Genomic DNA, 132059 nt, shown 5'->3' with positions numbered 1-132059 from the left:
TAAAAAAAAAAAAAAAAAAAAAAAAAAAATCCCTGTGAGGGGATCCTTTCTACTTGCTACTCACATTCACAATGAGGCATTCTTCCCCTTCCCAAAATGATCTATATAAATCCTATTCGACTTTCAGGCCCAGCTCAGAGGACACTTTTGGATCCTCAATACCTCAAAGGGAAGCTCATAACTCCTCCCTCTCATACATTCATTCTCAATAGAAGGGCCCACACTTTCAAAAATCTAGCAGTGTAATGTCTTAGGTAGGATAGCTCTTTATTCTGAAAAGCATATCATCATACCTCACTCAATATCATTTTTGCACCAAAATTAAGATACTCTGCCCAGGCATGATGGCTCATGACTGTAATTCTAGCACTTTGGGAGGCCAAGGTGGGAGGATAGCTTGAATCCAGGAGGTCAAGACCAGACTGGGCAACACAGCAAGACTCCATTTCTACAAAAAGTTTTACAAATTAGCGGGGCACAGTAGTCCATGCCTGTGGTACCAGCTACTTGTGAGGCTGAGGTGGGAAGATCGCTTGACCCCAGGAGTTCAAGGCTGCAAAGAGCCATGATTGTGCCACTGCACTCCAGCCTGGGCCACACAGCAAGATCGTCTCCAAACAACAATTCTCAAACTCACTCTTTCTGTGTAGTCCACTAGTTACCTCAAATTTCAGTTTAAGTTTATACTAGTCAGGTGGGAAATGAGACCATAAAGTGAATCATTCAAGCACCTAGCTGGCCTGGGCACTTGGAATAATAAGTAAGGCACGGTTGCTACCTAGATCTTACACTCCACAGGGAGAAACAAGTTAGCATACAATAACAGTGTGTGAAAATGAAGGAGACAGACACAGGAAAATGACAGACTAAAAACGCAGGAGCGAGTTAGGGAAAATTCATAGATTAAATAATTTTATAGTACATCACTTTTCTAAAAACAAATGGAAGGAAAAAAAGAAACTGACTAACCTCCTAGGGGAACATAATTATCAGGACTCAGTTTTGCCTTATTCCTCCCAGAGACCAAAATTTAGCTTGTTGCATATGATGGAGCAATGTTTTCAATAACTGTACAGCAAACCACTTATAACCCAACTCAATGAAAAAACCAACTGAAGCCTCAACCTATTTTCAAACAGAAAGAAAATTTGCAAATATAAGGTTCTCCCAACTAAAGGCAGACAGGGCAACACGAATGAACTCTTTAGAAGGTTTAAAGAGACTGTCACAACCTGCCAACCTGATTGTCAGTCCTCAAATGCCCTTGGTCTCTGCCTCCAAATGAAAACAAATCATTTGTTTTAAGTAATAATAGCCAAGCTTGTAAATAAGTATTTTTAAACTTCTCCAACTGCACCTCCACATTAAAAGATGCTCAAAATAAAAAAGAAATTCAGAACACTTTTTAGCTATTTCTGTCAAAAGACTAGATCTCTCCTGAGGTCACAGTATGCATGCTGGCCCTCACTTCATTGCTCTGTAACACACCACTTCGGTTTTGCAATGACACTAGGTGAATAGGCTTCCAGGATCTCTTCGATGCCTCCAAAAACGAAAAGGAAGAAGCAAGCCTACAAATCTCTATCTGCCCGCCCTACAGTTCCCGGGAAGCAACAGTCCTCAAATTGTTCCTGCTTAGACCCCTGAAGCCCGTAGAAGGAAATGGGGACAGCTGCGACGGCGAACCGAGCGAGGACATCCGATAAGGGAAGAGGAAACGTGGATGGGAGAGGACGAAGGGGAGAAGGAACACGGAGAGGAGGGGGCAGTGGAGATAAAATGGTGAAGAGGGTGAGAAGAGCAAGGAAGAGCAACGAAAACTAGGGAAGAAAGGGGGGAAAGTAAAAATCACATAAGAGGAAAAAAAGGCAAAATGATAGAGGAGAAAGGAAGGAAGGGTTAGGGTTAAAGGACAAGGAGTGGGCGACAAAGGGAATGCGAAAAAGGCTGTCACTGGGGGTGATTAAAAAGGATGTCATCGGGGAGAAGGGAGATTCAGGGGGTGTCACCTAAACGGGTTCACCGAAGCAGGTGAATGGGGGAGCACGGGGAAGGAGGAGCTGAACACCGAGGGGGCGGTAACGAGGGAGAGAGGTAAAGGCAGGGAGCCCGAGGGGACACCAGAGACAGGGAGGGGCAAGACCGCAGGGGCTAGCGCGACGGGCGGGGGCTAGGGTGGCGGGCGGCTGCGGCTAGGGCAGGCCTTGCTCCCTCACCATGGCTGCGCCGGCCTGGTCCTCGGGCATGCAGCCTCCGTCCTGGGTGCGGCGGCGGGCCGGACCGGAGCCCGCCCCCAGGCTGAGCCGGCGCGGAGGCTCCAGGAGGCTCCGGCGAGCGGCGGCTCCGGGCTTGGCCCAGGCCTCGGCCTCTTTCCCTCAAGCTAGAAGTGTAACAGCAGCAGCCGCAGCCGCAGCCGCAGCCCGAACCGGAGAGCAGACTCCGCCCCCGCGAGGACCCGCCCGGGCGCGCGAGCCCGCGCCTGGACCCGCCTCCCCTCTCAATGCGCAGACTCAGCCGGGGGGTCCCGCCCCCCAGCCCGACCTCCAGCTTCTCCCCCTCCCAGGCCCTTAAAGGAGCCACACACACCCAAATCCTAGCATCCCTTCAAAATATGAAGACCTTTAAATATTACATCATGACGAGAAATTAGAGCACCACTCGCTTCGGTCACCTATAGACTCCTCTGTCATTCACCATCATCCTCTAAGATTTGGGCTTCTGGTTCACTGTCATTCATTACTACTATTGTCATAACTCTTGGTTATTTCAAAATTCGCTTAATTCTTCCAACCCTCTGGCCTCTCAGATTCCTCTCTAGGGATCATTCTTGGCTCAGCCTCTCACTCTCATGCTCATACGAATAATTGTAACTTCTCTACAATCTCAATTTTAATCCTCTAACTCCCATCGCAACCTTCTTCCTTCCTTTCTTTCTTTTTTTTTTCTTTTTTTTTTTTTTTTGAGATGGAGTTTCACTCTTGTTGCCCAGGCTGGAGTGCAGTGGTGCGATCTCGGCTCACTGCAACCTCCACCTCCCGGGTTCAAGTGATTCTCCTGCCTCAGCCTCCCGAGTAGCTGGGATTACAAACACCCGGCACCACACCCGGCTAATTTTTGTATTTTTAGTAGAGACAGGGTTTCACCATGTTGGCCAGGCTGGTCTCGAACGCCTGACCTCAGGTGATCCACCCGCCTTGGCCTTCCAAAGTGCTGGGATTACAGGCGTGAGCCGCTGCGCCCGGCCACAACCTTCTTCCTTTCTAGCTCACTCTCTCTGATAATACTCCACCTCCAAAAACTTCAACTCCAAGACCCCAAATCCATTGATTCAACTACCTTTTCGTTATTCCTCCCCACACTGGCCTCATGTACTCACTTTCTTCCTGAAACAGCTTAGATTCTATCGTCCATCATGAAATGGAATCTAATAGAATCTAAGCTGTTTGGGGAAGAAAGTGAGTACATGAGGTACATGAAATCGATTTCTTCAGTATTACCTTCATTTCTCTAGTCGTTCTCCGCTTTCTTTGTACTGACAGAACTCCAGCAATGGAGTGGGTGGAGAAAAAGCCAAAAGTGGTTGACTGAACTCCCCGTAAATTTGAGATCATTATTCTCAAGGGGCCATAATGCGTGGCTACCCTACCACATTTCTCCAGTTTCACACACTGTCCCACCTTGCCACATAACTATTTCAAGTCTCCTGTCTTTTCAAACCTCCGACACTTCCTCCCTCATCCTCATTTAGCTGATGATTTTGCTTCCAATTCACGAGAAAATCAAACAAACCAAAAAGAACATCTACAAGTTCCCAGCACCCACCATGACTTCCAACGAACGTGTAACTCTGCTTTGATGCTCTCTCTGCCTTCCTTTCCTTACTACAAGTGAATTATTTGTCTTTTAGCTAACATCAAATCCTCCTCAGTTCTCAAGCATCTGTGCTAAAAGACCCAGGTTTTATCCCCAATCACAAAACTAAATTTCTGTAAAATACAATCAAAATTAATTACTAGAAAAAATTAAAATTTAAAAACAAGCATCCAAAATGTAAGCCCAGATTTTTTAAACCTGCTTAACCATTTTAAAGTGTACAGTTCAATGGTATTAAATACATTCACATTGTTGTGCAACCATCCCCATCAAGAAGCTCCAGAACTTTTTATTTTTTCTTTTATTTATTTATTTATTGAGACAAGATGTTACCCTGTCACCCATCAGGAGTACAGTGGCACAATCACGGCTCACTCAGCCTCAAACTCCTGGGCTGAAGCAATCCTCCCACCTCAGCCTCCTAAGCAGCTAGGACTACAGGCGCATACCACCACACCTGGCTACTTCTTCTTTTTTTTCTTTTTGTAGAGGCAAGGTCTCACTGTGTTGCCCAGGCTTGTCTCAAACTCCTAGGCTCAAGTAATTCTCCTGCCACAGACTTCTAAAGTGCTAGGATTATAGACATGAGCCAATGTGCCAGGCCTCCAGAACTTTTTTATCTTGCAAAGCTGAAAGTTTGTACTCATTAAACAATAACTCCCCATTCCTAACTTCCCCCAATCCCTGGCCATCACTGTTCTGCTTTCTATGTCTATGAATTTGACTACTCTAGGCAGAATTTTTATTATTAAATCCAACACACATAACATTTTTCTGTCAAATTGTTATAAAAGTTTCAAAATATTAATTCTGAATTTCTGCCACAAACTGGTGAAAAACCATTTCTAGATGGTCACTAGTCCACTGATCACACTTCAAGAAGTTCAAGTACTAGGTCTCATACCACGTCACTTTCTCGAAGACACCTATCCAGCAATTCTTCCTCTCGCCTACATCGCTATTTTTCTGCTATTACCTCTCATTGCTATAGCAACATGATTTTATTTCTTCCATCTTAAAACAATCAAACAAAAAGCCCTCCCTTAGGTTGCAGTGAGCCGAGATCTCGCCACTGCACTCTAGCCTGGGCAACAGAGCGAGATTCCATCTGAAAAAAAAAAAAAAAACCCTCTCTTGAGTGGACTTGACCCCCACCTACTGCCCCATTTCTCCATTCTCTTTTCTGCAAAATGCCTCACAAAGGTGGCTTGTACATGGTCTCACTCTGTTGCTTAGGCTAGAGTGCAGTGGTGCGATCTCAGCTCACTGCAACCTCAGCCTCCTGGGTTCAAGCAATCCTCCCACTTCAGCCTCCCAAGTAGCTGGGACTACAGGCGTGTGCCACCACATCCAACTAATTTTTGTATATTTTGTAGAGATGAGGTTTCATTGTGTTGCCTAGGCTGGTCTTGAACTCTTGAGCTCAAGCAATCTGCCTGCCTTGGCCTCCCAAAATGCTGAGATTACAGACATGAGCCACCTCGCCTGGCCTTGACCAACTGTTTCTCATTTTTGGTGAGATCCTCTTTGGTTAAGCTTTTACCTCCTCCACGCCACTGAAATGCTGTTGTCAAGGTCACTAGTGGTGTCCATTTGCTGACACCAGTCAATTCTCAGTCCTCATGTTACTTGACCTACCAACATCACTAGACACAGCTCATTACTTCCCCCTCCTTGGCTACCATGACATTTCACCCCCTCGGGTCTTCCATCTCACTGGCTGCTGCTAGTTTCTCCTCATTTCTCTGACCTCTAAATACTGTAGTACCCCAAGGCTCAATATTTAGACTTTTTGTCTTTTCCATGTACACTCCTTGATAATCTTATCCCATCACATTACTTTAAATATTATCTATGCTGTGATAACCCAAAATTGTATCTGCATTCCGAATTTCATACTTATATATCTAACTGCCAGCTAAACATTTCCCCTTATATGTCTAATAAGCTACAATTTTTCTTAGTAGTTACTCAATAGACTTCCCTTCAAGTACCATGGATAAGCCAATAAATACAAAGAGAATAGGACCAACAATAGTAGCTTAGACCAATCATGATTTACTCTCTGTCTGATCTGTGAGTTACTTTCCCTAAGGACTCACTTGTAGTGGAGGAAAATCGTCATTAAAAATTAGAGTTCTAGGCTGGGTGTGGTGGCTCAGGCCTGTAATCCCAGCATTTTAGGAGGCTGAGGTGGGTGGATCATGAGGTCGGGAGATCAAGATCAGCCTGGCCAACATGGTGAAACTCCATCTCTACTAAAAATACAAAAGAAGTTAGCCAGGTGTAGTGGTGCGCACCTGTAGTCCCAGCTACTCGGGAGGCTGAGGCAGGAGACTCGCTTGAACCCGGCAGGCGGAAGTTGCCATGAGCCAAGATCACTCCACTGCACTCCAGCATGGGCGACAGAGAGAGACTCCTTCTGAAAAAAAAAAAAAAAAAAAAAAAAATTAGAGTTCTAGCCAGCCAAAGTGGTTCACACTTGTAATCCCAGCACTTTGGGAGGCCAAGGCAGGCAGATGATTTGAGACGAAAAGTTTGAGACCAGCCTGGGCAAAATGGCAAAATCCCATCTCTACAAAAAAATGCCAAAAAGTAGCTGGGCATGGTGGTAGTTTCAGCTACTTAAGAGACTGAGGTGGGAGGATCACCTGAGCCCTGGAGGTCGAGGCTGCAGTGAGGCATCATCGCGCCACTGCACTCCAGCCTGTGTGACAGAGTCAGACCCTATCTCAAAAAATAAATAAATAAATAAGGGTTCTGCCATCAAGAAAGAATGGAGTCACAGATGATTTGCTTGATTTGCAATCAATGAAGCATAAAAGGATAAAAAATACATCCAAATTACCTAGGAATTTAGTATAATACTGAAGGTAGCATTTCAAGTCAGAAAGCAAAAGGTGGAATTGTATTTGGTGTTAGAATAACTGGATAGACATCTAGAAAATTTTAACTTGGATTTATACTTCACACTATTCACCAAGACAAATTTCAAATATATCAAATATTAAAATGTAAAAAAGAAGACCAGGCATGGTGGCTCACGCCTGTAATTCCAGCACTTTGGGAGGCCCAGACAGGCAGATCACTTGAAGTCAAGTTCGAGACCATCCTGGCCAAGATGGTCAAACCCCATCTCTACTAAAAAAAATACAAAATTAGGCCGGGCACAGTGGCTTCCAGCACTTTGGGAGGTCAAGGCGGGTGGATCACGAGGTCACGAGTTCAAGACCAGCCTGACCAAGATGGTGAAACCCCGTCTCTATTAAAACTACAAAAATTACAGGCAGATGCCTGTAACCCCAGCTACTCGGGTGGCTGAGACAGAAGTAAAAAAGAAAGAAGGAAACCATAACATACTGGAAGAAAGAATCATGGGAGAATTTTTTAGAATCTTAAAGTGAGGAAGGTCTTTTTAAGTACAAAACAAGAGCTGGGCACGGTGGCTCACGCCTATAATCCCAGCACTTTGGGAGGCTGAGGCGGGCAGATCACGAGGTCAGGAGTTCGAGACCACCCTGGCCAACATGGCAAAACCCTGTCTCTACTAAAAATACAAAAATTAGCCGGGCATGGTGGTGAGCGCCTGTAATCCCAGCTACTCCAGAGGCTGAGGCAAGAGAATCCCTTGAAACCGGGAGGCAGAGTTTGCAGTGAGCCAAGATTGCGCCACTGTACTCCAGCCTGGGCGAAAGAGGGAAACTCCGTCTCAATAAATAAATAAATAAGTACAAAACAAAACCAAGATCCCATAACAGAAAAGATTGATAAATTCAGCTATGTAGAAATAAAAAATGTAAGGCAAAAGTCACCATAAGAAGAGTCAGATAACAAATGACTGTGTATATATATATATGTATTTCATACAGGAAAATGAATAATGTTTGTATTCAGAGCTGAAATCAGTAAGAACAAAACCTAAGGGGAAAAATGCACAAAAGATGTGAACTGATTGTTCACAGAAAAAGAAATAGAAATGGCTCTTCAATGCTCACTCTTACTTATAATAAGATAAATGCAAATTAGAATTTCTTTGAAATTACCATTTCTCACCTATAAGATTGGCAAAGATCTATGATTGATAAGATACTGTGTGGAAAGGAGGGGTGATGTTGAACAGGTATGCTCATATTTTGTTGTTGGGAGTGTAATTAGGATAACTTCTATGGAGGATAATTTAACGGTGGCATTTATAATTTGTCTAAATGCACATTCCCTTTGACCCAGCAATTTCCCTTTTTTATTTCAGCAATTCCACTTTTAAAAGTTTAATTTATACACATGCTCAAGCCTTACTTGTAATAGCAAAAGATTGAAAACAACTTAATGTTTTATTTTTATTTTATTTATTTATAGAGACAGGGTCTCACTCTGTTGCCCAGGTTGGAGTGCAGTGGCCCGATCATCATTCACTGCATCCTTGAACTCTGGAGCTCAAGCCATCCTCCCACTTCAGCCTCCCAAGTAGCTGATACTATAGGCATGGTAGAAAAAATGAAAAAAAATTAACTTTTTGTACAGACGGGGTCTGGTTGATGTTGTCTAGGCTGGTCTCAAACTCCTGGCTTCAAGCAATCCATCTGTCTCAGCCTTCCAAAGCACTGGGATTATGGGCGTGAGCCACTGTACCTGGCTTAAATGTTTATTAATACAGACCTGGTTAAATAACAGTATAGTTATACAATGCATAATCTACAGCCTTAAAAAAGAATGAGAAATCTTTTTGTCTACTAATAGGGAAATAGCTTCAAAATCTACTGTTAAGTGAAAAAGCAATGCCCTAAATAGCATGTATTGCATGCTAATATTCCTGTAAGAACTGATGATAGTAATATCCATTCATAATTGCTTATATATGCATAAAATATCCCCAGAAGAATTTAACAGAAACTTACTTCATTTCCGCAATGAAGAAAACTGGATGGCCAGAGACAGGTAGGAGGGAGATTTTCATAGTATACAATCTTTTGTATCTTTTTATTTATTTTTTATTTATTTTTACTTTTTTGAGACAGAGTCTTGCTCTGTCACTCAGGTTGGAGTGTGGTGGCCCAATCTCTACTCGCCTCAGCCACCACCTCACAGGTTCAAGTGATTCTCCTGCCACAGCCTCCCAAGTAGCTGGAACTACAGGTGCCGACCACCACAGCTGGCTAATTTTTGTTTTTGTTTTTGTTTTTTGAGGCGGAGTCTCACTTTGTCACCCAGGCTGGAGCACAGTGGCACAATCTCGGCTCACTGCAACCTCTGCTTCCCGAGTTCAGGCAATTCTCCTGCCTCAGCCTCCCAAGTAGCTGGGATTACAGGCGTGTGACACCACGCCCGCCTAATTTTTGTATTTTTAGCAGAGACAGGGTTTCACCATGTTAGCCAGGCTGGTCACAAACTCCTGACCTCAAGTGATCCACCTGCCTCAGCCTCCCAAAGGGCTGGGATTACAGGTGTGAACCATCACACCCGACCTGATTTTTTTTTAATCATGAAAATATATTACCTATTTTTAAAGTAAATCAATAATTTTAAAAGTAGTAATTTAGAGCCACTTATTCTACAAGTAAAAATGATTTTTACAATGAGGAATGGCTTTATTGATGTTCTAATTTTTTTTTTAAGACAAGGTCTTGTTCTGTCACCCTGGTTGGAGTGCAGTGGCACAGTCATGGCTCACTGTAGCCTCAACCTCTTGGGCTCAAGCAATCCTCCTGTCTCAGTCTCCCGTGTACCTCAGACTACAGGCACAAACCACCATGCTTGGCTGATGTAAAAAAAAGTTGTTGCGGGGCACAGTGGCTCAAGCCTGTATCCCAGCACTTTGGGAGGCCAAGGAGCCAGGCAGATCACTTGAGGTCAGGAGTTTGAGACCAGCCTGGCCAACATGGCCCCCATCTCTACTAAACCCCATCTCTACTAAAAAATACAAAAACTAGCCAGCTGTGGTGGTGGGTGCCTGTAATCCTAGCTACTTAGGAGGCTGAGGCAGGAGAATCACTTGAACCTGGGTGGCGGAGGTTGCAGTGAGCCGAAATCACACCACTGCACTCCAGCCTGGGCGACAGAGCAAAACTCCTTCTCAAAAAAAAATTTTTTTTTAAATGTTCTAATTTTAAGAGGGTCTGTAAAGTTGTTTTTTTTTTTTTTTTTAATTTTTGTTGAGTTAATTAGAATCAGGGAGCCAAGATCCTGCCCCTGCACTCCAGCCTGGGTGACAGAGTGAGACCCTGTCTCAAAAAACAAACAACAACAACAAAGACTAAGGAGCACTGTACCAGGAGTCAGGATTGAATTCTAGTCCCTGGCTCTGATACTGGGGAGGTATGATTTGATGACCTCTAGGCATTTGGCGCCCTGAGATGCTGAGGCCTTGGACAAATCTTTCCTCTCCCTTTGGGGATAGGGGCTAGGTTTGATCATCTGTAAAGTGTCCTGAGGGGGTAAGTGGTCAGGAGGGGTGAACTTCAAGGTCTCCACCAGTTCTAACATTCTGGCTCTGTACTTAATCTCTGTCACCCAGGCTGGAGAGCAGTGGCATGACCTCAGCTCACTGCAACCTCCACTTCCTGGGTTCAAGCAATTCTTCCACCTCAGCTTCCTGAGTATCTGGGACTACAGGCATGCACCACCACGCCCAGCTAATTTGTGTCTTTTTGGTAGAGACGGGGTTTCGCCATGTTGGCCAGGCTGGTCTCGAACTCCTGGACTCAAAGGATCTGCCTGTCTCAGGCTCCCAAAGTATTGAGATTACAGGCGTGAGCCATTGCACCTGGCCCCTAGAGTCTTGATTTATTTAGGCACCTATGCCTCCAGGGTAGACAGGAAGTATCTAATATTTAACATGGGCCATAAGAATGCTGAGATATTAAGTGTATACATGGAAAGTCCTCTTGACATGATGGCTCCAAAACCTCATAGGGAAGCTGGTAAGAACTCCTCACTATGGAATTAGAAATTATTATTATTATTTTATTTAGAGATGGAATCTTGCTCTGTCGCCCAGGCTGGAGTGCAGTGGTGCGATTTTGGCTCACTGCAACCTCTACCTCCTGGGTTCAAATGATTCTCCTTCCTCGGCCTCCTGAGTAGCTGGGAGGTGTGCACCACCACACCTGGCTACTTTTTTTGTATTTTCAGTAGAGATGGAGTTTCACCTTGTTGGCCAGGCTGGTCTCGAACTCTTGACTTCAAGTGATCTGCCCACCTCAGCCTCCCAAAGTACTGAGATTACAGGCATGAGCCACCACTCCTGACTAATTTTTGTTTTTTTAGTAGAGATGGGGTTTCACCCTGTTGGCCAGGTTGGTCGTCAACTCCTGGCCTCAAGGGATCCACCCGCTTCAGCCTCCTAAAGTGCTGGGATTACAGGCATGAGCCACCATGCCATCCTGGAATCAGAAATTGTATCTCCAGAGAAGAAAAAGGTAGATTAAAAAGCAATTAAGTATCTTTTCAACCTATCTTGATTGAAAGGAACAACAAAATGAAAGTTTTGTCCAGAAAGAAAACAAACTCCTTGGACTTATATGTATATGTATATATGTACAGTGATGTAAACCAGGCCTTCTTTTTTTTTTTTTTTTTTTGAGATGAAGTCTCACTCTGTCACCCAGGCTGGAGCGCAGTGGCATGATCTCAGCTCACTGCAACGTCCATCTCCTGGGTTCAAGTGATTCTCCTGCCTCAGCCTCCCGAATAGCTGAGACTACAGGTGCCTGCCACCACTCCCAGCTAAGTTTTGTATTTTTAGTAGAGACAGGGTGTCACCATATTGGCCATGCTGGTCTGGAACTCCTGACCTGGTGATCCGCCCGCCTTGGCTTCCCAAAGTGCTGGGATTATAGGCATGAGCCACCATGCCCAGCCAAACCAGGCCTGCTTATGTGACTGATTAGGCTGACACTAAGGTCTTCAGCAAGATTACATTTTACCATGCTCTGTCTTTTCTATAAATTACAAGTCCTTCTTGTATTTTCTTTACCTTTTTTTTTTTTTTTTTTTGAGATAGGGTCTCATTCTGTCTCTTAGGCTGGAGTGCAATGGCATGATGACAGCCCTCACTGCAGCCTCCACTTTCCAGACCCAAATGATCATCACACCTCAGCCTCCCAAGTAGCTGGTACTACAGGCATGTGCTAACACGACCAGCTAATTTTTTTTATTTTTTGTACAGACAGGGTCTCCCTATGTTGCCCAGGCTGGTCTTGAACTCCTGGGCTCAAGTGATTCTCCTGCCTTGGCCTCCCAAAGTGTTGGGATTACAGGCGTGAGCCACCGTGCCCAGCAATTTAATGACTTTTAATGTAAATAAGGAAGGTTAACTTCTATAGCTTGTGAACTACATTTCAGAAAATTACATAAATGTGCAAAACATATTTATTGTCAGAAAGAACATTAGTTTGAGACATGTGCCTTCTATTATTTACTCTATAAATGACCTCTCTAGTATTAGCTTTACCTTTTTTTTTTTTTTTAAAGATAGTCTCCCTCTGTACCCTAGGCTGGAGTGCAGTGGCATGATCTCAGCTCCCCTCAACCTCTGCCTCCCGGGTTCAAGCAATTCTACTGCCTCAACCTCCGGAGTAGCTGGGACTACAGGCACATGCCACCATGTCCAGCTAATTTTTGTATTTCTAGTAGAGACAGGGCTTCACCATGTTGGCCAGGCTGGTCTTGAACTCCTGACCTTAAGTGATCCACCTGCTTCAGCCTCCCACAGTGTTGGGATTACAGGCATGAGCCACCGCACCTGGCTTTTTTTCCTTTCCTCACCCCCCAACACATAGTGAAATCTCTGGAGGTGGAAAGCAGTTTGGCAGTTCAGTCTGCTTTTTCTCCCTGAAGTTGCTGGTTTTAGAATAAAGCTGGCTCCAGCTATTTCTGATTCAAACATCAAGGTGAAGAGTCTTCCATTGAATATGAAATTAAAGCCCTTGGCTGGGCGCGGTAGTTCACGCCTAGCACTTTGGGAGGCCGAGGCGGGCGGATTGCTCAGGAGTTCGCGACCAGCCCAGGCAACATGGTGAAACCCCGTCTCTACTAAAATACAAAAAAAAAAAAAAAAGCATCTCTAAAAAAAAAAAAAAGGGATATTAAAGCCCTTGGACACAGTGTTTAAAACCAAGAAAGAGAGCTAAAGGTTGCCCAAACTTCTGCTGTGGTTAGGGAGAAATATGTGGCCAAGGAGGGCAAAGAACTGGCTACCAGGTGAAACATCCAAGTGTTAGGGTCATATTTTAAATCAACCATTTAAGGTTGCTATCTCTCCCTCTTCATTGCTGTCATCAACTGAATACATTCATAGAAGACCTTGACGCCTGACTCAATCTTCACTCTACTACAATAATTGCTAAAGTGTGGGCCTGACCCCTGTTCCCAGGTGAGGCTTGTTAGAAATGCAAATTATTGGGCCACCAAGACCAACTGAATCAGAAATTCTGGGTGTAAGGCCCAGGAAACTGTGTGTGTGTGTGTGTGTGTGTGTGTGTGTGTGTGTGTGTGTGTGTATGTGTGGTGTCTACGTGTGGCGTGTGTGTATGTGTGGGGGATGTGTGTGTGTGTGATGGGGTCTCGCTATGTAACCTAGGCTGGAGTGCAGAGACTATTCACAGGCGTGATCTCACTGCTGTCCAGCCCAGGAGTTTTGGCCTCTTTTATTTCCAACCTGGCAGTTCACCTTTCCTTAGGCAACCTGATGGTCCTCTGCTCCTGGGAGATCACCCCATTGATGTTGAATTTAGTGCAGACACCTGATTGGCATAGCACACTAGAGCCCAGAATTCCTGTGCTCAAACGATTCTCCTGCCTCTGCCTCCCAAGTAACTGGGACTACAGGTGCATGCCACTGCATCCGGCTAAACTATATTTTAATATGCCTTCCAAGTGATTCTGACTCACACTAAAGTTGGAAAGCAACTGGGCTATTACAATCCTATAACAACTTGGGTGACTTGAACATCCACCTCAATGACCCATCCAGCTCTCCGGCCTCTCTGCTCCTTGACATCCTCGAATCTAATGAGTCTCCCTTTGACTTCAGCCACCCACTCCCATAGCTGGGCCCTAAACCTTGTCAAACTAAAAATTATTTCATGTCTAAAGTCTGAAAACATTCTACATACTCATCACAATCTTTTATCTTTGGACCCTCCCTCCCTCTCTCTCTCTTTTTTTTTTTTTGAGACAGAGTCTTGCTGTAGCCCAGGCTAGAGAGCAGTGGTGTGATCTGTGCTCACTACGACCTCTGCCTCCCAGGTTCAAGCGATTCTCCTGTCTCAGCCTCCCAAGTAGCTGGGACCACAGGCGCGCACCACCACACCTACTTAATTTTTGTATTTTTAGCAGAGACGGGGTTTCTCTGTGTTGGCCAGGCTGGCTCTAGACATTTTCAACCCCAGGACAATACCCTCACAGTAATACAGTATTCAGGATAAGTGAAAGGTATAGCTTTTCTTTTTTTTCTTTTTTTTTAAAAATTTTATTATTATTATACTTTAAGTTTTAGGGTACACGTGCACAACAGCTTTTCTTTTAAAAGCAAAGGGAAAGCTATTGTGAAAGTGGAGATGTGAAAGGTAAATTCTCAGGCAGATTAATGTTAAGAAAGAGTATACATATCAGAGTTGTGAGAAGTGGTTACCATAAAGTTATTCATGCTTGTGTACCCCATCGAAACTCTTCATGGCCCTCCAGGAGGATGGGTTCTCCTGTTTGAAGCCTGAGCTTACAGCACTGCTGTTCTTTCCTCACGGGTCACTCTGGTGCAAGTCTTTATAATTCACATGCCACAAAAAACTCAGTATTTTAAAGTGTACAATTCAGTGGCCCCTGGCAACCACTAATCTACACTCTATTTCTGTGGATTTGCCTATTCTGGATATATATATATATATATTTAATGCCATGTATATATATACATATGTATGTGTATATATATATGTGTGTGTGTGTCTATATATATATATATATATATATATATATATATATACAGATATATATATTCAAGACAGGAGCTCGCTCTGTCACCCAGACTGGAGTGCACTGGCATGACCAGGGCTCACTGCAGCCTCGACCTCCTGGGCTCAGGTGATCCTCCCACTTCAGTGTTTTGAGTAGCTGGGTCTGCAGTTCTGCAGCACTATGCCTAGCTAGTTTTTTGTGGTTTTTGTAGAGATAAGATTTCGTTATGTTTCCCAGGCTGGTCTTGAACTCCTGGGCTCAAGGGATCCTCCTGCCTGGGCCTCCCAAAGTGCTGGGATTAGCGCAGGGCCAATTCTGGATATTTAATATTAATGAAATTATACAATATGTTGCCTTTCGTATCTGACTTCTTTCATTTAGCATTATATTTTAAAGATTCATTCATGTTGCAGTATGTATCAGAACTTCACTTCATTTTATAGCTAATATTCCATTGTATGGGGGTATCATATTTTGTTTATTCATTCATTAGATGATGGACATTTGGGGTGTTTCCAATTTTGGCTACTGTGGATAATGCTGCTATGAACATTGGTGGACAAGTTTTTATATGAACGTTTACCTTCATTTCTCTTGGATATACACCTAGGAGTGGAATTGCTGGGTCAGGTGGTAACTCTAACTTATTTATTTATTTTTTTGAGAGGAGTCTCGCCTGGTCACCCAGGCTGGAGTGCAGTGGCATGATCTCAGCTCACTACAACCTCTGCCTCTCGGGTTCAAGTCACTCTACTGCCTTAGCCTCCTGAGTAGCTGGGATTACAGGTGTGCACCACCACACCCGGCTAAGTTTTGTATTTTTAGTAGAGACAGGGTTTCACCATGTTGGTCAGGCTGGTCTCAAACTCCTGACCTCGTGATACACCCACCTCAGCCTCCCAAAATACTGGGATTACAGGTGTGAGCCACCATGCCCTGCCAACTCTAACTTTTTAGTGAACTGCTAAACTGTTTTTCAAGACAGCTGTACCATTTTGCATTCCCACTAGCAGTGTCTGAGAGTTACAATTTCTCCACATCCTCATCAACACTTGTTATTGTTCATCTTTTTTGTTATAGTAATCCCAGTGGGTGCAAAGTAGTATCTCATTGTGGTTTTAATTTGCATTTTCCTAACGAGTAATGATGTTGAGCATCTTCCAATGTGCTTAAAAGCTCTCTCAAGGCTCAAACCTTTGAACAATTCTCCTGCCTCAGCCTCCCCGGTAGCTGGGACTACAGGCACGTGCCACCACGCTCAGCTAATTTTTGTATTTTTAGTAGAGATGGGGTTTCACCATGTTGGCCAGGATGGTCTCGATATCTTGACCTCGTGATCCTCCTGCCTCAGCCTCCCAAAGTGCTGGGATTACAGGCATGAGCCACCACGCCTGGCCTCAGGAATTTTCAATGGCTCTACAACTCCTATAGAATAAGGACCCTTTTTTTTTTTGAGGCAGTTTCCCTCTTGTCACCCAGGCTGGAGTGCAGTGGCGCAATCTCAGCTCACTGCAACCTCCGCCTCCCAGGTTCAAGCGATTCTCCTGCCTCAGCCTCCAGAGTAGCTGGGATTACAGGCACGTGCCATTGCGCCTGGCTAATTTTATTATTTGTAGTAGAGATGGGGTTTCACCATCTTGGCTAAAAATTAGCACCCGGCTAATTTTTTGTATTTTAGTAGAGATGGGGTTTCATCATGTTGCCCAGGCTGGTCTTGAACTCCTGAGCTCAGGCAGTCCACCCGCCTTGGCCTCCCAAAGTGCTAGGATTACAGGTGTGAGCCACTGCACCTGGCCAAGGGCCACACTCTTAATTTGACAATTGAGGCACTTTTCCATCTGGCCTGTCTCTATGTTTTGAGCATCAACGCTTTCACTCCATGTCTTCTGGCTCTGCTCTAGCTATACTGAATTACTCGTAGCTCTTGGAATATATAGTGCTACTTTAAGCCTTTATGTATTTGCTCATGGCTTTCTTTCCGCCAGGAAACTCTTTCTTGCTTTCTTCAAATGTGCCTTCCACTTGCATTTACTACTAGATTGAGGCATCTCCTCCTCACAGCCTTTCCAGAACACCCTTCCATAATTAGGTTAATTGTCCTTCATGAGTTTCCCTCCGAAGAGTCTACTCTATTGGGGTTGTGCCTTTTGTTTGCCTTCCCAAATAGGCTGTGAGCTCCTCTGGAGCATTGACTGGATTTGATTTATCTTTCTTTTTTTTTTTTTGAGAAGGAGTCTCACTCTGTCGCCCAGGCTGGAGTGCAGTGGCGCAATCTCGGCTCACTGCAAGCTCCGCCTCCTGGGTTCACACCATTCTCCTGCCTCAGCCTCCTGAGTAGCTGGGATTACAGGTGCCCGCCACCAGGCCCAGCTAGATTTATCTCTCTCTTTAGGGCCCAGAACATGGCCCGACTGGAAGGAATTAATTTCATGGTATCCTGTTGTCCCTCAAATGCCCTCTGGCTCAAGTGCTAAGAACCTTTTCATTTCCTCAAGAGAAAGCAAAGCCAGCTTACCTTTAGGCATCTTAACCCAGACCTCAGACAGAAAACCTTCCAGTTGCAAGAGTATGTAACAGTTAAGACGTTTAAAAAAGGAGCAATAAGGTAATATTTTTCTCCTTAATATTAATCCACTTTATTTCATCTCATCAACTATGGGCACTGGATTACCTTTCTTATTGTCAATATTTGTTATGCCTTATTATGGGCAGACACCTTCACTTTTATGTAATTATCTTATTGGAGGGGTGACATAGAGTACAGTACTTGTTAGGAGCATGGACTCTAGAGCAAGCTATTCTGCCTGGGTTTCACTCCCAGCTCCACATTTACTAGCCATGTGATCTTAGAGAAGTTATGTGACACATCTGTGTGTCTGTTTCTTTCTTTCTTTTTTTTTTTTTTTTCAGATGGAGTCTCACTCTGTCTCCCAGGCTGTAGTGCAGTGGTGCTATCTCGGCTCACTGCGACCTCCGCCTCCCAGGTTCAAGCAATTCTCCTGCCTCAGCCTCCAGAGTAGCTGGGATTACAGGCACCTGCCATTGCGCATGGCTAATTTTATTATTTGTAGTAGAGATGGGGTTTCACCATCTTGGCCAGGCTGGTCATGAACTCCTGACCTCATGATCCACCTGCCTCGGCCTCCCAAAGTGCTGGGATTACAGGCATCAGCCACCACGCCCGGCTGTGTCTCTTTACCTATAAAATTGGTGTGATAATCTTACTTAACTCAGAGCATCTAGCAGATTAACTGAGTTACTATATATTTATACTATTACATATATAAGGCTCTTAAAATAGGACCTGGCAAGGCCAGCCACAGTGGCTTAGTCATATAATTCCAGAACTTGGGAGGCCAAGGAGGGTGGATTACTTGAGGCCAGGAGTTTGAGATCAGCCTGGCCAACATGGCCAAACCCTGTCTCTACTAAAAATACAAAAATTAGCCAGGTGTTGTGGTGCACACTTGTAGTCCCAGCTACCTGGGAGGCTGAGGCAGGAGAATTGTTTGCGCCCCCGAAGCGGAGGTTGCAGTGAGCTGAGATCATGCCACTGCACTACAACCTGGGCGACAGAGCAAGACTCTGTCTCAAAAAAATTAAAAAAAAAAAAGAAAGAAAAAAATAGGACTTGGCAAGATATAACTGTTATATAAGTATTGGCTATTACTGTAAAATCCTCATGCAAATCCTGCAAGCTAGACATTATTTTTTTGGGGAGTGGAGAATGGAGCAATCCTTTATTTTTACACACTTTGACAAGGAGGTTTTCTGTAAACAACCTTTCCAGTGGAGAACAGAGAACAGGAAAATCAGCCTCCAGCCATCAGCAGCTGCTCTGCTCAGTGCCAAGGCTCTCCATCGCCCACGTGGTGAGGTGGAGGGGTGTACTTCCCTTCCTTCATCAGCTTATCCCGCTGCTTCCTAATGGTACTCAGACGTCTCATCATTTTCTGCTGAAGTATACACTCTACAAAATCATCATATTCTATCTTGCACTCTTTCTCTGCCTGGATGCTAACGATTCCATGTGCACATTGTATCCATTCTTTTTGAAAAGCCTGGCATCGAGCAGGAATCTTGTAGGGCTGTTCAGCACTTTGGATTGTCCACCATCAATCTATGTTAAGGCTGAACCTTTTCAGCACATCCAAGAAAGGCATGGCGATCCAATGCTCATGCCCTTGTCTCTTCTGTGGCCCCCACCCCCCCACTTTTTTTTTTTTTTTTCTGAAACGGAGTCGAGTCTCGCTCTGTTACCCAGGCTAGAGTGCAGTGGCATGATCTTGGCTCACCGCAAACTCTGCCTCCTGGGTTCAAGCGATTCTCCTGCCTCAGCCTCCCGAGTACCTGGGACTACAGGTGTGTGCCACCATGCCTGGCTAATTTTTGTATTTTTAGTAGAGACGGGGTTTTGCCGTGTTGGCCAGGCTGGTCTCAAACTCCTGAACTCAGGTGATCCGCCCACCTCGGCCTCCCAAAGTGCTGGGATTACAGGCATGAGCCACTGAGCCTGGCCTCAAGCCAGACATTATTATCCCCATTTTACAGATGAGGAAACTGAAGCTTAGAGAGAGAAGGGACTTGTCCCACATTATAGAATTAAATCAACTCCTAGAACTGATAACTGATCCAGATTTCATAATTTGTGTGCACATTTTCTTGGGGCCTTGTATCCAGAGGACCCTTTTTTTTTTTTTTTTTTTTTTTTTTTGAGGCAGAGTCTTGCTCTGTTGCCCAGGCTGGAGTGCAGTGGTATAATCTCGGCTCACCACAACCTCTGCCTCCTGGGTTCAAGCGATTCTCCTGCCTCAGCCTCCCAAGTAGCTGGGACTACAGGCATGTGCCACCACGCCCAGCTAATTTTTGTATTTTTAGTAGAGATAGGGTTTCACCATGTTGGCCAGGCTGGTCTCGAACTCCTGACCTCATGATCCACCTGCCTCGGCCTCCCAAAGTGCTGGGATTACAGGCATGGGGACCCTTCTATAAGAGGGTGCTGTGTCCATCTCCTACAAATTATGCATCTACCAGGAACAATGTATGTGTGTTTTGGAATGGTGATAAAATTATACTTCCCTAGTCATTCTCACCTGTCATCTACTATTCACTGTTCTAGCCTTTTCCTAGGAGGTCAGATGCTTGTAAATAATTTATTCTCCAACAAAAAAAGCCTTTCCTGAACTAGGAATTCCTTGGAGGTGTGGGAGTAAATTCCCTAACTGATGATAACTCTTTTACTGCACATTCTTTTCACTGGGCATGTGCTCAATAAATACCTCTCCTTTGTGTCACGCTGTGTGCTGGACACTGAGGACACAGAAATAGATAAAACCCAGGCCCTGCCCTCAAGGTACTCAAGTCTAGTAGGAAGGGAGGGAAGACAACAGAAAAAGAACATGGTAAGTACTCTTATAAAAAGAAGCATGTTTGTGTGTGGTGGCTCATGCCTGTAGTTTCAGTTACTCAGGAAGCCGAGGCGGGAGGATAGACTGAGCCCAGGAGTTTGAGGCTGCAGTGCACTATGGTCATGCCTGTAAAATACCCACTGCACTCTAGCCTGGGCAACATAGTGAAACCCTGTCTCAAAAAAGAAAAAAAAAATAAGGAAGCAGCGCACTTGCTAAAGCACAGAGGCATCCAGCCTGGTGGTGGGGGCAGTCAGTGGTCAGAGCAGGCTTCCTGAAAGAGGCACTACTCCACCTGGGTTTTTGTCGTTGTTGTTTTTTTGTTGTTGTTGTTGTTGAGACGGAGTTTCGCTCTTGTTGCCCAGGCTGGAGCGCAATGGTGCGATCTCAGCTCCCCGCAACCTCCGCCTCCTGGGTTCAAGCGATTGTCCTGCCTCAGCCTCCCAAGTAGCTGGGATTATAGGCATGTGCCACCATGCCCTGCTAATTTTGTATTTTTAGTAGAGACAGGGTTTCTCCATGTTGGTCAGACTGGTCTCGAACTCCCGACCTCAGGTGACCTGCCCGCTTCGGCCTCCCAAAGTGCTGGGATTACAGGCGTGAGCCACCGTGCCTGGCCTTGACCTGGGTTTGGAAGGAAAAATAATTACCTTAATTAACGGAGAGGGAAGAGCATTCTAGGCATAGGGAATCACATGTGTGAAGGCACTGGAACGTGAAACCAGGTGATGTTTATAGGGTCAACAAATAATTTGGGATGAGGTTCAAAGAGTGTGTATGGGAGGGAAGAGAACAAGCTGGAAAGGCAGGCTGGGGCAGATAGCAAGGTTTGTGGCCAAAGGTTAGGGGCGTATACTTTAATGCCATGTGACATTTAGTTACAGTTCTCTTCTGGCACAACTGCTTTTTTCTGACAGTCAGTATTTGGTTACATTTAGAAGTCCAGATTAATTTATTCACTCAACAACATGGGCTGAGCACCTCACTGTGTCAGTTTTTATGTGCAGGCAGGAGGGCTCAGGAATAGACTTTTGGGGTCACAGCTTGAAATCTTGTGAGCTTTTTTTAGAAGGCAGTAAATCTCACCCCTGACTTGAGATGATTTGTCCTGAAACCTGATCCCTTCCTTGTCCTTGGTGTTGCAACCCTTCTTCCTAATTTGGATTTCCATGAGCATGCTGCAGTGACCTGGGTCCACACACACATTATGGGAATGGCTATAATCAGAAGCCGAGCCAGCCAGCTTAGGTGGTGAACACATGCCCATTGTGCTCTGCACGTGAGCCTCATGAATGAGATGGGGCAGGCAGAGAATATCAGGTCCCTACTCTTTGGGATTTCATAGTCTTAAAAGCAGAAAGTTGGCTGGGCGCAGTGGCTCACGCCTGTAATCCTAGCACTTTGGGAGGCCGAGGCAGGTGAATCACGAGGTCAGGAGTTCAAGACCAGCCTGGCCAAGATGGTGAAACCCCCTCTCTACTAAAAAAAATACAAAAATATTAGCCGGGCGTGGTGGTGGGTGTCTGTAATCCCAGCTACTCGGGAGGCTGAGGTAGAGAACTGCTTGAACCTGGGAGGTGGAGGTTGCAGTGAGCCGAGATCACGCCACTGCACTGCAGCCTGGGGGACAGAACGAGACTCCATCTCAAAAAAAAAAAAAAAAAAAATTAGATCTGGAGGCATTGTTATAAGTTATTAACCACATAGGATAAACGGAGCACTTACAAAGTGCTTCACTCTGTGTTGGGACCTGGAAGGCACATAAAGAAATCAGATTTGGTTCCTATCCTTAAGGTGCTCACAGTTTGGTAAAACAGGCGATGACCACAGTGCTTCGGGAAGTGGAGGAGCCCTCAGCTGGCTAACCACAGCCCACTGTCAACCAGTAAGGATTAGGAAGGCATCCTAGACAAAGACTGGCAGTCGGGCAACATAGTTTGAACTGACGCTGGAGAGAGCTGGAAAGAGCAGCCCACACAGACAAAACAGCCTGAGGAGTTCAGAGAAGAGGAGTGGGTCAGAGGGATTGGTTTGTCTAGTATAGGTGGGGAAGTAGCAAGTGGAGTGGTTGGCAGGGGCCAGATGGGAGGGCCTGGAATGCTGAGCTAAGGATGTGGGCATTGTGGAGCCTTTGGTTTCCAAATGGGGGTGACACAGGTCTTTTAGAAAGACAAGTCCCTTTCATTCCTGGGCTCAGTGCACTCACCTGTAAAATGAGGGAGTTGAAGATTATTTTCAAAATCATTCCAGTGCATGTATCCTGTGATTTACAGCATTGCTTCTTAAAGTTGATTGTGTATCTGTGTCACCTGGGGATCTTAGTAAAATGCACATTCTGGCCAGGCAGTGTGGCTCACACCTGTAGTCCCAGCTGCTTGGGAAGCTGAGGTGGGAGGATTGCTTGAGCCCAGCCTGGGCAACATAATGAGACCCCAGTCTCTAAAAATAATAATAATTTTAGGCCGGGTGCGGTGGCTTATGCCTGTAATCCCAGCACTTTGGGAGCTCAAGGCAGGTGGATCACCTGAGGTCAGGAGTTCGAGACCACCCTGGCCAACATGGTGAAACTCTGTCTCTACTGAAAATACAAAAATTAGCTGGGCGTGGTGGCACATGCCTGTAATCCCAGCTACTCAGGAGGCTGAGGCAGGAGAATCACTTGAACCTGGGAGGCGGAGGTTGCAGTGAGCCAAGATTGTGCCATTGCACTCCAGCCTAGGTGACAAGAGCAAAACTCCATCTCAATAAAATAATAATAATTTTTCAATGCATATTTTGGTTCAGTAGGTGTGGTGGGGGTCCCAAGGTTCTCCATGTCTACTAGGATCTCACATGATATGGATGCTGCTATTCCTCAAGCCACACTTTGAGTAGCAAGGATTTAGTTCTTGGGTACTCAAAGTGTAGTCTGAGGTCCAGCCTTTGTAAGTCATATAATGTTCTATAAGTTATCTCATTAGGGCCAGGCGCGGTGGCTCACACCTGCAATCTCAACACTTTGGGAGGCCGAGGCGGGTGGATCACCTGAGGTCAGGAGTTTGAGACCAGCCTGACCAACATAGAGAAACCCTGTCTCTACTAAAAATACAAAATTAGCCGGGTGTGGTGGCGCATGCCTGTAATCCCAGCTACTCAGGAGGCTGAGGCAGGAGAATCACTTGAACCCAGGAGGCAGAGGTTGCAGTGTGCCAAGATCGCGCCATTGTGCTCCAGCCTGGGCAACAAGAGCAAAACTCCGTCCCCCCCCCCCAAAAAAAAGTTATCTCATTAGAAATAGTGTCTTACCTAATTTTTACAGTGTTTTAAGGTTTGCAAAGAGATATGCAAACCTTATTTCCTTCACTACCTTCCGCAGTTCTTCTTGAGTGGTAAATTTTTTTTTTTTTTTCGAGACAGGGTCTCACTCTGTTATCCAGGCTGGAGTGCAGTGGCACAATCATGGCTCACTGAAGTCTCAAATTCCTGGGTTCAATCAGTCCTTCCGCCTCAGCCTCCCAAGTAGCTGAGACTACAAGCACATGCTGTCACACCTGGCTAATGTTTTTATTTTTTGTAGAGACGGGGTCTCTTTATGTTACCCAGGCTGGTCTTAAACTCCTAGGTTCAAGGGATCCTCTCACCTTGTCCTCCCAAAGTGCTGAAATTACAGGCATGAGCCACAGCACCTGGCCAAGACAACACTTTCATGGTTATGTAAAACACCGTTTAAACTTAGGTATTGAGGTTGGTTTGTCTTTCCCCAGCATCAAGGTGGGGTAGAGATTGGGAGTCCCATTTCACAGATGAGAAGACTGAGGATCTAAAAAGAGAATAAAAGAGATGGATTTAGCCAAAGCTGAACAAACACTATAGAAGTGGCAGAACAGTAATTAGTATTGAAACTCTGGCTGGGCGTGGTGGCTCACGCTTGTAATCCCAGCACTTTGGGAGGCCGAGGCGGGCGGATCACGAGGTCAGGAGATCAAGACCACGATGAAACCCAGTCTCTACTAAAAAATACAAAAAATTAGCCAGGCGTGGTGGCGGGTGCCTGTAGTCCCAGCTACTCGGAGAGGCTGAGGCAGGAGAATGGCGTGAACCCGGAAGGCGGAGCTTGCAGTGAGCCGAGATTGCGTCACTGCACTCCAGCCTGGGCGACAGAGCGATACTCCGTCTCAAAACAAAAAAAGAAACTCTATTCCAGTGCTTATTTCCAGCAAATGTCTTTATTTTTATTTTTTATTTTCTGAGATGGAGTCTCGCTCTGTCACCCAGGCTGGAGTGCAGTGGCACAATCTTGGCTCACTGCAACCTCCGTCTCTCGGGTTCAAGCGATTCTCTGCCTCAGCCTCCCAAGTAACTGGAATTACAGGCACATGTCACCACGCCCAGCAATTTTTTTTTGTATTTTTAGTAGAGAGAGGGTTTTACCACCTTGGCCAGGCTGGTCTTTAACTCCTGACCTCATGATCCACCTGCCTTGGCCTCCCAGAGTGCTGGGATTACAGGCATGAGCCACTACACCCGGCCTTTTTAAAATTTAATTTTATTTTATTTTTTGTCTTTCTTGAGATGCAGTTTCGTTCTTGTTGCCCAGGCTGGAGTGCAATGGCGTGATCTCAACTAACTGCAACCTCTGCCTCCCCAGGTCAAGCGATTCTCCTGCCTCAGCCTCTCATGTAGCTGGGATTACACACACCTGCCACCATGCCCAGCTAATTTTTGTATTTTTGGTAGAGACAGGGTTTCACCATGTTGGCCAGGCTGGTCTCGGACTCCTGACCTCAGGTGATCCACCCACCTTAGCCTCCCAGAGTGCTGGGATTATAGGTGTGAGCTACCACACCAGCCTCCTGGCCCTTTTTTTTTTTTGAAAGAGAATCTCACTCTGTCACCCAGGCTGGAGTGCAGTGGTGTGATCTCTGCTCACTGCAACCTCTGCCTCCTGGGGTCAAGCAATTCTGCCTCAGCCTCCCAAGTAGCTGGGACTACAGGTGCCTGCCCTGAGGGAAGAGTATGGCTCTGTCACTAACTTGCTGCCTACCCTGGGACAAGCCCCTTTCCTCTCTGGACCTTGGTCCTTTTCCCTGTAACGCGGGGGCCTGTCCAGCTTAAAGCACAGCCCGGGAGCCTCAGAGACAGGCAGGAAGTCAAGGTTGCAATGATTCGGGTTTCCGAAAGCCTTGCACTTGCCCTAGGCCCGACAGGTCACGTGGGGACTACGTGATGTGCAATCGCCGCTGTTGAAACAAGAGCATGTGCAGGGCTGGCAGCTGTCACAGCCTTTCCTTTGTTTTGGGGGGATGGGGAGTGATGAGGTGAGGAAGGGCTGCAAACTCTACGGGCACGGGCTTGAGGGGGTTGACTGGCCACAGCAGGAAGGGCAGGGCGTCTCCACGGCTAACCCACACAATGCTGAGAGTCCCGAGGGGATCTGCAGAGGACGGAGAGCTGGGCAGCCCCCGGGCAACCCACCTGGAACCTCCCTCAGCTGCACCAGCCACTGAGAAAGATCGGGTCCGTTTAGACATGAGCACCAATCTCAGGCCTCCAAAGTGACCTCACAGCAAACGTGATTGGTCCGGTCTCTCTCGCGGGGCGGCTCCTCTTACCAACGTGTAACCCTTCGGGAGAGGTTTAGCGGGCTGTGTGACCTGGTGGAAATCACTTTACTTATCTGGATCTCCTTTATAAAAAGGAGGTATTAAGACCTACCCTGAGGCCGGGCGCGGTGGCTCACGCCTGTAATCCCAACACTTTGGGAGGCCGAGGTGAGTGGATCACCTGAGGTCAGGAGTTCGAGACCAGCCTAGCCAACAAGGTGAAACCCCATCTCTGCTAAAAATACAAAAATTAGCTGGGCGTGGTGGTGGGCGCCTGTAGTCCCAGCTACTTGGGAAGCTGAGGCAGGAGAATCCTTGAACCCAAGAGGCAGAGGTTGCAGTGAGCCAAGATCTCGCCACTGCACTCCAGCCTAGGTGACAGAGACTGTCTCAAAAAAAAAAAAAATGGGGCCGGGCGCAGTGGCTCACGCCTGTAATCCCAACACTTTGGGAGGCCAAGAATGGATAATCTTTCTAACAAATGGTGCTGCAGTAATTACAAACCCACATGCAATAAAGTGAACCTCAACTGTTATCTCATACTTTATGCAAAAATTAATCTGAAATGGATCATAGGCTTTCTAAATATAAGATTTATCTTTTTTTTTGTTTGTTTTTTTTCTTTTTCGGGAGAACGGGGTCTCGCTATATTGCCCAGGCAGGTCTCGAACTCCTGGGCTCAAGCTATCTTCCCGCCTCTTGCCTCCCTGAGAGCTGGGATTACAGGCGTGAGCCACCGCGCCCAACCTAAATATAAGATTTAAACCATAAAATTTCTACAAGAAAATATAGGATAAAATCTTAGTGACTTTGGGTTTGTCAAAGACTTCTTGAATATGAAAGAAAAAGCACAAACAATTAACAAGAGGAAAAAAATCAATAAACTAGACACACCATTAAAATGAAAAACTTTTGGTTTTGAAAGACACTTATAAAAACAAAAAAGGCAGGCAAAACTTGGAGAAAATATATGAAAAACTTCTGATAAAGGACTTGAATATATAAAGAACTCTTAGAATGCAATAATAAAAAACAATCCAATAAAAAGGGGGCGAAAGATTTTAACAAACATGTCATCAAAGATACACGGATGGCAAATAAGCACATGAAAAGACGCCAACATTATTGGTCACTCAAAAAAATACAAACTAAACCCACGATAAGATACTGTTATACTCACTATAATGGCTAAAATTTTAAAAGACTGACCACACATCAAATGATGGTGAGGATGTAGGGCAACTAGAACTGTCAAACACTGCTGGTAAGAATGTAATGGTGGAAACACTTTAGAAAACAGTTTGGGCATTTCGTAAAGTTAGATATATACCTACCATATGATCTAGCCATTCCACTCCTAGGTATGAACCCAAAAAATGGAAATGAATGCCCATACAAAGACTTGTACACAAATATTCACAGCAGCTTTATTTGTAAGCCAAAAACTGGAAACCCAAATAGATAAACAAATTGTGATATATCTACATCACGAAATATCATTCACTAACAAAAAGGATGAACTATTAATACATGTGGTAACATGGATGAATCTCAAAATAATTATGCTGAATCGAAGAAACTATAAAAAAGAAACAGTACGGCCGGGCGCGGTGGCTCACGCTTGTAATCCCAGCACTTTGGGAGGCCGAGGCGGGCGGATCACGAGGTCAGGAGATCGAGACCAGGGTGAAACCCCGTCTCTACTAAAAATACAAAAAATTAGCCGGGCGTGGTGGCGGGCACCTGTAGTCCCAGCTACTCGGAGAGGCTGAGGCAGGAGAATGGCGTGAACCCGGGAGGCGGAGCTTGCAGTGAGCCAAGATTGCGCCACTGCACTCCAGCCTGGGCGACCGAGTGAGACTCCGTCTCAAAAAAAAAAAAAAAAAAAAAAAAAAAAAAAAGAAACAGTACTTACTGTATGATTCTATTTAGATAATATTCTACAAAATGCAACCCATCTGCAGTGACAGAAAGCAGATTAATGGTTGCTGGGGAGGGAATGAAGTACAAAGGCACATGAGGAAACTTTGAGGTGATGAATATGCTCATTATCTTGATTGTGATAATGGTTTACAGGTGTATACATAGGCAGAAACTCATAATTGTTACTTTAAAGTTATGTGCAGTTTCCTGTATGTCAATTAGACCTTCATTTAATGTTTCTTATAGCTTTAAGAAAAACCTGGGCCAAAAGAGCAAAAGTCAGTGATATTCTAAGTTCCAATAAAGAAAACCAAATTATTTGGAATGATAATCCCTCTTCTTAATTCAATCAACAATACTTGGGCACCTAATATTGCTGGGCACAATCAAGACACTGTGATTATAACAAGAATGAGCTACGACCACATGGACGATGTCAAATTGAAGCAGAGAACTTAAGAAGGCAAGCCAAAAAAAATACAGGAGAAAAGCACTCTAGGGCAGAGGCAACAGTAAGTTCAAACGGATCACGAGGTCAGGAGTTCGAGACCAGCCTGGCCAATATGGTGAAACTCCATCTCTACTAAAAATACAAAAATTAGGTGGGCACGGTGGTGGGCGCCTGTAATCCCAGCTATTCGGGAGGCCGAGGCAGGAGAATTGCTTGAAACCGTAAGACGGAGGTTGTGGTGAGCCAAAATCGCGCCACTGCACTCTAGCCTACATGAAAGAGCAAAACAAAAAAAAGTGACCTCTTACTTGGTTCAGCCTTTCGTCACCAACTAACTCTCTTGTGCCCTCTACCGCTCAGGTGATCTCATTTCAATGCAGTTCAACTCATAAAATAAAGGGAAACATTCCCAGATTTCAGTAATCGACATCACCCTGCTGTATTCTATCATCAAGCCCTATTCTATTCTTGGCCCTGTGACCAGCACACAGGACACAGAGGTCACAGTCTGGTGGGGGACACAGACTTTCACGCCATTTTGGAATGACAAGAAACATTCCTGGAACAGGAATGACTTTGAGCCAGGTGCTCTGCCAAGCACATTGCATACATGAACTTGTAGTCCTTCTGACAGCCATTACAAATGGATCTGCATTTACAGAAGAGGATTCACACTCACAAACATGATTGGTTTAAGGTCACAATTTAATAAACATGGAACATGGATTCTGAACTAAGATCTGTCCCCACTCCAAAGCCAGTTCTTTCTTTCCTACTACACTATACCAGAATAAACCAAGTGGTGTGGAACACTAAAATGGGAGCATCTAAATCTAATTTGAATGTGTGTAGTTGTTGTGTCTGGGAAGACTTTACATAGGAGAGTATTTCCGATTTGTGTCAAAAAGGGTGGTCCAGGCATCAAGAGCAGAGATAAACAGGGACACAAACTTGGGATCTATTCAGAGAACAGAAGGTTGGTGGGATGTGGGGGAAGAGAGGCAGAATATAAGGCTAGAATCAGATTGCACAGGGTCTGGAAGGCCATCCTAAAGAAGATGACCTCAAACCAAAGTTCAAGGATTCCCATCCTAGGCCATGTGTACTGAGGAGTCCCCTAAGGTGATCAGGCTATAAGAAACCACAGGTAAATGTGGCATATTGCCTGGAATGTCAATTTTACTCAAAGGCTTGGCGGGGGAAGGCAATCTTCTGTTATCCTATGAAAGATGTATTATAGGGAATTGAATGTAAAATCATATGAATTTAAAAAATAAAACTGGGATTTCAGACATTATTGGCTGCCTTCCAATAAATAAGTGGTTGGAAATAGTCCATTCTTTGCTGCCATTGGGGATAGCTTAATAATGGAGCCATTTGGAAAGCATTGTTATAGGCGATGGGAAGCCATGGATTTAGCTCCATTGAGAATTCAAAAGTAGGGCTGGATAGGATTCAAAGATGAATGGGAAGTCAGCTGGGTGTGGTGGCTCACGCCTGTAATCCCAGCACTTTGGGAGGCCGAGGCCAGCGGACCACCTGAGGTTAGGAGTTCAAGGCCAGCCTGGCCAATATGGTGAAACACTGTCTCTACTAAAAATACAAAAAAAATTAGCCGGGCGTGGTGGGGGGCACCTGTAAGCCCAGCTACTTGGGAGGCTGAGGCACGAGAATCGCTTGAACCTGGGAGGCAGAGGTTGCAGTAAGCTGAGACCACGCTATTGCACTTCAGCCTGGGCAACAAGAACGAAACTCTGTCTCAAAAAAAAAAAAGATGAATAGGAAGTGGCTATCTTAGGAGAACTTTCCATCTAGGCTTTATGGAACTGATGATTCTTAGCAGGAACAGGAGCAGGAAAACAAAGCAAAATGTAGGTAAACTTCCTCTCCTCTTCCCCATCTCCTTGACATGTTCCTTTTCTACCTCATTCATTCTTTTTCGCTCTTGTCGCCCAGGCTGGAATGCAATGGCACAATTTCAGCTCACTGCAACCTCCACCTCCCAGGTTAAAGCAATTCTCCTGCCTGAGCCTCCCGAAGAGCTAGGATTACAGGTGTATGCCTTATAATTTTGTATTTTTAGTAGAGAACCCTGCTAATTTTGTATTTTTAGTAGAGACAGAGTTTCACCAGGTTGGCCAGGCTGGTCTCGAACTCTTGACCTCAGGTGATCCACCCGCCTCGGCCTCCCAAAGTGCTAGGACTACAGGCGTGAACCACCGTGCCTGGCCTCATTCATTCTTTTATTAAAAAAAAAAAAAATTATTGCATACCAACTCCCTCACTGTGTAACCTTGGACAAATTACTTAATTTCTCTGTACTTTAGTTTTCTCATCTGTAGAATGGGGATAATAATAATACCTACCCCACAGTGTCACTGTGGGTGTAAGTTTACAGTGACATGATATATAATGAGAATTAAATGAGTTAATTCATATAAAGCATTTAGAGCCTGGAACAAATTTCAGCACTGTTTGAGTACTAGATGTTATAACAGTGACATTGCTACACCCTTCACTGCTACTGTGTTCCAGTCAACATCTCCCATAGCCATTCATTGCTTAGGTAATTCATGTTGGTGGCCAAGACAGGTCTGGGAAGAAGAGAGATGAATCAGACTGCTCACTGCACTTTGTCCAGCTACACCTGGCACATATAGAAGGTCCTCTAAATGCTTGCTGAATGGATAAGCGAATGTCTTCCTATTGAACTCCAAGTTCTTTGAAGGCAGGGACCATATTCCTAGCTGTCATATCCCTAGAACAATGCACTGGTGAGGCACACAGGAGGCGCTTAGGGATTATACATAGATAAATGACTGCAGGTGGAAAATCACAAAGGCTACAAAGCGAGCATAGATAAGGTACTGCAGAGAGACCGCCCCCAGTTTCAGGAAGGGGGTTAGCCTTGGAAGCGTGGCTGCCAACGCCCTCAACGGCGCGAGGGCTGCTGGGAAGCGCAGGCTCGCCTGGCTCGCCCAGGGATCCCGGGAGAGCGCCGCGAACGGCGTCAGCCCCACGCCCCGCCCCGCTCCCTCCGCCGGCTCACGTGACCGTCTCTGGGCCAGCGCGAACCATGGCCGGCATGGTGGACTTCCAGGATGAGGAGCAGGTGAAGTCCTTTTTGGAGAACATGGAGGTGGAGTGCAACTACCAGTGCTATCACGAGAAGGACCCGGACGGTGAGCGGCTCCAGCGCAGCCCGGCGACGCGTCGGGGAGGGGCGTGCCCGGAGAGGTCTGGTCTGCGACCTCTGAGAGGCTGGAGAAGGAATCACGTGGCGGGCGGGGGACGGGGTCTGTGGATCGCGGTGACCGCGTGTGTTGGGAAGGGCGATGTGTCCCGGGAAGACCGAGTCTGGAGGCCGGGGCGGGTAGGAAGAGACGTGCTGGGGCTTTTAGGTTAGGGACTGGGCATCCATCGGTGAACAGAAACTCCCTGCCCTCGTGGAGCTTCTAAGCTAGTGCGGAAGTCGGGCAGTAAGCCTCAGGTAATTCATAAAATCGTGTTCGAAAGTAGTACGTACCGGCCGGGCGCGGTGGCTCACGCCTATAATCCCAGCACTTTGGAAGGCTGAGGCGGGTGGATCATGAGGTGAGGAGATCGAAACCATCCTGGCTAACACGGTGAAACCCCGTCTCTACTAAAAATACAAAAAATTAGCCGGGTGTGGTGGCGGGCGCCTGTAGTCCCAGCTACTCGGGAGCCTGAGGCAGGAGAGCGGCGGGAACCCGGGAGGCGGAGCTTGCAGTGAGCGGAGATCGCGCCACTGCTCTCCAGCCTGGGCGACAGAGCGAGACTCCGTCTCTAAATAAATAAATAAATAAATAAAATAAAAGAAAGTAAGTAAGTGCCCTGGAAAAAGGACTGGGTGAAGGGTATCAGGAGGACAGGAGGGCAGTTTTAAATTGAGTGATCAGGGAACTGAGAAAGTGGCAATTGAATAAAGCCTTGAAGAAGGTAAGGGAGTGAACCATGCAGATCTTACCATAGGTAACAGCTGGCGAAGAGGCCCTGAAGCACAATTGTGTCCCGTGTGTTGTGTGAACATTGAATTGACTTGAGAGTATAGGTGGATGGTGGTGACCAGTAGGGGTCCACCCAGAGCAGCTAATAATACCTTTGGGTGGTTTTCTTCTTCTTGCTTTATTTTTATTTTTTATATTTTCTTTCTTTTTTGAGATAGTATCTCACTATGTTGTCCAGGCTGGTCTCAACTCTTGGGCTCAAGTGATCCTCCCGCCTTTGATTACAGGCATGAACCACTGCGCACTGCCTACTTTTTAATTTTTTTGTTTTTTTGAGACTGAGTCTCACTCTGTCACCCAGGCTGGAGTACAGTGGCTCGATCTCAGCTCACTGCAACCTCTACCTCCTGGGTTAAAGCAATTCTCCTGCCTCAGCCTCCCGAGTAGCTGGGATTACAGGTGCTCACTGCCACGCCCTGCTAATTTTTGTATTTTAGTAGAGACAGGGTTTCACCATGTTGGCCAGGCTGGTCTCGAACTCCTGACCTCAAGCAATCCATCTGCCTTGGCCTCCCAAAGTGCTGGGATTACAGGTGTGAGCCACTGTGCCCAGCCTTTTTTTTTTTCTTTCAAATAAAGGTCTGGTGTGGTGGCACAAGCCTGTAATCCCAGCTCTTTGGGAGGCTGAGGTGAGGCGGGAGGATCACTTGAGGCCAGGAGTTCAAGACCAGCCTGGGCAACATGATGAAACCCTGTCGCTACTGAAAAAAAAAAAAAAAAGATAAAAAGTGGTACTGGCCCTACCTTCTAATAGCTTGCAGTTTAGTCAGTTTAGTTTGCAGAAATGACATAGCTATTCCTTGAAGCTAATCCATAACATAGACCATAACATAACCATATACATATCATAACATAGTCATGACACAGAGTTGCTCTGCAGTATGATGGCTTAAAAAGAACCTGGGGTTGAGCCGGGCACAGTGGCTCACACCTGTAATCCCAGCACTTTGGGAGGCTGAGGTGGGCAGATCACCTGAGGACCGGAGTTCAAGACCAGCCTGACCAATATGATGAAACTCTGTCTCTACTAAAAATACAAAAATTAGCCGGACATGGTGGCATGCGCCTGTAATCCCAGCTACTCGGGAGGCTGAGACAGGAGAATTGCTTGAACCCGGGAGGCAGAAGTTGCAGTGAGCCGAGATCGCACCATTGCACTCCAGCCTGGGCAACAAGAGCGAAACAACATCTCAAAAAAAAAAAAAAAAAAAAGAACCTGGGGTTGTTCTTTGAGAGCTGGTCCATGTCCTAAGTATAGAAAGAACTTAGAGGAATTGGGGTCACTAAGGAACAGGGTGGTTAGGGAAGACTTTGAGGGGAGGTCTGGAGGGCAGGGCAAGTGTTGATTAAATGGAGGAGAGTGTGGGCAGAAAGTGCTATCTTTTGGAAGGTTGAGGTCAGGATGTAGTACGTTTGCAGCGGGAGTCTGGGCCACAGTATGTCAGGGCTTGAATGCCAGGGTAAGGAATATAGACTTTGCTCTGTAGGCAATGGAGAGCAAAACATGTCTGAGAAGCAAGTTCTTGGAATCGGGAAGGGTGGATATATGAAAAGGACTGGCTGCAGCACTTTAGGAGACCTGAGAAGAGGCTATAGTTACCGTAGCAACTGGTGTAGTAGTTTCCTTGCATGTCACGCTCTCTTACCTGGATAACTGAAGTCACCTTCTAACCTGTCCCTCTCTTTGCACTTTACTCCCTTAAAATCCATTTCTACTCACAGATAAACTGATATTTTAATTTTAATTTTGTTATTTTAAATATTAGATTTAAAATAACATTTGTTATCAGTGCCCAATTATATGCCCTCACATACTTAAATTCCTCCATACTCACCCAGGCATATATGAACATATATACCAGAGTAACGTTTTTGTTGGGGGCTGGGGTTGTTTGTTTGGTTTTGGTGGCTTTTTGGTTGTTTGTTTTCTGAGACAGGGTCTTACTCCGTCGTCCAGGCTGGAGTGCAGTGGCGCAATTTCAGCTCACTGCAACCTCTGCCTCCCAGGTTCAAGCACTTCTCCTGCCCCAGCCTCCCAGGTAGCTGGGATTACAGGCATGTGCCACCACACCTGGCTTTTTTTTTTTTTTTCCTGAGACTGAGTCTTGCTCTGTTGCCCAGGCTTGAGTACAGTGGCACAATATCAGCTCACTGCAACCTCCGCCTCCCGGGTTCAAGTGATTCTCCTGCCTCAGCCTCCCAAGTAGCTGGAATTACAAGCATGCGCCACCAAGCCTGGCTAATTTTTGTATTTTTAGTAGAGACGGGATTTCACCATGTTAGCCAGGCTGGTCTCGAACTCCTGACCTCAAGTGATCTACCCGCCTTGGCCTCCCAAAGTGTTGGGATTACAGGCATGAGCCACCACACCTGGCCTGAATCATATTACTTATTTTCTTAAAACCCTCCAGTGGTTTACTGTTTCAGGTGGAAAAAATCGTAAGTCCATCCTATGTTTCACAAGGCCTGTGGTCTGGTCCCTACCTTCCTTCTTCATTTCCTGACCCTCCTACTTGGTTCAGCCATGTTGTACCTTATTCGTGCCAAATTTATTCTCTCTTTCAGGTCTTTGTATTTACTGTTCCTTGTGCCAGGACTTTGTGCCCCTACTCATTTTGTTGTCTTTTAATTTCATTTTTTATTTTTTATTTCTAAGTTTTTTCCAAATCCCTGCCCCACTCCCATTTCATTGTCTTTAAATAGCTAGTGCTTTCTTCTTATTGAGGTCACAGTCCTTGGTGAGCCCCCTCCCCAGTGGCTCAGTCTTTGTTAGCCATTCACCCAAAGTTGACAGCAAACAGTTATCCTGTTTTATTTCAGTCATAGCATTTATTTATTTATTTATTTGTATAAATTTAAGGGGTACAAGTGCAGTTTTGTTACATGGATATATTGCCTGGTTGTGAAGTCTGGGCTTTTTTTTGTTTGTTTTTTTTTGAGATGGAGTTTCGCTCTTGTTGCCCAGGCTGGAGTGCAGTGGCGCCATCTCAGCTCACCACAATCTCCGCCTCCCGAGTTGAAGTGATTCTCTGCCTCAGCCTCCCGAGTAGCTGGGATTATAGGCATGCGCCACCATGCCCGGCTAATATTTTTGTATTTTTAGTAGAGACGGGGTTTCTCCATGTTGGTCAGGCTGGTCTAGAACTCCCGACCTCAGGTGATCTGCCTGCCTCAGCCTCCCAAATTCTGGGGAAGTCTGGGCTTTTAATGTAACCATCACCCAAATAATGCACTTGTACCCGTTAGGTAGTTTCTTATCCCTCACCATCCTCCCACCCTTTCCAATCTCCACTGTCTATTATTCCACACTTCCTATGTCCATGTGTACACAGTATTTAGCTCCCACTTATAAGTGAGGACATGCAGTATTTCACTTCCTGTTTCTGAGTTGTTATAATATTTATTACCGTTTGAATAAATTTTGTTCATTTATTTACTTATTGTATTTCCTCCCCTAGAATGTAAATTTTAGGAGGGCAAATGAGTATATTCTCAGCATCTATAACCATGTCTGGTATATAGATGCATAGAGATGCTCAAGTATTTGTTGAACGAAAATGAATGAGAGATATATGTTGTCACTGGGGGTGAAGAAGAGGGGAGAGAGATTAAGGAGAGAGGTTTACTGAGACTGGGAGACTGCCAAGCAAGTTGAGCCTATTTCCATAGAAGCTGCCATCTCTACTCTTTCTGTTTGGCTTTCATGTTCCTACCCTGGCTGAGGAGTAAGGTATAGTCATCACGGCACCCTTTTCTTTTTCTTTCTTTCTTTCTTTTTTTTTAAGACAGAGTCTCGCTCTGTCACCCAGGCTGGAGTGCAGTGGCGTGATCTCGGCTCACTGCAACCTCCGCCCCCTGGGTTCAAGTGATTCTCCTGCCTTAGCCTCCCAGGTAGCTGGGATTACAGGTGTGCGCCACCACACCTGGCTAATTTTTTTATATTTTTCCACTCCTGGCTAATTTTTTTGTATTTTTAGCAGAGACAGGGTTTCACCCTGTCCAGGCTGGTCTTGAACTGCAGACCTCAAGTGATCCTCCTGCCTCAGCCTCCCCAAGTGCTGGGATTACAGGCATGAGCTACTGAGCCTGGCCCGGCACCCTTTTGTTGCTGCTACAAAGACTAGCCTATGAGCCTTTTAGGTTTTCACTGTTTTTACCATTGAACTTCATGAGAGTTTCCAAAACTAGCAAAGTTTCAATCATGGAAGTCAGTGGGTATTTGGACGTGGCTGACAGGGAGCAGAAGGGCTGGTGAGTGGTGGAGCCAGTGCAGGGGCTGAGGTCTCCCCAGGCCATACATTGCTCAGTCCATGGCTATGGGGAGACGATGCCATTTGTAGGAATGGCTAAACACCACCTACATTCTTTGTGGTAAGGTCAACTTGCCACACCTCAGGAGGACAGGGGCTATCTTAAAAGACATAGCCTGGCCTGCCACACCTGGGCACCCCCTACCCCCAAACCCCCACTGTGAAGCAGCAGCCCCAGACATGAAGAACAGCCCTTGCCCTCTCCTCGCAGGTTGCTATCGGCTGGTGGACTATTTGGAAGGGATCCGGAAGAATTTTGATGAGGCTGCCAAAGTGTTGAAGTTTAACTGCGAAGAGAACCAGCACAGCGATAGCTGCTACAAACTGGGGGCCTACTATGTGACTGGAAAAGGTAAGGAGGGCCCGCTTTTTGGGTCCTTGTCATTGATAGCAGTGCTGGCCTCACACCTGAGCCCCATGATAAGCTCTTGCAGAAGGGTCTCGCAGGCATTGGGAAAGTGCATTGTAGGAAGATGGAGAGGTAGGAGTTCAGCAGAGTGATGGGGGGAAGACCACAGCCTTTCAAGTTAGGTAAACCTTAGGGAATGCTATTTGCAAGTAGTTGGACCTTGAGCCAATCACTTCAACTCTGTGCCTCAGTTACATCACCTGTAAATTGGAGGGAAATAGTACTTGCTTTGTAGGGTCGTGAGGATTAAATAGGATAGTATAGGAAAAGGCGTAGCATGTGTCCGGCACAGAGTAAGGGGTCAGTAATTATTAATTGTCTTCCTTCTGTCTTTTCTCCTTGTACTCTAATTGTAGTTATCACTGGCATAGTGTTTACATCATCTATGGCTAAATAACAAATCACCTCAATAGTTTCTGTGGGTTAAGAATTTGGGAGTGGTTTAGTGGGGGTACCTCAGGGTATCTCATGAGGTTATAGTCAAGACATTGGCCAGGGAGCCAGGGCTATAGTCATTGGAAGGCTTGACTGAAGTTGGAGTTTCCAATTCTAAGACGACTCACTCTGATGGCTGGTAGCAGAGGCCTCTAGTTCCTTACCAGCTGTTATTGGGAGAGCTCAGATTGTCATGACATGGTTCTCTCCATGGGCTGCTTGAGTGTCCTCATGACATGGCGTCTGGCTTCCCCCAGAGTGAATAATTTAAAGGAGAGAACAAGGTAGAATCCACAGTGTCTTTTATAACTTATCTTTGGAAGTCACACGCTTTTCATTTCTATCACATATTTATTAGATGTAGCCTACACTAAGGGAAAGGACTTAAATTCCACTTCTTGAAGAGGAAGGAATATTAAAGAACTTATGGACATATTTAAAACCACCACAGGCCAGGCGTGGTGGCTCACACCTGTAATCCCAGCACTTTGGGAGGCCAAGGCGGGTGGATCACGAGGTCAGGAGTTCAAGACCAGCCTGACCAACACGGTGAAACCCCGTCTCTACTAAAAATACAAAAAAAAAATTAGCTGGGCATGGTGGCACACACCTGTAATCCCAGCTACTCAGGAGGCTGAGGCAGGAGAATCACTGAATCCCAGAACCCTGGAGGCAGAGGTTGCAGTGAGCTGAGATCGTACCACTGCACTCCAGCCTGGGCAACAGAGCAAGACTCTGTCTCACACACGCACACACAAAAAAAACCAACACAAATAAGTAATAGGACCTTTGACAGGCAGCTTTTTTTTTGTTGTTGTTCTGTTTCTCAGACTGGAGTACAGTGATAAAATCATAACTCACTGCAGCCTTGAGCTCCTGGGCTCAAGCAATCCTCCTGCCTCAGCCTCCCCCAGTAGCTGGAACTGCAGGCACGTGCTCCCATGCTTGGCTAATTTTTTATTTTTTGTAGAGACAGGATCTCACTATGTTGTCAGGCTGGTCTCAAACTCCTGGCCTCAAGCAATCCTTGCACCTTGGCCTCCCAAAGTGCTAGCGTAAGGTGTGAGCCACTGCACCTGGCCAAGGATGTCTTTTTTTTTTTTTTTTTGAGACAGGGTCCCACTCTGTCGCCCAGGCTGGTGTGCAATGGCATGATCTCGGCTCACCGCAACCCCCTGGTTTAAGTGATTCTTCTGCCCCAACCTTCTGAGTAGCTGGGATTACAGGGGCGTGTGCCACTACCACCCAGCTAATTTTTGTATTTTTAGTAGAGATGGGGTTTCGCCATGTTAGCCAGGCTGGTCTTGAACTAACCTCAAATGATCCACCCGCCTCGGCCTCCCAAAATGCCGGGATTACAGGTGTGAGCCACCACGCCCGGCCCCATTTTAATTTTTTCAACTAAATTTTAGGCCAGGTGCAGTGGCTCACTTGGGCCCAGGAGGTGGAGGCTGCAGTGAGCTGAGATTGCTTCACTGCATTCCAGCCTCGGCCACAGAGCAAGATTCTGTCTCTAAATAAATAGATAAATATAAATAAATGAAAATAAAAATGATTCTAACCTTTTAATATTTTTTCTAAACTCTTGATAGCCCCAGTGGCTCATTTAGGAAATGTCACTATGGGCTAAAAATATTAATTTGTAGGTCAGCAGTTTCCTTAGTTTCACTTCAGTTTGTTTTTCTTCTGATAAATTCAAGTAAAATCAAAGTTAAATATTTTACTTACAATAGCATCTGTGATCCAATTTTTCCGAACACTTCTATCTAGTATCCATTCAACCAGCCAGCATTTAATCTGAACACAGGCTACAAAGATGACTGGAATGGTGTTCACTTAATGATAATGATGGTTATTTCTAGGTGGATTTGGATGGTTACTTAAAAGAATAATGTTAAAATGTTTATATTTTTTGAGATTGAGTAATGGTACATGGGGATTTGAAGTTTTGCACACATACAAACAACTAAAAAAAGTGAGCCCTGCCACCACTTCTACTTAAAATTATTTGTTAGTGATTTCCCATTGTTTTAAAGATTAAATTCAGAGGTCCTTAATGTGACCCTGCATGATCTGGTCCCTTCTTGCCTGCCTTGCACTATACTTTTCCTCCATGGTCTTTTCACACTTAAAATTATCTTTTTTTTTTTTTTTTTTTTGGTGAGACAGGGTCTCTCTCCATTGCTGAGGCTGAGTGCACTGGCTCAATCATAGCACACAGCAGCCTTGACCTTCTGGGCTCAAGCGATCCTCCCACCTCAGCCTCCCGAGTAGCTGAGCTATTTTTGATTTTTTTGTAGAGATGGAGTCTGGCTATGTTGCCTAGGCTAGTCACAAACTCCTTGATGCAAGCGATCCTCCTGCTTGGCCTACCAAAGTGCTGAGATTACAGGTCTGAGCCACCATGCCCAGCGAAAATCATACATTTATTTGTGTTGTTATTTATTTATTTAGAGGTGAGGTCTTGCACTCTTGCTCAGGCTAGAGTGCAGCTGTCAAAACTTCCAGGCTCAAGCAGTCCTCTTGCCTCAGCCTCTCCAGTAGCTGGGACTACAGGCCCATGCCCCCATGCCTGGCTAATTTTAAATTTTTTATAGAGACAGAGTCTCACTATGTTGCCCAGGCTGATCTTGAACTCCTGGCCTCCTGAGGTCCTCCTGCCTGGGCCTCTCAAAGTGCTGGGATTACTGGCCACCGTGACTGACCTGTATGGTTATTTCGTGTCTGTCTCATTAGCCCATAAGACAGGTTTCATTAGGCCTCAAAAGCAGGACAGTGTCGTTTGTTCCCCAGGACCTAGCACAGCAATTGGCAACTATTCAGTATTCAGTTGTCCCTCAGTATCTTTGGGAAATTTGTTCCAGGACCCTCACTCCATTCTGCCACAGATAATGAAGTCTGATGATGCTCAAGTCCGTTATATAAAAATGGCATAGTATTTGCATATAACCCTACCCATATTCTCCTGTGTATTTTGTTTTATTTTTTGTTTATTTGTTTGTTTGTTTTGAGATGGAGTCTTGCTCAGTCGCCCAGGCTGGACTGCAATGGCACAATCTCAGCTCACTACAACCTCCACCTCCTGGGTTCAAGCAATTTTCCTGCCTCAGCCTCCTAAGTAGCTGGGATTACAGGCACCCACCATCATGCCCAGCTAATTTTTTTTTTTTTTTTTGAAACAGAGTTGTGTTCTGTCATCTAGGCTGGAGTGCAATGGCGCGATCTCCGCTCACTGCAAGCTCCGCCTCTGGGGTTCATGCCATTCTTCTGCCTCAGCTTCCCGAGTAGCTGGTATTACATGCCCCTGCCACCATGCCCAGCTCATTTTTTTGTATTTTTAGTAGAGACAGGGTTTCACCATGTTGGCCAGGCTGGTCTTGAACTCCTGACCTCGTGATCCACCCGCCTCGGCCTCCCAAATTGCTGGGATTACAGGCGTAAACCACCGCGTCCAGCCTAATTTTTGTATTTTTGTAGAGATGGGATTTCACCATGTTGGCCAGGCTGGTCTTTTTTTTTTTTTTTTTTTTTTTTTTGAGACGGAGTCTCGCTCTGTCGCCCAGGCTAGAGTGCAGTGGTGCAATCTCGGCTCACTGCAAGCTCCGCCTCCCGGGTTCACGCCATTCTCCTGCCTCAGCCTCTCCGAGTAGCTGGGACTACAGGCGCCCGCCACCGCGCCCGGCTAATTTTTTTTGTATTTTTAGTAGAGACGGGGTTTCACCGTGGTCTCGATCTCCTGACCTCGTGATCCGCCCGCCTCGGCCTCCCAAAGTGCTGGGATTACAAGCGTGAGCCACCGCGCCCGGCCTGGCCAGGCTGGTCTTGAACCTCCTGATCTCAGGTGATCCGCCCACCTCGGCCTCCCAAAGTGCTGGGATTACAGGTGTGAGTCACCGCATCTGGCCTCCTGAGTATTTTAAATCAATTACTTAGAACAGGGGTATTCAATCTTTTTGCTTCCCTGGGCCACACTGGAAGAAGAAGAATTGTCTTGGGCCATATATAAAATACAGTAACAATAGCTGATGAGCTTAAAAAAAAAAATCACAAAAAAAACTCATAGGCCAGGTGCGGTGGCTCACGCCTGTAATCCCAGCATTTTGGGAGGCTGAGGCGGGTGGATCACGAGGTCAGGAGTTCGAGACTAGCCTGACCAACATGGTGAAACCCCTTCTCTACTGAAAACACAAAAATTAGCCCAGTGTGGTGGCATGCACCTGTAATTCCAGCATTTTGGGAGGCTGAGGCAGGAGAATCGCTTGAACCCTGGAGGCAGAGGTTGCAGTGAGCCGAGATCACGCCACTGTACTCCAGCCTGGGCGACAGAGCAAGACTCCATCTCAAAAAAAAAATAATAATAATAATAATAAAAATAATTTCATAATGTTTTAAGAAAGTTTATGAATTTGTGTTAAGCCACTTTCAAAGCCATCCCAGGCCCGTGGGTTGGACAGTCTTGACTTAGACTATCTAATACAATGTAAATACTGAATAAATAATTGTTCTATTTTATATATTTTGTATTTTTTAATTATATTGTTATTTTTTCCCTAATATTTTTGATGTGTGGTTGGTTGAACCCATGGATATGGAGGGCCCACTGTATGTTTAAATTAATGAACAATTAAGTGCTTGTAATATGCCATGTTCTCACTGTAACCCCATGAGGTAGATATTATTATCATTCCCAATTTTCACCTCCTTTACCTGTTTGAGTTTCCTCATAAGGTATCATTTGAACAAAAGATTCTACGGCTGAGAAAGCTAGGAGTTCTGTGCACTATGCCAGGCTACCTTTCATGCTGCCTGAGCTCATAGCATGGACATTTTTTTTTTTTCTTTTTGAGGTAAAGTCTTGCTCTGTCACCCAGGTTGATCTCGAATTCCTGGCCTCAAGCAATCATCCTGCACAAAGTGCTAGGATTACAGATGTGAGCCACTGTGCTCAGCCTTAAACTTTATTCAAGAATTGTGGGCCAGGTGTGGTGGCTCACGCCTGTAATTCCAGCACTTTGGAAGGCCAAGGTGGGAGGATCGCTTGAGTCCCAGAGTTTAAGACTAGCCTAGGCAACATAGTGAGATCCTGTCTCTACAAAAAAATTTAAAAATTAGCCAGGCATAGTGGTTGGGGTGTGTCTGTAGTCCCAGCTACTTGGGGAGGCTGAGATGGGAAGATTGCTTTAGCCTGGGAGGTTGAGGCTGCCGTGAGCTGTGATCATGCCAGTGCACTCCAGCCTGGGTAACAGAGCAAGACCCTTTCTCCAAAAAAAAAAAAAATTATTCGCTGACTTTGGCCTGAGACATTTAGGTTGTGCCCTGGCTTGGGTCTATTTTTTCCTACTTTCCTTCCTCTCAGGTGGTCTGACCCAGGACCTGAAAGCTGCCGCCAGGTGCTTTTTGATGGCGTGTGAGAAGCCTGGAAAGAAGTCAATAGCAGCATGTCACAACGTTGGCCTCCTGGCACATGATGGACAGGTTAATGAGGATGGCCAGCCTGACCTGGGGAAGGCCAGGGACTACTACACAAGGGCCTGTGATGGTGGCTATACTTCCAGTTGCTTTAACCTCAGTGCCATGTTCCTGCAGGGTGCCCCAGGCTTTCCCAAGGACATGGACCTGGCATGTAAATACTCCATGAAAGCCTGTGACCTGGGTCATATCTGGGCCTGTGCCAATGCCAGTCGCATGTACAAGCTGGGGGATGGTGTTGATAAGGATGAGGCCAAGGCTGAGGTGCTAAAAAATCGAGCCCAGCAGCTACACAAAGAACAGCAGAAAGGTGTCCAACCCTTAACATTTGGGTAATGTGGTCCACCCTCCCTCCCAGGCAACAAACTGCTTGAGGCTGGCAGCTCCTATTTCTGAAGACTGATGCAGCCCTTGAAGGTCAACCTGCTAGAGCAAAAAAACTTGGGACTTGAATTTGTAGCTCCATTTACATGGATCCATTGCCCCAGCTACTGGAGTATAGCCTACAATGTTTATTACAGTCAATATTCCTTCATCTGGGTGTTCTGTGAAGATAGCCATGTTTATGGGGGTCTTAGTTTTCAAACTCTGGCAACTCTGAAAAATAGGAGCAAACTAGAGAGCCCTAGAGATTGGTGGTAGGGAGGGGAGGATAGCAGGAAGTTTGAAAAATTAGCAGCCCCGGGGCCTAAAGGAATCAGCTATCATCATTTTCATCATTATTATTATTTTGGTTAGGATGGCTTGAAAATCAGAACGTATCTTGGTTTATGTAACTAAGGTCTTAAAGAACTAAGAACAGTTAAATAGTCAAAACTACCACCCTCTGACTTACATAATCATTGGTGTGGGCTTCATTTTGTCTTTAGAGTCACATCTTTCAGTAAATTCACAGCGATCAAGAGGGACATGCAACATACAGCTTAAAGGCTGTTATGCTTCAGGGTTGCTGAAGAAGATGAAACATCAGCCTGCCATCGTCTAGAAGAGACATTGGCAGTTAAAAATTAGCACCTCCAGTGTAGTCACCTGGCACTGCCCATCATGCTGAGGGAGCAGATTCTTCCCAAGGCAGCTTCAGCTAGGAGTTTGTAAGCAAGGACTTTGTGACACATTTGTCCCCTGGAACTGAGCCTTTTTAACTGTCCCTGTGAATAAACAATTTTGAGTGACCTACGGTTTGTGCTAATTAGTGTTCTACCAGATTCCAGGTACCGTAGAGAGGATGTTCTTTGTGGTGGTTGTGCCTTTTAAGAACATTTGTGGCCGGGCGCGGTGGCTCACGCCTGTAACCCTAGCACTTTGGGTGGCCAAGGCAGGCGGATCAAGAGGTCAGGAGATAAAGACCATCCTGGCTAACATGGGGAAACCCCATCTCTACTAAAAAATACAAAAAATTAGCCGGGCATGGTGGTGGGCGCCTGTAGTCCCAGCTACTGGGGAGGCTTAGGCAGGAGAATGGCGTGAACCCGGGAGGTGGAGCTTGCAGTGAGCCGAGATCGCACCACTGCACTCCAGCCTGGGCAACAGAGCGAGACTCCGTCTCAAAAAAAAAAAAAAAAAAAAAAAAAAGAACATTTGTTGTCTCCCCAGCTTGTCACCAGGGGGCGAGCTTGTCATTTCCCTGCTGGTAACAATACCATTCTGTGTCACCATCTACTGTTTTAGGCTTCCGTTTTGCAGCCGTCCTGAAAGGAAGGCTTGCTGTGTAAATGAAGGTTTGTGAGCATAGCAGCCAACCTCTCAAGTTGATAGAGGACAGGGACTTCCCCAAGTGCACAGAGGAGATTTCAAAAGACATCAAATTCACTTTTTTAAAATGTAAAGTAGCTTTTGGTATGCTTAAACTAGGTCAGGCCAGGCGTAGTGGCTCATGCCTGTAATTCTAGCATTTTGGGAGGCCAAGGTAGGCGGATCACTTGAGGTCAGGAGTTCGAGATCAGCCTGGCCAACATGAAGAAACCCCTTTCTCTACTAAAAATACAAAAATTAGCTGGGCGTGGTGATGCATACCTGTAATCCCAGCTACTTCGGAAGCTGAGGCAGGAGAATCGCTTGAACCTGGGAGGCAGAGATTGCAGTAAACTGAGATTGTGCCACTGCACTCCAGCCTGGGCAACACAGCAAGACTCTGTCTCAAAAACAAAAGCAAAACTAGGCCAGGTGCAGTGGCTCACGCTTGTAATCCCAGCACTTTGGGGGGCCGAGGCAGGTGGATCATGAGGTCAGGAGTTCGAGAATAGCCTGGCTGACATAGTGAAACCTCATCTCTACTAAAAATACAAAAATTATCTGGGTGTGCTGGTGGGCACCTGTTGTCCCAGCTACTCGGGAGGCTGAGGCAGGAGAATCGCTTGAACCCAGGAGGCAGAGGAGCCAAGACCACCCCATTGCACTCCAGCCAGGTAACAGAGTGAGACTCTGTCTCAAACACACACACACACACACACACGCACACACAAAACTGTAGGTCAAAAAACATGAAAATATGTTCAACATCACTAATCAGGGAAATGCAAATCAAAAACCACAATGAACTCTTAAAATTCAACAGTAAGAAAACAACCTGATTAAAAAACAGGCCAAAACCCTTAACATACCTCAGCAAAGAAGATAGACAGGTGGCAAATAAGCATATGAAAAGATGTTCCATATAACATGTCATCAGGAAAATGCAAGTTAGAACAACAGACCACTATACAACTATTAGAATGGCCAAAATCCAAAGCACTGACAGCATGAAATGCTGAGAAAGTTGGAGCAACCAGAACTCTTATTCCTTGCTGGTGGGAACGCAAGATGGCACAGCCACTTTGGAAGACAGTTAAGCAGTTTCTTACAAAAACTAGGCAAGCTCTTACCATGTGATCCAGCAGTCTTGCTCTTTAGTATTTACCTGAAGGAACTGAAAACATGTCCACACAAAAACCAGCACATGGATGTTTATAGAAGCTTTATTTATAATTGCCAAAACTCAAACCAAAATGTCTTTCAGTAGCTAAATGGGTAAATAAATTGTGGTGCATCTAGACATTATTCAGTGCTTAAATCAAGCTATGAAAAATTATGAGTTATCAAGCCATAAAAAGTCACAGAGGAACTTTAAATGAATGCTACTAAATGAAGCCAGTCTGAAAAGGCTTCATATTAAATGATGCCAACTATATGACACTGGGTTGTATTCTAGAAAAGGCAAAACTATGGAGACAGTAAAAACCAGTGGGTGGGGGAGGGGAGGGAGGAATAATTGGAGCACAGAAGATTTTTAGGGCAGCGAAACTACTCTGTATGATACTATAATGATAGATACCTGTCATTGTACATATGTCCAACCCCCTAAAATGTACAAACAACACCAAGAGTGTTTTTTGTTTGTTTTTTTGTTTTTCTTGAGACGGAGTCTCGCTCTATCGCCCAGACTGGAGTGCAGTGGCGCGATCTCGGCTCACTGCAAGCTCCGCCTCCTGGGTTCACGCCATTCTCCTGCCTCAGCCTCTCCGAGTAGCTGGGACTACAGGCGCCCGCCACCAAGCCCGGCTAATTTTTTGTATTTTTAGTAGAGACGGGGTTTCACCGTGGTCTCAATCTCCTGACCTCGTGATCCGCCCGCCTTGGCCTCCCAAAGTGCTGGGATTACAAGGGTGAGCCACCACGCCCGGCTAACCAAGAGTGAACCCTAATGTAAACTGTGGACTTTGAGTGATAATGATGTGTCAGTGTAGGTTCATCAATTACTGCAAATGTACCTCTTTGGTGGGAGATGTTGAAAATGGTGGAGACTGGCCAGGCGCGGTGGCTCACGCCTATAATCCCAGCACTTTGGGAGGCCGAGGCAGGCGGATCACGAGGTCAAAAGATCGAGACTATCCTGGCCAACGTGGTGAAACCTCGTCTCTACTAAAAATATAAAAATTAGCTGGGTGTGGTGGCACATGCCTGTAGTCCCAGCTACTTGGGAGGCTGAGGCAGGAGAATCGCTTGAACCTGGGAGGCAGAGGTTGCAGTGAGCTGAGATCATACCACTGCACTCCAGCCTGGCGACAACGCGAGACTCCGTGTCAAAAAAAAAAAAAAAAAGAAAAGAAAATGGTGGAGACTATGCATGTGTGGGGGGCAACAACTATATGGGAAATCTCTGTACCCTCCCAATTTTGCTGTAAACCTAAAATTGCTCTAAAATATAAAGTCTATTAAAACCACAATGATATTGCCTCATATCCCATTAGGATGGCTACTATTAAACACAAAAACAAAGTAAGTGTTGTCAAGGATATAGAGAAATTAGAGCCCTGTGCACTGGTGCAGCTCCCCCAAAATGAAAAACAGAATTGCTGTTTAATCCAGCCATTCCACTTCTGGGTACATATCTGTGTTAGGCCATTCTTGCATTGCTATAAAGAAATACCTGAGACTGGGTAATTTATAAAGAAAAGTTTAATTGGCTCTCGGTTCTGCCGGCTGTACAGAAAGCATGGTGCTGTGCATCCTATTGGCTTCTGGTGAGGCCTCAGAAGCTTACAGTCATGGTGGAAGGCACAGGGGGAGTCAGTGTATCACATGGTGAGAAGGCAAGAGCAGGAGCAAGAGAGCGAGCAAGGGGAGATATCACACACAACACACATCTCCTGAGGACAGCACCAAGGGGAAGGTCCTAAACCATTCATGAGAAATCCTCCCCATGATCCAATCACCTCCCACCAAGCTCCACCTCCAACATTGGGGATTACATTTCAACATGAGATTTGGGGGGACAAATATCCAAACTATCAATATCCAAAAGAATTGAAAGCAGGGTCTCCAAGAGGTATCTATACCCATATTCTTAGCAGCACTATTCACAGTAACCAAAGGGTGGAAGGAACCCAAATGCCCATCAGCAGATGAATGAATACACAAAAGGCGGGATGTACATGCAATGGAATATTATTCAGGCTTGAAAAGGAAGGAAATTCTGACACATGCCACACAACATGGCTGAATCTTGAGGACATCATGCTAAGAGAGTCACAAAAAGACATGCTGTATAAGCCAGTCACAAAAAGACATGCTGTATATGAGGCATCTAAACTTGGGTATGAGTTGTACATAAACTCAGAAAAAGAAAGTAAAATGGTGGCTGCCAGGGGCTGGGGTGAGGGGGAAATGAGTTTTTTGTTTTTGTTTTTGTTTTGAGATAGGCTCTTGCTCTGTCGCCAAGGCTGGAGTGCAGTGGCACTATCATAGCTCACTGCAGCCGCTAACTCCTGGGCTCAGGTAATCCTTCCACCTCAGCTTCCCGAGTAGCTAGGACTACAGGTACACACCACCACGCCCAGCTAGTTTTTGTATTTTTTGTAGAGACAAGGTTTTGCCATATTGCCCATGCTGGTCTTAAACTCCTGAGCTCAAGTGATCCTTCCGCCTTGGCCTCCCAAAGTTCTGGGATTATAGGTGTGAGCCACTGTGCCTGGCCAAAATGGGTTGTTTAATAGGTAAAGAGTTTCAAATTTGTAAGATGAAAAAATAATGGAGATTGTTACACAGCAAATGTGAATATACTTAACACTACTGAACTATATGTTTAAAAATGGTTAACCCAGCCTGGCTTACATGGTGAAACCCTCCCTCTACTAAAGATACAAAAATCAGCTGGGCGTGGTTGCATGCGCCTGTAGTCCCAACGACGGAAGGCTGAGGCACGAGAATCGCTTGAACCTAGGAGGTTGCAGTGAGCTGAGATTACACCACTGCACTCCAGCCTGGGCAACAGAGTGAGGCTCCATCTTAAAAAAAAAAAAAAAAAAAAAAAGGTTAAGATGGTAAGTTTTATGTTTTACCACAATTTTTTTAAAAAAACAATATTGACTTTTAAAAAATGCAAGGTTTTAAGTTTTTTTATTATAAAATTAGTATGTTCTCATAAAATGCAATTTGAAACAGAAGAAACCATCACCCCTCACTTCTTTATCACCTACGGGCATTCGTTGGCACAATAGTGTTCTCGTTATTTAACCATTTTTTTAAAGAATTATATCTTTTTTTTTTTGAGATGGTGTTACCCAGGCTGGAGTACAGTGACGCGATCTCAGCTCACTGCAACCTCCACCTCCCAGGTTCAAGTGATTCTCCAGCCTCAGCCTCTTGAGTAGCTGGGACTACAGGCGAGTGCCACCACACCCGGCTATTTTTTGTATTTTTAGTAGAAATGGGGTTTCACCATGTTGATCAGGCTGGTCTCTAACTCCTGACCTCAGCTGATCCACCCACCTCGGCCTCCCAAAGTGCTAGGATTACAGGCATGAGCCGCTGTGCCCTGCCAAGAATCATCTCTTTTCAATTAACAGGTTTTGCAATTTTTTTTTTCTTTTTGAGACAGGGTCTCTCTCTGTCACCTAGGCTGGAGTGCAGTGGTGCAATCATAGCTCACTGCAGCCTCAACCTCCTGGGCTCAGGTGATCCTTCTACCTCAGTCTCCCAAGTAGCTAGGGACTACATGTGCACGACACCATGCCCAGTTAGGTTTCGTATTTTTTGTAGATACAGGGTCTCGCTGTGTTGCCCAGGCTGGTCTCAAACTCCTGGGCTGAAGCGATCCTCCTGCCTCAGCCTCCCAACATGCTAGGATTAGACATGAGCCACTGTGCCCCGCTGGGTTTTGTAATTTTGAAGAACTTTGATTTTTGGGTGGCAGATGTACTGGATTTTTTTTTTTTTTTTTTGAGATGGAACTTCACTCTTGTTGCCCAGGCTGGAGTGCAGTGGCATGATCTTAGCTCACTGCAACCTCCGCCTCCCGGGTGCAAGCAATTCTCCTGCCTCAGCCTCCTGAGTAGCTGGGATTACGGGCATGTGCTACCACACCCGGCTAATTTTGTATTTTTAGTAGGGACGGGGTTTCTCCATGTTGGCCAGGCTGGTCTCGAACTCCCGACCTCAGGTGATCCACCTGTCTCGGCCTCCCAAAGTGCTGGGATTACAGGCGTGAGCCACTACACCCAGCCCTTTTTTTTTTTTTTTTATGGACCAGTTCCTACCTGGGACCTCTGGTACTTGCCTTCCTGAGTCACATACTTAGTGGGGCAGGGAACAATAGAGTGAGCATTAACTGTATCAAAATGTTATATTTCCCTAAAGTCATTAAAATGCAAAGAATAATAATTTACTGTTCAGAATGGCCCAAGGCCATTTCATACCCAGGCTGCTGTGGGAAGCAGTAGGTTGGTAAGAGCCAGCATGGATAAGTTTCTCACTTTAATGCAGTCTTTGAGGCAAGGTTTGAAAATGGCTTTTCAGACTCTGGTCACAGCAAGCAGTATCATTACTGTGTCTTCTAGCCAGCAGGCATTGGATCATCATTAACAACTATTTCCTACATTTTTCCTCCATGCTAGGCTTGGGCTGGATACAGGACATTCAGAGCTGGCCTGATGGTCTAATGGGGAAGACGGTTCGTAATTGACTCTAGTGGTTTGTATTCTCACTCACTAAAATCTTTTTTTTTTTTTTTTTTTTTAAGACACAGTCTCACTGTGTTGCCCAGGCTGTAGTGCAGTGGTGCGATCTTGGCTCACTGCCACCTCTGCCTCCTGGGTTTGAGCGATTCTCCTGCCTCAGGCTCCTGAGTAGCTGGGATTACAGGCCACCACACCCAGCTAATTTTTGTATTTTTTAGTAGAGATGGGTTTCACCATTTCACTATGTTGGCCAGGCTGGTCTTGAACTTCCAATCTCAGATGATCTGCCCGCCTCTGCCTCCCAAAGTGCTGGGATTACAGGCGTGAACCGCTCTGCCCAGCCAATGCTCTCACTAAAATCTGACAGTATGGTGCTCAGTACTGTGAGGAAAGAAAGGAAGAGTCCCAGAGAGGGAAGGGAAAACCTGAGGGTATAGAGATTTGGCTTTTATCTTGTGGGTAATGCAGAGTCACGAAGGGGTTTTGATCAGGTTTGGAAATTAGAAAGATCATCCCCAGTGCAGAAAATGAATCACGGGGGGAAAGACTGGAGGCAGGAAGACCAATGAGGAGACAGCTGCAGAGGTCAAGGTAAGACATGGTGGGGCCTGAGCTAAGGCCTGTCAAGCAAGGAAGGGAGCACAGGTGAGAGGTCAGACAGCTGAATAAGCAAAATTTAGCCATGTGGGGGTGGGAGGAAGGTGGGGTTGAGCATGAGGTTGAAAAATATAAACCAAAACAGGTTTAGCTTGGGCATCTAGGTGGACAGTGGCGCTATTCATATTGATTTGGAGCCTGTGGTGTGGGGATGGGGACAAGAACTCTGAGCTGTTGGGTGATTTTTTAAATTTTAGAAATAAATAGCATTTTTATTTGTTTTATGAAGTTGCTTGAAAAATTTTATGAAGGGCAGCGTGCAGAGGGAAAATGCCTAGACTTCAGATCCTACAGATGTGGACAATTCTGGATTAGTCAAAGGCAGAATACGCATGTATGTTTAGGGCACCTAAAAAAGAATGAGAAATATATAAATTTAAAAATAGTAATGTTACATTTCTTTTTTTTTTTTCTTTTTCTTTTTTGAGACAGAGTCTCGCTCTGTCACCCAGGCTGGAGTGCAGTGGCTCGATCTTGGCTCACTGCAAGCTCCGCCTCCCAGGTTCACGCCATTCTCCTGCCTCAGCCTCCCAAGTAGCTGGGACTACAGGCGCTAGCTACCATGTCTGGCTAATTTTTTGTATTTTTTTTTAGTGGAGACAGGGTTTCACTATGTTAGCCAGGATGGTCTCGATGTCCTGACCTTGTGATCTGCCCGCCTCAGCCTCCCAAAGTGCTGGGATTACAGGCGTGAGCCACCACTCCTGGCCTACATTTCTTTTAAAGCATCAAGTAATCACTTTGTGGGGGGAATGGAGACTTTTTTGGGTTCTTTATGTTCATTTTGCAGTTTAGACCTCTTTTATTGTGAATTCTATATTAGGGTTGGTGGGGGCGGGGTGTACCAGACTATTTTCAGTTCTTAGGTCTAAAGGTCTTAGCCTGGGTTCTGACCTGAGTTTTGCTTTTTATTGGCTGTGTGACCTTAGACAAGTTACTCTACCCTCTTTTTGGATTTTGTCACCTCTCAGGTGAGGATAACAATGTCTTTTTTTTTTTTTTTTTTTTTGAGACGGAGTCTCCCTCTGTCGCCCAGGCTGGAGTGCAGTGGTGCAATCTCGGCTCACTGCAAGCTCTGCCTCCCGGGTTCACGCCATTCTCCTGCCTCAGCCTCTCCGAGTAGCTGGGACTATAGGTGCCCGCCACCACGCCCGGCTAATTTTTTGTATTTTTAGTAGAGACGGGGTTTCACCGTGGTCTCGATCTCCTGACCTCGTGATCCGCCCGCCACGGCCTCCCAAAGTGCTGGGATTACAAGCGTGAGCCACCGCGCTCGGCACAATGTCTTCTAATAGGGTTGTTAGGAGGAGTAAATAGTAACTCTTATCGTAGAATGATAAATGCTGATTTAAAAAGACTTTTGTGGAATGAAATCTTACAATTAGATAATTGTCTTTTTTCTGAGTGGTATTGTTACCTTGTGAGAGAGTCTAGCTTTTAAAACAGCCTGCCTTTGCTGCCATTCTTTGTACTTGATGGCACAAAACAGCTGCAGGGTGCAGGCCTGGGACAGGGAAGTGGGGGCTGCCCCTACTTTTTCCCTTCTCCACTGCCTGAGCACAGAGAGAGTCACACAGAAGACTTGCACCTGCTGGGGGCCCAGAGTGGAAACTATTTCCAGCTGGTGCCCCTCCCCAGGCTTGAGGAATGGTGATTGTATTACAGTTTATAAATCAGGCCTCCCCACTGTCTAAAGGGGAAAGGCCAAAATTCTTTGCCCAATGTGTCTCCCCACTCCCATGAGATGATCCCTGCCTCCATATTTAGCCCCATCTTATTCCTAACTCAGGCATCTTTGCATCAGGAAACTGCTTGTGGTCTCTGCACCACCCACCCCACCCCCCAAAATATCCCTATCTCTCTCTCTCTCACACACACACACACACACACACACACACACACACAGAAATTAAGTGGTGATGGATGTGTTCATTAATTTGACTATAGTAATTACACAATGTATATCAAACCATCACACTGTATACCTTGAATATATACATTCTTTGTCCATTAAATATTTTAAAAGAAAAAGTAACAACAAAATACCCAGGCTGTTTCTTACAGCCAAGTTTTGCTGATGCCTGGGTCCACCAAGACCTACGTAATGAAAATCTGGATTTTAAATAAGAAAACCACAGGAAATTCTTATGCATACTAAAATAGGCAGCCCACTCAAGTGGTATAAAGCCGCAGCTCCTTAGCTTGTCACTACAACCCCTCTGCAGTCTGGTTTCCACACCTTCAGCTCTTTACAATTCCTAATAGTCCTTTAAAACTTAGCCCACGTGAGGCCGGGCGCGGTGGCTCACGCTTGTAATCCCAGCACTCTGGGAGGCCGAGGCGGGCAGATCACGAGGTCAGGAAATCCAGACCACGGTGAAACCCCGTCTCTACTAAAAAAAATACAAAAAAATTAGCCGGGCGTAGTGGCGGGCGCCTGTAGTCCCAGCTACTCGGAGAGGCTGAGGCAGGAGAATGGCGTGAACCCGTGAGGCGGAGCTTGCAGTGAGCCGAGATTGCGCCACTGCACTCCAGCCTTGGCGACAGGACGAGACTCCGTCTCAAAAAAAAAACTTAGCCCACATGTCACCTTCTCCAGGAAGTCAAGCTGGACCCTCAAGTTCTGTGGTCTTCTGATAGTCCTTGTGCTTCTCTCAGTTCTTTCTTTTTTAAAATTTAATTTTTTTTTTTTTGAGACAGAGTCTCACTCTGTTGCCCAGACTGGAGTGCAATGGCATGATCTCGGCTCACCGCAACCTCTGCCTCTCGAGTTCAAGCGATTCTCCTGCCTCAGTCCCCAAGTAGGTGAGATTACAGGCACCCAGAATCCTGCCTAATTTTTGTATTTTTAGTAGAGACGGGGTTTTGCCATGTTGGCCTGTTGGCCAGGCTGGCCTCGAACTCCTGGCCTCAAGTGATCCATCTGCGTTGGCCTCCCAAAGTGCTGGGATTACAGGCATGAGCCACTGCGTCCAGCCTTAATTTGATTTTTTAAAAACAGAGACAAGTTCTCACTATGTTGCCCAGGTTGGTCTCAAACTTCTGAACTCAAGCGATCCACCTGCCTCAGCCTCCCAAAATGCTGGCACTACTACGCCCAGCCTGTCTCTGTCCTTTTCACATGGTTTGGGACAGGCTGTTAAGTGCCTGTCCCAATAGATTATGTCCTAATAGATTATGTCTCATTTCTATTCCCTGTGCCTAGCTCAGGATCTGGTACAGATTAGATACATAATAAATCTTTATTGAAGGAAAGGGAAGGGAAGGGAAACTCTCAGAGACAAATGCTATCTTCCAGTAGATCAACTGAGCATTGAAAAAGTAGCGTTTTGGAAAAGAATCTGGATTTAAATAATTTCTCTGCAAATGTGTTATGTTTCCTCTATGAGGCTCATTTTCCTCATCTCTAGAGTAAGGATAATGTTTACTTTTCAGGTTTAGTGTAAGGGTTAAAGGATTTCATGAGATAAAGTAAGTGCGGTGCCTGGCTTGATGCCTGGCATATTCTAAATTGTGTAATAACTCACTGAAGGGCTATCTTTTGGAAGCAGAACTAGGCTTGTTCTGTACAGCTCCAGAGAGCAGAACTAGGCTTAATGGATGGAAGCTGCTAGGAGACAGAACTCAGTTCATCGACATCTGAGTGGAAGAAAGAATTTTCTAGTTGGCAGAATGAGAAGCTCTGGGAGGAGGTGAACTTCTATTACAGGGATATGCAAGCAGAGAGGAGATGCTCACCTGTCAGGGCTGATGCAGAGGGGACTAACTCTGTATGAGATTTGGGTGGAGTGAGTATGCAAAATCTGAAAGATGGGAGCCAGATAAGGCATTTCCATTCAGTGCCCTCCACAATTCATTATTCATATGGCCAACACTGAGGGCTTCCTCTAGGCTGGGTGGCCCTAAGTTGGGCGCTGGGGATACAGGGCTGGATTTGACAGAGTCTTTGTCAATTAGGAGATTACAGTCTAAATTTTGATCATTTATTGAGCAACTACTTTGTACCACATGCTCTAATCATCTCAGGAAACTTTCATTCTCACTGTTTTTCAAAGAAACTGAGGCTCAGCCAAAGTGGCTTACAGAAAGACTCACAGACCAATGAGTATTGCAGCCGGGATTAGAATTTAGTCCTGCTTGTCTCCTAAACCCTCTTCATATGACTCAAGGCTGCCTCACATCCTGACGTTGGAAACACTTTGCAGTCTCAGGGAGATCCTCAAACAGCACCCAAGGACCTTTTGGGTACCAAGTAGATGCTGATGAACAGGAGCTAAAAGGCTACGGTCAGCTGCAGGAGGACATGGACTCCCTGTAGCACGCTCTGTGCCCGAGTTCCCTCCAGCTGGGGCCATGCGGAGAGTCCAGGAGAACTTGCTGAGGTCAGACTTCACTGCTCACATGACCAGCCAAGCTGCCTGGGCCAGGGCTCCCTGAGGGAACTTGAAACCCGGCTGGGTTCCATCAGCTCCAAGAATAGCAGCTGACCCTACTCTCCCCAAGACGATGGTGTCCGATCAGGTTCCAGGAGGCCCTAGTGGACTCCAGACATCAGTGGCAGCAAGCTTTGACCTTGAAGCTGCTCTGGGGTGGTGTAATAACAGCAGCATTCATTAACTGCCCACTGTGTGCAGGGCGCCTCCTGAAGTGGGGGACATCCTGTAAGGGAGGTCTAAGAAGTATGGAACCCATTTTACAGGTGAGGAAATTGGGGCTCAGAGATACTAAGAACTTGCCCAAAGTCACAGTGAATATGCGGCAGAGCTGGGTTGGAGCCTGGGCTCCCTCTGCCAGTGACCCTGCTTCTGTGAGGAGAGAAGAGCACTCTCAAGATCTCAGAAGACTCCTGGGCAGAGGAGACAAATCCCATCAGCTTCTAAAGGAATGAAGGCAGGGTGCATTGCCTCACATCTGCAATCCCAGCACTTTGGGAGCTGGGAGTCTGAGGCAAGAGGATCGCTTGAGCCCAGGAGTTCAAGACCAGCCTGAGCAACACAGTGAGACTTCATCTTTAAAAAAAAAAAAAAAAGAAAGAAATTAGCCAAGCATGGTGGTATGCACTTGTAGTCCTGGCCACTTGGGAGGCTGAGGATCATTAGAATCATTAGAATCCAGGAGTTCAAGGCTGCAGTGAGCTGAGATTGTGCCAGTGCACTCCAGCCTAGGTGTCAAAGTGAGACCTTATCTCTAAATAAATGAATTAAAAAAAAGTTCCCGGCCAGGTGCAGTGGCTCACACCTGTAATCCCAGTACTTTGGGAGGCTGAAGTGGGTGGATCACCTGAGGTCAGGAGTTCGAGACCAGCCTGGCCAACATGGCAAAACCCTGTCTCTACTAAAAATACAAAAATTAGCCAGGCGTGGTGGTGGGTGCCTGTGATCCCAGCTATTCAGGAGGCTGAGGCAGGAGAATCGCTTGAACTTGGGAGGCGGAGGTTGCAGTGAGCGGAGATCGCGCCATTGCACTCCAGCCTGGCAGACGAGTGAAACTCCATATCAAGATTTGAGAGCATCAAATCTTTGAGAGTCTAGTGTTTGTACCACTAATCCACCAAACCTAGAGGGCTGCCTCTGACAAAGGGGGCCCGAGAGATGGTGGGCAGCCTGAATCTTATAGCCAGTGAGGTTCAAGGCAGACTTACAGTTAATTGATGGACTCGAGGGCACAAGTGAGCTGTAACTCTCTTGGTGCTAAATGCTTTCTGTGTTTCTCTGGTGTGCCGGGAACTTCCCAGGCTCAGCCTCCACATGAGCACATAGTGGGATGGGATGGTGGTGGGATGAGGTGATGAAGAACTGAAGATACAGGATGCTGCTAGGGCTGATTCATGGATGTGAGTCCTGCGCATTTGCAAGGGCCCCATGCCTGGTTTAAGCCTCTACTATCACTGTCTTGAAATTCTTCACAATGTTGAACAAGGGGCCCTGCATTTTCACTTTGCACTGGACCCTGCAAATTATGTAGTTTATTTATGTAGCTGTTGGGCTGTGGGGTAGGAGGCAGCAGCCGCCGACCTGCAGTGCTCCTGGGACTTATCAGAGGCTTGTCAATCCATCAACCAATGGCTGAGTCACCAACAGACAGGAAGGAAGCCAGACTAAGCCCCACCAGACAGGTTTGGCCTGTAACTGCAAATCCCTAAGAGACTGTAACAAGGCAAGGCTCTAAGGAGATTCTGGGGATAGAATTGGAACCCACGGAGGAGGGGCATGGTCTGAGGGGGATTTTAACTCAGTGTCAGAAAGATTTTCCTAACAGTCAAAATGTAATCATAATACATAAAATATACCTCAATAAAGCTGTTGAAAATGTAATCATCTTACTGGCAACTGACATTGAGTGCTTACTGTGTGCAAGGAGCTGTGCTAAACACTTCATTGAAAATATGGAAGATAGGCTGGGCATGGTGGCTCACACCTGTAATCCCAGCACTTTGGGAGGCGAAGGCAGGCAGATCATCTGAGGTCAGAAGTTCAAGACCAGCCTAACCAACGTGGTGAAACCCCCATCTCTACTAAAAATACAAAAAATTAGCCGGGCGTGGTAGCACACGCCTGTAATCTCAGGTAGACAAGAGGCTGAGGCAGGAGGATTACTTGAACCCAGGAGGTGGAGGTTGCAGTGAGCTGAGATGGCGCCACTTCACTCTAGCCCGGGCAACAGAGCAAGGCTCCGTCTCAAAAAAAAGAAAGAAAGAAAATATTGAGAGTGGTCAGGAAGAACATAGTCTCTGGAGCCATATTGCTCTACTGCTTATTAGCTGTGTGAGCTGGGGCAAGTTACTTGGCTTCTCTGTGTCTTAGTTTCATCATCCGGAAAATGAGGATAAGACTAATACGTCTCTCTCATAGGATTAAATTATTGTGAAGAATGGCCAGGCACAGTGGCTCTGTAATCTCAGCACTTTGGGAAGCCTAGGCGGGTGGATTGCTTGAAGCCAGAAGTTCGAGACCAGCCTGGGCAATATGGCAAAATCCCATCTCTACAAAAAATATGAAAACTGGCTAGGGCTGGTGGTGCATGCCTATAGTCCCAGCTACGTGGGAGGCTGAGATGGGAGGATTGCTTGAGCCCAGGAGGTCGAGGCTGTAGTGAGCCAAGATCATGCCACTGCACTCCATTCTTGAGTGACAGAATGAGACCCTATCTCAAAATTTCCTTGTAAGGATTAAATGAATTTACATATGTAAACACCTAGAACAGTGTCTGACATATACTAAGTACCATATATAAGTTAGTTATTATTTAATCCTCAGAACAATCCTATGATGGAGGTATTATTATTATTTTACATTATTCCCATTTAACAGACAAGTAAACTGAGCCTTAGAAGAGGTAAGTGACTTGTTGATCCCAGAGCTATTGGGTGGTGGAGCAGGAGATTCCGCTATGGGAGTTAGGTCAGACTTCATGATCGTCATGCCTAGTGCTTACACTACAGCAGGCATCTGGTGAGTTTTTGTTAAGTTAATCAATTAATTATTATTTCTTTCAGCTCTGAGATTCTAAACCTGTAAGAAATATGTGTTCTGGCCGGAGGAGGATGCAGGGACCTAGACATCTTAGGATTTCTTACCAATTGTTGGCCGCAGCACAATCAAATATCAAGTATGTCCCACTCTAGGCCTTCTGAATTAATTGCCTGTTTGCTCCCTCTCCATCCCTGCAGGCACTGTCCAAGTTCTCGTCTCATCATCTCTCTGGACTCTGAATTCAGCAGCACTATATCCTAACTCATGTCTCTCACATCTGCACAGCACTTCACAGTGTACAAAGTGCTTTCAAATTCAATGGTTTGTTGGTCTGTATGGCAGACTTTGTGGCACACAGCTCAGTACTCATGCCAGGCCTCCAGACAGATCCCAGCCAGCGAGGACTTCCTGCCTCAAGAGGCCAGAGCCGACTGCATGGGAACAGGGAGTGCAGTCTGGATATGCCATGTGGGGGTGCTTATTGAGTTGTTGCTCTCTAGATGGAGTTTGGGGATTTTCTAAGCCAAAGCATGGAGTGAAAGGGGCCAGGCCCTCACCAGGGAATGTTCACTGCCACTCCTCACACTTACCATCTCAAATTCAAGACCCCTGCTGGGGGAGAAGTGGCTGAAGGCAGGCAGTCCTTTAGCTCCTCTGCAAGTTTAAAAAATATCTCAGCCGGCCGGGCACGGTGGCTCACACGTGTAATCCCAGCACTTTGGGAGACCGAGGCAGGCGAATCACCTGAGGTTGGGAGTTTGAGACCAGTCTAACACGGAGAAACCCCGTCTCTACTAAAAATACAAAATTAGCCGGGTGTGGTGGTGGATGCCTGTAATCCCGGCTACTCGGGAGGCTGAGGCAGGAGAATCACTTGAACCCGGGATGTGGAGGTTGCGGTGCGCCAGGAGTTCGAGATCAGCCTGGGCAACATAGCAAAACCCTGTCTCTACAAAAAATACAAAAATTAGCTGGGTGTGGTGGTGTGTGCCTGTAGTCCCAGCTACTTGGAAGGCTGAGGTGAGAGGATCACCTGAGCCCAGGAGGTCGAGGCTGCAGTGAGCCATCTGCACTCCAGTCTGAGCAAGGACAGAGTGAGACCCCATCTCAAATATAGATATAGATATAATATATATCTCCTGCATGCATTTGCAACTACAAAGGGCTGGTGTGCTAAACTGCATCCCTGACACAGAATGCATTTTTCCCAAATTGCCATCAAGGATTATATGCGGGATTTTGTAGAAAATACAGTGGAGTGCCACTATATCTACATTAAATACAGTAAGAGCAAACACTTATAGAGAGCTTACCCTGGATCAGGAACTGTTTTGAGTGCTTTATAAATATTAACTCTTTTGGCCGGGCACGGTGGCTCACGCCTGTAATCTCAGCACTTTGGGAGGCCAAGGCAGGCGGACCACCTGAGATCAGGAGTTCGAGACCAGCCTCGCCAACATTGTGAAACCCTGTCTCTATGAAAATACAAAAATTAGCCGGGCATGGTGGCGGGAGCCTGTGGTCCCAGCTATTCGAGAGGCTGAGGCAGGAGAATCGCTTGAACCCAGGAGGCAGAGGTTGCAGTGAGCCAAGATTGCGCCACTGCACTCTAGCCTGGGTGACAGAGCGCAACTCCTTCTCAAAAACAAAACAAAACAAAACACAAAAACCTAGGTCTTTTAATTGTCACAACCCTATGAGATAGGTACTATTTCTCTTTAATTTACAAAAACTCAATTGCTGTGGAGAAACTAGAGAAGGAAAGAGAAAGAGTAATACTATATTAAATATTATTTTACTCACATAGCATAGGCCCCAAGTGTGTCGTGAAAGAGGTAAATCTGCTGTTCCCTTCATTGGTCTCAGTTCCCAGGTGCCTCATAAAATCTTCAGTGTGGCGGCCGGGCGCGGTGGCTCAAGCCTGTAATCCCAGCACTTTAGGAGGCCGAGGCGGGCGGATCACGAGGTCAGGAGATCGAGACCATCCTGGCTAACACGGTGAAACCCCGTCTACTAAAAATACAAAAAAAATTAGCTGGGTGTGGTGGCGGGCGCCTGTAGTCCCAGCTACTCGGGAGGCTGAGGCAGGAGAATGGCGTGAACCCGGCAGGCGCAGCTTGCAGTGAGCCGAGATTGTGCCACTGCACTCCAGCCTGGGGGACAGAGCAAGACTCCGTCTCAAAAAAAAAAAAAAAAAAACTTCAGTGTGTGTGCATGTCGCCATACTAAGTAGGGTCTAGTGTGTAAGCCCCCAAGCAAGCCAATCTCTTTATCAGTTATCCACCGAAGAAACAGCAATCTGTTCCATTGCTAGAGGAAAACTTGGCTATGCTATTGGGAGATGGTTCTGTACTTTAGGAGTGATAAAAGGGGTTTCCAAAGATAATTCTGATTATACATTTTTTTTTTTTTTTTTTGAGACGAAGTGTCACTCTTGTTGCCCAGGCTGGAGTGCAATGGCGCCATCTGGGCTTACCGCAACCTTTGCCTCCCGGGTTCAAGGGATTCTCCTGCCTCAGCCTCCTGAGTAGCTGGGATTACAGGCATGCGCCACCATGCCCAGCTAACTGTATTTTTAGTAGAGATGGGGTTTCTCCATGTTGGTCAGGCTGGTCTCGAACTCCTCCTGGCCTCAGGTGATTTGCCTGCCTCGGCCTCCCAAAGTGCTGGGATTACAGGCGTGAGCCACCACAACCGGCCCCTAGATAAGTTTTGACTGAGCTGTAACTCATAGATAAGGTGACCAACCGTCTCGATTTGCCTGTGACTAAAGAGTTTCCTGGGATTGAGACTTTCAGGGTTAAAACCAAGAAAGTCCCAGGCAAACCAGGACAAGTTGGTCACTCTACCACAAAATACATCTCTGTATCTATTGTGAGGGATCTGTTGACGCCATGGTCTATTATATTATTCTTTATGAGGCTCTCAGGAGAAATTCTTTTCTGGTCTACATACCAAGAATAGTCGTATATCCTCTAAGGAGTAAGTGGTTTGTTTTTATCCTGTGAACACTGTGAACTGTGTGAGTGAACAGGTTTCCCTTTTTGCCTTGGCTGCTGGAAGTCATAGAACTAAGTATGTATGACACAAATTTAGTTGCATAGGTCACTATGTTCTGTACTTTTTGTATCATTCCAGGCTCCACTTTTTCCCTACCTTGTTTTTTTTTTTCTTTCAATTTTACCTTGCCCTGTCTTAAATTTAATGATCTTGTTTTATTTTATTTATTTTATTATTTTATTTTATTTTTGAGACGAAGTCTTGCTCTGTCACCCAGGCTGGAGTGCAGTGGCACGATCTCAGCTCACTGCAACCTCCACCTCCCAGGTCCAAGTGATTCTTCCACCTCAGCCTCCCGAGTAGCTGGGATTACAGGCACGCACCACCAAATCCAGCTACATTTTTTTATTTTTTATTTTTAGTAGAAATGGAGTTTCCCCATGTTGGCCAGGCTGGTTTAGAACTCCTGACCTTCAGTGATCCACCCACCTTAGCCTCCAAAAGTGCTGGGATTACAGGCGTGAGCCACCACACCCAACTGATCTTATTTTATTTTAAATGTCTTTCTGGATCAAGGCAGGGTAAAATTAAACAGTTCTTAGTGTCTAGGGACTCTGCCATGAGTCACTGAATATATGGAATGATATGTAAAATTTATGTGTATAAACATATTTTTCTAGGGAGACGGAGCCATAAATTTTAATAATTTTCAAAGAAGTCTGCATCTCCCCCAAATATTAAAAGCCTCTGGTATAGGTGAATCAAGAAACAAATAAATGATTTTAGTTGGAAGCTTGAAAGTTTGACTTATAGTGCTGATATTTTAAAATGTTGCAATGATGGCATGGAGGAATGTTGGTGGGATGGAACACTGGAATGGCAGAGAGGAATGTTGGTGGGGTGGGGTGCTCCCCAGAATGGAATGACAACATGACAGAATGTGGTGTGCTAGAACATTAGTGCGTCAGAATATTAGGATATTCTAGAATGTTGATGTAACTGGGCCTACACAAATGTAGCTATGTAGGTCACTATGTTCTGCACTTTTTGTGTCATTCTAGGCTTCACTTTGTCCCTACCTTGTTTTTTTTTTCAATAGAACATCACCTTCCAGATGTCTTAGCATCCTCTTGCTTTTTTTTGTTTGTTTGTTTTGTTTTGAGACAGAGTCTCACTCTGTCACTCAGGCTGGGGTGCAGTGGCACGATCAGATCACAGCTCGTTGCAACCTCCACCTCCCAGGTTCAAGTGATTCTCGTGTCTCAGCCTCTCAAGTAGCTAGGTTTACAGGCATGTGCCCCCAACCTCAGCTAATTTTTGTATTTTTAATAGAGACGGGGTTTCACCGTGTTGGCCAGGCTATTCTCGAACTCCTGGTCTCACATGATCTGCCCGCCTCGGCCTCCCAAAGTGCTGGGATTACAGGTGTGAGCCACTGTGCCTGGTAGTATCCTCTTGCCTGTAGTTCAGTTGTGTCTCAGGGTTGGGCTGCTATCTGATTCAGCCTCTAAATCTCCAACATTCCCTAGCTCAGTGCCCTGTAAGGGTCCAGTAAAGATCCAATTGGTGGTTCATGCCTGTAATCCCAGCACTTTGGGAGGCCAAGGTGGGAGGATCGCTTGAGCTCAGAAGTTCAAGACCAGCCTGGGCAATAAGAGAGGCCCCATCTCAAAAAAAAAAAAAAAAAAAAAAAAAAGATCCAATTGGCTGCTGGTACATGGGCTTGTGTCAGTTTTATTTTACACTGAGCCGCTTTTTCCTTTCTGACTGTGCTCACTCTCCTTCGAGATCTGTCTCAACTACCTTGCAGGCTCAGGACTCGGGTAGACTACCTTGTCCATTCCTGTGTCTTCAGTGCCTGGTTCAGGGGCTGCCCAGAGGGCATGCCAACCCTGTGGCTTAGTCAGGGTAGCCTGACTAGGCTCCTGGCCAGAGGCCTGTCTGCAGCTGGGACTCTTAGGGATGGAGTTCAGCTTCTGGAGCTGTTAGGCTGAAGGAGACTCAGGATCCTTGAGGTTAGTCAGGAGCAGGGGAGGCCAGATCAGAGTTTGCTGGGGGAAAGGTGAGGTTTCATTACCAAAAGAACCTGATCCAAAGGCCAAATCCAAGAGCTGGGGTAGGGCAGAGATTGGAGTCCAGAGTAGGAGCGGATGGGGAGGAGTTGGGGTAAGGGCTGGTCTCCTAGATGTTCACTCCTCCTTTGCTCCACGCACTCATTCGTGTGGCTGACACTTGCTGAGGCCTCCTCTGAGGCAGATCTGTCCGTGCCGTGGAATTAACAGTCCCTAATGGGGAGATGGACACATAGAAAATGACAACCCAGTGTGGTCAGGGCTATGACACAGAGAAGCTGTGGGAGACCTGAGGAGATCCCAACTCAGCTTGGGAGTCAAAAACAATTTCCTAGAGGAATACTGTCTAAGCAGATGCTGGAAGAAGTCAGGGAGGGGTGGGGGGCATTTTCAGATGGGAAGGCTGTCTCAAAAGCCAAAGTGCATGGAAATTTCCCAGTACCTACCTGTGGGCCTCAGATCAAGGTGCTAATCACAGACTGTTCAGTTCTTTGAGCCACACATGTTTGGTCTGTCCAGGTCTAATTACCTTCAGACTTTCCCCAGCTATTGCAATAACACACAAATTGAAGTCTGTTGCAATCAATTGCAACCAGGAGAGGATAACTGCATCTTAAAGTGTGGAGACATTTCCTGATTTTGAGAGAACAGAATTTTCTGGACGTGCAAAGCCTGCTACATCCCAGCCACCCTGCTGCCATGGCCTTTTTTCTGGGCCCCCACATTAGCTAGATACTCATCCCAACAGCTGGGTGGGCCATTTACTCCCGGGGTGACCATCTCAGTTACTTCAACTTTGAAATGAGCTCCTAATGGTGTGGGGAATGCTTACTAAACTGGGTGGCAAGAGAACTGTATTCAAACCACGGAGGCTTCACCGATGGCACTGTGTGAGGTTGGGTAGGGCATTTCTCTCTAGAACTCAACTTTCCTATCAGTGAAAAACCAGAAGGGATGCAAAGGGGCTAGGATCTCCCTGCCTTGATGGTCCATATCTATGTCAAATGCTGGATGTCCTGTTTTTGGCCTGCTTCTTTGAAATAGAGGCCATGTGATAGAGTGGATTCTGGAGACAGAAGATTTAGATATGATTCTGGCTCTGACTTGCTTTGTAAGTCTGGAACAGCCATGAAACCCCCTCTGAGCCCCAGTTTTCTCATTTGGTAAACTGAGGTAATACCTACCTCACAGGGTTCTATGAGGCTCCAGTGAGCTAAAAGCAACATAATGATGACGATGACAATGATGATGATGGTTGTGGTGGTGATGGTGATGGTGATGATCTGTCTCCACGGCAGTCAATCTCTTGGAATGAATTATAATTGTGGTTGTTGCCAGGAAGTTACAAACCAGCTGCAGGGTCATAGAGAATGTGAACAAATCTTTGAAAGACTTCCCCATGGTGGAGCAAACATTCCCAGCAAGAGCTATTACTGAGGGGAAAAGAGGAATGAACTCAGGCCGACTAACTACGCCCATTTACTTCTTCCTGCAAGGTAGGTGTTCGTGTACCCATACTAGCTGGGTGACCAGTATATAAACCTTTCAGAGCCTCAGTCTCTTCACCTGTAAAATGTAATATTACCAGACTCAAAATTGGTGAAGGCTATAGTGGACATTGATTGCTCTGGGCCGCCCAGCATCCAAACACTCCCTATTTGGAGGAATTCCAAGCTATGTGGGAGCTGAAGGAAGCAGCAACTCCTCCTGACCCTTGTGGGCTTGTGATTGGCCAAGTCAATGCCCTACGTGGGCTTTGAGTCTGGTGGCAGTTGGCAGAGGGGCAAGGACAGTCAGAGATTACTTCAGGTGGCTGCAATGGGGCAAGAGCCTAGCAGTGCAGTGGTGACCAGCAAGTATCTGTGTGGCTAGAGGCAGAGTCTGTCCTAAATACATAGTTCCCATGGCAGGACTTTGGCTGTGCCCAGCTGCCCTTGATTCTCGTCTAGCTTTGTGGTCTCCCTGTCATTTCAGTGAGACATTCAATAGTCCTCCAGTAAAGCCTCTTTTTGCTTAATTTTGCCAGAGGTGATTTCTGTTGTTTACAGCTGAGAATCTTGACTGCTACAGCGTAAACCCCATAACATGCCAGACACAATGCTCAGCATATAGTAAGCACTCAAAAAACTATAGACACACACACACACGTGCGCACATGTGCACAGAAACAAAAGTTCAGAGAAGTAAAATGATCTGCCTAAGGTCACACAGCAGGTAGTGCTATGGGGCTGGACATGGACATCTTGGTGGTACACTGCATTTAATTAATTAATTTGAGACAGAATCTCACTCTGTTGCCCAGGCTGGAGTGCAGTGGTGCAATCTTGGCTCACTGCAATCAAGTGATTCTCCTGCCTCAGCCTCCCAAGTAGCTGGGGACTACAGGCACCCGCCACCACGCCCAGCTAATTTTTGTATTTTTAGTAGAGGCACGGTTTCATCATGTTGTCCAGGCTGGTCTTGAACTCCTGACCTCAAGTGATCCACCCATCTCAGTCGTCCAAAGTGTTAGGATTACAGGCGTGAGCCACCGCTCCCAGCTGGTACGCTGCATTTAGATATCACTTTACTTCACAACACGTTGTAGAACCATGTATTATTGACATATTTGTTCGTAAGTCTCCAAACAACCTGGTGAGGCCAGAAGGGCTGGGATATTCTCAAGACAGAGAGGAAGGCATTAGCTCAAGGTAACCCTGTAAACAGTGGCGGCCTAGAATCCAGGTCTCAAGTCCACAGCCCAGGGCCAGTGCTCTGGTTGTGTTCACACATGTGAGCTCCCACATGCACATGGTGCTACATTTTATGAAGCAGCTCCGTCTGAATACATGGCTACCTGGTGCATTAGCAAGCTGGGGTGATTCAGCAGCTGCCTGTGAGGCCATCAGGGAGGGAACACCATGTACCAGAACTTGCAGAAAGGAGTGCTTCTGCAGCTTCCATGTGATCTGGGGTACAGGGAAGTGGGGGGGATGGTGCTTGAGAAGTAGGATGGGAGGGAGGAGGGGATGGGTAGATTTGTCCTAACTTAGGGCCTCCTCTGGGCCCCAATAGGGCCCACACTTATTGAGGGAGATTTTGATTCCTGCAGTGTTGGCAAAGTGGCTTAATTCGACTTAATGGAAGAAAAATGTGTAATGAATATGGATAATGCATACAACGAGGCCCCAGGGAAGGCTGGCTGGAGGAAGGGTGATGAGCTCATGATAAGTCTGAATGATAATCAGGCTGTAGCTCCAAGGGTGAGCCCAGGTAGAAGACATCAGGGACAACTGCTCCTCCCTAGGGGCCTGGGATCCTCCTGCTGACCTCTGTCCCCACCCTGCCCTGGCCTTCAGACCTTGACCTCCCACTTGGATAGAGTCAGAGAATGTCAGATTCACAGGATTCTGGCTTCACAGGATTAGAATCAGGCTCAGGATTCCAGAATTACAGACCTTTAGCACCACATAATGTTAACAATAGAAAATTTCAGAATTGAACAATCTGACAATTGGAGCCCCTTGGGAAGAAATCTAGGCGATCTTTCCCCAACTTTAATAACAATAAATAACATCTGTCGAGCACATCGCAACTTCCAAAGTCCTTTCACATCTGTACAGACATCGCATAGGGGTGGGTGGTATTATACCTTCAGCTTAAGTATTGTGGAGAAGATCAAAATGGGCTGGCTGGCGGTTTGCTTGAGCCTGGGAGTTCGAGACCAGCCTGCGCAACTTGGCAAAACCTCATCTCTACTAAAAGTACAAAAATTAGCTAGGTGTGGTGGTGTGTGCCTGTAGTCCCAGCTACTCGGAAGGCTGAGGCAGCAGGATCACTTATGCCAGGGAGGTCAAGACTGCAGTGAGCCGTGATTGCACCACTGCACTCCAGACTGGGTACAGAGCAAGATCCTGTCTTAGAATAAAAATAGCCCGGGTGCGGTGGCTCATGCCTGTAATCCCAGCACTTTGGGAGGCCGAGGCGGGCGGATCACGAGATCAGGAGATCGAGACCATCCTGGCCAACACAGTGAAACCCCGTCTTTCCTAAAAATACAAAAAATTAGGGCTGAGCGCGGTGGCTTACGCCTGTAATCCCAGCAACTTTGGGAGGCCGAGGCGGGCGGATCACCTGAGGTCGGGAGTTTGAGACCAGCCTGACCAACATGGAGAAACCCCGTCTCTACTAAAAATACAAATAAATTAGCCAGGCATGGTGGCACACGCCTGTAATCTCAGCTACTCGGGAGGCTGAGGCAGGAGAATCGCTTGAACCCGGGAGGTGGAGGTTGCGGTAAGCCAAGATTGCACCATTGCACTCCAGCCTGGGCAACAAGAGCGAAACTCAGTCTCAAAAAAAAAAAAAAAAAATTAGCTGGGCGTGGTGGCGGGCGCCTGTAGTCCCAGCTACTCGAGAGGCTGAGGCAGGAGAATGGCGTGAACTCGAGAGGCAGAGCTTGCAGTGAGCGGAGATTGCGCCACTGCACTCCAGCCTGGGCGACAGAGAGTCTGTCTCAAAAAAAAAAAAAAGAATAAAAATAAAAATTAAAAATTAAATAAATAAAATGGGCTGGTCTTGCAGGACAAATTCTATTTTCCATATGCCAAGGTTTTGATACCCTTGTCTTCTGTAGTTATATAAACACTTCTATTTGGTATAATGTGTTCAAATTCTCTGTTGTGTAAATTCTGTAAGGTCAAGTATGGTTTTTCGGAATGCATTTTGGCATATTGCAACGCTCAAAAATATGACTATCATTGTTGCATCAGCATAATCAGGGTTGGTACATTCTGCGATAGCTTTTTGGCAGGTTTTATCATCCAGCACTATTTTCAGTTCACAAAGGACTTAAACAACATATCCAAGAATAGATTTAAAGTCACTAATGTAAAGACTGAACTTCAAGTTACTTCAAGGGTTAGTCAGCACATGTTCTGATTTTCTTTCTTTTTTTTTTTTAGATGCAGTTTCGCTCTTGTTGCCCAGACTGGAATGCAATGATGCAGTCTCAGCTCACTGCAACCTCCACCTCCCAGGTTCAAGCGATTCTCCTGCATCAGCTTCCCGAGTAGCTGGGATCACAGGCATGCGCCACCACGCCCGGCTAATTTTTGTATATTTAGTAGAGACGGGGTTTCACCATGCTGGCCAGGCTGGTCTCAACTTCATGACCTTAGGTGATCCACCCGTCTCGGCCTCCCAAAGTGCTGGGATTACAGGCGTGAGCCACCGCGCCCGGCCACATGTTCTTATTTTCTTAGAATAAAAAGTTAAACTACCAAAGACACGGAAAGAAGAAAAAAAGCAAACATAAGCTTTGGTGGATAGGAGCGCATAATGAATGCCACACAGAGGGGTGGTTGCGGGGAGGGCGGAGGAGGTGCTTGGAGGGAACGAGGGAACCTGTGCTTGAGATTCTGCCAGTAACGGGCTGCAAGGGGTCTGGGGCAAATCCCTCACGCCTCTGGGCCGCAGTTTTTCCCTATTTCAAATTGGGATAATAATTCTCACCCTGGGTAAAGTTCGGGAGTTGATCAGCCCGGGAGGACATCTGCAGCCACAGGACAAAGAGCTAAGAGAGATGGCGAGGGGGGAGGGGTGCGGAACCGCAGGGAGCTGCGAGGGGCTTACGGCTTCCATGGTAACCTACCGCAGCTTGGAGAGAAGGCGGGGTCTGAGAGCCCGGAGCTGGAGGTTTAGAAGATGAAGGTTTCACAATGAAGCTCCCTACTTCTCGGAGAAAGGCCTCCTTGGAGATAAGGCTGGCTGCACGACAGCAGCCCTCTGTGCTGGACAAGCAGTGATTTTGCCCTGTGCTTGAATAAATAAACCATAGCACTTTCCACACTGTATTTAACTGTCTATTTAACCTAGCAGTCTTCCTCCAGTAGCCTGAGAATTCCCTGAGGGCAGGAATTATGACTGATTCATTTCTTTGTTCCCAGAGCCCAGGACAAGACCTGGCACACAAAAGATAGTCTGTTGGTTAGTGGACTATGGCTGAGGGTGGGGCTAGAGAGACCTACTTGTCCAGAGCCCTTGGAACCCTAAGGGGTACTCTCTTTAAAATAGAAAGTCGGGGGGGGTAGGGGGGTGGGGTGCAGTAGCTCATGCCTGTAATCCCAGCACTTTGGGAGGCCTAAGTGGGCAGATCACCTGAGGTCAGGAGTTCAAGACCAGCCTGGCCAACATGGTAAAACCCCGTCTTTATTTAAAAAAAAAAAAAAAAAAGTTAGCCGGTCATGTTGGCAGGTGCCTGTAATCCCAGCTACTCACAAGGCTGAGGCAGGAGAATCACTTGAACCTGGGAGGTGGAGGTTGCAGTGAGCCAAGATTGAGACATTGCACTTCAGCCTGGTTGACAGAGCGAGACTCTGTCTCAAAAAATAAATAAATAAGTAAAATAAAATAGAAAGTTGACAGGATAGAATGCTTCCTCTACCTGGATGAGACCCTTCAAGTATTGCCATGGTCCATCAAGGTTAAGTTCAACCCCTGCTTCCTCCGTGAAGTCTTCCAGACTGTTTGTTTTCTTCTGCCTTAGAATCTTTGCAACTCTCACGGTCCTTACCCCACATCTTGGCATTTGTTTGGGATCTCTCTCTGACTGTTCTCTAGGGGTTTCACGGGTCAAACCTACTCTTCATCTCTAGTAAGTAAGGTCTGAAAGGTGGGGTTGCAGTATTTTTTTTTTTTTTTTTTTTTTTTGAGATGGAGTCTTGCTCTGTCACCCAGGCTGGACTGCAGTGGCGCAATCTCAGATCACTGCAACCTCCTCCTCCTGGGTTCAAGCGATTCTCCTGCCTCAGCCTCCCGAGTAGCTGGGATTACAGGCACCTGCCACCATGCCTGGCTAATTTTTTGTATTTTTAGTAGAGACGGGGTTTCACCATGTTGACTAGGCTGGTCTGGAACTCCCGACCCAGGTTATCCACCCTCCTCGGCCTCCCAAAGTGCTGGGATTATAGCCGTGAGCCACCATGCCCGGCCGTATTCTATTCTAAGGGCTTGTCACAGTGGTGGGCCCACAGTGTGTCTTCAGTCAACGCTCTCAGAGCGCGTCATCTGCTGTGGGTGGCCTTGATCCTGTGAGGGATGGAGAAGGTATGCAAGGAGCCCTTCACACCCCTGTGAGTGTTCCACACACGAGACTTCCCAGGTGGGACCCAGGGTTCTGGGACCGAGGAAGGCATGGAGCTCTCCTGGGCTGTGGCCTGCAGCCTGGCTTTGGCTGCCTTGTGCCCTGGCCCCTGAGCCAACAGGCACAGACCAGGAGGAGCAGTGTCATGAGTCAGGCAGTAGAATGGCCTCCCCCTGACCAGAGGACAGATGTCTAGGGCCCGAGTCATTTCTTGTGGATACATGAGCCATCACTGTCCTTTAGACATCTGAAGGATCTGCAACCAAAGGGCCCCAAAGGCAGAGATCCTGAATGGCAAACTTCACTTCAATGTTACAGAGAACAGGGAGCAAGTGCTCACAACAGGTGTTATCGAGTTCCTTTCCATGCTTGAAACCCTTTCCTGTGGCTCCCTTTTGCCCTCGGGATAAAGACCAAGCCCCTTAATATGGCAAAGGCTTCAGGACTTGGCTCATCTACACTTCCAGCTTCATCTCTCACCATTCCCACCTTGTGTCTACCCAAACTGAACGACTTATTGTTATCTGAAAGAACCATATGGTCTCTCTTAGCTGTAGGTCTTTGTGTATGCTGTTCCTTCTGCCTTAAATGCTGTTCCTCATCTTGTACCAGAAACCTCCTTTCACCTGTCGGTGGGTCCTTTAAACTAACTTAATCCAGTTATTGCTTACTCCAGGAGGCCTTCCCAAAGTCTTTGGCTGGATTAGGGATCTTCTGTAAATGCCTGTAGCCATGAGCTTCTTGAAGATAGGGATCAGGACCTCATTTAGCCAAGATTCTGGCAGAAAATCATTGTCAATCAATGTTGAATGGACAAACAAATGTGAACGTCTGAGAAAAAACACCTAGCAGGAGAGCTGTAAAGGGGAGTGGAATGTTCTAACGTTTCCGAGTTCCAAGATTCAACATTCTCTAATTCTGGGCTGAAGATTCACTCCCCTCCATCCGAAGCCCACTCTCCAGCTAGCTCCTCTGCCCTGTGCCCTCTGAGTGTTTGTTCTCAGGCAGGCACACACACACATGTTCTGAACATAACCGGGAAAGCAATTTACAAGAAATAATTGCCGGTCGATGTGTGCTTGGGAGCAGCGGTGAGCTCAGACTATTATTTCTGTCTGCGCATCAGCCCACCCAGCTTCCTCCCACTGCGGCTGCCCTGGGGGAGGGGCTCCTATCACACAGTGTGGGCGGTTTGTTTCTAATGCAGGACCCAGACTACCCAACCCCAGTGACAGCCGGCTCTGAGCCTTGATTGAATTCAAAGGAGAGGAGCTGCTGGGGGGCAGGGAGGAGCTTTATGAGGCCTAGGATGTGTAGGTCAGCAAAAGCAGCATGTGCATTCCCTTTCTCCAACTGTTGGGGAAATTCTACCAGGTCTTCAGGGCCTTGCTCAGTGTGCGGTCTCCCCCAGACCTCTCTGGCTCAGAGTCCTCAAAGCTTGTCTTTGTTCTTGCAGAGCCTGTTGTGCTCAAAGGGTGGTCTCAGACCAGCATCATCAGCATCACCTGGAATTTGTTAGAAATGCAAATTCTGGGGACTTACTCCTGACCTACTGAGTCAGACGCTGGGGTAGGGGGCCGGCATTCTGTGTTTTAACAAGCCCTCCACGTAGCTGATTCTGATGCAGCCTCGAGTTTAAGAACCACTGCCTTAGGCCGTGGATGACCACTTGAGTGTTTGGAATGCACACAGCATCTCCCCCTTCTGACTGCGAGCAGTCTAAAGGCGAGGGCATTATCAGATTCTTTCCTGAAACCTCCCAGTCTCCCTTGAAAGTGTTCAGAGAAAAGTTGGATTTTTCCGATGAGGATACCAAGGACAGAGAAGGGATTTGTCCTGTGAGGGGTCGCACAGAGCGTCAGGGACTAAACATCCCAATAGCACCCAGCCCCACCACATATATACAAGTACCCTAAGCTCTTCCTATAACAAATAACTTGCAGTTCCTGGGCCACGCTGGCTCTCTCTCACTGTTGTGAACAAGCTGTATTCTGACCATAATGTTTTCTGTTCCTGTCTCACCTGGAAATTTTGAGTCATCTTTGATGATTCAGCTCAGACATCATTTCTTCCTCCCTAAAGCCCCATGAAGGGCCACCACTGGGCCTCCTGGCCATTTGTGTGCCTGCCTTGTCCTCCATATGAGCCCCTTGAGGGCAAAAACTGTCTGATTCCTCTTGTTTCTGGCAACCTGCACAGGTCCTAGAATAGAATGGATACCACTAAGTGTACAGTAAATGGACAAGGGTGCTGGGTTTTGAGTGCTGAAAATAGGCTGGGCGCAGTGGCTCACACCTGTAATCCCAACACATTCAAGACCAGCCTAGGCAACATAGCAACCACCCGTCTCGATAAAAAAAAATTTAAAAATTAGCTGGACACAGTGGCACGCACCTGTAGTCACAGCTACTTGGGAGACTGAGGCAGAAGGATTGCTTGTGTCAGGAGTTTGAGGCTGCAGTGAGCTATGATCTCCACTGCACTCCAGCCTGGGTGACAGAATGAGACTATCTCAAAAAAAAAAAAAAAAAAAAAAGAGTGCTGAAATAAAAGAGCACACACACACACACACACACACCACCACCACCACCACCAACAACAACAAATGAAGCAAGACCAGAACCAAAATCTCTTGACTTCCAGCCTAGAACACTTCTGTGGGTGACTCATCCTGTCTTGCCAACCCATCATGTACCCTTTGGCTGCCTCAGGCACAGGTATCTAAGAGTGACTCTTTCACTGTTGCCAAATCCAGCAGCAGGTCATGTCACTGTCTGAAATGTCAAGAGCTGCTTTTGGTGGCAGCTGGCTGCGTTTCCACAGTCCTTGTCTTGCATTCCCAAGGCGAAACCTAAAAGCCATTGCCAAAGTTAGGAGAGCAGCCAGGAGGGAGGGCTGGCCGTCAGCATCTTGCCCTAAGATTCCTTTGCGATCAGATTAATAACAAAACATGTTAAAAATAATAATAATAGCTAACACATAGTGCTTTCCATTTGCCAACACTTTTCTATGTACTTGCATGGACTCAGTAATTTAGTCCTTCCCCAAGCCCTATGAGGAAGGTACTACTAAGATTCCAGCTTATATAGATGAGAGGACTAAGGCATAGAGGTTACCTAGCAAGTAAGTGACAGGGGCAGGATTTTAACCAGGCATTTGGCTCCAGAGTTTTTCAGTATTACATAGTTTACTGTTATTGTCCATTTGTAATTTAAAAAGTCTTTTAGCAGGATTACTATGTTATCATCCATTGGTAATTTAAAAAGTCTTTTAGCAGGCCAGGTGTGGTGGCTCACATCTGTAATCCTAGCACTTTGGGAGGCCAAGGCAGGCGGATCACTTGAGGTCAGTAGTTCAAGACCAGCCTGGCCAACATGGTGAAACCCCATCTCTACTAAAAATACAAAAGTTAGCCAGGCACGGTGGCACACACCTGTAGTCCCAGCTACTTGGGAGGCTGAGGTGGGAGGATCACTTGAACCCGGAAGTTGGAGGTTGCATTGAGCTGAGTTCATGCCACTGCACTCTAGCCTGAGTGACAGAGCAAAACTCTGTCTCAAATAAAAAAAAAAAAGTCTTCTAGTAATTTAATGTTTATGAAGTGAGTTCAAATCCATCACCTCACTGAACACTTGTAATAACCCAGCAAGGGGACTGAGGGTCAGGAAGACAAGGGATTTTATCAAGGCCACACAGTGGCAGAGCCCACCCTCTGGAGCCTGTATTCAGTCTGATAACCATTCATTCATTCATTCATTCATTCACTCATTATTATTCTTTTTTTGTGATGAGGTCTTTCTTGCCCAGGCTGGAGTGCAGTGGTGTGATCATAGCTCACTGCAGCCTTGACCTCCAGGGCTCAACTGATTCTCCTGCTTCAGCCTCCCAAGTAGCTGCAACTACAGGTATAAGCCACCACATGTGGCTAATTTTTAAATTTTTTGTAGAGTCAGGGTCTCAACTGTGTTGCCCAAGCTGGTCTTGAATAAGTGGGCTCAAGTGATCCATCCACCTTGTCCTCCCAAAGTGCTAGGACTACAGGCATGAACCGCTGCTCCCTGCCCCTATTCATTCTCTCACTTACTTAGCATTCACTCCTTCATCTACCTAAGAAATACAATGATGGCTGAGCCCTGTGCACACCATACTCCCTCTCTATCCGTCCCTCTGCAAGGGGCTTACTCCAGGATGGCGCACTCCAGGGTGAGGCAGAGCTGCTGAAGAGACAGAGATCATCCCCCTCTGAGGGCTAATCGTCTTCTCAGGGCTCCTAAATACACCTACTGTGGGGCAGGAAAACCATGTCAGAGTTCTCTGACTTCCCAGTTGGGTGAGGGGCTCCTCTGTGCCTTCAGAGGCCCCAGGCTTCCACCCGATTGCATGGAGTTGTTATTGACCATTTTTCTAGGAGTCATGTCAAAGTTCGTTGGCCCACAATAGGCCAAGCAGAACAGTATGGCTGGGTCCACAGCAGGGCTAGGTATCTTTGCTGGGAAAAGCCCTCATTTATCATGCTAGGCTCTAAAGTCCTTTCCCACTCCCACCTTTCACTGAAGAGACTCCAGAAGGGGATGGTGTGGAGACATTTATTGAATGTTTATGGGACTGGTCCACATGGGTCAGGGTTGGGTACAGAGGCTTCCTCAGGGCTGCCTGGAATGTCACTGGTGGTCACTGTGGCCATGAAGCAATGATGGAAGAGGCGTTTGGAGTTCACAGCCTGCCCCTCATTGCTCTCCAGCTGTGGGTTCAAGCAGGAGTAACTCTGCTGGAGAGGGCTCACTCTTGGCACTTCTGCCGCCATGCCTGTGTTCACACCTTGGCAGTCAGGAGAAACCTCCTCGGGGCCTGGAAAACAGCAAACTGAGGGTGTGGGGCTCCCTTCTTCCCCATCAGGATCACACTTCCCAGCTGACTTCTCTGGTGCTTACCTTGGGCAGTGCATTGTGGTCAGAGCTTTAGAAGCATCATTTGTTTAACATGTATTTACTAACAATACACCACACCATGCACTGAGAGCTGTCAGTGTTGCTCATGAACTTGCAGTTTGGTGGAGGAAACAGATAAGAAACAATTGTTAAGAGCTATGACGACTTGACCTTCACCATAACCCTATGAGGTAGGTACTATTAGAAATCCATTTTATAGATGAGAACACAGGATTATCATACAGCTAGTATGGAGAAGAGTGCTGGACATTTTTAAAACATAGATTGTTCTCACTTTGAGAATAGATTCCATGCTTCTCTTTGTTGAGTGACTTATCTTCTCTCTTCCTCTTAAATCAAAACTTGAAAGGAAGTCCACTTGGCCTTATTATTCTCTACCTTCCATTCATGACTTGTTCAGCTGCAACTTACTTGGTTCTGCCCCCACTATACCTTCAAACTATTTGTCACTAAACCCGTGGTCACTTCTAAATCCTTATCTCCCTTGCCGGCCACGGTGGCTCACGCTTGTAATCCCAGCACTTTGGGAGGCCGAGGCGGGTGGATCACGTGGTCAGGAGATCAAGACCACGGTGAAACCCCGTCTCTACTAAAAAAAATACAAAAAATTAGCCGGGTGTGGTGGCGGGTGCCTGTAGTCCCAGCTACTCGGAGAGGCTGAGGCAGGAGAATGGCGTGAACCCAGGAGGCGGAGCTTGCAGTGAGCCGAGATTGCGCCACTGCACTCCAGCCTGGGCGACAGAGCGAGACTCCGTCTCAAAAAATAAATAAATAAATAAATAAATAAATAAATAAATAAATCCTTATCTCCCTTGACTTATCAGGAACATTTAACATTATTTATTTATTTTAAATTTTACTTTACCAGTTATAGGACTCTGGTTCTTTTTTCCTTTTTCTTTTTTTAATCAGGAGCATTTGACACAATCGAACATTTCTGTCTTTCTAGATAAAAAGTGTATCAAGTGTTTAAGCCAAAAATTCGAGTCATCTCTCACACCTTCTACCTCGGCCCTTTCAAAAAGCCAGGTCCTACTGGTTCCACCTAATAGCCATCTGTGGTATCCACCCATTTCTCTCCATCCTCAACGCTATCACCTTAGGTCAGGCTTTCATCATCTTCTGCCCAGACCCCTGGAACGGCCTCCAGTGGGGGCCCCTCCATCACATCCTCTGTGCTGTAGCCAGAGAGATCTAAGATCTAAGATCAAGTGAGTCTATGTACTATTCTTTCTGAAAGCTTTCAATCTCTTTCCATTACCTGTGCTCCTTGAGATGGCATCTCATTGTGGCTTTAATCTGCATTTCCTTAATGACTAATGAAGTTGAACATATTTTCATGTGCCTATTTGCCACCTATATGTCCTTTCTTAAAAACATTATTTTATTTTGAGATAGGGTCTTGCACTGTTGCCAAAACTGGAGTGCAGTGGCTTGAACATGGCGCACTACAGCCTTGACCTCCTGGGCTCAGGTGATCTTCCCACCTCAGCCTCCTGAGTAGCTAGGTCTACGGGTGTGCACAACCACATCCACCTTTTTTTTTTTTTTTTTTTGTAGATACAGGGTCTCATTATATTGCCCAGGCTAGTCTTGAAGTCCTGGGCTCAAGCTATCCTCCTACCTTGGCTTCCCAAGTTGCTGGGGTTACAGGCCTGAGCCACCATGCCTGGACATTTTAAAACATAGATTGTTCTCTGTTCCTCTTTAATGAAGTGTCTGTTCAAGTCTTCTGCTCATTTTCTAATGGGATCATTTGTTTTCTTAATGTTGAGTTTAGGGTATTCTTTATATATTTTGTTTTATTTATTTATTTATTCATTTATTGAGACATATCACTCTGTCACCCTGGCTGGAGTGCAGTGGCATGATCTCAGCTCACCACAACCTCCATTTCCTGGGTTCAAGCGATTCTCCTGCCTCAGCCTCCTGAGTAGCTGGGATTACAGGCTTGTGCCACAAGACCTGGCTAATTCTTTTTGTATTTTTAGTAGAGACGGGGTTTCGCCATGTCAGCCAGGCTGGTCTTGAACTCCTGACCTCAAGTGATCCACCCACCTGGGCCTCCCAAAGTGCTGGGACTACAGGCATGAGCCACCACACCCGACCAATCCTTATATATTTTGGATAAAAGTCCTTTGTCAAATATGTGAATATATTCTCCAGTCTGAGGCTTGCCTTTTCATCCTCTTAACAGGATCTTTCACAGCATTAAAATTTTGAACTTTGATGAATACTGGCTTATCTTTTTAAAAATGTATTGTGCTTTTGATGTCTTGTTTAAGAATTCTTTGCATAACCGCATGTCATGAAGATTTTTCCCTGTTTTCTTCTAAAAGTGTTAGAGTTTTTTGGTTTACATTTAGATATTTTTTGAGATAATTTTTGTACAAGGTGTGAGATCTAAGTAAAGGTTTATATTTTACTTATGGAAGTTTAGTTGTTTTAACACCATTTACTGAAAAGATTGTTCTTCCCCAGTTGAATTGATTTTGCACCTTCGTCAAAAATCTGTTGGACAACCTTATGACATCAGTCTACTTCTGGACCATATTTTGATCTATGAATGTGTCCTTCCCTCCTCTAATACCACACTATCCTCATTACTGTTTATTATTGTTGCTATACAATAAGTCTTAAAACTGAGTAGTGTGATTTCCTCCAACTTCATTATTCTTTTTCAGTATTACTTTAGCTATTCTAGTCCTTTTGTCTCTCTATATATAAATTTGAGAATTAGCTTATCTATCTATCATCTATCTATCTATCTATCTATCTATCTATCTATCTATCTATCTATCTATAAAACTGCCATTTTGGCCAGGCACAGTGGCTCACACCTGTAATCCCCGCACTTTGAGAGGCCAAGAGGGAGAATCACTTGAGCCCAGGAGTTCAAAACCAGCCTGGGCAACATAGCAAGAACCCATCTCTACAAAAATAAAAAATTAACAAGGTGTGGTGATCCCTCTCCAATTGTGGGGGTCTGAGCAGCTGCCAGTCAAGCCTTCCAGAAGTTACAAGACCTTGGCTCAAGTCCTCATTCTGGTATTAAACATTGTGCTACTTTGTGCCAAACCCTTCTCTTCTCTGGATCTCAGTTACTACTTCATAAAATGGAATCGAAAATACAACTGGCCTAATTTTCTGTTTATTTTCTGTGAATTCTTTTCCATTGAGCTCCTTGGGAGGCTGAGGTGGGAGGGTCACTTGAGCCCAAGAAGTTGAGGCTAGATTGTGCCACTGTACTCCAGCCTGGGTAACAGAGCAAGGCCCTGTCTCAAAAAAAAAAGGGCAGGTTGCAATTTTTATGTTTACTATGTTGAGTTTTGCCATTCATGAACATAGTGTATTTCTCCATTTTAGGTCTTCTTTGATTTCCTTCATCAGCATTTTGTAGTTTTTTTGTTTGGTTGGTTATTTTTAGAGATAGGGGTCTCCCTCTGTTGCCAGGTTGGAGTACAGTGACATGATCATAGCTTACAAGTGAGCCTTGAACTCTTGGGCTCAAGGGATCCTCCCACCTCAGCCACATGCCATCAAGCCCGGCTAAGCATTTTGTAGTTTTCTTTTTTTTTGAGACAGAGTCTTGCTCTGTCACCCAGACTGGAGTGCAGTGGTGTGATCTGGGCTCATGGCAGCCTCCGCCTCTTGGGCTAAAGCAATCCTTCCATCTCAGCCTCCCAGTAGCTGGGACTACAGGCACACGCCACCATACCCTGCTATTTTTTTTTTTTTTTTGTAGAGACAGGAGTCTCGTCATGTTGCCCAGAATGGTCTCGAACTCCTGGGCTCAAGTGATCCTCCAGTCTTGGCCTCCCAAAGTGGAGGGATTTTGTAGTTTTTAACATACAGAACCTGTACATGTTTTGTTAAATTTTACCTAAGTATTTCATTTATTTTAGAGTAACTGTAAATGGTATTATTGTGTTTTTAGTTTGGGTTTCTAATTTTTTGTTAGTAGTATATATAAATACAATTGATATTTGGTTTTGACTTTACTGTGACCTTGCTAAACAAACTTATTTCTTTTTTTTTTTGAGACAGAGTCTCACTCTGCCGCCCAGGCTGGAGTGCAGTGGCGCAATCTCTGCTCACTGCCAGCTCTCCCTCCAGGGTTCATGCCATTCTCCTGCCTCAGCCTCCCGAGTAGCTGGGATTACAGGCGCCTGCCACCACGCCCCGCTAACTTTGTTGTATTTTTAGTAGAGATGAGGTTTCACAATGTTAGCCAGGATGGTCTCAATCTCCTGACCTCACGATCCACCCGCCTGGGCCTCCCAAAGTGCTGGGATTACAGGCGTGAGCCACTGCGCCCGGCCCAAACACACTTTGTTCTAACAGGTTATTTTGTGCATGTTTTATAGACTCCTTGGGATTCTTTGTTATTTAAGCTTTCATTTTAAGGCATTCCAACTGGTACAGGGATTTACTTCAACCTTCTCTTCAATACAAGAATCCCCTTAGTGCTGGGCGCGGTGGCTCACGCTTGTAATCCCAGCACTTTGGGAGGCCGAGGCGGGCGGATCACGAGGTCAGGAGATCGAGACCACGGTGAAACCCCGTCTCTACTAAAAATACAAAAAATTAGCCAGGCGTGGTGGCGGGTGCCTGTAGTCCCAGCTACTCGGAGAGGCTGAGGCAGAAGAATGGCGTGAACCCGGGAGGCGGAGCTTGCAGTGAGCCGAGATTGCGCCACTGCACTCCAGCCTGGGCGACAGAGCGAGACTCCATCTCAAAAAAAAAAAAAAAAAAAAGAATCCCCTTAGCTGAATCCCATATTTAGCCTTTTCCTGATTACCTTCCATGGATAGAGGTGCTTTTTTAACAAACAAAACAAAACAAAACAAACCCAAGGATTACAAATTTGTGAGTGAAATATGGCCCAGAGTGATGGAGTTCTTTTTGCAGTATTTCAGGTATACTCTAAAAAAGTTCTACCTTTATTGACTCAACATCCACCTCCCTATGGCTTTCTCCACTGATTTCAGCTCTGTTCTCTCGATTCTCATAAAAATGTCTGATCCTCTTGTCCCAGAACAACCTTGCAGAGATCTGAGGCCCTAGGCTGTGAGCCCGGAGTCTCCTCTGTTCAAGGCCAACTATCCCCAGCTCTTTACCTAATCCTCACATGACCTGGTTCCCAGATCTGAAGTAGTCAACTGCCTCTGATCATCTGATTGGTCAAAGTCCATCTCACATTATGGGGCTCTGAGCAACTGGCCAGCCAGGGCTCTGGGGAATCCCTTGGGCTTCCAGGAGTTACAAGACCTTGGCTCAAGTCCTCATTCTGGTATTAAATCATTGTGCTACTTTGTGCCAAACCCTTCACCTCTCTGGATCTGTTACTACTTCATAAAATGATGTAGAAAATACAACTGGCCTAATTTTTCTATTTCTTTCCCTTTGAACTCCAAGTTCTGAAAGATTTTGTCTACATAATAGACTGCATTTATTAAGTACTAATTTTTTCCATTCTGTATTAATCAAAGAGCTCTGATCAGCAGGAGAGCACCTATGTTAATTACCCCCCTGGAACTGATATAATTCTAGCTCAAAGAGAAGAAACTTGGTCCGTGTAAAACCTTTGCAATATTGTAGCCAGCTGAGGCAGGAGAATTGCTTGAACCTGGGAGGCAGAGGTTGCAGTGAGCCGAGATGGCGACATTGCATGCCAGCCTGGGCAAGAGGGTGAGACTCCGTCTCAAAAAAAAAGAAAAAAAAATTGTTGGGCTGGGCGCGGTGGCTTACACCTGCAATCCCAGCACTTTGGGAGGCCGAGGCAGGTGGATCACGAGGTCAGGAGTTCAAGACCAGCCTCTGGCTAAGATCAGAAACCCCGTCTCTACTAAAAATACAAATATTAGCCAGGCGTGGTGGCAGGGGCCTGTAATCCCAGCTACTCAGGAGGCTGAGGCAGAGAATTGCTTGAACCCGGGAGGCGGAGGTTGCAGTGAGCCGAGATCACACCACTGCACTCTAGCCTGGGCAACAGAGCAAGACTCTGTCTCAAAAAAAAAAAAAAAAACCAAAAAACAAACCTTTGCAATATTGGAGATTGCTCAAGAATCCCCACTGCTATGTTTGGGGACCCTCAGGGAATTGGAAACCAAAGTTGGGAACCTACAGAGTAGACGATAAAAAGTTATTTCTGAGATGTGATGGCTGGTGAGTTCTATCCAACTGAAAGTTAATATAGATCATCACTCCTTTGCTTCCAGACCTTATACTCTGTTAATGTGACCTGAGGTTCCACTCACTTTTTTTTTTTTAGCAATTACATTACATTTTTGGCTTATGCGGGAAGCTGTTAAAAAAAAAAAAAGTTTAGGCCAGGCGTGGTGGCTCATGCCTGTAATTCCAGCACTTTGGGAGGCTGAGACAGGTGGATCACCTGGGGTCAGGAGTTCAAGACCACCCTGGCTAACACAGTGAAACCCCATTTCTATTAAAAATACAAAAATTAGCCGGGTGTGGTGGCAGGTGCCTGCAGTCCCAGCTACATGACAGGCTGAGGCAGAAGAATTGCTTGAACCCGGGAGGTGAAGGTTGCAGTGAGCCAAGATCACAACACTGCACTCCAGCCTGGGTAACAGAGGGAGATTCTGTCTCAAAAAAAAAAAAAAAGGTTTTTAAAAAAAGAAAATGGTATGTTTGAGATTGCCAACATGTAAAAATTGAAGCGCCTAATAATAATGAAAATGAGAGCTACTAATTGTTAAAAGCCTACTATGTATTTGAGACCAATTAAATACCAGTAAGCATCATTTCTAGTTATTGCAACAACTTTCTTAGTAGCTATGATGGTACACATTTTAGAGTAAACTGAGGCTGAGAGAAAAATGACTTGCTTAAGGCCACACACTGACAGCAGCAAGGCCAATATTAGAACCAGGTTTTCTGGCATCTCTGCCCAGTGCTGTGCCTTCCCTCCTTTCTCCAAGGACCTCTGTGGCTAGTCCCCCATTACCTGGGGTCTCAACCCTGAACATGGGCCTAGCCTGTGGTGACCAGCTTGGAAAGGAGTTCTCAGGTTTTCCCCCTGTTTGGAGGAGCCAAAACAAACTCACCACTGAGTGAAGCATGTTTGGTTCCTTGGTGTTACCTCTCAAGTATGGTTAATTAAAAAGCAGTGGGCTCTGGGGTGACATGACTGAGCCTTCCGTGGAAGGTGGGAGGGGCTGATGAAAGTCTTTCTGCAGTATAGGGGCAGCTGCTACAGGGAAAGGTCTCTGGCTGGGAGGCAAAGGCTTGGCCACCAATTGGCTGGGTGACCTTAGGCACATGACTGCCTCTCTCTGGGCCTCAGCTGCCCCATCTATACAGTGAGAGCATCAGACTTTACTTCTAGGAGCCTTTGAGTTCTAGTTGATGAGAATGGCTGACTAATGACCTCTTCACCAACACCTTTCAGAAGAGGATAAGAATTGGACTCCTTAATTTTTCCCCCAGTGTTTTAGTATCTTATTAACTGTACCTAGATATCACCTCTACACTCACCTCACTGACCTCATCTGCAAAATGGGAGTTGATAATCATCACCAGGCAGAGTAGCTGAGCAGTTTAAAGGGGATGATGTGTTTGAAGTCCTTAGCACAGTGCCCAGCTCAACAGTAGGAACTCACTTTTCTGATCTAGCCAGTTCCTCACAAAGTACCAGAATAAGAAAGTTATGGTCTCCATTGCCATCCCAAGTTTGGGGATGGGATGGGTGTGAGGGTGATGGGACAGAGTACAGAATGCCTGGGCAGGGAAAGAAGCCTGTTTCAGAAACTGCTTTTCCATTTACACTCTGCTCTTGCCAAGGCACTCCCCATCCCACCCTTGCCTCCATACTCAGAGCCGAGGACCCCAAGGGACAGTGCAGTCATAGGCTTTAGAGTCTGGGAGATCTGGGTTGACATCGCAGTGACACATGCTCACTGGCTGTGTGGACTTAGTTCATTTCCCTTTGCTGAGCCTTGGTTTCCTCTGCTATAAAATGGGGGTAAAGACCTCTCTCCATGTCCTAGTGAAGGGCAAGAGAGCAAACAGAAATGAAAGTCTATCAACAGTAAAGCTCTGATGAATGTAAGATAGTGGGCCTGTAACCATCTCAGATGCAGAAGGAAGCTCCTGGGTTGATGCTTTGGGTGCAGAGGGAAGGAGAGAACAACACTTAATGAAGAAGAAGGGGAGGAACTAAGAGCTGAGTTTGAGCAAAAGGCAGAGAGAGCCTAAACCTGTTATTTAGTAAAAGGTCAGGCAATGCACTTTTCTTCTTAAAAATAAGAAGCAAAAAGCAAGAGGACATGCTGTCTCAAATCCTCGTGACTGAATAATCCAGCTGGTGGCTGAGCAGTGAAAAGCAGGAGGATGGTTTCCATTCACAGGGCCAAGGGATGAACTGTATTCCCCTTGAGCCAGAAAAGTAGGATCTGGGGAATGGGTAGGGCGGGGTGAGATTAGCAGCACAGAGCACAAGCCAGAACATCCCACAGTCCTGCTCTAGGAGGATGGAAAGAGCAGGACTTTGGAGGCAGAAAGACACATGTTTGATTTCCAGCTCCACAATCACAAGCTACGTATGACCCCTTGTGCAAATCATCTAAGCTCTCTGAGACCTGATTTTTGCATCTGTAAAATGGGTTATAATGAGACCTACCTCATTGGGATAGCTGGAAAGATTAGAGGAGATGGTGTGTGTGAAATTTCAAACAGTGTCTGGCACACTGTAGGCATGCCCCTTTCACAGCAACAGGGATAAGGAGAGGAAGGAGGGTGAAGGGGAGAGTTGGCTCTGTCACTCATTTGGTGACTTTAGGTCTCAGTTTCCTCATCTGTAAAATGAAAGTAATAACATGATCTATACCCTACCCAGTTACCATAAAGAGCAAATAATATGGTACATTTAGAGCTAGTTCATTCCTTTTACCTATATGGTATCAATATTTCATTATTCTATTATACCACAGTTTATGATCCATTCCTCTACCTATGGACATTTAGTTTCCAATATGACAGGTTCTTAAGATGTCTGTCTTTATGAAGCCTCTCCTAATGCAACTATTTCTTTAAGGCAGCTAATTAGAAGTAGAATTACTGAGTAACAGGGTATATATATAAAACTAACAATTATATAATATTGATAATTAATCATGTAATAATGAAATATATTATATATAATAATTATATATTAATATATCATATATAATTATATTTTAACATATCTAATATATAATTATGTATGATATATTATATATTATTATATATTATTTAAATTGATATTGCCAAAATTCTCTGTAAAGTGGTTGTACCAATGCATACGCTTACCAGCAGTATATGAGAGTACCTGCCTCCCCCACCCCAACCTTCCAACCTTCTCACTTTTAATATGATACGTTTTTGGGCTTTTGCTAATTTGCCAATGTAATTTTTTTTTTAATAAAGATTTTTCTTTTTTTTTTTTTTGAGACAGGGTCTTGATCTGTTGCCCAGGCTGGAGTGCAGTGGCTGATCTTGGCTCACTGCAACCTCCACCTCCTGGCCTCAAGCAATCCTCCCACTTTAGCTCCCCAAGTAGCTGGATCTACAGGCATGCGCCACTATGCCTGGCTAATTTTTGTATTTTTTGTAGAGATGGGTTTCACCACATTGGCCAGGCTGGTCTCGAACTCCTGACCTCAAGTGATCTGCCTACCTCCATCTCCCTAAATGCTGAGATTATAGGTGTGAGCCACAGCGCCTGGCCTGGATGTATCATTTTTGAATTGCATTCCCCTGATTATTAGTAATGTTGAGCATCTTTTCCTGTGCATTGGGCATTTGTATTTCTTTTTTAACAAATTACATTTTTCTCATCTTTTAAGGTGTACTTATATCAATCCTGCCTTGTTTTATATATAGTTGATTCTTATTATTCACGGTAGTTATATTCTACAAAGTCACAGCAAACACTAAATTAACAAATACTGAATTATTGCTCCTAGGGGAAATACAAGGTTATGTTCCTGTGAGCCTCTGGTCACATTTTTGTCAACTGATCAATATGTAACTTTGTTTTCCTATGTATGTTTCTGTTTAAAGCGACCTTATTTAATATGTTATTGATTCATTAACACTGAACTCATGGCCAACAGCACTATAACCTAAAACTCACGTCTCTAAAACAAACAAAAACAGGCCGGGCACAGTGGCTCACACCTGTAATCCCAGCACTTTGGGAGGCCAAGGCGGGCAGATCACCTAAGTTCAGGAATACAAGACCAGCCTGGCCAACATAGTGAAACTCTGTCTCTACTAAAAATACAAAAAAAAATTAGCTGGGCATGATGGTGGGTGCCTGTAGTCCCAGCTACTTGAGAGGCTGAGGCAGGAGAATTGCTTGAACCTGGGAGACGGAGGTGGCAGTGAGCTGAGATCGCACTACTGCACTCTAGCCTGGGTGACAGAGCAAGACTCCATCTCAAAAAATAAAAATAAAAATAAACCAAAACAAAACAGTGAAATCACCCATTAAAAATAAAAAAATACAAAAACCATGGCACTAAATAGACTGAGAAAAAGACACTTGCTTATACCAAGAGAGCTGCAAAGAGAAGGCAGAGCATACCTTATTCAATATCACCTAGGATACATGTGTAAATCAAATTTTTTGCTACTCTGTGTGTGCCCACATTTACAAATGACCTCAGAATTGCCTTGAGTATTGATGTTGACATTACAAGTAAATTTTAGCAAGTAGGGAAATTTGCAATACAGAATTGGAGAATATGAGGACTAATTGTGTGTATGTGTGTGTGTGTGTGTGTGTAGATATTTAATGTAATACAATATCTTTGCAGCCCATCATTTGTTTTTTTTTGTTTGTTTTTTTTTTGAGATGGAGTCTTGCTCTGTCCCCCAGGCTGGAGTGCAGTGGCGCATCTCGGCTCACTGCAAGCTCCGCCTCCCGGGTTCACGCCATTCTCCTGTCTCAGCCTCCCGAGTAGCTGGGACTACAGGTGCCCACCAACACGCCCGGCTAATTTTTTTGTATTTTTAGTAGAGATGGGGTTTCACCGTGTTAGCCAGGATGGTCTCGATCTCCTGACCTCGTGATCCGCCCGCCTCGGCCTCCCAAAGTGCTGGGATTACAGGCTTGAGCCACCACGCCCGGCCCCATCATTTGTTTTTTAACTTCACATACAGTGTCATATTATTTGTACTTGACATAGGGACATTTGCCAATCTTTTCCTTTATTTTTTAGAAAATTATACATTTTATACAAATTCATATATTTTAATTAGTCTGTTTCTGGACTCTTTCTAGTCTAGGTTTTTCAACTTTAGTACTCTATTCTCTACTCTAGGGTTTCTCAACTGGTACTATTCACATTTTGGGCCAGATAATTCTTTGTTGCGAGGTACTGTCCTCTTTATTGTAGGCTGTTAAACAGCATCCCTGGCCTCTACCAATAGTTATCAATAGTATCCCTTCCCCGATTGTGACAACCAAAAATCTTTACAGACATTGCCAATTGTCCTAGGGAAGCAAATTTGTACTCAGTTTAAAACCACTGCATTGCCCAATTCTATTTGTCAATTTCTGTGCCAATATCACAAAACTTATATTTTTAAACAGAAATCCTGTATTTTAAAAAATGTCCTGCTGCCTGATAGAGCAAGTCCCTCCTCTTCTTTGTTTTCCAGAATTGTGTTGTTCACTCTTGCACCTGTATGCCTCTAGATTAACTTAGAATTAATTTGACAAATTCCATGAAACATTTTTATTTATTTTTATGTATAGGTTAATTTAGGAAGAACTGGCATTTCTAATGCATTGAGCCTTTCTATCTACATACATGCCATATCTCCCATATAGTCAGGTTCTTTTATGTCTTTCATTAACCTCTATAAAAGGTGAAACCAGCTGGGTGTGGTGGCTCACACCTGTAATCCCAGCACTTTGGGAGGCCAAGGCAGGTGGATTGCTTGAGGCCAGGAGTTTGAGACCAGCCTGAGCAGGACAGTGAAACCCCATCTCTACTAAAAATACAAAAAATTAGCCAGGTGTGGTGCTGCGCACCTGTAGTCCTGCTATTCAGGAAAATGAGGTGGGAGAATCACCTGAGCCCAGGAGTGCAAGGCTGCAGTGAGCCATGATCACGCCACTGCATTTCAGCCTGGGCGACTAGAGTGAGACCTTGTCTCAAACAAAACAAAACAAAATGTTGAAGCCTCAGTTGTCTCTGGTCTCCACCAGGCTGGGTCTATGTGCAGACGTTTTTCTTTTCCCCTGCCACTGCCTCTCAGGTCTTTCTCACTCCAAGGGGAGCCAGCTGAGTCCTTCCACCCTCAAAAGTGACCCCTCCTGCTTTTCGCTGCTCAGTCACAGCTGGATTATTCACAGTCATCAGGATCTGAGAAGGGTTCTTGTGCTGTTGCTTGTTGTATTTTTATTGTTAACTTGGAAAATTCGTGTTTACAAATGATGGCATTCAGCCCTCTCTTTCTGAGACTTAGCTACTACCCACCTTGCCCCTTCTACCTCCCCAATGCCTCCTGTCACCCTTACTTCTTCTTCTTCTTTTTTTTGAGACAGAGTCTTGCTCTGTCACCCAGGCTGGAGTGCAGTGGCGCCATCTCTGCTCACTGCAAGCTCCGCCTCCCGGGTTCACGCCATTGTCCTGCCTCAGCCTCCTGAGTAGCTGGGACTACAGGCGCCCACCACCACGCCCAGCTAATTTTTTGTACTTTTATTAGAGACATGTTTTCACCGCATTAGCCAGGATGGTCTCGATCTCCTGATCTTGTGATCTGCACGCCCTGGCCTCCCAAAGTGCTGGGATTACAGGCGTGAGCCACCGCGCCCGGCCCCACTTTTTTTTGAGACGCAGTCTTGCTCTGTCTCCCAGGCTGGAGTGCAATGGCGCAATCTTGGCTCGCTGCAACCTCCGCCTCCCGGGTTCAAGCGATTCTCCTGCCTCAGCCTCCCGAGTAGCTGGGATTACAGGCGCCTGCCACCACACCCAGCTAATTGTGCATTTTTAGTAGAGACAGGGTTTTGCCATGTTGGCCAGGCTGGTCTTGAATTCCTGACCTCAGGTGATCCACCTCTCTTGGCCTCCCAAAGTACTGGAATTACAGGCATGAGCCGCCACAACTGGCCGTCAACCTTACTTCTTTTGCTTAGCTTAAATTTCTCCCCCAGGCTGCCTGGCCTTATTCCCTGTGGTGCCCAGTGTGAATGACCCTGTCACTGCAGAGGGCTCACTCAGTCCTGCCCACACACATGTACCCACTACTTACCCTATGCTGGGACAGCCTTTCTCCTTTTTTTTTTTTTGCCTTAGCAACTTCTTCACTAAATTCAACACTAACTCAAGTATCCTTCCCTGTTTGAAATCTTCCCTACACTTTGTATCAAACAATTTTGTGCTTAGTTATATACTTGCACAGACCCAGTGTGGTGACTCGAGGCAGACAGATGTGAGCTGTATTTCAGCCCACCACTTATTAGCTATGACAACTTAAGCAAGTCATCAAAACTCTCTCAGTCTTGCTTTTCTCATCTGTAAAATGGATTTAATAATACCTATTTTGAGCATTGGCTACCAAACTATACTGAAAGATCTTTTGCCAATAGAGACTTACTTACTTTCTTTCTTTCTTCCTTCCTTCCTTCCTTCCTTCCTTCCTTCCTTCCTTCCTTCCTTTCTCTCCCTTCCTTCCTCCCTCCCTCCCTTCCTCTGTCTCTCTCTTTCTCTCTTTCTTTCTGAGACAGTCTCGCTCTGTCGCCCAGGCTGGAGTGCAATGGCGTGATCTCGGCTCACTGCAACCTCCATCTCCCAGGTTCAAGCGATTCTCCTGCCTCAGCCTCCTGAGTAGCTGGGATTACAGGCACGCACCACCATGCCCGGCTAATTTTTGTATTTTTAGTAGAGACAGGGTTTCACCATGTTGGTCATGCTGGTCTTGAACTCCTGACCTTGTGATCCACCTGCCTCGGCCTCCCAAAGTGCTGGGATTACAGGCGTGAACCACTGCGCCCAGCCCAGAGACTTGTATCTTTCATAATACCTTTCAGGAAGTTGTCAAAATGTGTGCAAAAAAGGCTTGTGAAAAAGCAACACTTTATTTTTTGCTCCTTAGAGGCACTTGATAACCTATACTAATGAAGAAATGGGTAGTCTGGAACATCAGATTATTTAAAAAAAACACATACACACAATAAAAGCACTTGTATTTCGTTTCTGATAAATTATGAGTTTGGAAGCAGCAAATTTTAAAAATTAATTCTATTTTGTTTGAGTTAATATTAAAATCAGTTTGCATTCCCAAGGCTAAAATTAAAACATCATCTTAGACAATCCACAACATGGATTAATCTTTGTGTGACAAATGGAGTGTCGTCTACATTAAATTATTTTGACAAACAATGTAAACATGAAGAGTTTAGGATGGAAATGTTTAGATCACGAATCTCCTGAAAAATGTGCCGCTGCTTCTGCATATTCCAGGAATAGTCATGAGGCAAATGTTCCAAACATCATCTCTACATTTCTCCCCCTGAAAAGGTGCTAGTCTACTGAATACAAGGACATCACCTGGCAACTTCCTTACCTGCTGTCTGTAAGCTCAAGCCCGGGTCCAACTTTGTGTGGGGCTTAGAGCTGATGAACAGGTAGCAGAGCACACAGGCGGTAACAATGAAGGCGAGAAGGACCACTGCTGCTATGGACAGGCCTATGAGAGCGCCAATGCTGGGAAGAGAAGACCACATGGGAGCTGAGAGTCAGGAATGGACTTGGGAGACATGTTATAGAAGTGCTGTAGCTAGGCTAGAATGACTCTGCTGGGAAGAAAATGTACAGAATAAAAATATTTTAAAAAAAATTTAGGCCAGGCACAGTGGCTCATGCCTGTAATCCCAGCAATTTGGGAGGCCAAGGCAGGCAGATCACTTAGGATCAGGATTCAAGACCAGCCTGGCCAACATGGTCTAAATACTAAAAATACAAAAATTAGCCGGACGTGGTGGTGGGCTCCTGTAATCTGTAATCTCACCTACGCGGGAGGCTGAGGCACGAGAATCACTTGAACTCGGGAGGCGGAGGTTGCAGTGAGCCGAGATCGTGCCACTGCACTCCAGCTTGGGTGACAGAGCAAGATTCCATCTCAAAAAAAAAAAAAAAAAAATTAGTGTTGTGTTGTAGGAATCAGCTACAACAAAAATCAAGTAGTTTTGTCCCTACTTGTCTTAAACAAGTTCTCTATGCTTCAGCATGGGAAAGAAAGTGCACCAACTATATGCCAAGGACTCACCACCAAGGACTCATACCTGACCCCACTCAGCAGCACCATCTCCTTCCCTCCCTACTTTCCTCACCTGCTCCCACCCCAGGGAGCTGGAGATGGTCTTAGGGGACCCCCATACTGCTGTTTCTTAAGAATCAAGACACATATAGTAGGCCTTAGTTAAAAGCCAGCTGTCCTTCCAGCCTTAGGCAATTTCTTTTCTTTTTGTTTTAAGACAAGTTCTTGCTCTGTCACCCAGATTGAACTGCAGTGTTGCCATCTAGGCTCACTGCATCCTCAACCTCCTGGGCTCAAGCAATCCTCCCACCTCAGCCTCCCAAATGGCTGGGACCACAGGCATGTGCCACCACGCCCAGCTTATGTTTTTGTAATTTTTGAAGAGATGGGGTTTTGCCATGTTGCCCAGGCTGGTCATAAATTCTTGAGCTCAAGCAATCTACCCACTTTGGCCTCCCAAAGTGCTGAGATTACAGGCATGAGCCACCATGCCTGGCACCCCCTCCCACTCACCCCCCCTCCTTTTTTTAAAAAAAAAGAAAATAGAGACCAGGTTTTGCTATGTTGTCCAGGCTGGTCTCAAACTTCTGGCCTCAAGCAATCCTCTCACCTCAACCTCCCCAAATGTTGGGATTACAAGCATGAGCCAACCGTGCTCAGCCAAGCCTCAGGTAACTTCTGACCCAACCTCCATGGTTCTGCTCACAACATCAGTGTCAACTCCATGTCTCAAATACCTCCACTGCTGGTCCCTCACCCTCCAACCTCACTGCCTCTGCCCAAGTCAGGCCTTGGTCACCTGGTCTGAAGGAAGAAACAGCTTCCTTTTTTCCTCCCACAACACTCAACACAACACTTCTGACACCAGATGTATGGGAGGTTTTTCCCCACACATCAAGCAATTCTCCAGCAGACACCATCAATTCTGGCACCATCTCTAGGCAAATAGTGTCAGCTCCCACAGGTTACAGGCTCAGTCCCACAAGACTCCCTCCTGCCCTCCCATACCAATTGCAAGTAGTAGGTTGTCACCTATACTTCTGACCCACCAGCTATAAATCAGTGTGCCCATTGCCCCTTCCTTGGGGTTGATTAATTTGCTAGGACAGCTCACTGAACTCAAAAAAACACTATGTTTACCAGTTGATTAGGAAGGATATTACAAAGGATACAGTTGAATGGCCAGATGGAAGAGATACATAAGGCAAGGTATAAGGGAGGGGCATGGAGCTTCCATCTGGTCTCCAATCACACAACCCTCCAGGGACCTCCACGTGTTCGGCAATCCAGAAGTTCTCTAAACCCTGTCTTTGGGATTTTATGGAGGCTTCATTACATAGGCATGATTGATTACCACTGGTGATCAGCTCAACCTCTGGGCCCTCTCCCCTCCCTGGAGGTTGGAGTGAGGTGGGGCTGTAAGTTCCAGTGCTCTAATCACATGGTTGGTTTCCCTGGCAACCAGCCCCCATCCTGAGGCTCTCCAGGAGCCCACCATGAGTCATCTCATTAGAACAAAAGATGCTCCTATCACCCAGGAAATTACAAGGAATTCAGGAGCTCTGTGTCAGGAACTGGGGGTTCAGAGACCAAATTTTAGAACAAATGATGCTCCTAGCATCTCTATCTACAAGGGCTTTAGGAGCTTCAACTCAGGAACCAGGGGCAGAGACCAAATACGTATTTCTTTTTTTTTTTTTTTTTTTTTGAGACGGAGTCTTGATTCTCCTGCCTCAGCCTCCCCAGTAGGTGGGATTTCAGACCTCAAGTGATTCCCCTGCCCTTGACCTCCCAAAGTGCTGGGATTACAGGCATGAGCTACCGTGTCTGGCCAAGACCATGTTTAATCAGCCTTATCCTCCCATTGTCTAGGCCCCGGCATGTGGTAGGCAGTTGGTAAATATCCTTTGGTACCTACTATGTGTCAGGTGTTATGGAACACTCTCCCAATGAGAAGGCATAGGTGGCATCAGGCTTTGTCCTTGCCTACCCTTTCTTCTCTAGCTCTCCTGCCCATTTTCTTCCCTGACTCTGGCCCCAGACACCTGCCCTTGCCACTTCTGCAGGATTTCGCTCCCTGTTAGTTAATGGCTAATTTCACTCAACCAAAACACCTGAGAGCTTTGAAGAGCCTGCCTTCCCATGGCTAAATAAATTATTGGACATCTCTGCAATGGAACAGTATAGCATATGTAGAGACCTTATTAATAATAGAGATGTTTTCAGGCAGGGCGATGTGGCTCATACCTGTAATCTCAGCACTTTGGGATGACAAGGCAGGCGGATCACTTGAGTCCAGGAATTCAAGACCAGCCCGGGCAACATGGTGAAACCCCATTTCTACAAAAAATACAAAAATTAGCCTGTCATGGTGACCACATGCCTATAGTCTCAGCTACTCAGGAGGCTGAGGCGAGAGGGTTGCTGGAGCCAGGGAGGTGGAGGCTGCAGTGAGCCATGATGGTGCCACTGCACTCCAGCCTAGGTGGCAGAGCAAGACCCTGTCTCAAAAAAAAAAAAAGTTTCCAGATCTTTTAGATTTTAATATGTTTTGTTTTGTTTTTTGAGATGGAGTCTCGCTCTGTCGCCCAGGCTGGAGTGCAGTGGCGCAATCTTGGCTCACTGCAAGCTCCGCCCCCCAGGTTCATGCCATTCTCCTGCCTCAGCCTCCCAAGTAGCTGGGACTACAAGCACCCGCCACCATGCCCGGCTAATTTTTTGTATTTTTAGTAGAGACAGGGTTTCACCGTGTTAGCCAGGATGGTCTCGATCTCCTGACCTCGTGATCCGCCTGCCTCGGCCTCCTAAAGTGCTAGGATTACAGGCGTAAGCCACCATGCCTGGCCTAGATTTTAATATCTAAGATAATGGATAAATTTTTATGAACTTATTGATGATATTAATTGAAAAGAGCAGGACACACTACTAATTACATGGCATAACCCCAATTTAACTAAATAAGTATACATATATGCATAACTATACACATGTACACATGCAAGGTTGATGGAGATACACCAACTAACAGGCTGTCTCTGGGTATAGTTCAGGATGTGGATGTCCTGTCCGGGGCCCCTTGGATCTTATCATTGTGAAATATTCTGATACTCTGGCCAAAGTTTCCTTCTTTTTCTTTTTTTTTTCTTTTTTTCTGAGACAGGATCTCACTCTGTCACCCAGGCTGGAGTACAGTGGCACCATCATGGCTCACTGCAACCTCAACCTTCCAGGCTCAGGTGATCCTCCTGCCTCAGCCTGTTGAGTAGCTGGGACTACAGGCATGTGCCAGCACACCGAGCTAATTTTGATATTTCTTTGTACAGACAGACTGGGTTTCACCATGTTGCCCAAGGTTGTCTCCAACTCCTAGGCTCAAGCAATCTGCCCGCCTTGGCTATCCTGGCCAAAGTTTCTACTGCAAACAGCTGTTACCTCTTTGTCTGAGGGGTTTCTTGGGCCCAGAACAGGCTCTGTGGACATATTGGCAAGTCAATAGTGCAGGATAATCAATGCCTTCCTTACCCCACCAGCCCATGACTGATGACTGACAGAAATTGTTAGCTAAATATCCAGCTTCCTGGCCATCAGGTGGGATAACCCTGAGGAGTACATTCTACACTGGCTGGCAGAGTTTAAGCTCCAGTTACCTCTGGTGTAATTTGCTTGGTAATACACCCATTGTTGGCTTCTTCCTCTCCCTGTCTCACTTTCTCATCCTCTACCAGTGATTTTTGGGATCACTTTCCACATAAACTACTTGCCATCAAATCCTCATCTCAGAGTCTTCTGGTGAATCCAAGCTTAGACACTGGATTACTCATGACTTCTTTCTCTTTTCGTTTCTCTTGTCCTTTTCACATTTTTTACATTGAGTGTGTAGGGCTTTTTAGTTCTTTAGTTACTTTAATTAAACACTGTTTTCTCATTTGAGATATGCTTACTGTTCGTAGGGCTGTTATCCAGGAGAATTGTGCTTCGCTTGGGGCCCGTGTGTGGGACAACTCTGGGTTCCTGGATGGAAAGGGGCCTCTAAGAGAGGCCCTTTGAGGAGTGAGGGGGAGAGTTTTGTTTGTCCCTGTCTACCATTCTTTCTCCAGCTTTCTTGCCCTCTTCTTCCCTGACTCTGGGGTGATACATTCCAGATCGGAGGTCAGTCAGGAGGCAGGCACTGTCTCTGCTGGTCTGTCCTGGTGACAGAGGAACCAAACTCCAAGGACAGAGTTGGGAACAACAGGGTAGGCTCCAAAGAAGGAAAATCTGTGCTTAGCATGAGATGAACTTCAAATGATCAGAGTTGTTCCATGGTGAATGTACTGCCTCAAGCAGGGATGAGTCCCTGTCATGGGAGAAGCTTGTGCAGGACACATGAATGAGTTATATCTTTCAATGAAGTTAGAGATTCCTATCCTGGGTAGGAAATTGGATTAGAGAGCCTCGAGTCTTCGAGGATTTTACCGTTCTGACTCTGAAAGATAAAAACCCACTGTGACTCCTAAGAAAGAATTGGAGGGACAACCTAACAACCAAGGGCTTTGGAGTCAGGTAGTTCTAAGTTCAAATCCTGATTCTGCCACATTTAAGCTGAAAAATCACTTTACCACTCTGACCTTCATTTTCTTCATTTATAAAGGTTTCTATCTCACCAGGTGGTGGGAAGGATGAAATGAGGTGCTGTAGACACGGTCTGACCACAAACTCTGCCTTCCGGCAAGGCTGCTGTCTTCTGGCTCACACCCTGGTAAAAAAAAAAACAGAACTAGTGATGGAGGAGGGTGTTTGGCAAGTGGACCAGACGGTGTGACAGCACCAACTGCCTCTCCACAGGGTGTCTTCACTTCCTGAGGCACAATTTCAAAAACAGCAATTCTCCTTGAGCAGTGTCTCTCCCAGGAAACAGTGCTTACCTGGAGATTTTGATGTCTTTTTACTGACTTGCATGAAAAGGGCCAAATGGAATTTACAGCAAAACAAGGTCTCCGCCCTGCAATATCCGGGCTCTGTTAGGAGCATGCCGGAAGAGTTATTTCAAGGTTCAGAGCACACTGATGCCCGAGACATCCTGAGGACTTTCGGTTCCTCTCCTGCACTTCGCAGTTGTCTGTGGTATTTATTAATCACATTATGTCTGAGTCCAGGAAGAGTCACCCTAGAGCCTTTTAGCCTCCTTGGGGTCACAGAATGGGAACACACTGACATGGGATGTTACCTCAGAGATCAGCCCATCCAAACCCCGAAGAAAGCATTGTCTGAGCCACTAAAGCATGCCACGTCAGGGTTTCCAGGGCAACGGAAGGGACCACAAGACACAAGAGCTGTGTAGGGAAGGGGTTAGTGGAAGAGGGAAAGGGTCCTGGCTGGGTGCTGAGAGAATTACTCACTTCTGTGTCCCCAGGGGCCAGCACAGTGCCCAGAAGACACTAGAGGGTCAGTGAGTATTTTTCAGATGCTCTGAGTGGATCAGGTTATAAGAGCGATTCAGACAGTAGTAGACAGGACAAGCCAGGGCTTGAGATGAGACAGGCCTGAGTTTTCAACCCAGCTCTGCCACTGCCTCTCACTGGGACACTCCCAGATAGTAACTTAACTGTTCTCAAGTTTTCTCATGTGTAACATGAGAAGTGCCAGGGTTGTGAATGCGTGAGAGCATCTAACCCTTGGATAGTCTTAGGTAATGTTCTTTAAGTCTCAGTCTGCTATGATATTGCTAGGAGATCTCGGACAATTCACTTCCACACTGAATTTCACTTCCCACACCTGTGAACCAAGGAAAGGGAACTCTCTTATTGAGCACCACTATATGCACTGGTCACTTTCATGTGCATTATTTCTCTTAGTTCTTACAATTCCATCACACAAATATCCTTATCACCACTTTAAAGTTGAGAGAAAATACTAGAAAGTTAAATAACTTTTCCAATCCACATAGATAATAAGTGACAGATTCTGACCAGCCCCAAAGCTCCACATTGTCTCTGTACTTACAAGGGAGGTCAGTACCATCTTATTTCAGCACCTAGCTCAATGCCAACTACACAGTGGGCCTTCAACAAAACTTCATTGTTTCACTTTAGGTGAATGTTGTGAAAGTGCCCTAGCGAATATTATCACAGTAAGAGAAATCTGATATAGAAAAATTATCACAGTGACAGAAATCTGACATAGCTGACTCCATCTTGCGTCTAACTTTACGAGCTGTCTTTCTTCATTCCTGGGCACAGGCCAAGTTAACTATAAGAGGAATTTAGTTTATAGTTTAACTTTAAAACAAAGATGATAACAGCCCCTTTCCAAAACTAACACCCTCCTTGCTCAGGGACTGCAACTGCCTTTGTTAAACTAATAAATTAACCACAAGGTTAGAATTATGGTTCAGGAGTCCTGTAGCTGGAGGTCACATGATTTGTAATCTCCTCAACTCCCCCTATAGGAGGAATTGTAAAACCTAAAACTGGTGTTTGAGGTATCTTTCAGACTTTTCATTTTGATAGACCAGTTGGTGCTACCTGGACCAGTAACCCATGCCAATAAACTGGCTCAACTGGTCTTGTGAGCCCCCCTACCCAGCAACTGACTCAGTGCAAGAAGGTAGCTTTGGTCCCCTACGATTTTATCCCTAACCCAACCAATTGGCATTCCCCATTCCCTAGCCCCATCTGCCACCAATCCTTGAGAAACCATAGTCTCTGAATTCTCTGGTGGGGTTGGGGGGGTGGGGAATGAGGGTGCGGATTTGAGAATTATGTCCTATTTTGCCACTTGGTTGGCACTGTGATTATTAAACTCTTTCTTTGCTGCAAAACCTGTTGTTCTCAGTGCATTGGTTTTTCTGGGCAGCAAGCAAAATGAACTTGTCAAGTGATTACCATTGTATCTCTAAATAAACTGAGTTCCTCAGGGGCAGGGAATAATTGATTTTTGTGTTTCCAATGCCTTGCAAAGTGCCTGGCACAAAGTAAAGGCTAGAATGAATGAATGAATGAATGAACGAATGAATGAATGAATGAATATATGAATAGAAAACACATTAATATAATTCCCTGAGTTATAGATAGCACAAATATGTAGGATCTGATAACCTGGCCATCTGAAAATCATTTAGAATTGTGGATCGAGTCACCTAGAAAAAGCAATAATATTTGTAATTGTCATTGGCATATGTCAAGTTGATTTCATCTCTGTTATGTCATTTGACCCTTACCACTGCCTTAGTCAGAAATCAGGACAATGATTGATCATTCTACTGCCCATTTGATAGATGAAAAGCCAGAGACTTGAGAAGTTTTGGTGGCATAGGACGCTGTGCTTTCCCACCCAGAGGGCAGCAGCCTCTGCTCCTATACCTCCAGGGACAGGAAAATCACTAACTACTGAGATGGCCCACTCAATTTTTGCTGATGCCTGTTTCCCAAAGTAGGCTGAGGATCAAGTTCCATTCTCCAGGTGAGGCCTTTGGAGACCCAGGGGGATTGAGACCTATTACCCTCTCAACCCAACACTTAGGCTCCAGGAATGCAACTTCTTCCCTGAACAAATGGGGAAACTGAGGTCCTATGGGTGGAGATTCAACACTTCTATGAATATAGTCTGAGCTAGCTTCTGCACTATGCCATTGTCTCATGATGAACTTGGAGGCAGCTCTGACTCCCGAGTCTTCTGCCTTAGCTTGAGGATGGGGTACATCCCCAGCACTCACCACAGGGCTTGGCACACACTAAGTGCTCAGTAGAGAGTGCCCGAAAGAATGACTAAATACAAAAGGGAACCAAGGGTTGACGCTGGGCTGAGGCTGGGGTTGGGGTGTAGCACCAGGCGAGGGTTAAGGCTGGAGGCTGAGGTTTGGATGTAGATCTAGATATTAATAATATTTGGAGTCAGGATGTGGGAGAAGAGCTGAGGTGGAATTGCAGGCAGGACAGAAGAGGAGGTTGGGGCTGGTGATAGAATAAGGTCTGGGGTCAGTACTGGGGAGTGTAGAAAGTCAGGGATAAGGCTGGTGTTGATATTAGGAAGGGCACCTTGGTGGGATGATAATTGGGGTGGAGTTGGGCTGCCTGTGAATGTTTGAAGATGGAAGTTGCTGTTGGGGGAGGCTTGATATGTGATTTGGGGTTGGGATAAGGGTGGTGATGGAATGAAGTTTGGGGTGGGGATAGAGTGAGGATTGTTTTGGGTTAGAGGAGGGGGAGGTCCGAGCATGGCTCTAAATAATGGTTGGGGTCAGGATGAGGAAATCGAGCTGAGATGGGGTTTCACGGGGTGGTAGGGCTGATGCTGTGGGCATGAAGACGGTAAGGGCTAGAGCTTGCTGCTGATGTTCAGGTGGGCACTCGGATGAGGGCTCAGGCTGGGGTGAAGGGGCTGAGACTGGAGTGGGGTTCAAGGTAGGGTGAGGGCCAGGGACGGTACCTGAGCCACCACATGTAGCTGTGCTCGTAGGGGAAGAAGCTGTGCGGGTCGTCGCAGCAGTACTTGTGGTCGCGGAAGCCGCAGCAGAAGACAGCGGCCGCCTCGCCCCCCGGCCGCGGGCAGCTGAAGCCGCGCACCACCTCCTGCTCTGCGCTCACGTAGCTCGTGCAGGCGCCGCTCATCGCGTCCCGCGCCCGGCCCGCCGCCACCTCAGGCTACCAGACGGCCGGCTAGAGCCCAGCGGGGAAGCGAGGGACCGAGCGAGACGGAGCTGAGCCCGAGAACGGCAGAGACGGAGAGACGGAGGGGCCGAGAGAAGCCGAGACAGAGACAGAGACAGACAGCAGCGCGGGGCCCCGAGGACCGAGCGGCGGCCAGGTGCGCGGCCCGCGCGGAGGGGAGGCGCAGGCGGGGCGGGCGGCAGGGGCCGGCGGCGGGAGTGACGGCTGCTGGAACGCGGCGGGAGCCGGAGCGGACGCGGGGAGCTGGGCCGGGAGCCGCGTGCTCGCCCGGCTCTGCCTGCGCTTCCTGCCCCCTCCCACTGCGCTCCCCCTGCCTGCACGAGGCCGCTGGGTGCTCAACGACAGCACGACGCGGCCAGAGTGGCGGGGCGGGAATTCGAGGCCAGGGCGCGGGCGCCTCACCTGCGCCGAGCCGGCGCCGGGAGTCTCGGGGCATTCGGGGCTGGGGCAGACAGACAAGGCACCAGCCGGCGTCCACACGGCGGGGTCAGTGAGGGGAGTAAACACAACCTCACCCAACCTCCGCAACAACCCAGGGGCCCGGGGCTGTTCGCAGCCGTGTTAAAGGTGAGAGCTGAGGGCCAGAGAGAAGCCATTTCCCGGAGTCCCTAAGCCCATGAGATTTTAACCAGGGGCGGCCTAGTAGGAAGTCCTTGCTCTTTCTACGGCTTTCATGGTGCCTCTTTTCTAGCGGGTTTTTAGATGTCCTCATCATCTGGAGTCCCTGCTAGTCTCCCTGAGAGCTAGCTCGTGCACGCACAATGTCCACACTCTTCTGTTCATACTGCCTGCCACTGGCCTGGGACAAGGAGCCGAATATGGGTGTGGATGGGCCCAGACGGTAACCTCCTTCCCCACACTGACCAGCAAAGCCAGCAGACCTGTCCATTTTGAAAAATTACTTCCAGAAAACAAGGGCAGTGTTCTCACTAGCATCAGAGAACCAGTCTGAAGGGGCTCTCAGCGCCTTGGCTTCCCCCATGTACCCTGTTGCCTTACGCCATCTGGAAGGGCTTCATACAGCACCTTCAGTGCCTTAGCTCTTCATTTTTCACAGCAGCGGGTAGGGTAGGAAATAGTTACTGTGATGCCTTGGGCACCCCCGATTCCTTTACCCTTGCTTTGGACGTGTGGGGAACGGGCCGTGGGTATCAGGGGATCTGGGCTCCAGCCCAGCTCTACCCCTTCCCTGCTGTTTCTCTCTGAGCTTTGGGTTCCTTGTCCTCACCCAGGCCAGCTCCTCAGATGCTGATTGTGCCGCTCCCCTGACCTGGGCCCTAGGGCCCCGAGAGGGATCAGATCTGGGCCTGCCATTGAGAAACACACAGTCTGATGGAGGAGTCAGACTGACTGACGATCACAGCACAGGGCAGTAAAAAGGGAAATGCAAGGACCTGGACACAGAGGGGCACCATCTGAGGAAGCAGGGGAGGGCTTTTAGGGAGGTGGTGTCCTCAAGAGTCACTGTAAGGTCAAATATGAAAGCTGGAGGGAACTGTTATTACCCTCCAGAACATTCCTCCCCTGAGCTGTGGGTCTGTACAGACTGGGAGCTGGAGAGCCTACACTAATGAGTGTGCACTTAGCCTCTTTATTTATCAGATGGAGAGTACAGGGGAGGGATCCTCTGGGAGGGAGAGGCTTCCTGGAGGCCTGGAGATCAGCTGGGAGGAAGAAAGCGCTCTGCCCTGGCTTTTGGCAAAACTAGAAAGCCTCCAACAATTTCCAAAACCCTCTCCCAGCCAAGAATTAATTTGTTCCTTCCAACAGCCCTCTGGGGTGATCCAAGCAGGGGTGAATGTGCCTGAAATAACAAGTCCAATACCACACAGCGATCAATGGCCCAGGCAGGGCTGATACCCATGTCTGTCTCCATGTCCCCCTTGGCAGTCTGATGAAGCCTGTGAACCCCTATTCAGAATAATGGTTTTTTTTGTTTTTGTTTTTTTGTGTTTTGTTTTGAGATGGAGCCTCACTTTGTCATCCAGGCTGGAATCTCGGCTCACTGCAACCTCTGTCTCCAGGGTTCAAGTGATTCTCCTGCCTCAGCCTCCCAAGCAGCTGGGATTACAGGCATGCATCACCATGCCTGGCTGATTTTTGTATTTTTAGTAGAGACAGGGTTTCACCATGTTGCCCAGGCTGGTCTCGAACTCCTGCCCTCAAGTGATCCACCCACCTCAGCCTCCCAAAGTGCTGGGATTACAGGTGTGAGCCACCGCACCAGGCCACAAATAATGTTTTTAACTAAAAAAAAAATTATTTAGGGTTACAAAGGATACCAATTATATTGAATCATGATTTAGTCCTGCTTTTTAAAAAGTGTCAAATAAGATCTAGAGATGAGTCTATTAATTACTATAATTTTGAAGTGGTGAATGAAAATAACTAGTATTTCAATATGTCTCTACTGTAATACAATATGAAAATATCTGTGATTTCTATTGGTGACAAAGTCACAAGTACTACTAATACTATCATGGATTTTCTTGCCAATATGCATGATGAAAGAAAATACTGAATTTCAGTTAGAGGTAATGCATACCAAGGATGTGATTTTTCCCATGTAAATTCATGAACCTTCTACACTCTATCCAGAGGCTCCTTGGGCTCCATGGACTCTATGTGAACATCCTCTCATGTCTCTGTTCTAGCTCCTACTTTAATGCTTTTTCCTTCATTATATGCATTGTGTTCCTTCATTCTGTTTTCCTGCAGACACTTATTACAGAGCTATGATGTGCCAGGCAATACCCATCCTGTATGTCATGTAGTCCTTGAAAACTTCCTTTGAGGTAGGTGTTAGTTTTCCCATTTTGCAGACAAGGTAACTGAGAGAGAGGTTAAATAATTTACCCAAAGCCACGTAGCCAGTGACTGATCAGAGTCCTGTACCGCCTCTTCCTCCCTTCCCAAATGAGGCCTGGGGCCAGAGTCCCCAACTCCAGAAGGGAAAAAAGGCATAGGAGGGAAGTGTGGGCAGGAAGAAATATTTATGGAGAACACACTGTGAATGGGAAATTGTGCTCTGTGCTTTTCATTATCTCTTTTAATCTTTATACCAACTATGTGTAGTATTACTCTCTTCATTAAGAAAAATTAAAAATAGGCCAGGTGCAGCAGTTCATACCTGTAATCCCAGAACTTTGGGAGTCTGAGTCAGGAGGATTGCTTGAGCCCAGGAGTTTAAAATCAGCCTGGGCATGGTGGCATGCACCTGTAGTCCTAGCTACTTGGGAGGCTGAGGCAGGAGGATCACCTGAGCCCAGGAGTTTGAGGCAACAGTGAGCTGTGATGGTGCCATTGCACTCCAGCTTGGGTTACAGAGTGAGATGACACCCTGTCTCTAAAAAAAAAAAAAAGAAATAAAAAGAAAAAATAACAAAATGCATATTCATTATAAAACAACAAATTAGAAAATACAGATAAGCCAAAAGGAAAAATAAAAATCACCCATAATTTCACCACACAGAAATATCTATCATACACCCCCAAACCCTGGCCCCATGCACACAATTACGCGCCCACTTTATGGGTAGGAAAACTGAGACCCAGAGAGGTTAAGTAACTTGCTCAGGGATCTACAAGTCAGAAGTTCCAGTCACCTTCTGTGTGAGCTTAGGCTGGTCACGGTCACTTTCCCTCTCTGCATGTAGGGCACTAGCTAAGATTACTCCAGATGGAGGATCCTAAAATCTGGTACTGGGCCAGCCTTAACAGGACCCTCTTCTGCAGTGTACACAAAACAGTGCCCTCAAGACCTTGGCAGCTTTTGCTCCAGGAGCCAAGTTCCCTCAGGGAGGGTCGGGAAAGAAATGTCCCCTCGCTATGGTCTGCTGCACAGCCCAGTGACCACAATCCCAGGGACAACCCCTGGCTAGAAGAGCCAGTTCTGCTCGTGTCACATGGCAACCAATGGCCCAGGCAGAACTAGTACTCTGGCTGTGTGTGGTCCCTGGTGGGTCCCTGGCCTCTGGCCCTGGCAGAGTGAGAGCAGCCCCTCCTCTTGCCCTCCTGCCCTGGCTGCACTGGCCTGAGAGTGTGTACATGGCCACCGAGCTTCCCCCCGGCCAGGATCGGGTACCAGTTTGCAGTACCACCTTCTGCAGCTGCAGAAGCAAAGAAAGGATGCGACATGCATCAAATCCCTCTGAGTGCCTGGTCAGGAAGGATGTTTTCTCTTTTCTTCCAGAATGAGGCTCTTGTGTCTTGATCAGAGAGAAGCAACCTACACGGTTGGACAGCAAATCCAGGGACAAACCAGTGGCCCACATACCAGCCAGGCTCTTCCTCACTCTTTGTGGCCACACTTTCTGTTTAGGTCTTCGTTGGTTTGCTGTCTGTTTGTTTTACTAGGCGATCTTTCAGACACACAAAGCGACATGAAGAAGAATACAGGGACCACCCACATAGTTTACAAAATACAAAAATTGGCTGACTCTCAGTTCACTGCTTGGGAGTTAGCCCTGCTCTGAAAGGAACAGCTTAAAAAATAAAAAAGTAAATAAAATAAAATGTAAAAAAAAAAAATTGATTGATCCGGTTTGAAGTCCCTTGCATACTCCTCCCTCCTCCCCAAGAGGTACTGCACTCCTGAATTTGGTATTTATTATTCCCATATTCTTATTTATGCTCACATATGCGTGGATCTTTCAGCAATGTGTGGAATTGCTTTGCACGTAATTAAATTTTAAATAAATAGCATCATGCTGCATGTATTCTCCTGGAACCTGCCTTTTCACTCAGCCTTCTGTTTGCGAGCTTTGTCTATACTGATGTGTATACTCTATTTAGCTTATTCATTCTGCTATATCATTCAGTTATTGAATATGTGGTGATTTATTATCCATTCTCCTCCTGGACATTTAGGTTTCTTCCAATTTTTTATTGCTATTTCAAACAATGATACTTTTTTGAGTTGTTTTTTTTTTCTTTTAAAATCAACTTACCGACTGGGTGCGGTGGCTCATGCCTGTAATCCCAGCACATTAAGAGGCAGAGGCAGGTCTGAGGTCAGGAGTTTGAGACCAGCCTGGCCAACATGGTGAAACCCCGTCTCTACTAAAAATACAAAAATTAGTTGGGCATGGTGGTGGGTGCCTGTAATCCCAGCGACTTGGGAGGCTGAGGCAAGAGAGTTGCTTGAACCCCAGAGGTGGAGGTTGCAGTGAGGTGAGATTGCGCCACTGCACTCCAGCCTGGGCACAGAGTGAGATTCTGTCTCAAAAAAATAAGTAAATATAATAAAATCAACTTACCAGCTTGGGCAACAAAGTGCGATCTCATCCCTAAAAACAAAGAAAAGAATTAGCGGGGCATGGTGATATGTGCTTGTAGTCCCAGCTACTCGGGAGGCTGATGTGTGAGGATTGCTTGAGACTGGGAGGTCAAGACTGAAGTGAGCTGTGATTGCGCCACTGCACTCCAGCCTGGGTGACAGAGCGAGACTCTACCTTGAAAACAAAAATCAACTTTATTGAGGTCTATTTTACAAACCATAGAATATACTTAAGTGTACAGCTTGGTGAGTTTTGACAAACATGTATATCTATGAAACCAACACCACAGTCAAAATACAGCAGTTTTCCGTCACGTATCTCTGCCCACTGTGCCCGTTTGCAACCAGCTCTCTTCTCCCTGAGCCTTGCCTTAGCTACCACTGCTCTGCTCTCTGTCCATATAGATTAGTTCTGCCTTTTCTTGCATGTCCTTCTTTGGGTCTTACTTCTTTTTGCTCATCGCAACATCCTTGAGATACACAGAAACTGTTTTATGTACAAGTAGTTCCTTCCTCTTTATTGCTAAGTAATACTGTATTATATAGAAATACTACAGTTTGTGCATTCAACTGTTAATGGGCATTTGGGTTGTTTCTAGTTTGGGGCTATTATGGATAAAGTTGCTATAAACATTTTTGCAAATATGCTTTGTTTTGGGACATGTGTTTACATTTCTCCTAGCTGGATACCTAGGAGTGGAATTTCTGAATTATAGGGTAGATATATGTTTAACTTTCTAAGAAATTGCCAAGCCTGGGCAACACAATGTGACCCCATCTCTACCCAAAAAAATAAACAAAAAATTAGCTAAGCATGGTAGCGCAGGCCTATAGTCCTAGCTATTCAGGAGGCAGAGGCAAGAGAATCACTTGAGCCTGGGAGTTCAAGGCTGCAGTGAGCTGATTGTGCCACACTGCACTCCAGCCTGGGCAACAGCCCTATCGAGAAAGAAAGAACAAAAGAGAGAAAGAAAGAGGAGGGGAGAGGAGGGGAAAGAGAGAGAAATTGCAGAAATGTTTTCACTAGCACTTGATATTGTCAATATTTTCTACTTTAGCATTCTTACAGGTGTAAAGTGGTTTCTCATTGTGGCTTTAATTTGTGTTTCCTTAATGGCTAAGATAAAAGACTTTTTTTTTTAAGAAAGGGTCTCAACTGTCTCACTCTTTTGCCCAGGCTAGAGGGCAGTGGTATAATCTCGGCTCACTGCAGTCTCCGCCTCCCAGGTTCAAGTGATCCTCCCACCTCAGCCTCCCCGAGTAGTTTAGCTGGGACTACAGGCACACGCAGCCACATCCGGCTGATATTTGTATTTTTTGGTAGAGAGGTTTCACCATGTTGGGCAGGCTGTCTTGAACACCTAACCTCAATTGATCCGCCTGCCTCAGCCTCCCAGAGGGCTGGGATTACAGGCGTGAGCCACCGTGCGGGGCCAACTAATGATAAAGATCTTTTCATGCACTCATTAGCTATTCAGATGCAGTCACAGTTCAGAAATATTGCAGGTTCAGTTCCAGACCACCACAATAAAGTGAATATCACAATAAAGTAAGTCACAGAAAATTTTTGGTTTTGCAGTGCAAATGAAAGTTACTTTGCCAAGATCCATCAGTGGAATCATTATCTATGGCAGCTATAGCCTTATGAAATTCAATAATATGACTTAAAAGTCAAAATTACTCCTTGATCTATGGGCTGAAGAATGGATGTTATGTTAGCAGACATTAAAACAACATTAACCTCCTTCTTTGTACATCTCCATCAGAGCCATTGGTTGACTAGGTACATTGTCATTGAGCAGTAATATTTTGAAGGGAATCTTTTTTCTGTTCACTAGGTCTAAATAGTGGGCTTAGAATTCAGTAAACCATGCTATAAACAGATGTGTTGTCATCTGGGATTTGTTGTTCCAATTATACAGCACAGGCAGAGTAGATTGAGCATAATTATTCTTTTTTTTCTTTTTGAGATGGAGTCTCGCTCTGTTGCCCAGGCTGGAGTGCAGTGGCACAGTCTCGGCTCACTACAACCTCAGCCTCCTGGGTTCAAGTGATTCTCCCACCTCAGCCTCCCAAGTAGCTGGGACTACAGTCACATGCCACAATGCCTGGCTAATTTTTGTATTTTTAGTAGATATGTGGCTTCACTATGTTGGCTGGGCTGGTCTCAAACTCCTGACCTCAGGTGATCCACCTGCCTCGGCCTTCCAAAGTGCTAGAATTACAGGCGTGAGCCACCATGCCTGGCCAGATTGAGCATAAATTTTTAAGAGCCCTAGGCTTTTCTGAGTGGTAAAGAGGCATTGGCTTCAGGCTGAGCATGGTGGCTCATGCTTGTAATCCCAGAACTTTGGGAGGCCAAGTCAGGTGGATTGATTGAGCTCAGGAGTTCGAGAGCAGCCTGGCCAACATGGCAAAACCCTGTCTCTACAAAAAATTTAAAAATTAGCTGGGCATGGTGGTGTGCACCTGTAGTCCCAGCTACTTGGGAGGCTGAGGGGAGGATTGCTTGAATCCAGGAGGCAAAGATTGCAGTGAGCTGAGATGACGCCACTGCATTCCAGCCTGGGTGACAGAGCGAGATCCTTTCTCAAAATAAAAAAAAAAAAAAAAAAAAAAAAGAAGGAAAGAAAGAAAAAAAAGCTGGCAGTCACCAGCTACATTAACCCCTAATAAAAGAGAGTCAGTCTGTCCTCTGGATTTGAAGCCAGGTATTGACTTCTCTAGCTATGAAAGTCCTAGATGGCATCTTCTGATAAAAGGCTGTTTTGTCTACATTGAAAATCTGTTGTTTGGTGTAGCCGCCTTCATCAATTATCTTAGCTAGAACTTCTGGGTAACTTGCTACAGCTTCTCCATCAGACTTTGCTGCATCACCTTACACTTTCATGTTATGAAAACAACTTATTTCCTTGCTTTTTTTTTTTTTTTTGAGACGGGGTCTTGCTCTGTCTACCAGGCTGGAATGTAGAGACGTGATCTCGGCTCACTGCAACCTCTGCCTCCCGGGTTCAAGCGATTTTTCTGCCTCAGTCTCCCAAGTAGCTAGGACTACAGGCATGCACCACAACCCCTGGCTAATTTGTGTATTTTTAGTAGAGACGGTGTTTCACCATGTTGGTCAGTCTGGTCTCAAACTCCTGACCTCATGATCCACCCACCTTGGCCTCCCAAAGTGCTGGGATTACAGGCGTGAGCCACCGCACCCAGCCCGCTTTTTTGTTTTATTATTATTAATTTTTGAGACAGGGTCTTGGTCTGTTGCCCAGACTGGAGTGCAGTAGCATGATCTTAGCTCACTACAATCTCAACCTCCCAGGCTCAAGTGATCCTCCCATCTCAGCCTCCCAAGTAGTTGGGACTACAGGTGTGCACCACCATGCATGGGCAATTTTGAATAATTATTATAATAATTATTTTTTTTCTCACTTTGTCATCCAGGCTGGAGTGCAGTGGTGCAGTCTCGGCTCACTGCAACCTCTGCCTCCCAGGTTCAAGTGATTCTTCTGCCTCAGCGTCTCGAGTAGCTGGGATTACAGGTTCTCACCACCATGCCTGGCTAATTTTTGTATTTTTAGTCTTATTTTGTCTCCCAGGCTGGAGTGCAGTGGTGTGATCTTGGCTCACTGCAAACCCTGCCTCCAAAGTTCAAGTGATTGTTGTGCCTCAGCCTCCCAAGTAGCTGGGACTACAGGTGTACACCACCATGCCTGGTTAATTTTTTCGTATTTTTAGTAGAGACGAGGTTTTTCCATGTTGGCCAGGCTGGTCTCAAATTCCTGACCTCAGGTAATCTGCCCACCTCAGCCTCCCAACATGCTGGGATTACAAGCATGAGCCACCACACCTGGCCTTGAGTTGATTTTTGAATATAGTGTAAGACCAATTCATTGTTCTGCATGTGAATATCCAGTTTTTCCAACACCCTTTATTGAAGAGGCTTTCCTTTTCCTATTGTGTGGTCTTGTCTCCTTTCTTAAAAATCAATGGGATGAAAATATGTGCATTCATTTCTTGGCTTTCTATTTGGTTCTATTGGTCAATATGTCTATTTTTATGCTACTATCATGCAGTTTTAATTATTATAGCTTTGTAATATAGCAAGAAATCAGGTAGTGCGATGCCACCGGCTTTACTCCTTTTGCCCAAGATTGCCTTGGCTGGTCAGAGTTTTTCTGTGGTTCCAAATAAGTTTTAGAACTTTTTTCTATATCTGTGAAAAATGACATTTGAATTTTAATAGGGATTACATTGAATCTATAGGTTTATCTTCTTATTGAGTTATAACTGTTCTTAAATATTCTAGATGCAAATCTCATTATCAAATATATTATTGTAAATCATTTTTTCCAGTCTGTGGCCTTGCCTTTTTTTTTCTTTTTCTTTTTTTTTTTTTTGAGACAGAGTCTCACTCTGTCACCCAAGCTGGAGTGCAGTGGTGCGATCTCTGCTCACTGCAAGCTCCGCCTCCCGGGTTCACGCCATTCTCCTGCCTCAGCCTCCTGAGTAGCTGGGACTACAAGCGCCCGCCACCACGCCCAGCTAATTTTTTTTGTATTTTTTTAATAGAGACAGGGTTTCGCCGTGTTAGCCAGGATGGTCTCGATCTCCTGACCTCGTGATCCACCTGCCTCGGCCTCCCAAAGTGCTGGGATTACAGACGTGAACCACTGCGCCCAGCCTTATTTTCTTTTTTTTAAAAAGTGTCTTGTTAAAAGAAAAATTTGGCTGGGCATGGTGGCTTATGCCTGTAATTCCATCACTTTGGGAGGCCGAGGTGGGAGGATCATGAGGTCAAGAGATTGAGACCATCCTGGTTAACACAGTGAAACTCCGTCCCTACTAAAAATACAAAAAATTAGCCAGGCGTGGTGGCGGGCGCCTGTAGTCTCAGCTACTCGAGAGGCTGAGGCAGGAGAATGGCATGAAACCGGGAGGCGGAGCTGGCAGTGAGCCTAGATAGCGCCACTGCAGTCTGGCCTGGGCGAAAGAGCGAGACTCAGTCTCAAAAAAAAATAAAATAAAAGAAAAAATAAAAGAAAAATTTTTAATTGTGCTAAAGTCTTCTTTATCACCTTTTTCTATTAAAGTCAGAGCTTTTGTGTCTGTTTAAAAAGAAATCTTTGCCTACCCTAAGATTACAAATATTTCCTTCTGTGTTTTCTTCTGGAATATTTATAGCTTTAGCTTTTGCATGTATGTCTTTGGTCCATTTTGAGTTAATTTTTGTGTACAGTGTAAAACAAAGGTCAAAGTTCACTTTTTACACAGGGATATCCAGTTGTTGCAGAACCATTCTCTGAAAAGACTAGCCTTTCCTCATTGAAATAACTTGACAACTTTGTCAAAAATCAACAATACATGTCGAATTCTAGATTTTCTATTTCATTTCATTAATCTTTTTTTTTTTGAGACAGAGTCTCGCTCTGTCACCCAGGCTGGAGCGCAGTGGCACAATCTTGGCTCACTGCAAGCTCCACCTCCCGGGTTCATGCCATTCTCCTGCCTCAGCCTCCCGAGTAGCTGGGACTACAGGTGCCCACCACCACGCCCGGTTATTTTTTTCTATTTTTTAGTAGAGATGGGGTTTCACCATGTTAGCCAGGATGGTCTTGATCTCCTGGCCTCGTGATCTGCCTGCCTCAGCCTCCCAAAGTGCTGGGATTGCAGGCATTTCATTAATCTTTGTCTGACCTTCTATCCATAAGCCAATACCACTCTGTCTTAATTACTGTGGCTTTACAAGTAAATCTTGAGGCTGGGCATGATGGCTAATGCCTGTAATCCCATAACTTTGGGAGGCTGAGGCAGGTGGATCACCTAAGGTCAGGAGTTCAAGACCAGCCTGGCCAACATAGTGAAAACTCATCTCTACTAAAAAATAGAAAAATAGCTGGGCTTGGTGGTGCCCACCTGTAATCCCAGCTAGTGGGGAGATTGAGGCAGGAGAATCACTTGAACCCAGGAGGCAGAGGCTGCAGCCAGCTGAGATTGGGCCACTGTACTCCAGCCTAAGTGACAGAGAGAGACTCCATCTAAAAAAAAAAAAAAAACAAACTTTAAATCATATCGTGTAAGTCCTCTAACTTTGCCCTTATTTTTCAAAGTTGTTTTTGTGGTTCTAGGGCCTTTGCATTTCCATATAAATTTTAGAATTAGTTTGTCAACTACAAAAATACTTGCTGGGATTTTGCTTGGGATTGCATTGAATCAATAGATAAATTTGGAGAGTGTTAACATCTTAATATTGAGCTTCCCAATCCATGAACATGGTATATCTCCTTTCTTTCTTTCTTTCTTTCTTTTCTTTCTTTCTTTCTTTCTTTCTTTCTTTCTTTCTTTCTTTCTTTCTTTCTTTCTTCTTTCTTTCTTTCTTTCTTTCTTTCTTTCTTTCTTTCTTTCTTTCTCTTTCTTTCTTTCTTTCTCTTTCTTTCTTTCTTTCTTTTTTTTTGACAGAGTCTCACTCTGTCACCCTGGCTAGAGTGCAGTGGCATGATTTTGGCTCACTGCAACCTCTGCCTCCTGGGTTTGAACTGGTCTCCTGCCTCAGCCTCCCAAGTAACTGGGATTACAGGTGGATGCCACCACACATGACTAATTTTTTTGTATTTTTGGTAGAGATGGGGTTTTGCCATGTTGGCCCAGTTGGTCTCGAACTCCTGACCTCAGGTGATCTACCCACCTTGGCCTCCCAAAGAGCTGGGATTACAGATGTGAGCCACCACACCTGGCCTGTCTCTTCATTTATTTAGTTCTTTAATTTACCTCAGCAATATTTTATATTTGGTGTATAGGACTTACAGTATTTTGTAAAATTTGTCCCTTTTTCTTATTTTTGGTACTTTTCTAAATGGCGTTTCTTTTTTTATTTTTATTTTATTATTTTTTTTGAGATAGAGTCTCTCTCTATCGCCCAAGCTGGAGTGCAATGGCACAATCTCAACCCATTGCAACCTCCACCTCTTGGGTTCAAGAGATTCTCCCAACTCACCCTTCCGAGTAGCTGGGATTACAGGCATGCGCCACCACAACACCTGGCTAACTTTTTGTATTTTTAGTAAAGACAGGGTTTCACCATGTTGGCCAGGCTGGTCTTGAACTTCCAACCTCAAGTGATCTGCCTGCCTCAGCCTCCCGAAGTGCTAGGATTACAGGCGTGAGCCACTGTGCCCAGCCTTGAAATGGCATTTTAATGTGATTTTCTAATTGTTTGTTCCTAATATGTATGAATACAGTTTACTTTTGTATATTCACTTTATATCTTGTCATCTTGATAAATTCACTTATTAGTTCTAGTAGCTTCATTGTAGATTACTTAGAATTTTTTATGTACATGATTGTGTTGTCTGTGAATAAAGGCAGTTTTACTTTTACTTTTCAGCAGGTGCCTTTTATTTATTATTCTTGCATTATTGCATTGTCCAGTATAATGATGAAGAGAATTCTTTTGATTTTGGAGGTAAAATTGTGCTATTCTTTTTTCTCTGGACAATTGTGTGTTTTTACCACTTGATTCTTTCCCACCACACATTTATCAACAGAGAGCTCTTCTGAAGACTTGATCAGAGCTTTTGAAGTAGCCCCAATTATTCCAGTCTGACCTCTAAAATCTGAACTCTCCCTGCTTCTCCAATTATTCCTACCTCGTCTTTCCTACAGGAAGCCTCTGATTCAGCTAGTCTGACTGGGGAAAGGAGCCTTCTTTCGTAGGTTTTTGTCCACGTGATTTTCCCTCCTTCTGCTTACTTAAATTGTCTCCCATTCTTCAATGCCTGGCTTGAAGAAACTCCTCTTGCAGCAAGCTCTTCTGTGACCAACTTTCAGCACATCATTCTTTCTTTCAGCATCTGCTGTCTTGACTGTATGTATAGCATTCATTGAGCACCATCTGTGTGCCATCACCTTACTTAAGAATCACAGCTTCAGACTCTGGCTTTCTCTAGAATAGAGAAATACAGCCAAGAATGGTAGAAATTGGGATTTGTCCTGGGGATGCCTGTCCCCAAAGTTCAAGGAGACACTGCCTCTGCCTACCTCCTTCTCTGATCTCAGCATGAGTTCAGCACTTTACACATTATCAAGCATTTATCATGTTCATGGTTCTTTTTCAGCCTAATATCAGCCGCTTCTGGAACTTACTCCAAGACTTTTGTACCTTGGGTGAATGGCCCTTTCCTAGAATCAGTGTCTTTAACTGCATGCCAGGGGTGTCCAATATTTTGGCTTCCCTGGACCACATTGAAAGAAGAAGAATTGTCTTGGGCCACACATAAAATACACTAACACTAACAATAACTGATGAGTTTTTGTTTGTTGTTTGTTTGTTTTGAGATGGAGTTTTGCTCTTGTTGCCCAGGCTGGAGTGCAATGGTGCAATCTTGGCTCACCGCAACCTCCGCCTCCCAGGTTCAAGCAATTCTCCTGCTTCAGCCTCCCGAGTAGCTGGGATTACAGGCATGCACCACCATGCCTGACTGATTTTGCATTTTTATTTGAGATGGGGTTTCTCCATGTTGGTCAGGCTGGTCTTGAACTCCTGACCTCAAGTGGTCCACCTGCCTCAGCCTCCCAAAGTGCTGGGATTGCAGGCCTGAGCCACCATGCCCAGCCTTTTTCGTTTGTTTAAGCAAAAAAAAAAAAAAAAAAATCATGTTTTAAGAAAGTTTACAAATTTGTGTTGGGCTGCATTCAAAAGCCATCCTGGGCTGCAAGTGGCCCATGGGCTACAGGTTTGACAAGCTTGCTGTAAACCCTCCCTCTCCTTGCTGGAGAGTTGCCAGAGTCCAGGAAACAAGGAATACAGGGAAAGGCAAGGACTTTGGGACCAGATCAGCCTGGATTCCAGTTACTACTTGGCAACTGACTTGCTGGGTGATCTTGGACATCTCTCTCTGTCACTCAGGCTGAAATGCAGTGGTGCAATCATGACTCACTATAGCCTCGACCTCCTGAGCTCAACCAGTCCTACCACCACAGCTTCCCAAATAGCTGGAACTACAGGCACACGTCACCATGGCCAGATGGAAAAAAAATTCTTTTTTTGAGACAGAGTATCGCTTTGTGGCCAAGGCTGGAGTGCAGTGGCAGGATCTCAGCTCACTGCAACCTCTGCCTCCTGGGTTCAAGCCATTCTTGTGCCTCAGCCTCCTGAGTAGCTAGGACTACAGGCACCCACTGCCATGCGCAGCTGTTCTTTTTTTTTTTTTTTTTTTTTAATAGAGACAGGGTTTCACCATGTTGGCCAGGCTGGTCTCTGTCTCCTGACCTGAAGTGATCTGCCCACCTCAGCCTCCCAAAGTGCTGGGATTACAGGTGTGAGCCATAGTGCTCAACCTTTTTTTAAGTGTAGAGACAGAGTTTTGCCATCTTGGCTAGGCTGGTCTTGAACTCCTGAAATCAGGTGATCTTTCTGCCTTGGCTTCTCAAAGTGCTGGGATTATAGGTGTGAGCCACTGTACCCAGCCCAGATAATTTTTTGTTGTGGGAAGCAGTTCTCTGCATTGTAGCATGTTTAGCAGTATCTCTGGCCTTTGCCTATTAAATGCCAGTAATATCCACTGCCCAGTCGTAACAACAGAAAATGTCTCCAGATACTGCCAAATATCCCCCAAGAAATAAAATCACTCCCAATTAAGAACCACTGCTCTGGCCGGACGCAGTGGCTCACGCCTGTAATCCCAGCATTTTGGGAGGCCAAGACAGGCGGATTACTTGAGGTCAGGGGTTCCAGACCAGCCTGGCCAACAATGGCAAAACTCCATCTTTGCTGAAAATACAAAAATGAGCTGGGCATGGTGGTGCAAGCCTGTAGTCCCAGCTACTTGGGTGGCTGAGGCAGGAGAATCACTTGAACCCAGGAGGCAGAGGTTGCAGTGAGCCAGGGTTGTGCCACTGCTCTCCAGCCTGGGAGACAAAGACTCTGTCTCAAAAAAAAAAACAACAAAAAAAGAACCATTGTTCTATAGTCTAGAGTCCTGAACAACGACGTTCTTCCTCTACAATATGATGGAACTAAGGAAGCTTCTTTCCTGCTAAGGGTCAGTAAAAGAAATAAACTGCAGACAGATATGATACTAATGGTAACACCGTTTTATATTTGTTACAGCCTATTCCCACATGCAAAGTGCCTTCTCAGACAGTATTATCTGATTGTCCTAGGCAAGAGATCTCATAGAAGGAAGTGTCTACACAGTGCCTGGCATTTATTAGATAAAATCTTGGTTTCCTTTCATTGGGTAAATGAATCAATGGATGTTCAATGAGGTTAAGTGACTGGCCCAAGGTTACACAGCGAGTAAGGGGGTATTGTCATTTGTTACGTTAATTCACCTGTTAGTTATTGTTCTCAACTCTTTTACTATAATCCCAAGAAGAGTTTCTGCTTTCACTGGAAGGAATAAGGCAAACTAGAAGAATCTTAGGAGCCAGGTGTGGTGGCATGCACCTGTAATCCCAGCTACTTGGGAGGCTGAGGCAGGAGGATCGTTTTAGCCCAAGAGTTCTAATCCACCCTGGAAAACATAGTGAGACCCCCGTCTCTAAAAAACTAAGTAAATAAAATTTAAAAAAGAATCTTTGAATCTTTGTTTCCTGGAGTTGAGAGGGTTCTATAGGCTATCTAGTTCAATTCCCTACTACATGGTTCTCAACCCTACATTAGAGTTGCCAGATAAAATACAGGATGATCAGTTAAATTTGAATTTCAGATAAACAATGAATACTTCTAAAATATAAGTATTTCCCATGCAATCATCATGAATACCAGGTCTCCTGTGGCCCTGGGACTCCCCTCTGGAGAATGATGAGTGGGGCTTCATTGGCCTTGTGATCAGAAGAGAGAGCTGATATTCTAAGGGATTAGGAAGAAGGGGCCTCTGCTTGGGCTTTTCCATCTCACTGAGAGTGGTCAACCCCCTCCCTGGGAGGATTTGAGTCTTTCATGGGGAACCTAGCTGGTACAAGAGTTCAGACTGTTCTTGGGACATTCAGAAACAGACATGGATGATGACAATAAGGTTAGTCAATCAGCAAATGCATGTTGAACACCTACTATGGGCCACGCACTTGATAGGTTAAAGGAATACCCTGGAGATAAAACACTCAGCAATTTCAAGGCAAGGAAAATAATTTCCACTTGTGCAATGGGAAGGTGTAAAAGAGAGCACAGCAAGCAGTTTGGTGTTGGGAGCACACTGAAACAGACAGCTGATGTGTTCAGATTTGCTTTTTAGAACCTTCAGCTTGCAATGTGAAAGATGGATTGGAGGAGGGAGTTGGGGCCAAAGAGATAATCTAGAAGGATGAAAAATCCCCATGTCTCCTTCAATCCCTACATCTTTTATTTTTTTATTTTTATTTTTTGAGACAAGGTCTGGCTTGTCACCCAGGAGGGAATGCAGTGGTGCGATCACTGCTCACTGCAACCTCTGCTTCCTGGGCTCAAACAATTCTACTGCCTCAGCCTCCCAAGTACCTGGGACTACAGGTGCGTGCCACCATTCCTAGCTAATTATTTTGGTATTTTTTTGTAGAGATGGGGTTTTGTCATATTGCCTAGGATGGTCTCAAACTCTTGGGCTCAAGCAATCTGCCTGCCTCGGCCTCCCAAAGTGCTAGGATTACAGGTGTGAGCCACTGTGCCTGGGCAATCCCTACACCTTAACCCTTACCTGTGGCTTCTATCTCTCTGTGTGAGGATAGCGATTTGGCTGCTCTAAAGGAACCCAGGTTGGGCACGGTGGCTCACACCTGTAATCCCAGCACTTTGGGAGGCCAAGGCGGGGGGATCACTTGAGGTCAGGACTTCGACACTAGCCTGGCCAATATGGTGAAACTTCATCTCTACTAAAAATACAAAAAATTACCCTGGCATGGTGGTGGGTGCCTGTGATCCGAACTACTCGGGAGGCTGAGGCGGAAGAATCTCTTGAACCTGGGAGGTGGAGGTTGCAGTAAGCCAACATTGCTCCACTGCACTCCAGCCTGGGTGACAGAACAAGACTCTATTTCAAAAAAAAAAAAGAAAGAAAGAAAAGAAACACAAAGTAAACAATCTCAAATGAAGATGGAGGCAGAATGCAGCAGAAAGGAGAGAGGAGATGTGAAAGATGTTAAGGTGTGGGGCAGAAATGGCCCCTCAGCATCTGTTCTCCCCCTCTGCTGTGTTAACGGAACCCCTGATTTTCATTTGGGCACATGGCCACACAGCATAAAAAGTTTATTTCTGACTGGGCGCAGTGGCTGATACCTGTAATCCCAGCACTTTGGGAGGCCGAGGCAGGTGGATCACAAGGTCAGGAGTTCGAGACCAGCCTGGCCAACATAGTGAAACCCGTCTCTACTAAAAATACAAAAATTAGCCAGGAATGGTGGCACGTGCCTGTAATCCCAAGGGGGCTGAGGCAGGAGAATCACTTGAACCCAGGAGGCAGAGGTTGTGGTGAGCTGAGATCGCACCACTGCACTCCAGCCTAGGTGACAGAGTGAGACTCCGTCTCAAAAAAAAAAAAAAAAAAAAAAAAAAAGTTTATTTCCTAGTGATCAGGGTGTGGCTATGTGACTAAGTTCTTTTGACCTGTAAGATGTGCTGTAGTGCCTTTAAAAGAATATGGTCAAGGTGGTCAGCCATTTTGGGTCATGCAGATGGTGGCAAGATCCTAGGGATGGCAGAGCTATAGGCCTCGGCCCCTGAGAGTTCATAGAGCAGAGTAGAGGTCTGACTTTTACATGGGATAGAAATAAACTTCTACTTCATTTGAGACTCTGTTTCCTCTGAGTTCCTGTTATAACCACCAAATCTCTATCCTCACACAAAGTAGTAGATGCCACAGGTGAGGACTGAGATGTAGGGATTAAAGGGTATTTGGGGAGGAAGCTGTAGACTTTTTGTTGTGCCCAGGGAGTGTTTCTTTCTTAAAATGTGGTCTTTGGGCCGGGTGCAATGACTCAAGCTTAGATCCCAGCACTTTGGGAGGCTGAGGTAGGAGGATCACTTGAGGCCAGGAGTTTGAAAGTAGCCTGGCCGACATGGCAAAACCTCATCTCTAAAAAAAATACAAAAAAGTTGGGCCAGGCACAGTGGCTCACACCTGTAATCCCAGCATTTTGGGAGGCCGAGGCAGGCAGATCAACTGAGGTCAGGAGTTCAAGACCAGACTGACCAACATGGTGAAACCCCATCTCTGCTAAAAACATAAAATTAACCTGGTGTGGTGGCCCATGCCTGTAATCCCAGCTATTTGAGAGGCTGAGGCAGGAGAACCGCTTGAACCCAGGAGGCGGAGGTTGCAGTGAGCCAAGATAGCGCCATTGCACTCCAGCCTGGGCAACAAGACTAAAACTACGTCTCAAACAAAAAACAAAAACAAGGTAGCTGGGTGTGGTGGCACGCGCTTATGGTCCCAGCTACTCGGGAGGCTGAGGCACGAGAATCACTTGAACTGGGGAGGCAGAGGTTGCAATGAGCCAAGACTGCACCACCGCACTCTAGCCTAGGCGACAGATCGAGACTCTGTCTCAAAAAAAAAAAAAAAAAAAAAAAAAAAAGTGGACTGTCTGCAATGTAATCACTCCAGGGGTGTCCAGGAATCCGTGAAAGCAGGTGGTTAGTAGGGACTCCAGTCTTGGCAATCTTCTCAGCTACCCCTTCGCTGGCTCTGCTAGAGAGCTGGGGGATTTCAGGGCTGCCTGCTTTCCACAGGTGTCTCCTTGGTGACCTGTCCTCCAGGCAGCCCCCAGAGCAGAGCAGCCTACTCTTTTTTTTTTTTGAGATGGAGTCTCACTCTGTTGCCCAGGCTGGAGTGCAGTGGCACAATCTGGGCTCACTGCAACCTCTGCCTCCCAGGTTAAAGCGATTTTCCTGCCTCAGCCTCCCCAGTAGCTGGGACTACAGGCACAAGCCACTGCCCCCGGTTAATGTTTGTATTTTTAGTAGAGACAGGGTTTCGCCATGTTGGTCAGGCTGGTCTCGAACTCCTGAACTCAGGTAATCCACCCTCCTCAGCCTTCCAAAGTGTTGGGATTACAGGTGTGAGCCACCACATTCAGCTGCAGCCTTCTTCTACCAGTAGTTCAATGACTGCCTCTGCCCCAGGGTTTATTTCTGGCCGTCAGATTTGGGACTCTAAGGAAGATCTTCTTATACCAGTAGAAGACAGATGCTTCATGCTAGGCCAGGTCACATCATTTCTCACTTAGATTCCACAAGGCCCTGCATGATCTGGCCTCTGCCTACCTCTCTGGTCCTTCTCCTTATCATGTGGCTCCAGGCAGCACTAGCTCCATCATATCAGCCTTTTCCTTCCTTTGGGCTTTTGCCCAAGCCACTCTATCTGCTTAGGACTTCCCTACCATTTTTTCCCTAACTCTTATTAAAATTTCAGCTTTCAGCTTTAATGTCATTCCTCAAGGAAGTCTCTGAATCCTACAATAGGTCAAGTGCCACTTTTATACACACAGCTCCCTGTACTTATCATAATCCCTGTGCTTATCATAATTGTAATCACATAATAATCAGAATAACTATTTGTTTAATGTTTATCTTTTCCACTATTCTCTAAGAGCCATAGCAGCTGGGAACATGCCCATTTTGTTTGCTGATGTACAGTTAGAACTTAGGGAGAACTTGACAGTTATGCAGTGCTCAAGAAATATTTGTTGATGAATGAAAGTCCCTGCCAATCACAACATTCCAGGAAGTCCCCTCCAGCCTGGCTCAGAGAAACAAATAAGAAATTAGCATGGGACCTCCTTTTCTCTCAGGACCTGGGGCCGGTTGATGTTGAAAGAGAATCGTTTGGGGGTGAGAGGAGAGCTCAGCAAAAGACAAAGGCCTGTATTTTTCCATATCCAGAATTGACCTCTTCCCCAAACTCCTAACTGATGGTTTCTGACTTGCTAATCTACTGTAAACTCAGCAGAGAGCTAAGGGATCAGGTAATTAAAATATTGATTAAGGCCAGGTGTGGTGGCTCACACCTGTAATCCTAGCACTTTAGGAGGCCAAGGAGAGCAGATCACTTAAGCCCAGGAGTTCAAGACCAGCCTAGGCAACATGGCAAAAACCCATCTCTACAAAAAATACAAAAATTAGCCAGACATGGTGGTGAGCACCTGTGGTCCCAGCTACTCAGGAGGCTGAGGTGGGAGGATTGCCTGAGCCTAGGAGGTTGAGGCTGCAGTGAACTGTGATTGCAGCACTGCACTCCAGCCTGGATGAGAGAGTAAGACCTTGTTTTAAAAAAAAAAAAAAAGAAAATTTGATTAATAACTAAGACATAGCAAATACTTTTAAAATACTAAGTCCTAAGATATAATCTAATAAATAAAGTATTTGGCTTGTAAATAAGGTGTTAGAAGATAACTAAGGTGGTGTTAGTAGATAATCAAATATTAACTACTCAAGTGTTATTTGATAACCAAGGGATTAATTTAAAACCAAGATCTTAGCAGATACTGGTTAACCAATGACTAAGGCAACTGTTGATAAGGATTTAAAGTAACTTTTTCCTAGGGGACTCTTGCATGTATTAGAGGGGGGTTGGGAACAGCAGAAAGCTGATAAAGTCCACAGAAATGCAGGGCTAATTGGGAGCGTAAAGTCCTCAGACAGACTCTAAATTTCTGGGGAAATGGGCTTGCTCATCTTTGGTTTCCAGATAGGGCTTAGGCAGGAGCAGGCATGGAGTTGGTGCTCCAAAGGCTTATGACATAATTTAATTTCATTTATTAAGGGCCTAGCACTGTGCTCAGGAGAGGGAAGGGAGGGCAGTTTCTTAAGTGATGGGAATAGAGTGTGATAAGTAAGTGGTGTATGAAAGAGAAGGCTCCAGGGGCTGCCAAGGCGGAGTGGAAGGGAGAGCAGATGTGTCAGGGAAAGATGAGGGTGAATTTAGTCCTGGCCATGTTGAATTGAGGTATCTGTAGAGATGCCCAGGAGGCAGGTGGGTGGGAGTCCTGCATGGATATAGAGATTTGGGTGTCAGCAGGGTGTAGATGGTGGTCAAAAACATGGGAAAAAATGAGCGGGCTACGGAAGGGTATGTGGGGTGGGAAACTAGATCAGACTAGAACCCCATGGAAGACCAACAGGGAAGGGGTGGATAGAGAAGGGAGAGACATTGACACTGAGAACGAAGGAACACTTAGAGAGATGGGGGAAACTAAGAGCAGACAGACACAGGAATGCCAAGGAATGAGCAAGTGCCAGGGAGAAGAGCAGAGTCTGCAGTGTCACATGCAGCTGAGAGGTTAAGGAGGACAAGGTGAGAGACATTCATTGGCTTTAACGATAAGGCACTAAGTGGTGGCCTTGGTGAGCACAGTGAGGGGAGGCATACATATGGGTGGTGGAGACAGTGGGTATGGAGGGAGGAAGGTAGCTACAGGAGACTGTGGTTCCCAGATGTCCAATGTGAACATGTGTGCAAGCTGGGCTTCACTGTGTGTGTGTGCATCCACACAAGCACATGCAGAGCTGCAGCTAAGAGGAGGGTGTGTAAGGGCAGCTGAGAGGCCACCGTAGGAGGGGCTGTGGTCACCCCATGGACAGCCTTCACTTTACTTTTGTTAGCTTTTGAGAAGCACCATGAAGGGAGACTGTGAAAATCCTAAGCACAGTTTAACCTTTTCATTGTCCAGTGAGAAAACGGAGGACAGCAGAGAGGAAAGAATTTGCTGTGAGTCATGGGCACAACCAGAACTTGAATCTGAGTCTCCAGACTTCTAGAAGAGTGACCTTAGATAAAGTACACCTGAAATTCTTATTGGCCAATGAATTATCTACCAGTGACTCTGCCCATCACCCCATTTTTTTATAGTATTTTGCTCTGTTGCTTAGGTTGGAGTGCAGTGGCGTGATCATAGCTCACTGCAGCCTCAAACTCCCAGGCTCCAGTGACCCTCCTCACTCAGCCTCCCGAGTAGCTGGGACTATAGGTGTGCACCACCACACCTGGCTAATTTTTTGATTTTTTGTAGAGATGAAATCTCACTATGTTGCCCAGGCTGCACCCCAATTTTTAGCCACCTTTCCATATTTATATAAAGGTGAAATATGGATCTGACACACAAAATTCAAACATTACAGAAACTTAATGAAAATGACTCCTGTTATCCTACCTCAGCCCCTCACAGACAACCACCATTAAGAGTTTGGTCTATTATTTTTCCCTCTCTCTTTCCCTCCCACTTAACACTGTAAATTTTTTAAAAATTTGGGACAGGGTCCACTCCCATTGCCCAGGCTGGAGTACAGTGGCGCAAACACGGCTCACTGCAACCTTAACCTCCTGGGCTCAAACAATCCTCTTGCCTCAGCCTCCTGAGTAGCTGGGACTACAGGTGTGAGTGACCACGCCTGGCAAATTTTTAAATTTTTTTGCAGAGACACGGTCTTGCCATGTTGCCCAGACTGGTCTTGAACTCCTGGGCTCAAGCAATCCTCCCACCTCTGCCTCCCAAAGTGCTGGGATTACAGGCGTGAGCCACCTAATGCACCCAGCAACATTTTTGTAAATTTTTAATAAAAACATTACACTTGTTCATACTGGTTTTTCCGGTTACGTGCATGTGTTCATTCTGTTTTACAACTTATCGTTTTTTCACTTTTGGACAACTTTCTATGGTAGCATATAGAGACTTCATTCATTCATTTTAATAACCATATTAGTTTATAATTTGAGGCAAGGTCTCCTCTGTCACCGAGGCTGAGTGCAGTGGCATGGTTACGGTTCGCTGCAGCCTTGACCTTCCAGGCTCTAGCAATTGTCTCGCCTCAGCCTCCTGATAGCTGGGACTACAGGCATGCACTGCCATGGACAGCTAATATTTTTTTGTAGAGGCGGGGTCCCACTATGTTGCATGGTGGCATGTACCTGCAGTCCTAGCTACTCAGGAGGCTAAGGCTGCAGTAAGCTACGATCGAGCCACTCTTCTTCAGCCTGGGCAACAGGCTGTGACCCTGTCTCAAAACAAAAAGCAAAAACAAAAGGTATGAACATTTTGTTTTAAAAGATATTGCCAAATCACCCTCCAAACACTTGTGCCAGTTTATCGTACCACAGTTTATGTGAATGCCCATTTCCTCGCATCCCTGCCAACCAGGGGTATTATCATTAAAAAAATCTTTCAGCCGGCCGTGGTGGCTCACGCCTGTAATCCCAACACTTTGGGAGGCCGAGGCAGGCAGATCACTGGGTCAGGAGATCGAGACCATCCTGACTAACACGATGAAACCCCATCTCTACTAAAAATACAAAAAACAAAATTAGCCGGGCGTGGTGGCGGGCGCCTGTAGTCCCAGCTACTCGGGAGGCTGAGGCAGGAGAATGGCGTGAACTTGGGAGGCAGAGCTTGCAGTGAGCCAAGATTGTGCCACTGCACTCGAGCCTGGGCAACAGAGCTAGACTCCATCGCAAAAAAATATATATATATATTTCCAACTTCAATGAGGCTAGACATCTTTTTGTATCCTTATTATGCATCTATAGTCTTCTGTGAACTCTCTATTCATCTCCTTTGCCTATTTGTTATTGAGGTGTACTTTTGGCTAGTGGATTACTCAGTGAATTTTTTTTTTTTTAAGATGGAGTCTCTCTCTGCTGCCCAGGCTAGAGTGCAGTGGCGTGATCTTGGCTCACCGCAATCTCTGCCTCCCGGATTCAAGCTGTTCTCCTGCCTCAGCCTCCCGAGTAGCTGGGATTACAGGCAACTGCCATCATGCCCGACTAATTTTTATATTTTTGTAGAGATGGGGTTTCACCATGTTGGCCAGGCTGGTCTCAAACTCCTGACCTCAGGTGATCCACCCGCCTTGGCCTCCCAAAGTGCTAGGATTACAGGCATGAGCCACCGCGCCCAGTCATGCCAGGCTAATTTTTGTGTTTTTAGTAGAGATGGGTTTTCACCATGTTGGCCAGGCTGATCTTGACCTCAGGTGATCCGCCCACCTCGGCCTCCCAAAGCGCTGGGATGACAGGCGTGAACTACCGCGCCCGGTCACTCAGTGAGTTCTTATTGGGCAATAATGATTGGCTTAACCAAAGGTCTGGCAGCCTTTGTACCAAACTGATAGCACTATTTACCTCTAGGGAAGGAGACTATGGGAAATGAGGATACTTTCATTTTTATTTTATATCATGAGGTATTGTTTGGATTTTTACAATGAACTTGCATTTCTTTTGTAATGAAGAAAATAATACAGAGGAAATAACAACAACTAAACCTTTGGCCTGGATTATCATCGGCTGGAAATTCATGTTGGATGCAAGTTTTTATTGATAACAAGTTATTTTTTGGTTTATATGCAAAAAAATGTTTATTGAATGCCTCCTATTTGGCTGGTACTGCCTAGGCACTTTCACAGGTATTTCATCCTAATCCTCACAACAGCCCTATGAGGTAATAATTGGTCCCAGTTTACAGAGGCCTTGGGTGGGAGATTATTGCTTGATATACTTCTATTTGCCAGCATTTTTGTTGGCAAGACATTCGTATTGGCTGGTGATTCACTGGTCAAGAGCTCTCATTGGCCAGGAGTTCCTATTTGTTGCTGTAAGATTCAAATAATCAAAATACTAGAATTTTTCCCCCACAAGAATGATGGGACCAGTGACATAAGAGTGAAGGAAGGAGAGTCAGTGGGTCTCTCCCTTTGAAGCACCATTTGAGTTTGCATTGGTCAGCCCCACACAGGTGGGCGGGATGAGGTGGTTGAGAAGGAGATGCAGTGGTTATAAGTCTTCTCGCTTCAGTAGGATGAGCTTCCTCACGAGCGCTGTGATCTGGGGTCTGACCTCCTCCACTGACACAGTTGGGTCCCAAGCCCCTACCACCTTTCCATCTGGGGCTACAAGGTACTTCCAGAAGTTCCAAGTGGGCTCCTTCCCAGAAGTCTCTAGAGAAAAAGGAAGGAGAGCAAAGTGTGCTACCCTGTGTACCCTCTCCTGGGACTTCACTCTCAGTGTCCATCTTTCCCTGGTGGCAGCTAATTCTGATGCCCAGTCCACACCCCAGACCACTCCAACCAGAATCTCTGCGGATGAGGCTCAGGCATCAGCATTTTTCAAAAGCCCCCTGGGAGGTTCCAAAGTGGGGCCAAGGTTGAGAACGACTGCTGTACGATTCTGTGACGTGCTTGATAAAGTGGTATCAAATCCTCTTTTATTAATGACTTCAAACCACTGAATAGTCTACACCCTATTCTCTAATTCAGTTTTAATGGTTTCCAAATGTTAGTCCATGGACTAGTTTCATCAGAATCACTGGGGGTCAGGGGAGTGCTTAAAATAAAGATTCTTGGGCCCTGCTTCAGTAGGTCTCAGCCTTGTGCATTTTTAAGAGCTCCCCAGGTGCTTCTAAAAGCAAGGCCGGGTTTGATCTATAACTGTGCGAACTGGGAAGGAACTAATAAAAGAACACAGAGAAAAAAATAAACATTAGGACTGAGCCACAGAGGAAAACGCAAACCTGCCTCAGTAAGGGACCTTTTGTTTGCTGCACTGTTGCTTCTCATTTACCCCTCCAGGTGAATGGGTTGCAGGGTGGGGTGGTGGCGAGGGATACAAAGGCCACCAGAAGCACGGAATGAGAAAAGGCAAAAATGGGGCCTCCAAAGGAGAAGGCCTGAGGGAAGAAACAGGGTCAGAACGGCAAGCTTAGCCCATGACCCCATTCTGTGGCGCTGAGGCTTCTGCAGCTGGAGAAGGGATCTAGTTCTCAAATATTAAGATCTGGTATTTTAGCTCAGAAGGTCTCCCTCCATGGCCTACAGACTCCGCCACTGACTCAGGGTGGAGATGCCTGTCCGCCATCTTGGTCAGCTTTCTCCAAGCAGGTAGCATCCCCTGTCTATGCCTTGGTTTCTCCATCATATGTCCATAAACTCATCTAGCTCACACTGACTTAAATGTCTCCTTCTAGGAGCCCCTGAATGTGAAAACAGGATCCCAGAAAAGTCCAAAAGAGTGACTTCTGAGGGAGAAGTGAGAGGCAGCAGGTATGGAAATATTCTTAGGCAGGAATACCCCTCAGCTTGTACCTGCCTCCACTCTCCTCAAAGATTAGTGCTGGAACAAAGCATCAGTCCACCTGAGAGAATCAGGAAGGGGAAGGGGCCCCAGGTCACGCAACCAGTCAGTGGCTTCTGCTGCCCAGGGAGCCATGGCCTCAGCCAGCTGAGGGAGGTGTGAGGGGATGAAGAGACCAGGACTTACGGGCCAGGTACTTGAAGGCAGGATGGGCACCAGTACCGGTGACTGCAATCTTGCTAAACATGGGGAATGAGACACTGTAGGTGCGGCGGGCAAAGCTCTCAATCTCCTTGTTGCTGTCAGGCTCCTGTTGGCCAAACTGGTTGCAGGGGAAGGCGAGCACGTTGAAGTGGTGGGGACCCAGGTCCCGCTGCAGCTGCTGCAGGGCTCGGTAGTGCTGGTCTGTGAAGCCGCACTCGCTGGCCACATTCACCACCAGGGACACCTGTATGACAGAAACAAAACAAAACAAAGCCCAGACAAGCCAGTGAAGAGGTATGAACCTGTACATGCCCTGACACGTCTCCACATGTGACTCCCTCAACAGTTAATACTGCCTCACACATACAAGAACACTGTACACATATGTAAATGTGTGTCCAGTGCTCTCACACATACACAAACACATGCACACAGGCACATATGAAATCAAACATTCAGGAGCTTACAGATGTGTGCACACATACAAGAACATCTGTGAACATAAGTATACAACATACATAAATAGGTATGCACATGTGCCATGATACAAACATATGTTAGCAAACACCACACATGCCCATACACACAGCACATCCACAGACAGAGGCACACATACTGGTGAGCACATACTGAGAGCTGATAAGAGGGGGTACAAAGGCAGACCTGGGCTCAATTTTTGGCTCAGTCATCTAGCACTCGCCACTCTGCAGTGTGTCAGTCTCCCTTCTAGAATGTGAACCTACTGAGGGCAGGAGCTATGTCCACTTCATCTCTGGGCCTGGCATATGAAAAAGTCTTGGTAAGTTTCAGCTGAATGAGTAAGTGTGCACACAAACACAAACGCCTGCATGGGAACATAGACAAACACAGGTTTTCTTGACAAAAGAACCCTCATAACCCCAGGGCAATACCTTTTTGTCCCCCTCCTCTCCAGAGAACCAATACCACTTTTTTTGTTGTTGTTTTTGAGACAAGGTCCCTGGCTGGAGCAATGGCATAATCATAACAGGACATCCCCCCAACAGTTTGCAGTCTCAAACTTCTGAGCTGGAGTGATCCTCCCACCTCAGCCTCTCAAGTAGCTAGGACTACAGGCATGTGCCATCACGCCTGGCTAATTTTTTAATTTTTACTTTTGGTAGAGACAGGTCTCGCCATGTTGTCCAGGCTGGACTCAAAAACTCTTGGCCTCAGGCAGTCCTACCAACTAAGCCTCCCAAAGTGCTAGGATTACAGTCATGAACCACCATGCCTGGCCTACCACTTTCTTTTATCACTAGACTAATCCCTACATTTATTAAAGCCTTGAGGCAATAAATATAAAGCTGGCTAATGGAACTTGATTATAATACTGTGATTAGAATTTTGGCTTAAATGCTATGTTTTTAGCTTCTAGGTAGATATTATTAAAGGATTTTAAACGTTACCCTGTGCCTAGGCAGCCTAGCCCTATCCTCCATAATTGACATCTGGGTCAGATAATTATTTGTTGTTGGGGGGATGTCCTGTTTATTTATTGTCAGATGTTTTTGGCAGTATCCCTGGCCTCTACCCACTAGATGCCTAGTCTTGACAATCAAAAATGTCTCCAGACATTGCCAATTGTGCCCTAAAGGGAATAATCACCCCTAGTTGAGAACTACTGGGCTAGACGATTGAACTACTGAGCTGTACCTCCTGTACCCTACCTCCACCAGGTGAGAAAGGACCCATGCCTGGGGCCACTGGCTATTAGAACAACCTCCTCAATTTGAGGTCAGCATACACCATACTCTGCCTGGAATGGTGAGAAACTGGGACTCTTAACTCCCTTCCTCAGTTAGGGTTCTTCCTTTTTTCCCCCTGCTGGATCCCTGGGCAATGAGAACATTAAAGCTTTTTAAAATTATTTATTTATTTATTTATTTATTTTTTAAGACAGGGTCTTGCTCTGTCACCCAGGCTGGAGTGCAGTGGCGCGATCTTGGCTCACTGCAACCTCCACCTCCTGGGTTCAAGCAATTCTCCTGCCTTAGCCTCCTGAGTAGCTGGGATTATAGGCACATGCCACCATGCCTGGCTAATTTTTGTATTTTTTTAGTACAGACGGGGTTTCACCATGTTGGCCAGGCTAGCCTCTAACTCCTGACCTTGTGATCCACCCGCCTCAGCCTCCTAAAGTGCTGGGATTACAGGCATGAGCCACTGCGTCCAGCCAAAGCTTGCTTATTTTTAACTCACACCTTGCATGTCTGCCCACTCTTTTGGAAGGGGGAAAATCTGGCTTCTAGTTCCATCCCTGAAACCAAAAAGCTTGGTCCTTAGAAACCAAAACACAGACAGACACACCCAAGTACACACAGTTAATTTACATATGTACATATACAAGCACAGACACAGACTCAGATTTGTACACAGAAGTAAACAAATAAACCATTCACAAACACACACACTACACGTAACCCCACACATTCCCAAGTGGTCACCCATTCATCCATACTGGTCTAAATGACTATGGTCCCAATTAGCCTGAGCGCATCAACCATGTCAATCTTGCTCATGACTATGTCATCAGAGCCGGACCCAGTGTCAGACATGTAGTAGGAGCCAGTTAATGTTTGCAGGTGAAGGAATGAGCATATTGCCCAAGCAGCAGGCCTAGCTTGGGTTAACTCAGCACCAATTACAGCTTTTCTGGACTCACTGTTCCCTGGTTTACTGCTGAACTTGGCAACTAAGAGCATAGACTCTGCGCTGGACTGTCTGGGTTCAAATTCTAACTCTCTTACTAGCTGTGTGACCTTGTTCTATTTTTGTCTTAGCACTTACTACTACTAGGAATTACCTTGTGCATTTCTCAGTTCCTTGTTTATTGTCTCTTTCTTCTCCTCACCCCATATAAGCTCCACTTAGTGGAAATGTATCTGTTTTGTTCACCACTGTATCCCCAGGGCCTGACCTAGTATCTAGTTAGCATACAGTAGGTGTTCAGTAATAAACAACGAATTAAGTAGCAGAGCTGGTCAGAGGCTAAACCTGGGGCTCTCTGGTGAGCTGCCCTAGAGAGAACAGGAGGCCTGAATTGGAACGGGCCCTGTTCTTGGTTCTTTGCCCAGAGTTCTAAATGAAGTTCCTGCTGGGATCCACCAAACACAGGTGCAGAGCACTGTACAGTTTACTAAGTGCATCCACGCCATCATCTGATTTGAAACTCACGACACTCTGGGGGACAATCAAGACAGGGATTACTGCCCCCAAGACTCCCTAGCATAATCGAAAATTTCAAGGCTTATAGAGTACTGGTCTTCACTAAAGATGGTGTTGCTCCCAGGAGAAAAATGTTGACATCTATTTTTGTGTGGTTCATCCAAAACTGGACGCTGGCCCACCTGTTCATTAGATTTCAACTCCCCAGCCATTTCACACCAGTCCCCAGGTCCATCCCGAAGAGGTCCACTCCGGGAGTTCTTCACTGCACATAATGTGACACGCAGGCTTCTCAATGTAGTGTTCAAGGTCCCGCCTGCTCCCTTACCAATCCTTTCAGCCTCATCTTCCACCACTCTTAGCCTCCAGCTTTAGACTCTTTGAAGCACAACAGCTGGAACTCCTGGCTCCCCCCCCACTCCCCACCCTTCTTGCTGTTTGCTTCTTAGTCTTGCTAAAATCCACTCGTATTCAAAGACTCAACCCAGATACACTTCCTCTCCGAAGTCTTCTCTGAGCTTAGATTCCCTCTTGGTAAGGAGGGGGCAATTAGCCTGGATGACTCTTATCTGTGCCCCTGAGCTGCCATCTAACGACTTGGCCTACAGAGAACCCCGGATGTGGCGGTGGGGTTCTCTTCCAGGCCCCGTCTTTCTAGTGTAGTATGACCTTGTGCGAATGCCTGCCCTCTCTGCGCCTTTGTGCCCTCTCCCAAGGATGATTCGTGTGAAGTCTCCGTGCATCTGAAATAACTCCCTCTGCCCTGCACATAGATCTCCACAGTGTTCTTCACTGGACTCCGAATCAGCCACTCCCCGTTCCAGATGCAAAAAATGGGGACGGGAGAGGGAAAGGCCGCACGATGCTACGGTTACCTTTTTCACCCGTGTATGGCAAAGGCTGGGCAGTGGTGCCCGGCCTTCCGGCGAAGGTCTGGACCCCGCTGCCCAAAGGTGCCGGTAGCGAAGTGGGCGCCGACTGCGAGCGCTTCGGGTTCCTCCGCGCCAGGGCCGTGCCACGTAGCCGCGGGCCGGGCCGGGCGCGGGATGGGGCGCCGCGCCAGAGGTCACGGCCGAGTGGGGCGGGGGCCGGGGTTTGGCGGCCGCGCGGCTGGGGCGTCCTCGGAGCCACACCGCTCGGGGGCCCGGGCTGGGGGGCGCCCCCAGCAGGCCCCGCCAGGGCGAGTCCGGGCCCCGCGGCACCCCAGACCTCGCGCACTCACCGAGCCGCGGTACTTCTCCAGCGACACCAGTTTGCCCCGGATGTTGACCGCCTTGAAGTCGTAGAAGTCCTGCTCCTGCTGCGCGCAGGCCGCAGCCCACAGGAGCAGCCACGCCGCTGCCGCCGTCGCCGCCACCATGGCTTGTTCCCGAGGTGGCGGCGTCGCGAGGGCAAAGACGGGGCGGGGGGATCCGGCGCGGGGGGCGGGAGGAGGCGGCTCTGGCGCCGCTCGGCCCGTAAGGCAGGACGCGCCCCGTTCTCGTTCTCCTCCGCAGGCGGTGGATGTCTGGCTCTGGACCTCAGTTTCCCCGTCTGTCCTGAGGCAGCGCCCCCCTGCCCCGGACCCCAGAGCCAGGGTTTCAGGATTCTGTCCCCTGAGACTGGAGTTCGTTTCAGTGAGGCTCCCTCTTGTCCCAGGAAGCAGCGATTTGGCAGGGACAGGGAGGCAAAAATCCGAGAGCTCAGCTTCTCATTAGTGCAGCGGCCTTAGGCTGGCCTGGTCACGCCCCCACTCCGACCTCAGTTTCTCCACATGTTAAGTGGAGCTAGTTGGTATAGGATGGAAGTAATAGAAAAACGGGTGCGAAACACTTTTAACAGTTGAATGGTGCCTGCAAACTTCAGGTGAATGAATGCATGTTCCCTGAAAGTGATGGCTGGGAGAAGAAGAGAGGACCGAGGGCCTGTTGCAGGTTAGGTTCCTGGAAGCAGATTCTGAGATGGAGATTGGAGTGCAGGATGTTTATGAGGGAGCACCCTTGGGATCAACACGCGTGGGAAGGATGGGAGGGAACAGGAGTGGCAGAGGGGGAAAGTAGTGAGCTCCATACAGGCCCCAAGACAGTTTTAGCTGACTCGACAGGGACTCTGGAGCTAGAGTAGCCCATCAGATGAGCTAAGATGGCCAGGTCACCCTGCCTTTATCAGTCCTTGGATGTGGGGCCACCTGGCAAGTGGGGCAACAAGGGCCAAGATGGCCCTGTCTGTGGAGAAGCTGACATTAAAGGCTTTGTGCTAACAGCACTCCTAGTAGCTGGTGTCTGTCCTAAGTCCTCAGTGATGGGGGATCCGGGCAGCACATCACAATGTCTCTCCTGCTCAGAAAACCCCTGCTGAGCCCATGAAAGGTCAAGCATGGGGCTGGATCTTGTATTCACAGGCTGTGAGTTTTTTCCGGAAACTCACAGGCTGGTGTGAGAGAAACCAGGTAAACTGCAGATTTCATGTAATGTGGTAAGGGCTAAGCACTCCTGTGGTCATTCAACAAATCTTCCTGAGCACCTTTTCTATGCCAAGTTTTGTTTTATGTGATTCTTAGGCAGGGATGAACAGGAGGGCATGATCTCTATCCAGGGAGACACAGGAATTAAATAATGTATAAATAGCTCTAAAATTACTATTGTGGTGAGTACCACCTAAACTAGCCTGGAGGGCCAAGGAGGGCTTTCCAGAAAAGGGGAGATTTGAGCTGAGCTCTGAAGAATGAGTAGAAATTGGCCAGGATGAAGCAAGGTACAAGTGCAAAGGTCCTGGGGGGAAAGGAACATGGTGCATTGAGTAACAAAGAAGGCTCGTTTGGTTGGAACAGAGAGGACAAAGGATGAGAGGGGAAGGTGGAGAGGTAGGCGGAAGTGAGATCACACAGAGCCTACTAGGCCACAGTAAGGACTATGGTC

The 132059-nt window shown here is 46.2% G+C and overlaps 4 protein-coding genes, 1 long non-coding RNA gene and 1 pseudogene across 7 annotated transcripts in view; 2 read left to right on the top strand and 4 right to left on the bottom strand.

Moving 5' to 3' along the window:
• Positions 1-2424, bottom strand: part of ZYG11B (zyg-11 family member B, cell cycle regulator) — a 112638-nt gene extending 110214 nt beyond the window's left edge. The window contains exon 1 of the mRNA XM_032136574.2: positions 2217-2424. Coding sequence (XP_031992465.1) covers positions 2217-2246 — 30 coding nt within the window. The 5' untranslated portion in view covers positions 2247-2424. The remainder of the gene's footprint in view (positions 1-2216) is intronic.
• A 16241-nt stretch (positions 2425-18665) lies between these two features.
• LOC116457417 (NADH dehydrogenase [ubiquinone] iron-sulfur protein 5-like) lies at positions 18666-18986 on the bottom strand (annotated as a pseudogene).
• Positions 18987-31246: 12260 nt separating this feature from the next.
• Positions 31247-59092, top strand: LOC116457721 (cytochrome c oxidase assembly factor 7). Of its 2 annotated transcripts, none has more exons than XM_058430737.1 (3): positions 31247-31369; positions 36737-36877; positions 58598-59092. In XM_058430737.1, the coding sequence occupies exons 1-3, from the start codon at positions 31264-31266 to the stop codon at positions 59029-59031; spliced, it is 681 nt and encodes a 226-aa protein (XP_058286720.1). In that variant the 5' UTR covers positions 31247-31263; the 3' UTR covers positions 59032-59092. The 2 variants fall into 2 exon arrangements, with proteins under 2 accessions (XP_058286720.1, XP_031992981.1); XM_032137090.2 differs by lacking the exon at positions 58598-59092 and adding an exon at positions 42726-44080.
• A 4026-nt stretch (positions 59093-63118) lies between these two features.
• Positions 63119-99743, bottom strand: SHISAL2A (shisa like 2A). 2 transcript variants are annotated; one of them, XR_004245106.1, is made up of 5 exons: positions 99227-99743; positions 90128-90267; positions 72618-72797; positions 64657-64825; positions 63119-63750 (listed from the first exon to the last, which is right to left on the bottom strand). XR_004245106.1 is itself a non-coding variant. In XM_032137230.1 (3 exons), exons 1-3 carry the CDS (start codon positions 99406-99408, stop codon positions 75193-75195), a joined length of 573 nt encoding a protein of 190 aa, XP_031993121.1. In that variant the 5' UTR covers positions 99409-99743; the 3' UTR covers positions 75168-75192. The 2 variants fall into 2 exon arrangements, 1 of the variants encoding a protein (XP_031993121.1); XM_032137230.1 differs by lacking the exons at positions 63119-63750; positions 64657-64825; positions 72618-72797 and adding an exon at positions 75168-75443.
• LOC131381841 (uncharacterized) lies at positions 64262-69296 on the top strand. Its single transcript, XR_009210824.1, has 2 exons — positions 64262-64968; positions 68416-69296. It is a non-coding gene; the product is annotated as an uncharacterized LOC131381841 (long non-coding RNA).
• A 24095-nt stretch (positions 99744-123838) lies between the features above and the next one.
• On the bottom strand, positions 123839-130561 carry GPX7 (glutathione peroxidase 7). The gene is made up of 3 exons (XM_032137214.2): positions 130385-130561; positions 125959-126220; positions 123839-124640 (listed from the first exon to the last, which is right to left on the bottom strand). The coding sequence occupies exons 1-3, from the start codon at positions 130520-130522 to the stop codon at positions 124477-124479; spliced, it is 564 nt and encodes a 187-aa protein (XP_031993105.1). The 5' UTR covers positions 130523-130561; the 3' UTR covers positions 123839-124476.
• Between the last annotated feature and the right edge of the window lie 1498 nt (positions 130562-132059).

The sequence above is a fragment of the Hylobates moloch genome, unplaced genomic scaffold (genome assembly GCF_009828535.3).
Source record: "Hylobates moloch isolate HMO894 unplaced genomic scaffold, HMol_V3 SCAFFOLD_18, whole genome shotgun sequence".
Lineage (NCBI taxonomy): Eukaryota > Metazoa > Chordata > Mammalia > Primates > Hylobatidae > Hylobates > Hylobates moloch.
Note: the sequence above shows the minus strand (reverse complement) of the source record. Positions and strands in the feature narration are given on the sequence as shown.

What these genes read in the sequence shown, in the direction of transcription:
- LOC116457721 (XM_032137090.2), top strand. Translation starts at nt 31,264, where the DNA reads ATGGCCGGCATGGTGGACTTCCAGGATGAGGAGCAGGTGAAGTCCTTT. An exon ending in TCACGAGAAGGACCCGGACG is followed by an intron (nt 31,370 to 36,736) that starts GTGAGCGGCTCC and finishes CTCTCCTCGCAG; the next exon opens with GTTGCTATCGGCTGGTGGAC. An exon ending in CTACTATGTGACTGGAAAAG is followed by an intron (nt 36,878 to 42,725) that starts GTAAGGAGGGCC and finishes CCTTCCTCTCAG; the next exon opens with GTGGTCTGACCCAGGACCTG.
- SHISAL2A (XM_032137230.1), bottom strand. Translation starts at nt 99,408, where the DNA reads ATGAGCGGCGCCTGCACGAGCTACGTGAGCGCAGAGCAGGAGGTGGTG. An exon ending in AGCTACATGTGGTGGCTCAG is followed by an intron (nt 90,268 to 99,226) that starts GTACCGTCCCTG and finishes TTCTCTTCCCAG; the next exon opens with CATTGGCGCTCTCATAGGCC. An exon ending in CTTGAGCTTACAGACAGCAG is followed by an intron (nt 75,444 to 90,127) that starts GTAAGGAAGTTG and finishes GCTGTTTTCCAG; the next exon opens with GCCCCGAGGAGGTTTCTCCT.
- GPX7 (XM_032137214.2), bottom strand. Translation starts at nt 130,522, where the DNA reads ATGGTGGCGGCGACGGCGGCAGCGGCGTGGCTGCTCCTGTGGGCTGCG. An exon ending in TGGAGAAGTACCGCGGCTCG is followed by an intron (nt 126,221 to 130,384) that starts GTGAGTGCGCGA and finishes TCTGTCATACAG; the next exon opens with GTGTCCCTGGTGGTGAATGT. An exon ending in TGCCTTCAAGTACCTGGCCC is followed by an intron (nt 124,641 to 125,958) that starts GTAAGTCCTGGT and finishes CTTTTTCTCTAG; the next exon opens with AGACTTCTGGGAAGGAGCCC.